The sequence below is a fragment of the Emydura macquarii genome, unplaced genomic scaffold (genome assembly GCF_026122565.2).
Source record: "Emydura macquarii macquarii isolate MOO-44397 ecotype Brisbane River unplaced genomic scaffold, CSIRO-AGI_Emac_v2 contig_2825, whole genome shotgun sequence".
Lineage (NCBI taxonomy): Eukaryota > Metazoa > Chordata > Testudines > Chelidae > Emydura > Emydura macquarii.
The window spans coordinates 2,959,102-3,103,280 of NW_027132962.1; the positions used below are offsets into that span (position 1 = coordinate 2,959,102).

The following is a 144,179-nucleotide window of genomic DNA, read 5'->3' on the forward strand; positions in this document are numbered from 1 at the left end:
TGAGACCACATATTAATATTTTTAATCAAATAATACTATTATTCAGTTTTTGGGAAAAGGCATTCTGTTATCCTTGCAGTGGAGATAACAGACCAAAGATTGAGATAAGTAACTTGGTGAATTATTTCACATGAAATACTTCCACCCTCTGAAAAATGCAGATTCAATTTGACCAAAACATTTCAGAAATATGTGTAAAATTTGTACAATTGTTTCAGTGGGAAAAGAAATTCTGAAAAAGTCAAAATATTTCATTTAAACTTTTTAAAAATGAAATGTTTTGAATTTTTATTTCAAATGACTTTTTTTAATGTTATTTCAATTAAAAACCAACAAAAAATGTAAAACTGCACACAAAAACACAACAACAAAACATTTTGTTTCAGGCTGAATGAAACATTTCACTCAACAAAAACATTTTTTTTCCAAATTTTGTCAGCTTCCCATAAATGTTAACAATTGTTATTTGAAGTCAAACAAAGTGAGTTGTTTTTTGTTTTTGTTTTTTCAGTTGGGCCAACAAAATGTCAATAAAAACACTCAGCTAATATGTCAAATACTGTTTATTTTGGATAAGGTGGCACACTTAGAAGTAGGGCCATGTTCTTGAAACCCTTGGCAGAGGCATGACAAAAGAGAAGGCAGGAAAGGGTGTGCAACTGCCTCCTGTGTAATCCACTGGTCAGCATGTGTTACTAATTATTTGAATGTGACAAGGACTGTGGTTGTGATGATATCTGTTGGATGTTTGTGTGATGTTTGTGTGTATGCATGCAGGATTTAACACATTAGGGCCACAGTCACTGACTCAGGCTACTAGATACTGCCTCAATACAAATAATAAACTCTACTACTAATAAAAAGAAAACCAGAAAATTCAATAAATATAATTGTTAGGTATATATTGTTGTACACTGGATGGGACATACCACAGTACTCCAACTTTTCCCTCCCCTCAACCCATTTTTGCCACTGAGGTAATTAGTCAAGTTACATGCACCATACATAGAATCATAGAAGGTACATACCTACATAACCATCTTCTGTGGAAACAGGACAGCACACATACACACACAAAAAACCACACTGAGTGTGGCAAGGGAAACTTGAATGCAAAGTCTGCTGTACAGAGAAAATAAAACTAGCGTCTAATAGCTTAGAGGTCTTTTCCCCTCAGTCAGGAAGGAATTCAGTATTTTTAAGTCTGTGGTATACATAAGAAAAAAAATCTATTTTGTGGAGAATAGGAAAGGAAAAGGATTACAATGTACAAATCAGACTCCTTGAATCTGCTTTTCTCCTGCTATTTTTCCCTTCAGTTCCTGAAAGAAGAAAAGTCCCATTCAGTTGTTTCCACTCCTGCTGATTATAAAGGTTACATCAGGAAACAGAAGCCCTCCCATGTGACTTAAGTGATCAGTCACAAAAATCAAACTATTCAAAGGCATAGTGACAGCACACAGTTCACAAAGACAGCAACATTTGTCAAATTTAGCCTATTAATAGCTTGCCTGTCTCTATTCCTTAAAGTGAATTTATATATAAAGACTAACAGTGGAGTTAGTTAAGGACAGTTTCATCTAATTCTGCCCCTTTTCATACCCATGCAATACTTTTGACTTAAATAAGATACTACTGAAGTAACTGGGCAGGGAGAGGGGGAATTTGTCCAAATATACCATCCCTATATTATTTTTATGTATTTATTTTTGCCTTGTTCTTTAAGTCAGATCCATTGTGACATGCTTTGTTCACAGTTAATTAAGAACACGGCCATACTGAGCATGTGAGTTTAAGAATATACAAAGTAAAAATAACCCATTATGAGATTTTTGTCTTTTTTAATTAAGACCCTGATCCTTTATTCTTTAAAGATTTATGCACTTGATTAACTATGCAGTGTGAGTAGCCCCATTGACATATGTGTCACCACGCACAAATTCCAATTCATCATTTCAGCAAAACATCATTATTCAGCAAAGCACTTAAGAAGATGCTTAAGACCTTCAACCCCTTCTCAGGCCTGTTTACACTGGTTGAAGAAGCCAGAGAGGCATAAAGATTCCTGAAATCCCTTGATTCTAGTTTAGAGAGGATCCCTCCAGCACAAGCACTGCAGGCATAGATGTAAGTCAGCCTTCTGAGGATTCCCTTACAATCCCTAGTGTAGATGGTATGTCAGGGATGGGGACACAGCACACAGTGCTGCAGAGACTCCGGGAAGCTCTGCAGTCCCTAATTTATGACATAATTTAGACAGCCCCCAGACTCAGGAGTATTGAAGAGTGGTGTAAAACCAACTTTAGCGACTCCCCCAGGCTGTTAATTAGAGGAGCAGCACAGAATCAGATCCACTGACTTCAATATGATTTCTGTGTTTTAGTGTTTTTCTGAACTTAAGCGAAAGTGCATAAAATTAAATATGTACATGTCTTTCCAGAACTGGGAACTTTTATTGTAAATTCAAACTAAGCTTTGTCTACCAAAGGGACTACTGGCGTATAAACTGGTTTTTTGACAGAAAGTTGGATTTTGACTAAATGAATTTTTTTTTCCCATGAAATATGCCCACTTTCCATGGAAAAGTTCTATTTTTAGTCAAAAAAACAAATACCCCCAAAACAAAATATTTTGATTTGGATAACCTGATGTGGTGCCTCATGGGAGCTGTAGTTTAATTGCCTCATGTCCCCATTCTCTTCTATAAGTGGAGCTCCCTAGCCAGTCTACATTTCCCATAACCTATCATGGCCAGGGATTCTCAAGACATGGTGCCGATCCTCTCCAAGACAAAAACAACAAGAGTTCTGTAGCACTTTAAAGACTAACAAATTTAATTTCAGCAGGCATAAGATTTCATGGGCTTCAGCCCACTTCCTCAGATGCAGTTGGTAGAAATAATACAGCAAATATTGGCAACATATATAGGAGTCAACATTTGCTGTATTATTTCTATACCAACTGCATCTAAGGAAGTGGGCTGAAGTCCACGAAAGCTTATGCCTGCTGAAATTAAATTTGTTAGTCTTTAAAGTGCTATAGAACTCTCGTTGTTTTTGCTGTATACAGACTAACACGGCTACCCCTCTGGAACTCTCCAAGACAGTAGACCATGATGTGTAAGGAAAGATGCAGTCCAAGCAAAGAACCTGGTCCATAGGGAAGAATGGGAACATGAGGCATTTCAGCAGTATATCTGAATCAATTGTTTGGTTTTCAGCTGTAATTTTTCAGTATTTGAGTTTTTGCTCAACAATTGAAATTTTCTGTGAAAAAAACCCCAACATTTTTAACCAGTTCTAATAAATACATTTCACTATAGAAATAACAAAGCCATTGCTAGACCCAAAGAAGGCTCTGTTTAGCTCAAAAGCTAGTCTCTCTCACAAACAAAAGTTGGTCCAATAAAAGATATTACCTCACTCTTCTTGTTTCTCTAAAGTCATTCTAACTTAGAGACAAGTTCATCACTGGCATAAATGAGTGAAGCTCCATTGACTTTAATATTGAATTTGACTCATGCAGCTCAAACAGGAAAGCAACCCAAGTCAGTAAATTCATTAATTTTAGTATTCCTATAAATTATGTTAATTATTTGGGAAAAAATACAGGTCAGAGCCTCAAACCTGGCTCCAGTTTCTTTGCTATTTTCCATGGCATTTCCAGTATCAAGGGAATGTAAATGTGACTGAAACTCTGTTCTTCTCCATTTTCCTGAGACACACAAAAGGAGAAATTGAAGCATGTGAGGACCTAGCCCTATTGCTGGACTAAGACATTTTGTTGCCAGGTTTCAGCCTGCAGCGTATACTGAGTTCCATCAACCTCTAAGAACTAGGGCTCCAAATAAAAGCAGGAGTTCTTCTGTATTCTTAATTATATTGCCGTGTAATAATTATTAAAGCATTGCTAAGTAAATATCACACACTGAAACAGATGATACTGTAATCTCCAAATGCCTGCTGATCTTGTTTTCCCAGCTGTATGTAAGATCCTGTCATTGCTTAATCCACTGAAGAAAACAGAGGGAGCACCAAACTCTAGGAGGATCTCTAGTACTATTAAGTATTTTAAATATTTTGATCAACTATTTTTATTTCTTATACACTCTGCTAAAAAACCTTTTATATGGTTTGCTTGGTTAGTCCTTCTGGAACTAAGATATACATGAATTATTATAATTATGTCTCTTTCTCTGGAAAGTATTTGTTTTTTGTGTAAATATTAGAATGAAATGTCTATTACCTTAATTTACTCCATTATATAGAAAGTTATCTGAGGTGTAGATGTAAAAGGAAACTGGCTATGAAACGTGTTTTAGCAGGAATGTGAAAACACATTTATACCTACCAAAGAGTAAGTGGGTAATTTACAGACAATTATTTAGGAAGGAGACAGCAAGTTAAGGACTGAAGAACAGAAAGAGTTGCAAGATGATGTTATTTTACCCTTCATTATCATGAAGTACTTCAATAACAAGTTATATAGCTTTGTTTTAAAATTAGATCCATTTGATATGGTTTCTGAAATACTCGCTTTATATATGCATACACTCCCAAATTTAAATTTAAAGTTATAGACCAGAGTCAATGACTAAGGGCACAACTACACTGTGCAGCTGTACTGCTGTAAGCTCTCAAATGTAGCCGCTCTAAGCTAATGGAACAGGAGAGAGCTCCCGTATTGGCTTAACTACTCCAGCCCCCATGAGAGGCAGAAGCTATGTTGGTGGAAGAAGCTCTCCCAGGGCTTATCTTTACTTACCTCAGAGATTTGGTGGCAGTCAACCCGAGTTATGAAAGCTACGCAAAAAACTGCACTGCGCCGACGGGAACCGCGTTCTTGTCGATGCAGCACTACGCTACTTGAGGAGGTGGTCTTAATATGTAGATTTCTGGATCGACTGAGCAGGTCTGCACTGACCACTCAGTCGATCCAGAGAAGTCGATCTGATGGTGGCAAATTTGCTGCCGTCAGTGAAGACATAGCCCCACTGACATAGCGCTGTCCACACTGGCGCTTATGTCAATGTAATTTATGTCATTCAGGGGTGATTTATTCACCCCCCTGAGCAACGTTAAATTATACCAACATAAGGTGTAGTGTTGTCATAGCTCAGGCTATGCCTACAACTAAATCATGACAGTGGCACAGCTTCACTACTATAGCTCTTCAGTGTAGACTCTTACTGCAGCGATGAGAGAGATTCTCCCATTGCTGTAATTAATCCATCTCTCTGAGACAGGGTAAATAGATTGATGGAAGAATTCTGCCATTGACCTAGGACTGTCTGCACTAGGGACTAGAGTGTTTTAATTACATTTCTGCCCATGAGAGATGTAACTTTTCAGTGCAGACCAGTCCTAAGGTGAATAGCATTTGGTGATATATACACAAAATATTTAATTTTATAATATATTATATACACACATACACACACAAACAAAATAAATATGAAAGATACTCGATTATATAAACACTTATAACAATTATAGATTACACATTTTAAACTAGTAGGCTGGAATTTTTCCCATATTAAATACAACTAAAGCATGATACATTTGTTGAGAAAATGGCATGGAGTTACAACTGCCTCCACTTCTGCATCAAATTCTATATCGCAGCTTTTAATTACAAAGAAAAATGCAAATCACTTCTCATTTTCTTGCTTTCTTTCTTGTTTGCTTTCTTGCTTTCTTTCTTAATCTTTCACTGCAGAAAAAATATTCAGAAACAAAGGCAGCCAAAAATAAAAATCAGAACTAGCTCTAATGGGACTACCTACCACTGAAGAAGCCTATTAGGAAGAACTCTGATAAAGTAAGGTATCCATTCAAAAAGCTTGAAAACCTCACACTGCATATTCTTAGTGTAACTATTATGAATTTCAGTGGCATATGAATGAATGAATCACACCCATTTAAGAATAATAAAATCTAACCAGACACAGTCTGAAGGTTTAAAGAATAAGAACAAAATCTTTCCTGAATTAGTATTACATTGACACATGGATTTCTCTCTCCCTCACTTTCTCTTTTTTAAATTATAGCTACACTATTTTTGCAGATGATCAAAGTAATGGACTCTTACTAACACTGAAGGCTCAATCCTACTCCCATTGCTACCATTGGTAGAACTCCCACTGAAATCAATGGAGAAGAATTGGGTCCATGAAATATAATAATGGCAATAAAAAACATTTTCTTCTTGAAATGGAATTAGAGTTCCTTTCACATGAGAACATTTTTGGCGGGCAATGACTATGTAAATTTGCCACTTAGATACCATGATAGGGAATAAGGACAACCCAGGAAATTATAAACCAGTCAGTTTAACTTGGGTACTCAGAAAGATAATGGAGCAAATAATCAAACTATCAATTTGTAAATTCCTGGAAGAAAAGTAGGTGATAAGTAAGAATCAACATAGATTTGTCTAGAACACATCATGTTAAACCAACCTAATATCCTTCTTTGACAGGGTAACTAGCCTTGTGGATTGCGTGGAAGCAGATGATGTGATATATCTCTCCTTTGGTAAGGCTTTTGATAATGTTTCACATGACCTGCTCATAAGTATACTAGGGAAATATAGCCAAGATGAACTTACTACAAGGTGGGTGGCACAAATGGTTTGAAAAGTTTACTCAGAGTAGCTATCAGTAGTTCACAATCAAGCTGAAAGGGCATATCAAGTGGGGTCCCACAAGGATCTGTCCTGGGTGCCATTTTATTCATTCTCTTCATAAATCATTTGGATAATGGCAAAGAAATTACACCTTCAAAGTTTGTAGACAATACCTTGCTGGGAGGGGTTGCAAGTGCTCTGGGAGACAGGTTTAGAATTCAAAATGATCTTGACAAACTGGAGAAATGGTCTGAAATAAACTGGATTAAATCCAACAAAGACAAATGCAAAGTAATACCCTTGGGAAGGAATAATCAATTATAAAAATACAAAATGGGGAATGACTACCTAGGAAGGAGTACTGCAGAAAAGGATCTGGGAGTAATAGTGGATCACACACTAAATATGATTCAAAATACATTTCTTTTGCAAAAAAAGATAACATCATTCTGGGATGCATTAGCAGGAGTGTTGTAAGACATGAGAAGTACATTTTCCACTCTCTTCAGCACTGATAAGGCCTCAACCGGAGTAGTGTGTCCACTTCTGGGCAACACACTTTAGGAAGAAGTGAACAAACTGGAAAAAGCTCAGAGGAGAGAAACAAAAATGATTAAAGGTCTGGAAAATATGACCAGACCAATGGTCCATCTAGCCCAAAATTCTATTTTAAAACAGTGGCCAATGCCAGATGCTTCAGAGGGAATTAATAGAACCAGCAATCATCAAGTGATTCATCCCCTGTCCTCCACTCCCAGCTTCTGGAAAGCCGAGGCTAGGCACATCCAGAGCATGGAGTTCCATCTCTGACAATCTTGACTAATAGCTACTATCCATGGACCCATCCTCCATGAACGGATCTAATTCTTTTTGGAATCCTATAAAGCAATAGGTATATATAAGCTTATAACCCTATAAAGCTATAGATTTGGCCTTCAAAACATCCCCTGGAAACAAGTTCCACAGCTTGATTGTAACCTGTGTGAAGAAATACTTCCTTTTATTTGTTTTAAATCTCCTCTTATTAATTTCATTGGGTGACCTCAGTTCTTGCATTATGTGAAGGAGTATATGGCCCATCCTTATTCACTTTCTCCACACAATTCACAATTTTATAAACCTCTATCATATCCCCTCTTAGTCGTCTCTTTTCCAAGCTAAAAGGCCCAATCTTTTTAAGAGAAGGGCGATAAATTGTTCTCCTTCACCGCAAGAAATAATGGGCTTAAACTGCAGCAAGGGAGATTAGTTAGACATTAGGAAAATCTTCCCAACTGTAAGGGTTGTTGATCACTGGAACAAATTACTTAGGGAAGTTGTGCAATCTCAATCATTGGAGGTTTTCAAGAATAGGTTAGACAAACATCTGTGAGGAATGGTCTAGATAATATTTTATCCTGCCTCAGTTCAGGTGACTGGACTAGATGATGTATCAAGGTCACTTCCAGTCCTACATTTCTATGATTCTATGGTGTTTGGAATACTAAATATAATGTATATAGAGATATAGGCCCTGATTCAGCAAAGCACTTAAGTGTGCATTTAAACATGTATCTAAGCTTGTCTCTTTCACCAATAGAAGTTGGACCAAAAAAAAATATTACCTCACCCACCTTGTCTCAATCATTGTAACTTATGTGAGCTGAAACTAATAGGTTTTGAACAGGCCTATTAAAAAAGTCTACATCCTTTATACTTGTAACAAATTAATCAATGGACATATGTTTTTAAATAAACTGGTGAAGAGCTGATCTCAGTATAATGTTGTCAAGAGCAGCAGCACTGCATTTTACTTTTAAAAGCAAAGTACTTTTTAAAATATTATATGTTTGGAAAATGGCTCCTTTCCTTTCACATATAAATTACATACGTCAATCTTCCTAGAATATTTCTCAGAGTCAATCTGAGATATGTAGCCCTCTGCTTGATAACAGAGAACGATATTCAATTTATATCGCTATATTGTTACTATCTATAAATTAAGCCCATATCTTGTCAGGATCTCTGCAGACTTACTAGGGCCACTTGCATAGAGATCCATGCACAACTGGGCCTTCTGTTGCAGTAGCATCCTAAACCTTTCTAAACACAAAACCTGCTTCAAAGACCAGACCATCTAAAAAGACATTTACTGTCTGCTAGCATGTGGCACACACAATTCACATACTGCAAAGACAGAAAGGGTTCCTTATTTTAATCTTTTTCACAATATGTGGAATCTTAACACTACAGAAGACATTACAATGATTAAGGAACATTAAAATAAGCTGTTAGCCACTCTCCATCAAACAGAGTTAATGCAAGGATCTGACATAAACTTTATTGTGACAAAGGCATTATGCCAAAAGCAACGCACATTCACTGTCCCACTGTCAAGTTGGATACACATTCTTACAAGAATTCTGTCCAGTTTCCTGGCATTTGAAAAGAAGTGAAAAAGTTCAATGTGTCTTTTGTGTCACCCAGTAATATTTTATGGTTGGTGATGTTTAGTTCAGATTATATTGAAAAGTTCAGATGCTTGTGTAAAATTTGCTTAAATCTCATGCAAGCTGTTTTAAGGCTCCCTTTACTTTTCTCTCTCCCCAGCATTTGTCTCCTTTCTTCACCTCCTCCTTTCCCCGACCACAATCTTCACCAAACTCCACCTTTTCCTTTCCTTACCCCAAATACTTCTGCCTGAATCCAATAGACCTCTGGACCCCATTTTCTTCTCCCAGTTCATAACAGGGCCTTCTGATTCCCCAACGTTTTCTTCATGAACTCAAACAGCGTATCTTACTTTTTGGCAAGACTGCATCACTGTGTCGAAGACAGATCCTCACCTGCTGTAAATTGTCATTGTTCCGTTGACTTTGCACCAGCTGAGGATCTGCCCCCTCAGGTATGATCAATTCCTCTAGTGAAATCCTGTAAAGCTTCCTGAGAGTCAGAATACACTGCCTCTTCCCTACAGCCAGAAAAGTCCCACCACCAGATGTGCTGAGACACTAAGCCTGGTTTTAATGACATTAGGTCTAAGAGGCCTTCTGGGAATCAGTGAGATGAAATGAGTACTTATTTATATTTTTCCCCTAAAAACCTCTAGGGATTGAGAGGAAAGGGTTAATTTCAGATCTCAACTGGTTTGCTTATTCCAAGAAACAATATGTATCTGGCATCACACAGTACACCAAAGTTGTAAAGTTAATTCCTACAATGGAATGTGAAATGTGATAGTCAAGAAGCAAAAGAACCACTGGCAGTAGATACCGTAGACCCAAGAGGAGAGAGACAGAGAGAGAGAAAAAAAGAGTGGAATAAGTGTCTGATAGAGATATAGAGATTCTAGGCAACCTACAGCAAAAAAATGGAACAATGATTTACACCCTCCTATGTTATTGTACTGTGCGCAACAGAAATTGATGTGATAGGCCATCTTAACCCCCCTTGTGTTGTTTAATTGTAACCCTATTTGATAGCACTTTAAAGCTATTAGATAACAATAAATGTTGGAGGATTAAAGTAGTATTGTAAGTAGTTAACCCATGCTTTTTGTGCATGTGTGCCCACGTGCGCGCACGCACTGTTTCCATTTTTCCACGCTCTGCAAAATCTCAGATATAGCCCCTTACCTTGCATTTACATAGCACTTCACTGAAATTACTGGGGGGTCCAACTGTGGAGATTTAGTGCCATAATGGATGCAATCATTTTCATTTTGATATTTCTAACAAAAAGATATTTCTAGCACAACTTTAAACATACAGTTTTTTCAGGGCTTTTTTGGCATATAAATTAAATTTAGAACTGCTCTATCAACATGAAAGGAGGCTGAGTGAGTGTCAGTGGGGAGTCTAGCTTACATTATTTTATGCATCATTTCTGAATTTGGCCCAATTGGTCTAGTCTAATTTATGTCAACAAGAAGAAAGCAGGGGTTTCTCTTATAATACTCAATTTCTTGGTTTGGGGGTGAGCAGGGAGTGAGATAAGCCTTTAACTCTGGAGGGTTTGCTCTATAATTAATCCTTTTCGCTAGATGAGAAATCAGAGAAGAGTTCTGTTTCAGTATGGATCTCTTATATCAACTTGTCAGAGGAACAAGTTATTCAGAAGTCAATAGGTTTTTGTTTGCTTTTTTAGTTGATAGGACAGAGATAATTAGTAACATCCAGAGCACATTCAAGAAAGATGACAAACTGGCAGAGGAAGGTATAAAGAAAATTAGGGAAAGAGAGATAAGGTTAAACTGAGAAAACTTTGAGATGAGACCTTTGAGATATCTAGAGTGATGGACTTAAAAAAAAAATCAAACACAATTAGCAACTAATTTTTGGTGAAGTGTGCATAGCGCTACAGATTTTTTGCACACTGCCAGTGACTGTGACAGAAACTGAAAGAAGTTTCAGCAAGCTAGCACTCATCAAAAACTGCAGGAATTCTACAATGGGACAAGAACGATTAAGCCACCTAGCTATCTTGTCTATTGAGTGTGAACTTGCAAGAGAAATTGACTTTGGGGGGCTAATTCATGATTTTGCAATGAAAAAGGCCAGAAAAATGAAGCTTTAAAGTTAACTGGCCTAATTGCAACATGTTTGCAGTCACACTGGTACATTAGAATAAAAAAAAAATCAAGACATTGGCAGGATATAAAACCTTTATAACGACCAAAAAGTTACAAAACAGTCAGCAAACTTGTAGGACTCTCAGGCTGGGTGTTATGTTAAACAAAAATAGCAAAGGGGGGGGGGGGGCATTTTTCAGAAACGTAAAATATGTAACAGTAATTTCAGAATTCAAACTTTTTTCATGGCTCATGAGATTGTATGTATGGGATGAGGGATTGTGGTATGTGTGTGGGAGAGGGCCCGGGTTACAAGTTCGTACTGGGCCCGAAAAAATTATGCTCAATATACTTAGACTGATACAGTGCGTCTGCAGACACTTGAGTCATTTATGTCAACCTTAACTGTCCTCCAGCAGCAGCTGTCCCACAATTCCCCACACTGACTGTTCTGATCACCATTGTGATCCCACTACGCAGGGGTCACTGAGACCAGAAACCCTTGCTCCCCTTTAAAACCCTGCCATTTTTTAAAGTTTCTTTTCCTGGTTGCCCGGTTTGGTGAGCACACCTAGCACCAATCCAGTGTTGAGTGCAACTGCCCAGCTGACCATGCTAGCTACACACAAGCTGCCTGGAGTAGAGAGGCGATATTGGATCTCCTGGGCCTGTGGGGAGAAAATATCGTGCTGGCACAGCTCCGAACAAGCCATAGGAATGTCAACATCTACATGCAGATTGTTCAGGGGATGTAAGAGAAGGGAACCAGCAGCAGTGCTGCGTGACAGCCAAGGAGCTGCAGCAGGCATACCAGAAGACCTGGGAGGCCAACAACTGATCCAATGCCAAGCCACAAACCTAACACTTTTACAAAGAACTGCATGCCATACTTGGCAGAGACTCATCCTCCTCTACAGCTTCATGGATACTTTTGAGGAGTTCAATTCAGTGTGAATAGTGAGGAGAAGGAGGCAGTGGTAGATGAGGAACAGGAGGAGGAGGAGGATGGCAGACAAATGACAGGGGAATCCAGCTGCCCAGAGAGCCAGGACTTGTTTTTGACTCCTGAGGGCCAGCAACATCATTGAGAAGTATCCCTTCCGGTTTATGTACTCTGTGGCAAGATGGTCATGTGCTAGGATAGGGATATGCGTACCATCTATTCCCCCCCCCCCCCCAGTTTGGGAATTCCATTGCGGCAAACCCATCCATTATGTCCTGCATGTTCTCCTAAGTCACTACCCTTTGTAGCAGAGTCTATTAATGGCCCTGCACATTTGCATCACAGCAGCTCCAACGGTGGATTTACTGACTCTGAATTGATTCCCAACTGACTGGTAGCAGTCTGGCGTTGCCAAGTTCCACAAAGTGATGGCCACTCACTTCTCCACTGCCAGAGCTGGTCTCAGGCAAGTATTCACATGCTTCAGGGCTGGGGACAGCTCCACGCAGAGTTCAAAGAAAGTGGCCTTTTGCATACGAAAGTTCTGCAGCCACTGCTCATCATCCCACAGCTTCATAACGATATGATCCCACCAGTCTGTGCTTGTTTCCCAGGACCAGAACCTGCGCTCCACCGACTCAAGATGATGCGTGACTGCCTGCAGCAAATGAGAATTGTTTCGCTCTATGGCTCGTAGCAGGGAAGCCTCCATAACATCGCTATTTTCCATGCTGTGGCTCCTGTCTCACCTTTGAAAATACTGCAGGATACGCCGTGAGGTATTTGTGATGCTCACAATGATAGTGCAGAGCTGAGCACGCTCCATGCCTCTCCGGCAATGGTGTGCGCACGGCATAGAAAAACAGCACGAAAAAGCATTTGCAGTTTGTTTGGGGCAAGAAGGGAGGGGGAGGAAACATGTTGCATCATGGGAGAATGACAAGCTTTCCAAAAGCCTCTGTGGCTAGTTGCACTGTGGGATAGCTACCCACAGCACACTGCTTTGACCATCGATCCAAGTGTGGCGAGTGGGGACACAAGAGCCCGACGCAAGGAGTGTGGTGTGATCACGCTCCTGCGACTTCTACAATTTGGCAGGTGAAAGTTGATTTAAAGTAAATTGACTTCACTCTGCAGTGTAAATATACTCTCAGATTCAGGGGACATCCATGCTGAAATTCTCTCCCCATACCTCCATATATTGTCCTGATGGAGGACTTTGGGTTTAGTCCAGGCACCCAACTGTATCTGTACACCACTTTGTTTATTAGGGCGGTACTGTAGAGGATACCTTTTATGGTTTATCCAGCTTAAAGTTCTTATCCTCCTTTTTCCTAGAAATGTGGAGCCATTGTAGGTCCCCTCATTTAAAAAAAGTTGCCCTATGTTAATTTATTCCATGTTGTCTTTTTATTTTATCAGTGGCTATACACAAATTTTCCCTATCAAATGTTTGGGCTTTTTCAGTTTTGAATTGTTCAGTTTTTACCTAGCCCAAATGGTTCAAATCCCTTTGTTCCTCTTCAGGAACTCCATACTAGTGGCTTACTGGGGTTTTTAGTTCATGCACAAACTTGAGGAGTGCTGGTCTATGCTTTGTACTTTCATTGATTACTGTTCTAAGCCATAAAAAGGAATGGGGTAAACTGGTCCCAGTCCCTTTGGTGCTGTTCCACACAGGCAAAAATCAGCTAAATCCCCAGAATCTTAGGGAACCTTTCCACCATCCAATCAGATTGCAGGTGTGCTTGGGTGGTGCAAATTTTGTGAAAGCCTAACTTGCTGAAAACAAGCACTTTGGATTCAAAATTTCTCCTTATGTGTAACTCACCTAGATCCCAAATTGGGGACTGCAGCTACTGTTACAGCCTCTTGATTTCTTAGTGGGTAAATCTCAGGACTATACCAGCAAATACTGATCGACAGCCTCCGTCTCAGGCAAGGCCCCAAGAACATCAATGGCAATGTGCTCCATTGATGCCCCAACAAGATACTGCTGCAAATACCCCTTCTTTACAGTGCAAATTTCACATTTTCTGTCTGTATTTCACTCATTATAAATTCTCCCTTACATTGGATAATGTTTTGTTACTCCAAAGTGTCCAGTAGTTTTAAAATCAGAACGTGCATTAAAAAATGAGGCTCTGAGGGTATCTGGTTCAAGCAGCTGGTATCTGTATCCATCATCCGCTGGTTTCTCCTATTTTCTATACAATAGTTCATCTTTAAATTCCAAGCTTTCCCACTGTATCCAGAAAGTTTTTACTGTGGTAGTTGAGGGGATGCTACATTCCAGGATGGTTGCACTTGATTTTCCAATCACACACTATCCTGATATCAGGGTCCTCTCTTTATAAAAGTTTTGGTTGCTCTGGGGTCCATCCCTGCAACTCCATCCCTGTTGTTCCATTGAAAGAACCAAGAACATGGGCACTTCAGTGACCTAGAGGAAGAGAGGCACCCATACCCATTTCCTTGAGCAACAGATTCCTTGCTTTCTTGTTTGGGGCAGTGTTGCAATTAGCCTCCCAACAAAGCCATCTGGACAAGGCATCAGTATTGATATGCTTATGGCGTGCGATTATGAAATCATAGTATTGCAGTTTCTCCAACCCCTTGGCAAGCTAGATTCAGAAATCCTGAAGGACAAAGAGCCATTGCAGAAAATCTTGTTCTGTCCCAACCATAAACTTCCTCCTTTACAAATAGTGATTAAATGTTCTCTATATTTAACCACTGCTAGGAGTTTCTTTTGGGTGGTGCAATAATTTCTCTCAGGAGAACTTATACTTTATACTAAGCTACCACCCTCTCAAGTCCTTTGTTTGTTCTATCAATACTGCCCCAAACCACTAGCACTAGCATGTGTGCTCAGTATGAAATGGGTTTTGAAACATGGATAGGCCACAACAGGAATAGTCACAAGACCTTTTTCAACTCTGAAAATGCTACATTACACTCCACAGATCACTGAAATGATTTCCCCATCTCACTCAGCCCATGCAGTAGTTTAGCAACATTGTTTTGCCTTCTGTAATAGGAGCAGATGCCTACAGAACTCTGCACATCTATGAGAGTCTGTGTATTTGGCCTGATCTGTACGGCTTCAATTTTCTATTTATCAGTGGAAAGTCCCTCTTCACTAATTTCATGTCCAGAGCAGATTACCTCTTTTTGAAACAACTCTCATTTCTTTCAGTTTAGTTTCAAATTGGCAGTCTTCAGGTTACCGTAGACCATTTGTATGTGTTTTAGCTTCTGCCCAAATGTAGCATACACCAGGATATCATCTATGTATAACAGACAGGCTGAGAGGGGCATGTGTTGTTACAGCCTCTCCATTAGCCCTCTCAGATGTGGCTGGTGCATTCCACATGTGAAAAGCCATCATTTTTAATTGCCACCAGCCTTGTCCTGCAGTGAAAGCAGTTTTCCCCCCGTCTTTCAGATCTACTTCCACATGCCAGTGCCTACTTTTAAGATCCAGTGTGGGAAACCAGATTGAATTGCTACAACATCCAGAGTATCATCTATTCATGGTAAAGGATAAAAATCCTTTAAAATCACTTCATTTAATTTTCTATACTCCACACTGAATCTGGGGCAGCCCTCTTTTTATTAAGCATACCTATGGTTAAGGCTCAAAGGACTGGTTGAAGGCTCAGTTATGGCTTCTTGCTACATTTTCTCAATGGCTTGTAGTGCCTCTTCCCTTTTTGTTAATGGATAATCAGTGAGGTGACTGTTTAATGAGTCAGTGTGTCCTAGCATCAATCTTATGGTAGACTAATGCAGTACAATCAATACTTCATTGCATCGGGGAGGAGAGCAGGGGAGAAGATTCTGAACCAGAAAAAGCTTAAAACATTTTGTTGTTCTTCATTAAGTGCACAACACTGTCCTGAAACAAGTTTAATAGAAACTGTGGGAGCTCAACTTCCCCCTGCCACCTTGCAGTTTTTTTTCTCTACTTGTATTTAACTACATCCATGGGTTCACATTTCACAACCACAATTCCCTTTTTCAATATTTACTACTTGTCAGGAAGATTGAGCAAATGAACAGGGATCAGTTATTGTTTCACATCCACAAGCACTAAGGCACTGGGTCTCAAACAGGTTTCAACAACTCCCCATCTTTCCCTTGCTGGAACTCTATCACATCATGTAGCAGATATAATAGTTCCTGCCCACAAGAGTAGGACAATTTATTCTCTGCAAACCAATTGCCTGCAAACCATTTGTCTCCCCTGGGCCATATCTTTACAGGGAATTTCTGCAGACTGAATGTGTAAGACACCTTTCCTAGCATTAATTACAGAGTTATTAGCTATAACGAAATCCAAGTGAATTATTAGCTCAAGGGATTGTTGCTATTTCAGCCACCCAGACTTCTTGCAAAAGTCCAGTCTACAAACCCAAATTTCCAAGTTTTGAATGGGTGCTCTTGCCTCCATTGCTATCTCTATTTGAGGCCAATAGGTGGTGCATTTGGGGATCCCCTGTTCCCCAGCTTTTTTAGCATGCCTGGTTTAATAACTTATGCTTGAGCCCATGTAAATTATTCCTATATGCATAACAGATCCTATTACACTCACAATAGCCAAATCCCCAATCCCCATTGCTGGATGAAAACAAAGATCCATTCCAATTTAGACTTAAACAGGTTCTTGTAACTTTTATTAAGTATGTTTTAAGACACTGCTATTATCACTTAGGATTTATTTATTTATATATATATGCAAAAACAGATAAGGGAAGAAGGGTAAGTGGCCAAATCACCTCTCCTGAGGACAGGGCAACTCTTTTCAAATCTCTGGTCTTTGCTTTTTCTTCCCTTCTGTCTTCTCCACTCTCTTGTTGTTAATCACCTCTCTTTTGTCCTTTGTTTGGTAACATTGTACAGATTCAGTTTACCAAGTTGCCTCATCTGTGTTCGTATCTAATTAAAACATTCTCATGCATAAATCACAACTAACCTAAACGAACACGTTTTTGCTGATCCTGCTAAAGCTTACATTAACTATCTACTTCTCAGCTGTCAACCCCACTGACTCTATCCAGGTCTTATCTTGCAATAGTTGTTATCCTCCTTACTGGTCTGCTTTTGTGGGCTTGGGTTTTTACTTGTTGGCTTTTCTCGTTGGGGGGAGAGGGAGGGTAAGAGGGATGGTGCACCTGCAGAGCCTCTTTGCTCTCTGCTGTTTAGGCAGACCAAAGATTTTACAAATAAAATGCAGACCAGGATCCATGGTTTACACAACCATGAAGCTGTTTCAAGTAAGTTCTGAAATGTTGCATCAGCAGAGACACATACAAAAAGCAAAAGTTCCTTTATATTTTCTTATAGTACTATAGATAATATGCATTTCTCTGACATTATTTAAAGTATATATATTTGACTAACAATACATTACAGTTTTCTAACACCATTACTGTTGGTTAACTCCCCGGATCTAAACAAAAAACTGTGGGGCTGATCCTTATATCTCCAAGCTCTGCCCATTCAGACTGGTATTCTCCCTTTCCCAAACAGGGAGGAAGGCTTTTACTAGACACATGCAACTGTCTGTTGCAGCCTACCTTAAATTTATAATAATCCTTTTTGTGACCACTTTTGTCACAGTACCAGAGTTTAACTGAACTGTTTCCTTTAATTTGTGTGTTATTGCCAATTTGCCTTTTTACAAACTGAATATATAAGTTTTTCTAATCATTCAGTAAAGTCAACCACCAGATTAAGATTCCCCATTTCATCATACGTTAGAGACAGAGCTGTGTTTACAGGCTCATTGTGATCAGTTTCCATCTTCACTAGAGGCTGCTTCCTCCTCTGGTGCACGTTCAAGTCCAGCTGAGTAGCTATAAACTGGACTCTTTTCAGTTTATCCTGGAAGGCCTCAATGGTTTCTGTATATGCCAGGAGCACATATCTTTGCAGGTCTTATGCCGGTTCAGGTGGAGTTTCTTCTTTCCCTCTCCTTCTAGCTCTTCGCTGTGTCCTCGCCAGCTCAGGCTGAGGGTGCAAGCCCTTGACATGTGGTTTGGAAGTAGCCGAATGTAGATAACTTTTTTCTTTTCTGGTAGTAAGATCTGCAGAACCATCAGAGCTGGGCTACCCAGGCTGGCTGTTAGTGCCCCCCTTTCTGTCCATCATGCCAGCCCTTCATTTAAGCTATCAAGCTGAACTGAGCCCAAGAAGCCTCTCAAAAAGTTTTTCCCCACAAAGGTTTTTGCATTATTTGAGCTGGGACTCTCTTCCTTGGAAAGTGATCCCACTCCTGATACTAATGTTGCCCCCTTTTGACTTGAGCGGCTAGTCAAAGGTTGGAGCCCTGGGGACATTCCAGTTGCAAGTCGAAAGTGATGAAGTATAGTATTTTCTGTGCTGCAATTTTGTTTATTTCCTCCCGTATTCTGAGAACCAAGTACTATGTTCTGCTTCTCAGAATACAGGAGGTACCAAGAACAAAAAGGAGCAACGTACCAGCTTATAGCCCCCAAGCCTCTTTAGCTAGCAGATCCAAAAGCTCTCCCTCTTCCTTCTGGACAGTCTATGCAAGTCCTTATTTTAGGCGTGGCCTCTTAAGTGTTTCTTGCATCTGAAGGGAAGGGTGTGTTCACACATCGGTTTTAAATGAGGTTTTAACTCAATCCACAAGGAGGTTACCCCCACCTCATAATAATATTCTGCAGCACTAGAGGCCAAAAGCTAAATATTCCCATCTCTAATAAGCTTCTAGGTGGCATTATATTTAGGATTGGTAATGTTACGCATTGGTGAGTGTGTTGTACCTCTCTCTGTTACCAATCTACAGAAGATACAAGTTGTTAGAACCTTGGCCATTTAGCTCAAGCTACACCAGCTCACACTTTTAGTACTGGAGGTTCCTGATTCAGTCCCTGGTGTATTGGCCAGAAAGCAGTTGCCACAATAGCACCACCTATTATTAAGATTGCTCAACTCTTCCCATTACAAGATCCTATTTTCAGTTGCTTATAACTTTGTCAATAGCTGCTCATTTAGTGAGCACCATCCATCCTGTGCACCAAATGTGGAAAAAATATTTATATGAACATGTCAAATTAAAGACTATGACAATGCATACATACAAGGAGGATAAATGAAGGTTGCCCATGTTGAATTTATGCCCAATTTTAAATCCATTTCAGAATTCTAACTTGACTATGTAGTTATGACCACCATCTCTATTAGCTAACGATTATTTCCATTCACATATTCAAAAGGACACTGAGCATCTAGATCAGTTGCTGTACACAGAATTATAAGATGAGGGCATTCAGAAATGTCATTAAGCCAACTGTTGATGTATAAAGGCAAAGGAAATTCTACAGGCTGAACTAAAGTGTCTACTCTTCATCTATACTGTGTGATCAGGAACTGCTTTTTTCTCCCTCTAGACTTTCTTCTCCTCTTCCACAGCCCCACCCTGCCCTCATCTTCCCCCCACCAGCCAATATTAATTCCTAACTTTCTTCCCTATTGCCACTAAACATTTCTGCCTATGTTCTGAATTATGACACTCATATTGTACAGTATGCTGTGTTTGTCTCTTCTGGGCACAATTAGTAGAGCTGTGTGGGAACAAAAATGTCTATTTCATGGAAATTCTGTGGTTTCAAAATTTGTTTTTTGAATGAGAACTAACAAAAAATCAAAAAATTCCAGAAAAACAAAATTTGAAAAATATTTCTTATCAATTGTTTTGAGACAAAATCTTTTTATCAGAAAAAGTTTCAACTAGGTATAACAACTGGGTAACTCCTTCAGTGCTCAGTGATATGGTTGTTTTCAGGGTCATTATTGCAGCTTAACTATATCCTAATTGTTTGCATTGTCACAAATGACCTCACCCTCCATTCTACAGCACTAGATTTTCTAACTACATCAGCAACACCTGGTACTACCTTTTATTTATTTAATTAATTATTTATTTTTTTAGCATTGTAGGTTCCAACAGAGGCTCTCAGGTAAAAAAGAGGAAACCTACACAACAGAAAGGTTCAAGTGGAATGTTTGCTTTCACGAGTGTGTTATAAGTTGAAAAGAATCATGTGCATGGTCTTTCAAAGGCTTGTTTGTGAGAATTTCGAATCATCAAAAAAGTATTCTTGCAGTATTTTTTGGCAACCTCTCCTTTGGAAGATAACTGAATTATGACTTGATTGATATGAATTGGTTTCATTATCAGTCTGCCTTCTAAAGATGCTATATGCTATCAGCTTGTTTCCGCTCTCCCTACTAACCTCATTACTTTAGGTGATTCAGACAAGAACTGTGCCCTCCTGTCTGAGGCATACAAGTAAAAAAGGATCTTACCGGGAGAGGTTGGGGGGTGTTTCCACCCGCAACAGTCTGAAGGCAGTCGCATCTGCTCAACATTTACTGAGTTTAAGTAAATAACCATTTAAGCCAGTGACAGGGTCTATATAACGTTAAATTATAGCTGCAGTGATACAATGGTTTCTATGGTCATGGAATTTTCATTACTGTAGCAAAACGTACTAAGACGTTACACGATGGGAAGAGTACAGCATGCTTCTGTTTGTATTTCTTGCTCAAAATTATTATTGATCCTCCTCATTTAATTACATATTTTCCATTCTCAAACTGAGGCACGCACATATATTTACAACTTCATGTGTATCTATATCTACCTGCCAATATATTCATTTTAATTTTTCAGTCATATTACAGAGAGTGTGAAACCATTGCTGAAACACTTCAATTTTAAAAAGATAAACCAGAATTCCATTTCAGTAATTGCAACACGGTCACATGGCAGTTTATCACTGTCAGCTAAAAAGAATATGCTGCAGATATTCAGGATTGCCTTCATCTGACATGTAATGAAGACTTCAGGTTGAACACACGAAATGGTAACATTAAGTGCTCCATCCCTCCTTATTCATCTGTTCCTTTTAATTAATTGGGATACTACTAGAAAAATTATGAGTCTCATACACAGTAATGTTATTAAGTTCTTATACATTGTCAAAGCACAACCATTAACAAACGCCGTACAATAGGTATCTTTAGTTCCCCTTGCTGTTTGCTCCTTTTTCTTCATGGAGAGTAAGAAAATATCCATTTCAGCTGCTATTGAATATCCTAATATGGACCACAATTTAAGATCTAGATTTTCCACCAGTCAGGCTACTTTTTGCTGCACTACCAATGCAGTCTGGCCCTAAAGCTGCTTCAACCAGGTTAGTGGGGATAATTCCAGTACAATGGTAAGCTTCCAGTTTTGTCAATTTGACAAAGGCCCATACTTTATGCCTTCCCCGTCCACCAGCTCTAATACAGGATAGGAGGATTGCCGTATACAGAGCAGAACCAGGGACTGCAAAGGTGAGCTTTAAGCCACCTTTGCACACACGTCACCTTTGCTCTCTGCACCGAAGAACGTGACCTGAGCTCTCCATTTTCAACAGAGAAGAGATCCATTTGACACTGGGCACTGACTGCCTGATAACAGGCATAAGGAAATGAACAATTTTACTGTAGCAGGCATGTACAGCGTACAGTAGAGTTAAGGCTAAATTCCAACTTCCATTTTAACTCCCATCCCTTCCAGCATCAGGCTTACAACCAGTTCAAATATGATTATTAAGTTTGAGAAAAACTGGTTCAATCATCTTTGCACTGTGTGTAATGGTTAAACCCCACACACCAAGAAACCTTCTTCCCCACTGTATTCCAGCCAGAATGGTTATGTAGAAATAGCTAGTACAACTGAATTCATCTTGTTTTCTAGAGCATATAGGAATAAGACCAGGCTTAAGAAAATTGGTTAAAAATATATTGACATGTATAAGCATTGCAAGTGGAAAACTTTAGGCATATGCAGAAGAAACTCCTAGTAGAATTTTCTACCATTCTAATTATTGGAAGCAGCCAAGGTTTGGGACAATTTGCCAATCTCTAAAATAAGGCATGTTTGAAGAAAATCTATTGAAAGGATCTCCACTTTGACAGTGTCTTTTCTGCAAGTCCTTAAGTAATACGTACAAGTATGTAAGGTTGTTGTGCTCTATAGTGTAAGAGCAAACAGCACCTAGAGTAATTACAAATAAGGCTAAGAACTAGACAGAATCCTCCAGAGAGAGTGAGTGGCAGCAAATCTCAAGCTCCCTGTAGCTCAGTTTCCTTACTCAAAAGTGCACAGGATAAGAAGTTAGTGGGCAGTAACAGAAGCCTGAGCCTAAACATGATCATCATTCAAATGAGTCGATTAGCTACACATTTCTGTTTGACTCTGGTCTAGAAGCAGGGGTAAAGCCTCGCATGACAGCCATACAGCAGCCCTTTCGTTAATACCGGTCTAAGTCCTCACACATTCCCTGGACCAGCTCGTTACTTTTTACCTTGAATTTACATACTGCACCTACATTGCATAGATTCATCTCAACAACGTCAGAGAAAACTCAGTCATCTCTATCAAAGATGTGCCGCAGACATTCACAGGGAGAGCAGTGACAACAAAGATTGTGAATGTGAAGGTTGAACTCTAGGGCTCATCGGCTAAACTTCTCTGTGTGGTGAAGCAAGTTTCTCTCATCCCTCCTGAGTCAGTTATGGGATAAGAGAAGATCTAGCTGAATTGCCTCCTGCTGGCTATCTGGGGAATCAGCTCTCAGCCAGACAGACGCCCATCTCTGCAGCATCTCTTCCTCCATCCTGTCTCCTCAGGACCCTCCTTCTCGTGACTCAGTCCTCCGGCTGAGTCATAATCTGTGTTCACTCCTTCCAGGTGATTCTGCAGTCCGTTCTAGTCACTTCCATTTGTGGCAACCGCAGACCTGCCACCACTCCAAAGGTGATTGGGGGTTGATTGTGGAGGGACCCGGACCCACCCAGTACTTCAGGTCCCAGCCTAGGGACCTTATGTGTGCAGTCTTTTGCTGCACCTCCCCCAACTCCTCAGTGGATTTCCCTGGGCCACTTCCCTGTAGCCCCAATACCTTCTCCACCCTTGCTTCAAGGTATTTGGCTCTGCTGAGCCCCAGCAGCCAGCCACTGTTCTGTCCAGGGTGCTGACAGTCCTCCCTCTTTGAGTTCCTGGAAGGCACTCCCCTTGCTCTACTCTGCAGCTCTCTTTAATACTGGCCTCCTGACTCCTGTAGTAGAACTTTAACCACTGACTGAGTCACTGAAGTCTTCAAATAACGGTTTAAAGACTTCAAGTTACAGAGACTCCACCATTTACATTAGTATAAATCTGCAAGTCACCCTGTCCCATGCCATAGAGGAAGGCAAAAAACTCCAGGGTCTCTGCCAATCTACCCGGGGGAAAATTCCTCCCCAATCCCAAATATGGCAGTCAGTTAGACCCTGAGCATATGGGCAAGACCCACCAGGCAGATAGTTGAGAAAGAATTCTTTGTAGTAACTCAGAGCCCTCCTCATCCAGTGTCCTGTCTCTGGTCGTTGAGGATTTTTGCTACTGGCAGTCATCGATGGGCCACATGCCATTGTAGACAGTCCCATCATACCGTCCCCTCCATAAAATTATCAATTATCAATCAAGCTCAATCTTGAAGCTAGTTAGGTTTTTTGGCCCCCACTGCTGTTCTTGGAAGGTTGTTCCAGAACTTCAGTCCTCTGATGGTTAGAAACCTTCACCTAATTCTGAGCCTAAACTTGATGGGCAGTTTATATCCATCTGTTCTTGTGTCCACATTGGTGCTTAACTTAAGTAACTCCATTCCCTCCCTGGGATTTATCCCTCTGATGCATTTAAGAGTTTGACACAGCTTTCTAAAAGGCTAATAATTCCTTGCTATCCTCTATGGTGTTAGTTATTACACTTTGACCCTGATTTGCCAATACATTTGGATGGGGAGCAATCACATCCAACATTACATCAATTATAGAAGCAAAGCCAATTACCTTTGCTCCAGGGACACAAAACAGAGCAGATAGCAGCCATATCCAATTTGAACAGGAAAAATTAGGAATCATTTTCAGACTGCAAATTTCATCCACAGTTGTGTGGATGAAGCTTCATGCTTTGACAGATTGGCACCCTTTCATGTCTTATCTTTGTACCCATATTGGCTAGTCCATCGAGCTGCCAATAGAATGCAAAATTGTGCTATGTTGTACCTATCTGCCCTATGATGTGAAGCACAGAAAAATGTGCATTACATAACAAAGAAGGGGGTTGTCAAGATAACCTTTACTATTCAAGCAGCTAAGAAACTCACCAATTGACATTTTTATTTGGGGTGAGTAGGAAAAAAATAATACCTATAATAGCTTTATAAGCAAGAAAACACTGACGTACCTAGTGTTGTGCTTTGGTTTGAACCCAGTCAGAAGAACTTATGCCCTATTATGTCACATAACTGGAGTTTATTTCATGTTACATGGTCTTTGAATGGTTCCAGTGGGGTAGCTGTGTTAGTCTGTAAACAGCAAAAACAATGAGAGTCCTGTAGCACCTTAAAGACTAACATATTTCTGCAGGCATAAGCTTTCGTGGGCTGCAACCCACTTCATCAGATGTGGTTCATGCATCTGACGAAGTGGGTTGCAGCCCGCGAAAGCTTATGCCCGCAGAAATTTGTTAGTCTCTATGGTGCTACAGGACTCTCGTGGTATTTGAATGGTTTTTCATGTGTGTAGTGGTCACTGATGTTTACTCAAAGTATAGCCTTCAGGTCATGGATGTACCATCCAGAAACTGTATGAAATATTCAACATTTGTGATCTGCCTGAAAATATAGTGAGTGACAGTGAACATCAATTTGCATTTCATGAGTTTGAAACTTTAAAATGACAGGCAGGATGTTTCAAGTTACTGAATCCACATCTGATGTAAGAATAGGCACAGACAGGCCTGCTCAGAAGCATAGGTGTGCAGAGAGTCAAAAGAGTGATTGCAGCAGGACAAGTGATAACTGCGTTAAGAAGTGAGTTTTTGCTGCAGTCCCTATCAAATCAAGACCAGTATCATAGATTGTGCACACACAGAATGGTCTGAATTTGGACACACAGGTTGATTTACTTTCCCACTAGCTATAAGATCTTCATTGGATAAATATGCTGAAAGCTCAAGAATCGCAGATGTTTAAAATATAGTTGGAAGAAAATTTGTGTCAGACTCTTGTATTCTGGGTAGAGTTGGGTGAATTTTTTGGAGTAATAATTTGTTTACTGAACACCACATTTTCCATTGACTCAAAACTACTTCTGAATTAACCTTAGTTTCAGATGGAAAAAGAAAGGTATTCAGGGCCTGCTTCAAAAAACTGTGAGACTGTGTGTAAATACTTAAATATTAATTTGCACGGGGATTGAAAGATGCTTATTTTCACTAGCCAGGTAAGTATCCTAACCACCAGTCTAATCTGTTCGAAATCTCTCCCATTGAAGTTAACTTAACTTTATATAAATACAGAAATATTCATTGGAGACAAAGACAGAGAGAATGACCCTCTAGCCTGGTGATTAAGGAACTCCCCAAGGAGTTAGGTTATATAGGTTTAAATCTTCTCTCTCTGTGATTCAATGCAGGGATCTGAATCCACATCTCCTATCTCTGAGCTGAGTGCATTAATCACCAGTCTCTGTCTGTCTCTTTGACCTAGTGAGTATTTTGTCGGTGGCAGCTATCCCTCAATATGAGGATGATATCTGCCAAGGGGAAAGTCATTGATGAGATTTAAGATGGCTGAGGAGTCCAATTTGTGCTCTACAGATTTTTCCACATATATAACAGGTGGTTTCTTGGAGACAGCACAACCGCTGGATGGGATGTTGTACACTTTCCTTCCTCCTCTGCTGTTTCTCAGTCTCTTGAGCAAGGTGAGTCTTTTCAAAATAGTCTGAGGCTTGATGCATTATGTGATGTTGTTGCTGTCTATTGCCAGCCAGCTCTATCCAATTCATAGGATCAATGTCTACTTTCTTAAGATAAACTTCCAGGGTGTTCTTGTAGCATTTCTTCTGTCACCCATGGGTCTTCTTAGTATGACCAAGTTGAGAAAAGAGGACTTGCTTCGGAAAATGAGTATCAGCCATCTGCACACAATGACCAGCCCAGCGAATTTGATGTGTCATAATTGTCATTTCAACACTGGTGATGTTAGCTGCAGAGAGAACGCTGGCATTGGTGTGATGGACTTCTCATCTGATAAGCAAAATCTTCCTAAGGCAGCGCTGTTGGTACCAGTCCAGACACTTAAGATGGCTTTGATATGTCACCCGTGTCTCATACCCTTAAAGAAGAGTGAGGAGGACTACTGCATTGTAGAACAGGATCTTAGTTTCCATCTGCAGATCTCTGGCAATAAAGACACAATGGAGCAACTTTTTGAAGGATGCACTGGCACAACAGATCCTATGTTTGATCTCCACATCAAGACTGGCTGTCTGGGAGAGGAGACTACCAAGTTAAGGGAAATGCTCAATATTTCCCAGGAGTTCACCTCTGATCACAATTTGTGAGAGAAAGGGGGCAACTTGTGCTGGGGCAGGCTAGTGGAGCACTTTACTCTTCCCACTGTTGCCTATGATAGGTGCCTGAGAACTAGGGTGGATTACAAGTCAGCTTTGGTGTGTGTGTGAGGATAGCACAGTCATCAGCATACTGAATGTCAGTAATAACGGTCCTGGTGACCTTAGTATTAGAATGAAGACACCACAGATTGAAAGTCTGGCCATCAATGTGATACTCAATCCCAGTTCCAGAGGAAAGGTGGTTATGAATAAGTATCAAGATTACAGCAAGATAGATGGAGAAAAGGGTTGGGGCAATAACACAGCCCTGTTTAACACCAATACAGATGGTGAACGGGTCTGTCTTTAACCCATTACAGAGGATGGTGGAGGCCAGTCCATCATGAAGTAGCCTTAAAACACAAGTGAATTCTATGAACAATCAAACCTAGACGGCACCTTCCATAGTGCTTCACAACTGATGGAATCAAATGCCTTAGTTAGATCAACAAATGCCATAAACAATGGCTGGCGTTATTCTCTAAGTACTTCTTGTTGTGGGTGTATTTATACAAGATTGAATAACTTCACCAGGACAGACTGACAGTAACCTACTCAAGAATAGTTCAAACAAGAATTATTTTGGGGAAGTTCCCTGACCTGTGGTAAACTAGATGATCACAATGGTATCTTCTGGCCTTGGACTCAATGAGTAGCCTATATCCTGGTGGTTAGGATGCTGACCTAGGAGAAGGGAGATGTGGTTTCAAGTCCCTGCTCCAGAGTGGGGATTCAAACCTCATTCTCTCACATCCCAGGCATGTCCCCTAACTGCTAGGCTAGAGGTTATAAAAGGATAAATGTACAAGTGCATATTCTATTAGGGCCAGCTTCAGAAAATTTAACAAATGCCAAAAATTTCTGGGACAAAATCGAGTATTTTTTCTCCTTGATTTTTTGGTTTTCTGGCTGAACTGAAAAATCAATTATTCTCCCATCTCTAATTTTGGAGACATCTCCAATGACTGTCAGCTGATGATTCAGTGACATCTACATTCCTCATTTCCTTGAAAGGGAACCTTAGCACAGAATGAGTTCTCATTTTGCCCAACACACACAGAAAGGAAAAGGGTCTAATTTCCATACATTCACATAAATACAGTGTAAAGGGAGACCATAGTTAGTTATGAAAAAGAGTGTGAATTGCTCAGAAGGTGCAATACCACCTATGAGTTCTGGGAGCATGTAGAAAATCCTGCATTAGTGCTGCAGTCTGCTGAACATTAGCTGTAGTTTTGCAAAAGGGGAGCCACACTTGCCTACATGGGTCACTCTTTGCTAGAGCCCAACTCTTTGGAGCAATAAATATTAAAAACTGTTTCACAGAAGTGGCAAGCAGGCAAAATTCTCAGTTTAATCTACAATTTTGCCCATATAAACCCAGAAGAAAAAAAAATCTAGTTCAGTAGTGGATTGGCTAAAATGAGACTAGATTATAATGATCTTGCATTTACTACGTATCGTGAATTTCATCAAGATGAATTCCAAAGTACTTTACTGATCCTGCAAACTCAAAAATACAGAGAGAGAGAAATAGAGAGAAAGAGAGAGAGGCAGACATAGGATCAGTAGAGTCGCACATACTCCAGCTTCTCCACTTCCAAATGAAAACGATCCAAACTATGCTAGCTTTTGCGAGAATGGAAAGGTATGTGGGGGAAAGGTATGTGGGGGCGGGGGGAGGGGAGTAAAGTGTGAATGAGTTACAAACAAATAAAATATATTTAATAAAAAATTGCCCAAGAGCAGAGTGGGGAAATAGTTAAGTCTTCCTCTAGGCAGGACAAGGAAGAATGGGGAGATTGAGAGAACCAGGCTGGAGTCAATGGATAGATTGGAGCAAGAGATGAGAATTGGAGGTAGCCATGTTTTTCTAGCACTGGCATAGGGTTGGGGAATTCTGGGAGCTGGTTTGCAACAGAGTGAAGGATGTTTGTGCAATGCACAGTTACTAATAACTTTGCTGCTGTAGGACACAACTTCCCTACACTTTAACAGGCTCAAGCCATTCAATTTAAATATAATTTCAATTTGTTTTGTGTACATTTACCTATTTCTTTGGTTCAGTTTTTTCCAGGTTCTCTAAGACATGGATCTCTGCTTTTGTTGTTTGTACAGTATATAGCACAATGGGGCTTTGATGATCAAGACCTTGAAGCACTATCACAGCACAAATACATAATATGGATAGGAACAGGGTTTAAAGTGTTTAACTAAGTTAACAAAATGTGATTAGTTCATTAATAAGATGTACTGACCATTAAGACAACTTTTCATAGAAAATTAGGCCTGAGATGCATCAATTCAGATTACATACCAGGATGAGTAAAATGTTCATATTATTGTCTCTTCCAAGTTGAAAAAGTTGTTTTAGCTTACCACTTTTGGGGAAATGTGTGTGGGGAGGGGAGGAACATCCTATATTTGGGTTAATACCTTTTTTTCTTTTGGGGGGTCGGGGGGCACAACAGTTTTTCAGATGTAGAGTGCACTCTGAGTCCAAAGGCCGAAAGCACTATTTTCTGCTATTAATATTAGACAGGATTTTCAAAAGTAGGATCTTAAATCCTGAGTTAGTTTTCTAAATAAGTGGGGCTGATTTTTAGAAGTGCTGTACATCCAGCAGCTCCCACTGAAGTTATATTTTTGAGAAACTTGATCTGTGTATTTGTAGAGACACTACTGGATGGGATGTAGTGTGCTGCAAGAAAACAATACAGTCGAGGGGTTCTGGTAACATTATCAACTATCTAAGTTTCATTTGTGATGCCAGAACCACACCAAGAAACATGTTTTTCCCCTTGTTACTCTTCTGCAATCACTGAACTTAAGATTAAAAAAAAATCAAATGTTTAATAAATTTATAGGTTTCAAGGGCAGAAGAAACCATTTGAGCATAACCTGACCTCCTGCATAAGACAGGCCAAATAATTTTACCACGTGATTCCTGCGCATCAAAGCCTATAAATTATGGCTGAGCTGAAATGTATCTTTTAGAAATACACTTAATCATGATTAAAAGCTTTCACATGCTGGAGAATCTACCACATGCCAAAGTAAATTGTTCCAAAGGTTAATTACCCACAGTGTTAAAAACTGTACCTTATTTCTAATCCAAATTCATTTATCTTCAGCTCCCAGCAACTGGATCTCATTATGCCTTTGCTAGGTTAAGGAGAACTCTACTATCAAAAGTCTACTGTCAGTCTGATCAAGTATCTCTTCATCGTTTTGTTAAACTAACTAGATAGAGCGTCTTTAGTCACTTATTGAAAGGCAGGCTTTCAAATCACTCATGTAGCTCTTTTCTAACCCCTTTCCAATTTGTCAATATCCTTTTAAAATTGTAGAAACCAGAAGTGCACAGTAATGGCCTAATTAATGCCATATGCAATTGTAATACCATTTCCCTCCTCCTACTCAATGTTTCCCATTTATATCCAAGGATTGCATATGTCTTTTAGCCACTGCATTTCCCTGCATGTTCAGTTGGTTATCACCCTGACACTAAGGAAGCCTTTCAGAATCACTGCTTTTAAAATACAGCCCCCCATCTTATGACTGTGACTTGCAACAACCTGTGAATCTCATATGACTTTGTTGTAAAACTATAAATTAACCCAAAATCACCAAAACAACTCTGAGAAACCATCTGACAAACAAACAAACAGTCTGAGTTTGGGGTTTGTGAAGATACGTAACACTATGTGAGTTTCCCAATCCAGATTGTACCTAGACCTGACCTGTCTTTATCATTATTTACCACTCTACGAATGTATGTTATCTGTAAATTTTCCCAGCAATGATTTTATATTTTCTTCCAGATCATTGGTAAAGACATTGAATAGCAGTGGGCCAAGAATGAAAGTCTGTGGGACTCCACTAGAAATACCCTCATTAGGTGATTATTCCACATGTATAAATACTTATTGAGATTGATCAATTCAATCTGTTGAATGTGTGCTACGCTGACTTTGTATAATGCTAATTATGTCATCAGAATGTCTTGCAGTTTGAAGCCTAAGGGCTAGATTCCCAGAATCAGGCCTCACTGGGATTTACAAAAAAACCCTTTCATTCAGCTAGGTCGGAACTTTGTAAGCACCCAGACTCACTCAGCACCCAAAGAATATTATGTCAACAGGCCTGTTAACTTTTTCAAGCAAAACTAATCTCATTTATATCACATTTGTTTGATAATACCTAGAATCCATAAAACCATGTTGATTGGAATTAATTATATCATCATCATTTTTTTTCCTGCTTTTCCAGTGGTATTTCCCAGGATCAGCGTCAAGCTAACCAGCCTCTATTTAATCAGGTCATCCTGTTTCCTACAGAGGGACGTTCCTTGTACAAACACCCATATTATCATGTGAGACAGGATATTTATGCATAAATTTCACTTAAATCATTCACAATTTAGAATTAATTATTCTCCTCTTCAAAAAGTTTCACTCATCCAAACCAGAAGGAACTGATTCTCCATCCTCTTCAGATGAGATCTATCCCACACCTAACTAACCCATGCAGAGACAGAGACTGTGGGATGATCAGGTTATCACTAATACAGCCAGCAGAGACTGCAGGGCAAGATCCTGCTATCATCACTGCTTTAATTTAGCCATTAGCTGCTAGATAAGAGGACCATTATGAGGCATTGTACAGAAAAAAAAGATGTTGTATTGAGGTGTTGCGTCAGGGTTTGGGGATGGTTAGATTAATGAATTTGGCCTGGGGTGGGAAGACAGCTAGTAATTTCTGGAGAGGGAAATGACAATGGCATTGATAGACTTATGGTGGGGTAGAAGAGTATTTTTACAAGGAATGCCACATGCCTCACTAAGTGAGTTAGAAAAAACGTGGAGGGAAACCCTTGTTAAAATTTTGGTAGCAAATCACGGCACAAATCTCTTCCACACTCACTTGGAAGGATTTGTATAGTTCTCAGGGTTATATTAGCCACAGAGAGAGTAATGCATGCAAACTGAGAAGAGAAAGTGGCCTTGAGCAAGAATTCTCTTCATAAAGAGATGCTACTTATCTGAATGTCTTAGTAGTCCCACTTTGGAAATTCTGTTAATCTAATACAGAACCTTGAAGTAATAATAAATATAAAGCTTTCCTGGACAAGCATTCTTGTGGCACTTCTGAGTGGCTGAAGGCATAGGGTGCCCAAAGACAACGTTCTCTCTATTCTCATTCTATAACAACTGCTAGCTCCCTCTGAATTATAAGATCGTTCTAGCTATTTCAGGGTAATGAAAAAGGAGCTAATAAAATATCAGCCACCTCTAGGAAAGATCCAAAGTGTGGCAAACGGCCTGCTTCACTCTAGTGGGTCTCCCGCTCTTGCCTCTTGTAGTGGGCCAGGACGTCTCCAGTCACCCCATCTCCCCTGGGGAGGGGGTAGGGACCCAGGCCCACTCGCTCCTGCAGGTCCCAGCCCAGGGGCCCTATGAGTAGCAGCTATGTGCTGCTGGCACCGTGTTCACAGCTGCAGTCTTTTTCCCCTGGGCTAATTTCCCCCTTCTTTTGTCCTCTTGGCTTCTTGAGCCCAGTACCTTCCTCCAGACTCCGGTCTGCTCCTCCACACAACTTGGCACTCCTACTCCTCCAGCTTGTGCCCTGTCTGTTTTGAGCAGAGGGTTTTTACGAAGCACCTGGCTGGTCCTTAATTGGTCTCAGCTGCTCTTAATTGCCTGCTAATGGCTGTTAGCTAGTCAGCAGGGAACAGAGCCCTGAGCATTCTAGTGCTTACATACCTCCCTTCAAGTACTCTCCTACTGCTTTCTGCCCTCGCTATATCACAAAAGATATTATTTTTGGTGTGGTAAAAGAATTAGAGATCTGAGAACCTGAATTCAAACGTTGAAAGGTCATGTTCAGTTCCCTTTTATAGTCCAAATAATTTTTGGACTAAATCTGTTATTTGAGTGAAGAGTAACAATTATCCTGATTAATACTGAAACCCAGTAGCAGCTACACTAAACACTGACAAGCATCATGGTTGATGAACAGCAAACTAGAAGTGAGCTACACATAACAAAGCTCCAAGTTGCTCTTTTCTTAAAAAGAAGGAGAACTTGTTGCTATTTGTTATTTGTATTGTGGTAGTGACTGGAGGGGAAAACCAAGATAAAGATATCATTGTGCTAGAATGTGTATGCTATGTGCACACACATAGCAAGAGACAATCCCTGCCCCAAATAATTTATAATCTAATAGACAATATAGATTTAAAGGGTGGGGGAAAGGAAATATTCAAATTGTTATTCCTATTTTCATACCTAGAATGCTGAATAATCCTTATGATATTTATTATCTAGAAGCTACTGCAACATAAATACATAATAAATAACACACTAAGGAAAATAACTTACAAAATAAAGAAATCCTTTGTAATTCCTGCAAAATCATTTATGCTACCAGCAAACAAGGAAGAGCAGAATTGTTGTAGACTTAAACAACACTCAATAAGGTGTTATTGATTTTGATCCTATTTCATACAAGTTAAAGCATAAAAGTTAAGTGGCAAAAGGTTATGTGTTACAATATACACTGTCCTATTGTACTGATCAACTCCAATTATGCCATGGCCATGTTTCCATTTTAGGAAGGTGAAAGTATGAGAATAGTTGCAAATGACAGTTCTTGTGTGACTGTATATGCTCTAATGCTTCCCTGTCTTCAGCTTGACTGACTGACTCTAAAATGAGCACATTATGTAGGTCAGGGAAGTATGCCATGGATGATTAAGTAATGAAATGATCATCATCATGGAATACAATTTATTCAGATCCATAACTAATAAATCCAAACAAGGAAGTAAAGAAATGTTCATTCATGTATTAAGGTGCATAAAAACGGTATTTTCAGTGAATGTGGACCTTTTGCATGATTTATTTCTAATCATCAGTAGCCTATATCTGTATTTTATTTAATTGGATGGGAACACTGAGTAATGGACTATCCATATTTAAAATGCCCTTTATAACAACATAATCAGCCTGGATTTTGGATTCTATAAAGTGGCAGCAGCTTACAGTTATTAGCTTAATGTTCTTTCTTCTACCTGCAGCTCGCTCTCTTTTAACAGGCTCTCTCTCCTAGGATGCAAGGTTACATTTCATTTGTTAAAAGAGATGGAAAGTGACTCACAAATAAAACATGATTATATAATTTCTTGAATAAAGCCCAAATACTTGTCTTTTCTAACTTTTTTTCAGACTTTGAAAAGCTACTATTTGAAAAGCTATATTATCTGGAAATCACTGAACAATACGAGTGGTTTGACTTTCCCTCATAGGATTTCAGTTTCTTTCGATACCTATAGATCATCACATTTTGACAACAAAAGGCAAACAATCATAAAAGAGAAACAATAAGGGAAAATTCCTGATACACCATTTTGTTTAAGGAAGTCAACATAAATTAAGAATTTTTTCTGTTTTTATAAAGCAGCATAAGTTCAATGGTAGGCCACTGCATGGATTCCGAGGAAGATCCTCAGCAGATCTTCAGCTTCTAAGCCCAAAGCCAAAGGGGCTATGACCATTTACACCAACTGAGGTTCTGCCTTCCCGCTTCTATCCCCATGGTGAATTCTCTCCAGAAATAATTACATAGCAAGAGAATCCCTACTTGGCACAGTATGTATTGTAATCCCTGTAGTAGGGGTTTCACCCTGGTTTGCTAGTTTGTCCCAAATTCCCAACAGCCTGCCTTGGATTTGGAAAACCCCATCCTCCTAGGCCCCAAATCTAGTTTTTTTCTGCAACTTTTGGAGAAACAGGAATTTCTTTCACAATGACACAACACAGATCTATCCCAATGCTTTTAACAACCACAACCATGACGAGTGATGACAATAGGGTCAGAGAATTACAATACAATTATGCAATTGGTTTGGTTAGTTATGCAAGTGTCTTGATACTTCCAGTTGATAGCAGCATGTTTTTCAATTACAAGCTATGCAGGGAATTGAAGTGGTGTGGAGGAAATGGTTTTGAGAAGAAACCAAAACTAAAACAAGGACCCTGGGGTTTCACATTTTAAAATAAAACACTTGAATCACGACCATGGATGCAAAAAGTATAATAATCTCCAGACATTTTATGATGCCAAAACTTTTGAAATGGCAAGCAGATTTACTGCCCAAAAAGTCTATAAAGCACAGTGAAGAAAATTGTTACTAGCAGCACTAAACAACTTGATCTATGCTCTCATTTCTTCCAGTTATCATTTCATGTATCATGCACAGACCAATGTGGGAATGTTTTTAAGGAAATACTATCATAGTACTGGTTATGCAGACAATAAGCACAATAGAATATATCGTCTCATTTCCTTTTGCCAAAGGAAATACAAGAAAGTATTAGTGTTTTGTATATTATGCGCCTCACTGGTATCAATAACAATGAAAATATACTGTACAATGGCACTTTGCATACATATATGGTACTTTTCAGGCAGTTCTGGAAGTACTTCGAAAAAGCAGCTAATCATGATGTCCATTTTATAGTTGGGAAAGCAAGGAGCAGAGGTGTTAAGTGACTTTGTCAAAGGGATATGAGTCCAGCATGGAACTTTGTGGCTTCCAGCCTGATGCTCAAATTACTGGCCCAGACTTGTTGCAGTGCCCTAAATTTCCAAAATATCCATCCTTCTACCACTCTTATGCAATTTTGCCTTTTGCACTGCAATCCTATCCAATGTAATCATTTCATGTTGAGATGAGCTAGTCTTTGGATGGAAATGTAATATGTATATTCTGCAGGCTCTAGTGTTAATGATACAGTAGGTAGCATTCTTCCCTGATGTCCTTGCCAGTTTTTAACTGGAACTATAGTCTTACAAACTACTGTCCCTCCACAGCTTCAACCAAATATAGGTGTTGTCCTAACCTTTTGCAGAGAATTGTTATGGGCCTATAAACTATTGCCATATTTCATGCCAGTGATGACTGCATTTCAGTGACTGACCAAGTTTGCATAGTTTAAAATTGTAAAATCTTTGTATTCTTTCAAAGAAAAGACACTATACAAAAGAAGTTACCTATCTCTCCCATATGTGGAAACCCACAGAAGACCATGAGAAGGATTTCCAAAACCTTTGACTCTTTTGCATATAATTCTGCTGAGTTGTGGTCTCTAATTTTGATCCAATCTGCAAAGGAGTTCAACGAATGTGGACATCAACAAAATGGCTGTTTCCACCATCCTCCCTGAAGAGTGCTAGGTGGTGGAAAGAGATAATAGTTAACAGGAGGAATCTTTAAAAATGGCAAATATTGAATAATGAAAAGTAATGCAAAAAGAGAAAAATTATTTTTTTAATTAAAAAACAATGAATTGCATAAAACGTAACTAAATTTATCTTTTAAAATTAAATTTGTGATAATCATCATCATCAAGAAAAAAACATTAGTATAATGAAATAATTTTTTCCAGTATATTTTATTATAAAAGGAATCTCAATATTATGAGTCTCTATATTAATTATGATTGGAGGAGATAAAAATTTCAAAATAAAGATATTAGAACTCATTATACGAAGATTCACCCCATTATTTTTGTAATTATTAGACAATGAATCACATTGTCTGCCTGTGAATTTAGGCTTCTAATGAAATGCTAGCTCAGCCTTTGATTTCATGGACACAGATATCAGAAACAACGTTCGTTGTACAACCCCTGCTTCCCCAAACAATAAAATACCCAGAAAAATCTTTAATCATAATAGCCGCTCCTATACATTCTGAACAATTTAGAGATAATTGAAAGAAAAGTATTGCAAAAACCTGGAATTGCTGTTCTAATGAATGTACTGTAAATTCAGCATTTGAACATATGATCCTTACTTGCGTGAGTCAGTGTTACTACCTGGGTAGACTAAAGACTGCTTTTGTAAGTGTTTATGGGATCAGATCCTTAAGCAGTGATTATATATTTGATAATAGCATAAGTATAAATTCCGTGCACTGATGCTCAATAATTGTGTTCTTTGTAATACGTGCTGATCCTTAGTACACAAATTATTTCTTTTATGACATATTCAAGATCTGGTTGAACTAGTTCTCCAGAATGACAATGTACATGTCAGTCTGCACAAAGACACCAAAAAAGTGGACATGTCTTCAGATAGGGGTCAAAATAAATAGTCCAAGAGAAGCTGTCAGAAAGTGCAGAGAGTGTGCTGGGGTTGTGAAAGAGTGGAGCTCAAAAACAAAAATCTGGATTAATCCAGGGATATGACAACAAACACTAAAATTATTCCAAGGAGTTTAGAAAGATGCTTGCAGTGATGTGGATAGAAGTAAAAAATAATGAAGATCATTATGTTGTGGAACATGCAGAGACACCACTGATTAGCTTCAGTTCAATAATGAATGACTGAAGAATTGTTGAGATTTGTCAGCTCTCATTAATGTAGAAGTCCATAGAATCTATGATGTCTCTTTTATTGATTTTCACAAAGGAGTGGCCAATGAAATGTACAAAGAGATAAACGGTTTACAGATTGTATATACTATACTTTATTCTTTGTGGGATCTCCAATAGAATTATGTGATCATGAAATTTTACAACTTTGTCAAAGTTGCAAGATCAGACTGTACAAAACCAGAATATACAACATAAACATAAGATGTTGGGGGGTAGATAATAACAAAACAGAAGAAGACATTCATGAAAAGAGAGAGAGGAGGGTTGGAGGAGACTGGGAGGGGGAGGGAAAAGAGGAGAGGTTAGGTGGAATGGAGTTATAATCTTCTCAACTTTATCCAAAAACATATTTAGAAACAGGGTCCAAATTCTGCAGAAATTCTGTTACCTTCTTGCAAGTTGTGACACAGTGCACCCCAGGCACATCCTTATGGTGTGATTGTGTATCATTCATGTTCATCCTTATAGTGTAACTGTGTGTTGTTCAATGCAAAGTGTGTCATATAAGGTGTTTTAGGAATGCTCATGGCATGCTGAACATTATTGTTATAGTAGTATGTTCCTTGCAATGTCATATGTGTGGTTATGAAGCTCTGCTATGTAATATTACCAAATATGTCTCTTACATGTTTTAAGGCCGATCTAGGCAAACACTAAAAGCAGCATTAGTTCATGCCTCACTAAGGCATGCATAAAACAATCGAGCTCTTCCAAAAACAATGGATTAACCTAAGCATCTGATAAGGCAGTGATCCTTGACTCCGTGGAAAGGACCAGGCAAGAATATTGTTGGTCACCTGACCCTGAAATTGGGAGGGGGAGATGAGGTCCCAGAGGGGGGAACAGAGACATTTGAAATAGGGGTGACATTTTGCTCAAAGGGGGCTCTCCCTTGAAATCAATCTATAAGACAACATCAAGACTGTCAACAGGGGCAGAGCCTGGTTGGGGGCCAACCAACCAGCCTGTGGTGAGAACCATCTAAGACTGTAAGGCTACTGAAGTGTTAAGCTTAGTTTAGAATGTGATTTGCCTTTTATTTACTTTTGATTAAATCTGACATGCCTTCCTCGGGCTTGTAATCACTTAAAATCTTTTTGTACTTAATAAATGTATTTGTTTGTTTTACCTCAAGCAGTGCATGTAATTTGGTTGTTTGTAGAAACTTCATTTAGAATGACAGAGCAGGTGTATATCAATTTCTTTGATAAATTGATGAACATATATGAGCTTGCAGAGTACAGTGGGCAGCACTGAACTTTGTAAGACAGCAGTTCCCAGGGTTGCATCTGGGACTGGAGGTGTTTGCTGTGGTCATTCTATTGCATTATCCCAGGAGTGGCCAGCTAGAGGCACTCACTCACTGAGTTGGGGGGGATGGGAGGGGCAGGGACTTGCTTGCTGGTGACTGTGCGTGAGCTGCGCAGCTGTGGGTGTTCACAAAGCAAAGCGGAGTGAGACGTGCTCCAGGAATGGGGGATTGGGGTGACACAGCAATATACCAGTCCAGATTGCAGAGGGGTACATCACACAAGTATGGAGGTAATGCACAGCACACATTGCAGGCAACTATCAAGATGCTCCTGCAAATGTAATGCAGCCTTGCTCCTTTCTGAGCTTGTGCCCTTCTCTTCAGATCATGTCCCTTAGTTTTTGTGTTCTTTACAGACATGAGGAGATGCACATGCTCTCTTGCCATCCAGTACAGCCTTAAGAAAACAGTTTTTAATGGTACCTCCAGAAACCCTCTTCCTTTCCAATGAGAATAAGCCCAGTGTTCCTCTATATGCACTCAAGTGTATAAAGTAATATTTAAACTGTCCTATTACATAATCTAGTTACCTGATATTTTAAAATAAAAGTATCTGTGGTCAGATATTTTATTATTTCCAGAGAATGTAGAGTTGATGTGAACAGGAATAAGTTTAAGGCTTATAGACTGACAAAGGAAAATTCACTTAGCAAACAGTTCAGGGCATTAAAATACAAGGCTGGGGTAGATGGCTGAACTACCTAGGATGTCTGTCTTGCACCCATGGTGATCTTTTTGTGCCTGAACCCTCCCCTCCACGAGGGAGGAGAATCTGGAAAAAAAAAGGAGAGGAAAAGAACATTCAACAATTTTGTAAGCCTGCCAAAACTCATTTGTTTCAGGGTCACTCTCTGCAGCTTGATGATAATTTATTATTAAATCTTCAGCCAACATAATGAGTTGCAAAAAAACATCCAGGGACAATTTAGAGCTTTCTTCAGCTTGTTTGAAGTACACCTCATACAACCTGAGTTCTATTTTAAGGGGCTTTTACTTCAATTTTTAAATTTTCTATCTTTCTAAAATACATAGCTTTTCTCATAAGACTCATACAATTTTTCTTGCATTGAAATGAACACACACACCCAGGAAATTAATGAGAAATCCTAGATTGCCTCCCATTATGCTTCTTAGCATATGAGCGAAGTGCCTAAGGTAGCACATGACTGGGATTCATCACTGAATTTAGTCCACAGATTGGATCATTAGCTTCCCCAGCTTGGGCCAGGTACTGACGGGAAGTGCAACATGAATGCTCTTTGTCTATGAATAACTTCATATTTACACAGGGAAAAATTGAGCTAAGGAAAAGATACATACCTATTGGGTAGAGCTAGGTAGGAAATGTCCTGTAAGAATTTCTAAGATTGCCAAGTCAAATCTTGATTTTTAAAAAAAAATAAAAATAAAAATTCAGAATGAGTTATTCAACATTTTTATCACTAATTTTGTAAAGTTTCATTTCAATTTTTTTTAAACACACAATGAATTAATAGATTTCCAAATAAAAAGTCTTTTCAACATGGGAAAAACCGTGTTAATTTAGAAAAATGTCAAATGGGACATTGATAATTTATAACTTTTTTTCCCCAAAATTTGTTTTCAAAATGGGGAACTTCTTCGACCCTATAATTTATAATAGTGGATAATTTAGATCAACAAACTGGGATTTTTTGTCAGAAAATAAAACAAAAAAATAAACAAAAAAATCCTGTTCACTGAAAAATTCTTCACCAGCTCTACTTTTGGGAAATGGACAAAGATTTAAAATAAGGTAATAATGAAGAGTGCAAAGGTGCATTTAAATGCAATGACTTCCTGATAACATGGGGAGAGACAATCCTATGGTCTAAAGAGTAATCAGCAAATTACATTTCCATTGATAGAAGTAAAACAAAATAGTCATGGTAACTATCTATTTAAAAAGGAAAAACAGATTAAGTTATTTGAAAGACCCATTTTTCCATTGTCATGTTACATGAAAAAAAAAAACCTATGTAAAACAAAAAACTCAAAAGGAGACAGTTAGGAATTGTGTCTGCCTTTGTTGTTGTGTAGTACCTAGCCAAACAACATAGCCATGAAACCGATCAGTGACTGAGTCTTGTATTATTTTACCACCACAGGACCTGAACTATCTAAGCATTCTTCCTGTGCTGAATCCAAGGGCAGGGTAAGAGGAATAACTATTCTCAGTCACAACTCAGCCATTTTTCAGTCAGAAGATTACACATAATAGGAAAAACTGAAGTGGGACAGATCTCTCTGGTAAATATATATGAACTGAACACCCGGTCCCCTCATTTTACAAGAGTTACTGGGTCTCTTCCAAGTCTTTCCTCAAAATCATCTTGGGAAAGGAGTTTGTGCCCTTAACCCTGCAAGAGACAGATCATCCTTGGCACACTCAACATCACATTTGCTTTTCCTTTGATTACAGAAATCAACGTAGAAAGGGCATTTTCTGGGCAGAAATTCACTTAGTCACCTCAGTGGTCAAATGTGACAGAGCTCGGGAGTATGTTGTAATAGTGCAAGCAAAAAGCTTGTTTAAAAAAATAAATGTTTCTAACAACGATAAATATATTTCACTGATTCTTGTGGTAGGAGTTAAAATGCAAGCATAAAAGTGTGTGATATTAATCTGCAAGAGATGCATCTGAACTAGTCCAAAACTGATTCAAAGTGGTTGTACCAGTTACTGAACCATCATTCTAGGTTAGGGCTTGAATTGGAACCAGACTGGAATGTTAGGAAATATTGATGAATCTGAAGCAGAATTGAAACAAAATTTGTAATGGTTCAACTCCTCAGCTCTCATTGGATAAAAGTTTAAACTCACTTTGCATCCTTATAAAAGTACTAGGCCTGACAGAAGACTGCCAGCAATACTGGAAACAGAAATTATACCTGTACCTCTATCGTAAGCTACCCAAGAGTGTACACACACACACACACACACACACACACACACACACACACACACACACACACACACACACACACACACACACACACACACACACACACACACACACACACACACACACACACACACACACACACACACACACACACACACAGCCCTGTTCTAAATGTGAGATTACAACAAGTCAAATGCTAGTATTCCTATCTCTGCCATGGGGATTCCTGTGTGACCTTGAGCAAGGCATTTAGGGACAGATTTTTAAAAGGTGTTTAGGTGCTTAAGTCAAATAGGAGTCAGATGCCTTAATATCTTTAAAAATCTAGGCCATAGTTTGTCTGTGCCTCAGTTCCTGATCTATAAATTGGGATAATAGCACTTCCCTACCTCATAGGTGTTCGGCTAAACTTAATTCTTAATTAAGATTTGTCAGGCACCCAGACGCTATAGTGATGGAGGCATTATCAACAGATAGAGCAAGAACAATAGCCAACATTTTGCTTTCAACCCAGAATGAAATAACCAAAAGATCAGAGGCCTTTACTAACCACTAAAGTGTGAAGAAACCCTTCATCTCACCCCCAGAATAAGACATTTCCTGTTAAGGGCTAAATAATTCTTACTGAAAACAAAGGCACAGCTCTCACAGAAAATTGTGAATGCAAGCAAGAGATGGTCATTACTGAGGTCCTGGGTCCATTAAAGCGAAGACAGCTCATGTGCTTTAGATATTTACACACTTAAGCAAATGCTTTGCTAGAGCAAAGCCTTACAACACACAAAACTCTGTTAAGTATCCAATAAACTTCTAAAAAAAAAAACTTTCCAGAAACAAATATGTCCCCTCCTCACTGATACAAGAGATTTTTAAGATGCTCTAATTAATGCAAAAAAACCAGCTCCAAAGACAACATGTAGCCATACAGCTGAAAAGCAGGCAGAGAAAGAGGGGTAAAAACTACCAAGATTTTACCTGCTTTAATCAGAGAAACAAAAATGGTATAATAATTTTTAGGCCTGAAAAGTAATATAGTTAGTTTTAAGTTGTAATTAATAATAGTTTAGTGTAAGTTTTACACTAGAAATTTAGAAATCTAAAATGGTGGCCAATGTCGTCATCGGTCAGAAAGGAAAAAAGAAACAAAATGGAGGCATTAAGAAACTGACATTTAGCAGGAAGGTTGTATGGGTGAAATAAAGGTCACTCCTAATTCCTAAAGGGAGGCATTCATAGGTGAGAAGGAGGAGCTAAGGAGAAGCTAAATTTGGAGTAAACAAGCTAAACTAATTAGCATAAAAGATAGCTGATTCGTTAAAAATAAGGAGGAGGAGCAAGAGGATTTCCGAGTTTGAGGTAAACGAGGTAAAACTAATTAGCGCAGTGGGAAGTATATTGGTCCAAAATGATCTCACTCCTGTGTAGGAAGAAATTGCTGATTGATATTAAGAAAGCAGCCAATCAGAAATGATCTGTAAAGGTCAGAAAAGTTGTATATAAAAGTAGAGAGCTGACAGGCTTGGTTTTGGGTGATCGTGACTGCTGAAGAGGAGCTGCATAGCAGGTGGGTGACAGCAAAACTTCCAACTTTGACAGAGCAGAAGGACCTCAGATGGTACAGAGGCATTATACCACGGAGAAATAAGTATGATTTTTTCTTAATAATCAGGAATGCATGGGTATGACTGTAAATAAAACTAGATGCCTGTGCTTGCATGATCTCTAACTCCACGCATTTTATGACTTTCTGGTCAGCACTTTTAGAATGCTAGTTAGTTTACAACAGCATTAGTAGCATTGTGAAGCATATTGTTGTAATGTTACTGTATGCATGTGTTTATTGCTTACTACATTGTAATAAGTTTGATATTGAACTATGTTAGGAACGGATACATATGTGTGCAGAATTTCTAAGTAATATGATGCTACATTGTATGTTTCTTATGGCACCCTGCAGTTAAATATTCATAATATTGTACATGTGCTAAAGAAATACCGTATTGTGTTGTGAACGCTGTATTGTAATTTTAGAGTTTTATGTTATAAGTAAAGGTATACCATATCTGGTTTATAGTGTTTTGTATTGCCTTAAAATGGCTTATTTCCTATGACTTCTTGTATTGATTTTCAATTAAAAAACAAATGTATTAGAATTAGTAGTTAAGAAACATTTATTTTCGAAGAATTTTCTGTCTAAGTATCATTCTTTGGGTGAAGGGCTATGTCAGTGTCCTCTTAAGGGCAAACTGAGGCAGGCAGGTCTAGGGAGGTTTTTCTGTGATTTAAAATGAAAAACCCTGGTAAATCCCTAAGGCGGACCACTTCAATTATCCACTTATAGGAGTAAGGCAGGGGAGCACTGTTATTAGCTTACCCAAGCCAGCACAGGGCCTTGTGGGTCCTGGAGTTTTAGGGTAACACTATGGGGAATACCCACACCCCCCTCAGAACAATTCCCTCCATAAAGTAAACAGTAACCAGTCTGCTATAACTAAAAAGGAAGCAGGGATTTAACCCAATGCACATTGTACAGAGCCATCTTCATTTTAGCTATAGATTATAAAATAGTCACTAGTATAAATGCTAGGGGCCAGCCAGACAAGTTAACTACCTCGCGTTCCAGAACCAAACAGGCTTCAAACTGGAAAACTAAGATCTAAGTATATTCACTCAAATTATACATTTTGCAAAGAGCCCTTTTGATCTATTATGGGTGGAGAAAAAAGCCTTTGGCAGTGTGGACTGGACATATCTGTTTGCAGTGCAGCAACACATGAGCTATAAATATTAATTATATGGATTAAATCCCTTTATGTTCAGACCCTTCATCCAAAATCCAGACAAATGGCTTAAATTCAAAACCTTGTCAGCTTTACAAGGAAACCAGACAATGGTGTCTTATCCTCACTTTACTTGCATTTGCAAATCAAATCATTGGCTATTATGCAACACAATGACCCACACATACAAAGCATAGATTATAGAAGGATGTGCCAGTGGCCGTGTTCAGTCCCCATGAATCACCCAAAAGCCATTTGTCTTGAAAGGAGGAAAAAATTAAAATCACAAAAATTCCACATCTCAAGACAACTGTGCATTCGTTCGAGAGCAGGAACAACAGAAAAAGTTAATGTGCTGCTTGAACCACCTCAGCCTTTGAGGTCCCAAAGCAGCCAATCTAAATGAAAACATACAATGTCCACATTTTGCAGGAGGGTTTCCTGCAAAGACTCCCCACTCTATTCTTTTCTGAGTAAAGTTCTGACCTTGTAAATCCCCTTGAATGAGGTTGTCTTTATCACCCAGGCTCTTTTAGAAAGCCAACAGCCTTGTTTTGGCTTGCCTGCACCAAAGGAATAGTTCCATAGGGCCTAGCTGCCATTTTGGTTTACAGAATGGAATTTGTCTCACCACTCTGTTCACTGATACCTAGTCCCAGTGCAACAATAAGAAATGTATGTCATTGCCATCCAGTACTTTCTTTGTTATCCTGAAGTCCCTATTCATCCTATCACAGAGGAACAGAGAACTAGAACTAATTTTATTCTGTGGGAAGAAAACATTTTGCACATCACAAAGTCCCCAGACATATCCATGCCCACATTATTTTATCTATGATAGAAATTCAGCTTAAACTTTAGCTACTAAATAAATGATAAAACTGGTCAGGAGTTTTCTATCAGAATGATCTTCCAATGGAAAATGCAGTTTTCACAAAAATCTATTTTTTCGAGAGAGCATAGATCCGTCATCTGTATCTGCATTGCACAGGGGGAGATTTTAGTCCCTGAGGGATCTTGTGTCATAGGGAATAATGGGGGCTGCAAACTACAACTCCCATAAGGCAATAGCACTACAGAAATGTTGTTTGCTGTTAATCTGACTCGAAGGGAATCAGGGTCAGTTGAACAAAATGTAATTAGATGTTTAGATTTCAGTAATGTTGAAGTGTTTGGTTTTGATCAAAAACTGAAATGTTTCATTTCGATGCTTCTGAATACGATTTTTCAGAGTTTTCATTCTGAAAAATAAATCTGAATTTCCCCCTCTTCATCCTGTTTCAAGGTGGAAACAAATATTGAAAGGTCAAAAGTTCCTGAGGGACAAATTCTGAATTTTGTTCAGCTCTAGTAAATATATCTTTGGTAAAGGACACCTACCATCAGGATCCCTAAGTATGGAAAAAAGTAGGTTCCCAATATATCAGAACAAAAATAAATCTGAATAGAGATATGTTACAGGATAAAGTTTACCTCACAGTATTTAAAATGTTTAAAAGTTTTAAATAGATGATTAGTTATGCCTCTAACCCTAAAATTGTTGTATGCAGTGTAGTTGTAGCCATGTTGGTCCAGGGATATTAGAAAGATAAGGTGGAGTTTCACCCACCTTGTCTCTCTAACCCTAAAAAGGATACAGGAGGAACCACTGAAATAATTTTCTCAATTTTTTCTTATCACACATGTCTGCAGGTTCATAGGGTGTGGGAATCAAGATCACAATCTTTTGCAAGACAGAAGAAGAATGCTAGACAGATGTGCTTCAAAGTTCCCACATTAACTTCCTTACCACCATCACAAGGAGAATTCCAGCTGAACATGAATATGCTTCATCTGTACCACAGTAATTGCGAACAAAATTAACTCACCCAAAATCAACCTCTGCCACACAGGGTGTAGGCCAGTAAGTTATACCTCACACTGTTTGGTTCGCATTTTGATATAAGCTTAACCTAGGAGTTGTGCCCTCAAATATACAAAAAGGACAACAAAATATATATATTCAGAACACTAATAATAGCAGCAAGAAAATAATACCATAGAATGACTTTTTCCCTCTTATGAATCAAACAATCACTAGGAGCTAAAATAATTACAAATAGAAGATGTGGAAGCAATTGGTTTGAATTGGATTGTTTTAAGACTGTTTTGAGGATTGTCAGTCTTAGCCAATGAGTTACTGTAGCATGCTCACGCACACACCCCCTCCCCAAAGATAACAGTGACCTCAATATTCATTACATCCAAAAAGATGCCAGTTGCATATATTGGTTTTTTTATCAAACTGCATGCTGAATTTTTTTTAAAACAAATATATATATATACAGCTGTACATTGCAACAATGTCAGACTGAAATTCTCTCTCTCTCTCTCACACACACACACACACACACACACACACACACACACACACACACGAGACTTACATGTTTACCAGAGTAGAACAATCTAGGTAAAATACTCTTTTTCCTCCCTCGGTATAAACTCTACACCAGCTATTTGTAGACCTATCCATTGATGATATTTCAACACATACCTGTGTATACTCTTAAGCAGAATGGAATTGCACATAAAAACAGGTTAATAGGTAACTGTAGCATCTATCTACTTACCCGTAAAATCTTTATAAGAGTACTAAACAATTTTAAAAATATGTATTGCTTTACCTGGTTTCAGTCTATTCTGAGATTTTAAATATTTAAGAGGAGGAGAAAGGTTTCCTTTTGTTCACTCTAGCTTATTTTAGAAATAAACCTAATTAAATTTGTGAGGTTGGACTGCAGATATTTGTATATTTATGGATAGAATAATTTTCTATTTAGAAGAAAGCTTTGATCAACCAAAATACAAACCAGGAATTTGCCCAAGGCCCCTTTTCAAACCAGAGTGGAACCTCTCCAATTATGAGAATACAAACTTTGTATTCTGTAGTTCTTAGCCTGTGAAATAAAATTAAAATTAAGTTCCACCGTATTTTGGATACTGAGATTTTGACAATGTTTCACGCCTCATTTGCCACAAAAGTTATTAGTAAGGCTCAAAGAGTAAATCTACATATTTCATGGCAAATAGGCAGAATAATTTGCTTTTAACTGTTGATTTGGTGGTTATTTGTCCCTATCTGGTTGACATATTCTAGCCTGACTCATTAGTTGTTGCTGGAACTGCAGCTATTTCAATAAAAGCAGTTAGTATTTTAACTCAGCCTCCATCTGATCAAGTAATTCTCTCACTTGCCAAGTGAAATCAGTGCAGGAGAGGAATATCTATGAGACGTCATTTCAACCTAGGAATAAAAATGGGACTGAAAACACTGATTTTTCAGAAATGCTGAATATTCACAACACCAGCTGAAATTAATGGGAGCTGTAGGTGTCAGCACCTCAAAAAAAACCCCAAAAAACCAAAAAAACAAGCTGGCTGGGATTATGTGACCTAAAATATATACACTTGATTCTTCAGCAAAAAACAAACAAAAAATGAGCCAAAATGTTCAATTTGAAGTTAGGTTCAATGGCTTGACTTTCAAAGCTCCTCACTCAATAGGAGCTGTGAGTACTCAGCAGCTTTTAAAATCACGCCACTTTGATTTAGGCATCTAAATATGGATTTAAGATCCAAACATTAGCCACTCGGGTTTAAAAATTTTGAAATATTACCTCCATATACATTAATATAGTATATGCCAGTGTCAGTGGTAAAGGGACACTTCCATTAACACATACTTGATAACGTTTTCAGAAATGCCCTAACTGATTTGGGAGCCTAATTCATTTATTTCAATGGTAGTTATGCTGTTAATTCACTTAGGTACTTCAGAAAATTTGACCCACTATCTATATCTATCATTAGAATTTTCTCCATAGATGAAGTAGGAGAGAGCTGTATAGAACTAGACATTACATAAATAGCTAATGAATCCAATTAAGCAGTTAACTTTTTTTGAAGGAGGAGGGGAGGTTACACTTATTTTTTGAATGGCTGACAAACATAACATCATTCAAACCACCCCTGCACGATTAATACAATTTGCAAGTTTAGAAAATTAAAAAAATGGAACAAGCAGTTGATATGCTAATTCTACTGATTTAAAGACTAAACTGGGTAGCCTCTATATTGTGTAAATTACCCAACTAAAGCAATTATTCCACCTTATTGTCATTGCAATTAATTCTCTACAGGTTAAACAAATTTGATATCATTTACAAATTTCATATTTCATCAGCAACTTTTCTTGCATATTATTTTAAGACAAAGTAATTGAATCAAATGAATGCTATTACAGTTAGAATCAAGGATACATCTTCAGAAAAAAAACTTTTATGTTGAAGATACTGTCTAAAAATGTTACATATATAGCAGGCTAAATACACTAATGTTGTGCATCCCAAATATTTTTTAAAAAAAATCCATTTCATCGGCTAATCCCTTAATGAGCAGTGGAGAATGAGGAGCAGTTGGAGTTGGTATATTTTAGGGTGAGTGGAAGTGTCTGTCCATGTTGAATAGACTGGGGATGTGAAAACAGTTCAATCTTGTTATGACCTTCCATAGAAAGAATCTTAGCAGCCTTCCTTACAAATCATATATTTCACCTGCCATTATGTTGAGGTTGAGAGAGGACAGAGACTGAGGGAGACGAGGAATACATTGGGAGTGTCAGAGTAGAAACTAGTAGTAATATTGAGAAGAACCAGGGGGTAAGGAGGGAGCGTTTACAGCAGAACAGTGAGATTAAAGGTAATGAGTCCAGGGAAGTCCTGGACTTCCATCTCTTACCTAGCAGCCTAAATTTGGCCTCCAAGACCTGTCTCTGTCATTGTTATCTAATATGTACCACTACCACCAGCTCCTCCCCAGCACTGAACATGAGCCTGTCTAGATGTCTCGAGAAATCTACAGTCTTTGTACCTGGCAGACAATTCACCATGCAGTTCTCTTACTCATCACAAACCCAGCTATGTATACTTCTATTGATTAAATCCCCCATTATTAGTCTCTTCCTAGTAACGGATTTCTCTCCTGCCAGAGGGGTATCCTCAGTGTGAGACAATACCATGACATTTGGAGGGAAGGTCCCAACTATGGGATCATTTTTCTCTACTCCCCTTTGATGTTCTCCTTCCCCAAGTCTTTCATCATCCTCAGCAGCACAGACGCTGTCAGACTGGGTGTGGGAACATTCTATTATATTCCAGAAAGTCTCATCAGTAGTACCTCTGTCTTCTTTAGCTCTTGTAGTTTAGACACACTGGTGTCCGGAGGCCATACTCTGTCTGAGGGCTATGAGCTCCTAGCACCAAATACACACATATGCTACCTGTCCGGAAGGCAGGTAAACATACATGCTGCATTCAGTGCAATAAACCAGATAGCTTCTACTCTGCTGCTGGACTTCTGCCTGCATTCTTTTTACTGCTGCAGATTTTTTTTGTTGGGTTTTGTTTGTCTCTCTCTCCTCGTGTGTGTGTGTGTGTGTGTGTGTGTGTGTGTGTGTGTGTGTGTGTGTGTGTGTGTGTGTGTGTGTGTGTGTGTGTGTCTCTAGTTTAGAGAATGTTAATGAGGTGTATCTAGCTCTCCCACATCTTCCTTGCAAAACTTCACTGTTAGCAGCTCCTGTTTGCTAAGGAGCAGGCTTTTTAACACTGTGCTCCCTGAGTAGCCCCACCCAGGGTTAACGGTAATAAAAGGTTTAGGGATCAAAGCAAAATAAATTTAAAAAATATTAATGAACTAAAAAAGCCACCATCAGAGATCCTGCTACCAGCAGCCAGTTTGTTTTTGAAGTCACAAAGAAGTTTCTGTAAAGATGGTTCATATCATACAAAGAGGAAATTGCTTCTAATATGTACTCCATGCTTGAGATCCCTCTTACGTGACACTGTAGTACAGAGTGATGACAGACAGCAGGTCTGCTCTCAGTCCACTTGCATTTTTGAAGTGGAAAAAGAGCCCTTGGTCTCTAGGCCCAGCAAAACTACTCAGCTCCTGAGCTGGGAACTCACCAAATCCTTAAGACCTTCCTCCCTGCACCTGACATATGTTGACAGTACATAAACTAAAAGAAAATGTTGTGCTTGATGTGCAAAAAAAAAAAAAAAAAATCTGAAAGACAGAAAGGGAGGGCAAAGATTTTTTTGAAGACCCCTTAATCCCAACATGTAAATAAGAGTGTATTTGAGGCATGTGCTCTCTCTGAGATGAGATAATGGGGCAATCTGAGTTACTTTAGGAAATAAAAAAAATGTGGTGGGCTTCCCAAATCTGGTCTGGCTTAAAATTTACTTCATCTTCAGTCATGCTTCCTCCCCTTTAAAATAATCTATTAAATGTTTAAACGTTTTGATCTAATAAAGAAATATTTTGTTCAACTGCAGTTTAACATGAAAAACAGACTTAATTATCAAACTCTGGATCACTTTACATAGCTATAAATTGATCACAAAGATGTCACCTTTGACCATTGAGGATAATTAGATTCACCATGTACACAGTCTGAAAACAAACATAAAAAGGCAAAGTGACACCATTAAAAACCTTCAATGGTTCATAGAGAGTTTCCTGCAGCTTTTTGGAATCAACACTATTATTAGGTGATTGAAAAATTAATATTTCAAGAACTATATTTAAACCTCATGTCATGTTACACACACACACTTGTGCTATGTTTTGGGCTGTAGAGGGAAAGGAAAGCAGTTTGGAATGAGTTTTTCCTTCTGCTGAAAATGAGAATCATTATAAAATTGTATTTAGCCATTTATCCAAGAGGACAATGCACTAGACCCAGAACTATAGGACTGTCATATGATACAAGGATATCCACCCAGAAAGTGGGGAATATCTATGGAACAGGTATTTTCTCAAATCCCTGATTCAATAAAGCACTTAAGCACTTTCTTATTTGTGCTAACCTAATTTTCTGAACTGAATCCTCCAAAATCGAAGGATCTTTTAAAGTATGACCAAGCTACATATTTTTACCAGAAGAGAATTGGTTTCTTTGAGGTACAATGCCTTTGGCACAGATTTTTTTTTAAATTTAAATTAGGGCACAACTTTGTTTTGTGTACAGAAATACACCACTCATTGCCATTACAAAGTACTGTATATATTGTAACATAAAAAGTTAATAATACTTTGCATATATATATAGAAATGTTGCAGCCATTAATTCAATTGGAACAACAGATGCTGTAGGACAATCCTCCCTCCGCTCACAAAACTGTGTGCTTCACTTTACTGAATGAAAGCCATAGATACCAAATTAGTGGCAGAAATATTAACAAAAGCTGAAAATTGTATAACTTTGTATGAGTATTTTGGCCCAGAACATTACCTGTATTATGACTTTTTAGGCAGAAATGTCCATTTAGTTGGATAGAAATTTTGAATTATAAAATTAGTTGCAAAATATGATCCCAAGGATCTCTTCAAAAATATTTTTATATGTAGTTTTCTGGCATAACTTGCTTGTGTCACAATAAATTCATTACTGAAAAGTGCTGTGCTGTACATTTTCTATAAGTGTATCTCAATAAAAACAACGAGAGTTCTGTGGCACTTTAAAGATTAACAAATTTAATATTTGCAGACATAAGCTTTCGAGAGACTTCAGCTCTCTTCTTCAGATGCAGTAATACAGAAAATAGGTAACACAGAGGCATCTTATAGATATCCAGGTGCATTGAGAACAATGGGGGAGGTGGAGTCTGGTACTTAAGACCTAATGACGACCATTGAGTAGGAGGTGAGAATGGGTGAGCAAAGTAATTTACCTTCGGTAGTGAGATAGCCACTCCAAGTCTCTGTTTAAACCCAGTCTGAATGTATCTCAATAGTAATGCAAGTGAAAGCCTAGTTCTCCCCCCCCTCTTCTTCGCTTAATATAATCCTGTAGGCAGAAGAAAAGTTCTATATTATTCTATATGGGAAGTTAGTGTCAAAAGCGCAATCAAATTAAAAAGTAGAATGCAGGTGGAACATGAAAACTCTTCAACCACCTACTGATCAAATAATTACTAGGCAAGTGCTGTTATTATATAGAGTGTTTTTTTAAAAAAGAAAAAAAAATCAGACTTCAGGTGATTATAAAAAAGTTACTATTATGGGTCCTGTAATTAGAGGAAACCTTGGATTCCTCATTTCTGATCAATCTATTTCTACCTTTTGGGCTACAAATTATAGCTGAGTTTCTTCCTGTCTATGCATTTTTATAGGAAAAATGTTTGTCCAAGTGGTTGAATATTTGTATAGGGAATGGTAACTGATTTAAAGGAAAAACTATTGTAATTCACTGAGAAGCATGAGATGTTTGAAACACAGGGCTGAGAGAGCTAATAAAGAAAATGCAATAGATAACAAGCCTGATTCTCCTCCCATTTACACCAATTTTACACTATCAAAAATCTACTGTCTTTCATGGAGTTACTGTTGATTTACAATGAATATTTAAAAAAAGTAAATGAAGAGAAGAGAAGAGAAGAAATTAAGAACATCCTTCATCTACTCTTGTAATACAAGAGGAGGTTATTGAATGAACCTGACAGGTTTCAAAATTTGTATGGAAACACTTTCACATAACATGCTGTGGAATTCCTTGCCACAAGACATCATTCAGGCTAAGAGTAAAGCAGGATGCAAAACAAGATTAGGACATTTATAGGACATTCAGACTTTGATAGTTTTTTTTTTCCCCTTTTCTTTTTTTAAGGAAGAGCTTTGGAAATGTGTACGATGTTTTGGGTAATAACCCAGCCTAATATGGGGCACAAGAGGGAGGAGAAGGAAACTTCCACTGAGAGTAGGTTATCCTATAGCTACCTGCTTACCGGATCTCTTTCTCTGAAGCATCTGCTGCTGGCCACTGTCAGACAGGATACTGGACAAGATGAACTACTGATGTGATCCTATATGCCTAGAAGAATTGGGCCCCTTCACTTTTACTGTAGGATTTCCAGAGATGATGATGAAATAATCTAGATTTACGAATATATATAAAAAACATGACCTTCAGGATCTTTGTTCTGTATCACTGCTTGAAAAATAAAGGGTAGTTTCTTAATAAATTATTATTTTTCACACACGATCTGACAACACAATAAATCAAATGATATTTATCTATGACATAACCCAATACATTAATATTTCCACACAAATATAAAATCATATTCATGACAATTTCAAATTTTAATTCTACCTTATTTAACCTGCATGAATCAAGAAGATCTCAGGCGTCTTTAGCTAGAAATATCACAAAATCAACCTGTTTAGAAGGTCTAGTCTATAGTCTGCTGCAAGGTAGTTTCATAGCTTTGAGAAACAGCAGTGTGCATTCAGGTCTAATAAGCTGGAACTGGACACTTTCTAAGTCTTAATGCTATGATTATAGGATCTCATTTTTTCCTTTGGAAACACTGATTTGGATTACATGGGCTCATTTTACACAGGCTGGTACCAACCTCCTAAATCCAAAACTGGCCTGCCTTTTAGGGGAGCTGTAACATTGGCGGAAAAATGTGAGCTTAGTTCAAATTGTCCCCAACTCCGAAAGAGAAAAGGCAGAAGATGGAGTTCTTCTGAAGTAAAGACAAGAGTAAAATAAATCTTAATATGCTATGCCAGCACCAGTCTTTAGAAGATATTGAGCATCCCACATCTTGTTTGCGAAAGCTTCCAATGTAAAGGCAAATCACAATGGGAAAAAAAATCTAGCCCTTTTCTTTGTGAAAAAAATCTCAAATATACAGTGATATAAATTGACAAACCAAGTAATAGGTTGGTGTGCTTGTTCCTAAAGATTGCAGGCTATACACAGTCCCCTCTGTAGCTCCCCAGAGCTGTCCGTTGCAGTTTATGAACACAGTAACTATGGCTCTCACAGTTTGAGAGGACCCCAGGTTAATCTGTGGCTTTTAAGGTACCACTAGCAGCACTTACAGCCATTGAAGTCTCCCTCCTAATTGACCTCCCACAGATTCCAGGGCCTCAAGGAGCAGTTCAGTAGCACAGAGGCTGTGTGATCTTGTGAGCTATTCACAGTGCTGACAACAAGGAACTCCTACATTTGTCTGATACTGACTCCCTTTGTGACATTATCCAGGCTAATTTTAATCTCTCTTATTTTCCTCATCTGGAAGAAAGATAATGCTGGCCTCCTCCAAGTGTGAGTGGGGAAAACATGGTGATGCAATAGCTGATACTTGTGAAATGCCATATATGCTAAAATGAACCGGGATATATAGAAATAAATGGAATAAAAGGTCATTTTTCAGTCTGGCAAAAAGTTAACAGAGTGCCTTGAAGTTCTAAACTGGAATAAAAATGGATGTACACCAGAATAGCAACATTTGAAAAGGACATGAAATGTAGTTTGGTCAAGCCCAGAGGCACCTGACAAAGCTACAGTAGAACCTCAAAAATATGGACACCAGAATTAGGAACTGACCCATCAGCCGAACACCAGAAGTAACCAGAACCAGAAGTAAGCAATCAGGCAGCAGCAAGGGGGGAAAGAAAACAAATACTATACTGTGCCTGTATTGCATCTTAAAGGCCCGCATGCAGAACAGAAGCAGCCTGGGGTCTGCGCTGTTTCCTGTAAGCCAAGGATGCTGTTTCACCCCACCTGCCACCCCACCACTCCATTGAGAGGGGGAAGCTGTTTTCACCACCACCCCTGTTAGGAGGGGGACAAGCAGCCTGGGAAAGAAACTGCAGATTGCCACAGGGAGCTACTGAGCTGCTACTGTTGCAGCCAAAATCTGGCCTGGAGCTGGACTGGGAGCCAGAATCTGAGGCTCAGAGCTGCTGCACTCTGGAGATGTTTTAAAGGGCCACGGCCTGTGCACCGATGCGGCCCAACCTTTCCTGCACTCTTGGATCCTGCCAGCACCTCTGGGAATGCAAGGGGCAGGGGAGGGAGGGGTACTGGCAGCGGGCTGAAGCCAGCTCCCTGCCACATGCTTCCTCTGGAGCTTGGTGAGCAATTCACAGAGCAGAGAGAGCCCTGGGGAAAGGTAGCTGAAGACTGGGGCTTGTAGTGCCAGTTCAGCCCAAAGGCAAGAAACAGGAATAGGTCAGGGAGCTGCTTGCAAACCAGGCAGTGTTGCCAGGTGCCACCTTTGCAGAGATCTCTCCCAGCCTCAGCTGACTGCAGGGTACTATACCCTAATGTTTTGTTCAGAGTTACGAACAACCTCCATTCCCAAGGTGTTCATATCTTTGAGATTCTACTGTAGGTAATTGAGCAACACCACGGCAGGAGAAAAATATTGACAAATGCAAGGTAATACATTGCTGGGTTCTAAATTAACTGTAGCTATTCAGGCAAAAGACCTGCATGTTTTGGCAGAGAAGACATTGAAAATGTCTGTTCTGTATGCAGCAGTAGTCAAAATAGCAAATGAAAATGTTAAGATGTGTGAAAAAAATGGATAGAAAATACTGGAGATATTGTAATACACATATATAGTACACATTCATCTGGTCATCCACACATTCAGTTCTAGTCATCCACCATCACAAAGAAAAATTGAGCAAAAAAGCAGGAGTCCAGAAAGGGGAGATGAAAATGATTAGCATGGAATCACTTCCATATGGGAGGGGGGAGAAAATTATGACTTTATAGAGAAGAGACAAATTAGAGGGAAAAAACATGCTGCTTTGGTGTACAGAATAGAAAGGGTACTCCTAATTATCTATCTTTTTTTTTCAGAATAGATGGGAAAACTCAATAAAATTGAAGGGAGAGAAATTTAAGACTAAAAAAAAAAAATGTAGTAAAGACAATGTTGTGAAATTCACTACCTCAAAGTCCTGTGGGACCAAGAGCTTAGAATGATTCAAGGGAGAAAAAAAAAAAAGACATGTGGATAATGGGGACCTCCGTAGTTATATTAGACTGGCTGCTGCTATAGAAAAGTCCTCCAGCTTCAGGACATAAAGTAGCCAATAAGTGACAGTAGGAAACTTCCCCTGTGGGCTTCTGATTTCATGGCTTCCTGCAACTTATTCAGAAGCACCTATTTCAGTTTCCCGAGTAAGGTTTCTACGCCACCCAAACTTCACCCAGAGTCTCATTCTCTACTACACTGTACAATCCTTTACAAACACATTGTTCTATCTGTATCGGTATAAACACTACTTTTGTTTTCACACTTCCTTGCCTCCCCTCACTCTTCATGAGTATAAACGACTACCTGAGGTGCAAAACAATAGAGAATCAGCTCTGAGGTCCCAGTATGTGTTAAGTAGGAGAGAATAAAAGAAAAATCAAATGAAGTCCCTGCAGGCCTGTGCCAGTGAATCTTCCCTTCTCTCACTGTTGGGAAGCTGGTGTCCCTGTGTTTAGTTACATTGGTGATAGATTGCCAAGAAAATAACATTGTTTGTCATCCGCCTCTAAGAGCTGTACACAGACTGTCAGTGGGTACAATTTATTGACCTCTTCAGTGCTTTAGAAAAATGTTATCCTTTCACCCTCCTTAGAAAAAGAGGAAGAAAAAGACACCCTACTCCTCTCCAGCTGCATGGTTAGACTTGCCTGAATCATTTTAAATCTTTAACTCCATCACTAAAGGCCAGCAGTGGCCAATTCTGCTTCTGCAATAGTTCCCTTCCCTGAAAATATCAATCTTTTCTGGGTTTGAAAATAAAATTCTTTCCTGCTCTTCACTTATCATATTGATTTCTTGACTTCATGAAAGCAGTCATATTCTTTTTGATTCATCTGGAAAAATAGTTTGAAAGAAAGAAAATGTAAAGTGTCAGGTTTTGGAATGGGAATGGTTTGGAGCCCAGAATATGAATGTGCTGGCAGAACATTTTATACGTAGTAAACCTTTACAAACTGTACTTTGAAGGTGGCATAGAGAGCAGCTTCTGTCTGGGAAGTTGATGCATGGGGATACCCACCTCCCTTTTCTCTTCCACATGCTGACACCTGTGACTTGTTTATCTGCTCAGATCCTCTTTCAGTTAATTTACAGGAGCCCCAGATCTCCTGCTCTTTACCCTTATTCTACCACCTCTTGTTTATGAACTGTTGTCTCCCACAAAGATGACATTTCTCCTACCCTCACACTTGAGGGAATAAACAGTCCTATGGCTGTCTCAAAACAGAGCAGGTCCTGATTTTTTTTCTTGGTGTTAGGGACCCATATTTTATCATCTGCCATAGAAATTCTTGTTAAATAATTTTGAAACATTCTGATAGTCTTGTTAACCTAACTTTTTCATTTGGAACACTTTGAACAAGGATATTCTGCATCATGGGTATTTATTTTCTCATACACCAACTGAAGGCATTTTGATTATGTAAGATTTTCACCTCTTCCTTACTTTACTTTACCAGATTAGAAGCATTTAGCTTTTCAGTGAAGAGAAAATTTTGGTTTCTACCAGCTGAGTTTTTGAAAATCAATCATATCCTATTATATATACATTTTGGTTCAGAGAACATTGAGATTTCCCCCTCACCAACATTTTGGTTTAAAACCAACAGCCTACTCCATGTGTGTGTGGTTTTTTGTTTGTTTTTAAGCAGAATGGTTCTTTATGGTAAGAGTGGTTCATTGGTCTTTCACAAATAAAGGGCTATGGTTCAAAGAAAGCCTCCCCATGTGCAGATATTCTAGAGGAGAGAGAGACAGATACACAGAACTGGGATGACTGGTTGGGGAAAGTGCTAACTAACATTTGTTATCTACTCAAGATTTACTTCTGTTGTGATGTCTATGTGAAGCCCTAAAAACAAGGAAGCAGAGCAAGGGAAGATGAGGTTCCAAGACGGATTAGTTTCAAAGCAAGCAAGCAATTCAGTTAAAAAGCACTTTTCAAAAGAGAGAAGACATAGATGGAGATGGGCCCCTGACTCCTGTCCTCACCGAGCTGGTCAAACAAACCTTGAATGTGGGAAGTAATGCTGTGTAATGCTTAACACAGAAATATGGGTATCTAACAGGAGATCAGAGTTCTATTCCAAGCTCTAAAATGGATTTGCTGCATGACCTCAGGCAAGCCACTTGATGTGGCTGTGTTTCAAATACTTGTTCACCTTTATGAAGTGCTTTGAGAGCTTCAGATAAAAGGCTTAATATAAAAATGCAAAGTGCTTTTAATATGAGGCTCTCTCCTCCTCCAATTTGAAAGATGAGATGTCTGCCATGAAGAACATTGCAGGGCATGGTAATGGGGTTAACAGACAGCTAAGCTCTCTCTATCTCCTTAAATGAACCTGCAGAAATGAAGGGCAGAAAGGATCCACCAGGGGAAGGGAGACCCTATGTTCTGAGCAGCATCCCATGAAAAGCTTAGCTGTCAAATGCAATCTGGCTTTGTGGAGACACAAGGGGAGACCCAGCTCTGCATGTGGGGTTTCAGCTCAGCATGACTGGGAATGAACCACTCCTGTCACTCTGCTTATCTGATCAGTTAGGTGTAACCAATTTATACTACACAAAGTTGGCATAAGCTTTGTTTTGGAGTGTATTGTTGTATGAAGTGGGAAGATAGAGGTTACTGGGAGGAAAGGACCTGCATAAGTGTGAATTTGGACTAACCATACACCTGTCAATTTATTGAACTTTTCCATGGGGAAAATATAGATTGGCAAGAAGCAGAAAAGCCAGGTATACTTAGGAACATTAACTCTTTTAGCTTGAGGACAAGGACACTCCCAGCAATAAAGAAGGCATAATTATGTTATCCTGGCTAATCAGACTTAAAAGGGCAAAAGATACAATGGGGAATTAGTTATATCTTGAAAGAGTCAGACAGAGAGACAAGATATAACTATTAATGCAGTCAATCTATTTACATAGACCCCATTGCTACAGAATCTGTGCACCTTGTAAACAAAAAATCTATTTACACAACATACCTGTGAGGTAAGGAATGGGATTAATCCCATTTCACAGTTGTGGGGAATTGGAGGTACAAGAGATTAAGTCATTTGTCACACAGGACTTTTATAGCAGAGATATGAACTGACTCCAGTGAATCTCCATCTAGTGATTTAACCATGACACCATCCTTCCATTTCCAATCTAAAACATGAACATATTATATTTCAAAAGTAACCAATGAGAATGCAAAAGGAAAGATGTTATAATTTTGTCATCCTGGGACAAGAGGGAGTGTGGCTCCATTGATAAAGTTTTATCTGGTTCTCTCTGAAGATTCCTTTAGGTATAAAGCTGGTTGCTGTATTCATCAGAATGAGAGAGACACATAAATGCTGCAGCAAATCATAACTGTTGCCAGCTCAATGAACAACATCACTGATTAGTTATGAGGGCCTAAAATTCAAGAGTGGTGTTTAATTTTGGGTTCCTTTTATTCATGCTGTTCTGTCAAATGGTCTCGACCATCCAACAATATTGACATATCACAGCTTTGATGACATCAGTGGGGTTGCATGGCATGTATGTCAGACCAGAATTTGATCCTGATTTATCCATCTAAATATTCACTAAATAAAATTATATATCTGCATATTTACAGACACATATTAGAATGGAGCAAAGAGAAACTGCTGTTAGAAAGTGAAAGGGATTGTATACCTAAATATGTATAAAACTTGTCTAACATACAGAAAGGCAAAAAGCTATTAAGAGGTAGAGAAATATCACCTTTCCTTTCCAAAAGGAAAACTAAAAGATATTCAAATCACATCTAATAACTAAATATGTTAAAAGATCTTGACTATACCATAAAGAATAAGTAACAGGAAAAAAATCCGGTCCTTTTGACAGTTTCCTGATTTAAAGCAGGACTGAAAGGATCAGATTCTGAGGGTTTTTTTCTTTGCTTTCATTTTTTGAAAGAATGCTTTATATTTAATTTAACCAGTGCTTAAACTGTTACATAAATACTGTTTACATTAACCAAAAATGTTTAAGGCTACAGAATTTACCTCACCCTATCTTAAAAAAGTTTCCAGTTCTCATGTTTACAATTTTAGACCTTAAGATGTGATTTTATAATGATATAGTTTTGAGTAAACTCTCTGATGTCAGATTAAGAAGAGCATATTTCAGTTTAGTTTACCAGCGGTTACTGAGTTTAATCAAAATAAGCCATCCTTAAACTGAAACAGAAGTGTCTACATACAAACTAGCAACTAATTCACTTTAAAAAAATCACTTTAAGCAGTATATTTGTAATAAGTGCTCATTCTTCATCAAAAACTATCAGGGTGGAAGATTCCAGTTGGATTGTTAATTAAGGTTAACAATTTCAGAAGTGGTCTCTGATTTTTAGGGTCCTGATTTTTGGGTGCTCAACATGAAACATCTTGGCTTGATTTGCTGAGCATCTGCAACTCTGATAGGAATCAACGGGAACTGTCAGTGCTCAGCTCCTCTAAACATTCAATATCTACGTGTGTCAGTTTGAGTGCCCAAAAATCAGGATATTAAAAGCCACTTCAGAACATTTTCTTCTATGATTTTAATTTTTCCCTATGTTCTTCTTCTATGAGTATACATAAGAAACTAGGAACAAGAACTGAATATCTTTGACAGTGTCACAGCAATATCTAAGGAGCAGACAAAGCCAGAACAACTTGTCCAACCACCCCAAAAATTGAGGAATGTAGAGGTTTGGGTCAAATTGAGTCTGGTTTTGCTTATTTCTAATTTGTACATCTGCCCTCAGAGGAGTGGTGGAAAAAAGGATTAATCCATTTTATAGTTTCAACATTTCTTTATTGTTAGAGATCTAGGACTGGGCCCCAAAAATAAATGGACAAGCATGCATGATTAAATATGGTTAGTGGAAAATATATTTATGTTCTATGAAGAACTACAGAGGTTTTAACATGAAATCACAGAAACCGTCTTGTCTGCAGGTATCAGAAAAAAGAATTTGGAATCCTAAAGTGAGCCGTGAGGTACACTTTAAAGGAGATGAATGTAACCGAAGGGTAACAGTTCCGCATAAATAATCTTGCTAAGCCTAATAAATACACAATTGTTGCAATCATTTGAGAATGATATCAGAAATATCAGACACTTATACCAGATAGCTGAATAAAGGATGTTATGAGCACTGAACAACCCTTACGATACACATCTGGGCCCTGATCCTCCAATGAGCTGCACCCAAGAGGACTCCTGTGCTGAAATTAACGGGACATCACGAGTGCTAAGGAATCTGCTTGCTTGGATTCCAGTACAGGACTGAGGTCCCACTTCCTAAATCTGAATCAGAAGCTGGAAGTCAGCCATTACCAAAAGGTTCAGAGCAGTCAAAGTATTAATATTTGTTGAAGTTACTACCACTTTTCATATGCATAGCATGAACATAACTCTGTAGTAGAATGAATATTACCTTCTCCAAGAGCCAGGGTAAACATAAAGTGTAGGTATTACTTGTGGACATTTCTATAATACTTACAACAAGAAATACTTAATGTATTTAGCCTTACAACACTACTGCCAGGTAATAATCTCCCTTTTATATTGAGAGAACTGATTTACTCACAGGGAGATTACATGATTTTGCCCAAGGTCATACAAAGTTTGTGTCAGAGGTGGGAGCTGAACCTAGATCTTCAGTGTCCCTATTCAGAGACTTAACAGCTCATCCTTTCTTTTATGTGCCAAACTTAGAGTGGTACATACCAATGAAAACTTCAGGGAAAGTGTAATTGCTGACAGCATTAATGGATCTAATATAGCTTTAGCAGTGAAGAATGCATTGTCAAATCACAGTTTTGATTTAACAGCGAATCTTTCAAAACCTCTGCACTCCCTGGCTTGAAACATAAGGTGGTAAGGAGTGTATTCAGAAACTGTTTATTCTTTAAAAAAACATACAAGTACCTCTTGAACTCATGAGAGTAAGGAAAATAGCCACAGCTTGAATCTGCCAATAGAAAGCAATGCTTTACAAACTTCCCCACACAGCCCTGCCAGTATGCCTCAGCCTTGACCTTCAAGACATCTGCTAGTCCAGTCTAGGGGCTCTGCAGAGCAGAGCTTGTCAGTCATGCCCTTTTGCAATGCATGTTTAGTTTGTTAGGTGTACAAATGGGAACAGAATGAGATCACAGAACATGCAAGTTGAACCAAGAATTAAATACACGTCTCTAGAAATGAAAAGCTAATGCACAAGCCAACTACCCCCTATAATCTCTGTGGAAACAACTAGCAGGAATATATTTATACATACAAGCTAACAGGTAGGTACAGATATCACCGCTACAGAACAAATATTGCAAGAAAATATCTGAAGATGAATTTCCAATATTTTTCATTCAAACACTAACTCCTTTGTATTCTCACTGACTATTTCTTTCATTTATAAAATCGGGGTACATTTAAAAAACCACCAACAAAGAGACATATTCAGGATTTAAGGATTTGGTCCACCCAGTAAAACGACTGTTGAATTAAGTAGGAGTTTTGACTGTATACAGACTGCAGAATTTGGCTCTTGACAAAAGGAAGGAAGGAGAGCAGCAGAATACAGACCTTGGACTTCAGAAAAGCAGACTGTTTGACTTCCCCAGGGAACTGATGGGCAGGATCTCCTGAGAGGCTAATATGAGGGGGAAAGGAGTTCAAGAGAGCAGGCTGTATTTTAAAGAGACCTTATTGAGGGCACAGGAACAAACCATCCTGATATGCAGAAAGAATAGCAAATATGGCAGGCGACCAGCTTGGCTTAACAGAGAAATCTTTGGTGAGCTTAAACATAAAAAGGAAGCTTACAAGAAGTGGAAACTTGGACAGATGACTAGGGAGAAGTAGAAAAATATTGCTCGAGCATACAGGAGTGAAGGAAGGTCAAAACACAATTGGATTTGCAGCTAGTAAGGGATGTGAATTGTAACAAGAAGGGTTTCTAGAGGTATGTTAGCAAGAAGAAGGTGGTAAGGGAAAGTGTGAACCCCTTCTTGAATAGGGGAGGCAACACAGTGACAGATGATATGGAAAAAGCTGAAGTTCTCAATGCTTTTTTTGCCTCTGTCTTCACACACAAAGTCAGCTCCCAGACTACTCCACTGGGCAGCACAGTATGGGGAGGAGGTGAGCAGCTCTCAGTGGTGAAAGAACAAGTTCAGGACTATTTAGAAAAGCTGGACATGCTCAAGTACATGGGGCTAGATGTAATGCATCCGAGGGTGCCGAGGGAGTTGGCTGATGTGATTGCACAACCATTATGTTTGAAAACCCATGGTGATTGGCGGAGGTCCCAGATGATTGGAAAAAGGCAAATATAGTGCCCATCTTTAAAAAGGAAGGATGAGGATCCAGGGAACTATAGACAAGTCAGCATCACCTCAGTCTCTGGAAAAATCATGGAATAGGTCCTCAAGGAATCCATTTTGAGGCACTTGGAAGAAAGGAAGGTGATCAGGAACAGTCAGCAAGGATCCACCAAGGGCAAGTCATGCCTGACCAACTTGAGGCTTTGTGGATGTGGAGAAAGCAGTGGTCTTGATATACCTTGATTTTGGCAAAGCTTTTGATACTGTCTCTGAGTTACTCCAAGATACTGCCAGCAAGTTAAAGAAGTATGGATTCGATGAATGTACTATAAAATGAATAGAAAGCTGGCTAGAACATCAGGCTCAATAGGTAGTGATCAACAGCTCGATATGTAGTTGACAGCTGGTATCAAGCACAGTGGTGTACCGTGAGTCTCAGGTGCCAGAGGCAAATACTTACCTTTGAGCCTGTCCCCACAGTTGGAGGCAGTGGTGGCAGTGCCCTGCGAGGGGGATTCTATGGGCCCATTTTCATCTCGCCCCCACTTTCCCGCTTGCTGTGGGGGCAGTGGGTGCGGTGGGGAGTGGGAGTTGGGGAGAGGGGGAAACAGGCCTGCAGACCCCCCTCATGGGGCATTGCTGCCGATGCGGGAGGGTGCAACTATAAGTATGAGGGGGCTGCCCGGTGGTGGGGGTGGTGTGATGGGCTCTACCCAAGAGCCCTGCCTTTGGCGGCCTAGCCCCTGCATGGCCGGATCCCTGCGGCTCCCTCCTTGCAGCCAGCACAAGGATGGAGGGGCCAAGAGGATGGGAGGCAGAGTGGCCTGGTCGGCATGACTGCCAGGGATGTCAGCGGGGGGCGGTTCAACATCTTCATTAATGATCTGGATGATGGGGTGGATTAAACCCTCAGCAACTTTGCATATCACACTAAGATGGGGGGAGTGATAGATATGCAGAAGGGTAGGGATAAGATACAGAGTGACCTCGATATATTACAGGATTGGACAAAAAGAAATCTGATGAGGTTCAACGAGGACAAGTGCAGAGTCCTGCACTTCGGATGGAAGAATCCCATTCACTGCTACAGACTAGGGAGCGACTGGCTAAGTGGCAGTTCTGCAGAAAAGAACTTGTTACAGTGGACAAGAAGCTGGATGTGAGTCAACAGTGTGCCCTTATTGCCAAAAAGGCTAATGTCATATTGAGCTGCATTGATAGAAGCATTGCCAGCAGATTGAGGGAAGTGGTTATTCCCCTCTATTCGGCACTGGTGAGGCCACATCTGGAGTTCTGTGTCCAGTTTTGGGTCCCTACTACAGGAAGGATGCGGACAAAGTGAAGAGAATCAAGTGAAGGGCAACACAAATTATTAGGGGGGCTGGGGCACATGACTTATGAGGAGAGGCTGAGGGAACTGGGCTTGTTTAGTCTGTAGAAGAGAATAGTGAGGGGAGGGGAGATTTGATAGCAGCCTTCAACTACCTTAATCTAGGCTGTTCTCAGTGATGGTAGATGACAGAACAAGGAGCAATGGTCTCAAACTGCAGTGAGGGAGGTCTATGTTGGATATTAGGAAAAACATTTTCACTAGGAGGGTGGTGAAGCACTGGAATGGGGAGGTGGTGGAATCTCCATCCTTGGCAGTTTTTAAGGCCCGGCTTGACAGAGCCCTGGCTGGGATAATTTAGTTGGGATTGGTTCTGCTCTGAGCAGAGGGTTGGACTAGATGACCTTCTGAAGTCCCTTCAAACCCTAATCTTCTATGATTCTCTTGGTAGGAAGCCATATGGATTATGGTCTAGCATGCAGAACAATCTTGAAGGATTGTGATCTCTCTTTATTAAACACCAGATTTTTAGGTGTAAACCAAAGAACCAAATTCTTTCAGTTATATCAGTGTAAATACAGATTAACTCCACTATCCCTAATGTAGTTAATCTGGTTTTAAACTTCTGCAATTTTTACCCCCAAATTGCTACGCTTGAGCAGTATTTAGGACATTTTCCTCCTTCCTTCACTGTCACTCCAATGTAGCAGCTAGACAGCTATGAAAGGAACACATGTGAACTGGATATTGGTCAATTAAAAAAATAAGACACTGTTTTCCTAGACATTAACCCCAAACTCTGTTGCTTATATTCATTGTTTTTTATACCACACTATGCTTGTTTTTTAAATAAGGGAAGTAACCATCTCATAAAAACTCCATTGTTTATCTTCACCTTCTTTTGGAAAATTCCTAAAAGAATGTCCCCAAATTATTTATGTTGCAATTGCACCTAGGAACTATAGACATGGATCAGGACCCCATTTTACTAGGTGCTGTAAAAGCAGAATAAAAGACAGTCCCAGCTTCTGAGAATTTACAGTCCAAGTGAATGCTTTTTGACCTTACTGTTGGAGTTTGTGAATTAACGACCTTTTAGATTAAGGATAAAATTAATCACTTACAACCTTTATGGAGTTATAATAGGATGGAATTTTGGCAAAGAACTTTTTCTTTCCATTCCTTAAATATTTAGGGCCAAATTCAGCCCTGATGTAAACTAGCACAACACCATTATATCAATAGAGTCATACCTTCTCATACCAAATGTGATTTTAACTCTTGATATTTGGGCCTATATCGCTGAATCAATGCTATTGGAGATGAAAACTAACTGCTCCTAAAAATCAGTGAACAAAAATAATGCTTTAAGAGGGCTTGAGAATAAGCAATTTTGGTTGTTTGTTTCACCTCAGGTTGTTTTGTTTTGTGTAAAAACAAAAGCTTGTTGCATGTGAAAAATGTGTTCTTGCTCAGATGAAAATATTATGCAGTGTTTAACTCTGACGCAAATGCAGAAAAAAATTATCTGAAAGAAGAATGGAACTTTCTCTAACCACTGGTTTGTGCTAACTTTCCTTTTAATAGTAGTATCTTTTGGAATTTAACAACTCTAACTTGAACAGACTGTTGGGTAAAGGGACAGAGGACTTAGAAATCTTCAGTAAAACAGGAGAGCCAGAATAGCAAAAGATGACCTGGAAAATGTTTTTCCTCTCCTCCCATCATGCCCCCCAAACTGTCAAGGGTACAGAAGAGAATTTGGCTACTTCACAGAAGGTATTTGTCATGGCTGAAATTCTCACTTTTAAAAACTATAAGTTTACCAACCAAAAAAAGAAAGCATCTTTTGTCAGACTTTCACTGTGTAACGTGAAAATTGGCTATAGTGTATAAGGATATGTAGATTCCCCCCACACACACTTCCACCCATCACCTCCTTTTCTTAGAGAGCTAATCCCTTAAGGCCCTGATCCTGCAAACCCATACATACTTAAAATTGAACAGGAGCACTTTTGTAGGATCGGTACTTAGTTATAAATGGACACAAGAGAGATTTACTTGTCAAAGGTATTGTAATTAGATTTGCCCTATATTTACTGCCCTTACAGCTGACACTCTGCCATTGTCCCAAGCCACCAGCCAGAAGTCTATTTTTAACCATTCCTTTTATAGTGATTCATTTTTTGGAAGAAGAAAACGTACAGCGTATCTGTTGATACAGATAAAAATATTTTCTTTAAAAACAAAGTAGAAGCTGGAAAACATGTCCCTAAAGTCTCCTACTGTTTGAGTCATTTAAAACTCGAAAAGTTATTGACCCCCATTTTTAGGTTTATTTAGATATCAAAGATAGTTATATGCTCAGACTAAGCAACTTTTACATTTGATTGAGGGAAACAACTAGACAAAAAAAGAAAAGAAAGTCTCCATAAGACTGCTCTGTATGCAACTCCTCTATAGCAGGCTTTTTCAAATGTACCTCACAAAATGCTAGCTGCCCCTGCAGACAGGTAAACTCTCTGAAAATGTAAGCATTCAATACAGAGGAAAAACACAACTGTAACAATGCATTGGCAAGTGGTGAACTGAAAGGTATATACAGGTATTTTCCGTATGTTCTGTCCATGAAACAGTGGATAATTTTAACACATTAGCCCTATAGTCCTTCCTTATGTGAAAGTGCACTGAAAGGCACAAATTAACGTGATCAGATAGCAAGTGTGAAAAATTGGAACAAGGGGTGGGGGAAAATATGCGCCTATATAAGAAAAAGCTCCGAATATTGGGATTGTCCCTATAAAATCGGGACATCTAGTCACCCTAGCACAAACTAGTTCAAGATTTAGGAATCTCACAAAGTACATTTTACTTAGTGTGGATATGGAACAGAGGAGAGGAAGAAAAAGCCACAGACGTCAAGGATCTGTGCGGAAATTTGGACCTGACCTTCCCCTCTAACTTAATCTCTAGTCTAAAGCAAGGAGGATGACTTATTCAAGGCTTCCCAGCAATGAAACAGCTGGCATCACGCTATGCTCCTATTGGTTTTCTGAGTCCCACTTGTGACCTCTCAGACTGTGAAGGGTATGTCACATAGTAACAATCCTGACTGTTCATCCTAACAATGTTTACTTTATGACCTCTCTTCTAGGTCTAATACGAAATTGTTTTAGAGGGAAACATGTTCCCTCCTCTTCATAGCCCACCAAAATATTTTCTGGAAGTTACATCTTATGTATTCACCTTTCCTCTTCCCTGTTTTGATCTCTATGGGAAGGAGCAGAGCAATATATAGGTGCATAGATTTTGGGGTGGGAGAGGGGATAATCATTTCCTGGATCTGGAAAAGATCAAGCAATAGAGAATTTAATAGTTTTAGTAGTTTGTTTAAGCAACATGTAAAACTAAAATAGCCTTTTTTTGGCAGGCCAGATAACTGATATTGTGCCTTTTTTGTTAAGAAGGATTCTCATTATCCCCTTTTGACCCAAATGGCTGGTTGAAATTCAGGTGCCTAGAGATGTTCCAGTTGGAACTAAATATTGATGAAGCAGTCTGATATTTTTGTGAATGTGATCTTGCTTATTTACAAGGAATGAACAAAATCCAGCTTTTGTGAATGCAGGAGGAATCAAAAGCAAGAGAAGCATTTTTATTTTACAGGCCCAAGTTTCTTCAAGCCAGAACCCCGAAACCCGAACTGGTTTCTAGGCTTCTCCCAGGATCACACCATGCTTATAAGTTGCTGGTTCACTTACTATGCTCTCAGACTGTTGCTGGTCTACACTCCAGCTAGTCTTTCTGTCTCTCACACACACCCATTACACAACACTACCATGTCAAACACTCCACCCACATGGTGCTAGTTTCTGGGGAGACTGACTATTAGATCTCGGGATAGGTGTGACCCCTTAACTGTCTTTCAACAATCTTAAGAGTATGCTGCATTCATACATCAATTTTGAGTGTCTCATACTGTGTTGGTCGTTTTGGCAATTTTATTCTATCTTCGAATGGAACATGAACATATTAGTGATGGTAAACTTCTACAGAATTCCAGTCTTAAACACTATGACCCAGATCCTCAGCTGCTGTAAATGAGCACAAGACATTTACACCTACAGAGGACTGGGCCAAAAATAGCTGCTGTAGGATTGCTTGTATGTGAAGCACTATTTTATAAACACCAGTAAAAAAGAAGAAAACCCCATTTCCCAATCATAGAAACACTAATTAAGTTTTTCAATAATGGCCAAGTTTGACTTGTGTAAATGAATAAAATTATATTGAAGTCAATGCTGCTGCATCCGTTTACAGCAGCAGCGATTTTGGCCCAATGTTTCTCTAAAAATCAAGAATCTTTCATGGTCAGCTGAAAAAAAAAAAAAAAGAATGCTCATTCATTTTAGAAAATCTGAATTTGAGACACACAATATTTATTTTAAGTTAGTCAATTTAAACAATAGCATGTAGGAAACTTCCTGCACCTTTGAAAAAGAAAGTTACCATCAACATGTTATTATTTCATTTATGCCTTTAGTGTTGCGTTTTATTTCAATGATCATTTCTACACTCCTCTTGTAAAGCTTTCATTTTAAAAAAGGTTGCACTTTAATGTCTTGGCTGTATGCCTGTCACAGTCCCTGAAAAAGATCTAAGTGAATGGTTTCCTTTGGTATCTGGCTCTCACGCTATTGTGCCATATAAACAGTATGAAAATAAACTAGACAATACACAGCAGATTGATGTGATGGAGTACAAATTTGGCATTCAAAGAGTCATTTTCATCCATTGTAACCAAATACTAGGGCTTTCAGTTAGAATGGTGTAGAGCAATTAATTCTAATTAGGTGGGGTATCTTTACAGGTCTGGAAGGGAAATAAACTTTAGAGTAACTGAAACAGAAATTGGTATGACTTAGATGAGCACAAACAATTCCCTTGTTCAAGGAGCCTGCAGTAGCGTCGCAGTACTGAGCCACAATATCCAGAGCACCTGCTCTTCAGCTCCTGAGATAAGCAACACGATAATACAATCAGATTTGCTACAAACCTAGATGAGCTCAAAGTAAGATGCAGGGGGAAAGGTGGTATCTGTCCACTCCCCTTCCCTTTCTTGACTTCCTAAAAAACACACCTGTTGTACTGAAGCACAGCCTCAGGTGCAGTTCAAAGACATGTATGGAGTCCATGCACTCTACAGTTTGTTGGGTAGGCAGCATTTTGTATCTGGGGCCCAATCCTGCATTTTCCACTCAAGCAAAACACCCAGTGAGTCAATGGGAGCTTTACTTGGGTAAGATGAGTGCACGATGTGACTCTATAAACTGTGTCCCCTTACACTCTAGTAATGATAGGAAATAGATTTACCTGAACCACTTCCACTCTAAGAATATAGGTAGTTGATGAAAGACATAACATTGCTCTCAAATTTTCCACCGTGCATGGGGTTAGAGAAATAACAATTATTATATATTTGATTTATTTCTATTGACATATTCCAAGACCCCTTTGTGCTAGGCACTGTACAAACAGAACAAGAAGATGGATTGGAGAGATGTCAGGTCTGGCTCCATAATCAAGACTAACCTGGCTTCTAGTACGTGCAAGTCTTACTCTATGCCCCACTAACTTTGTTTGAGAATGTTTGTTATTTGTGTTAGGGAGCACTAGAGGAAACTCTTCTTCTCTGCAGCAAGTTAGTTATGTTAAACAACGTGTTTTCATGTCACTTTAAAACTTGGGAGCTTTCAAAAATTGCCATACAGAGCAGGCAAGTGGTCCTGTCTAGTCAGAGAGCAGCCAGTACCATTGCTTCAGAGGAAGGTGCAAGAGACACTAAATTAGCAATATCTTCTCTAGGAAAGGTATTTTCTTAGCCCCTGTCAGTTGGTGTCTTTCCATAAGCACGAAGATTTTGTTTAAAAAAATCTCAAATTATTTTGTCCCCCAACCACCATTTGTGCCCTTTCACTTAGAAACGCTCATTTTTAAAAACTTACAAATTCTCACATATTTATTGGCTCTTGTGCTTAGGATGGGTTGGAGATGCTCAGCTGGGGCTCTGTGTTTATTTACACTAAGTAATCAATTTGATATTGTTCTTTTGTCTCCAATTTTTGTCCAAGTTAAGTTTTTGACCTATGAAACAGAGTCTACAAGAAGAAAGCAGGTGTTAATATTTTAGTATCAAATTGCCAGTGAAGAGATGTCATGCATTTAACATTCTTCTTTGAATTGGTAATTCTAAAGTTTAATTTCACTACCAAAAAGATATACAGCATTTCAGTCTTCCGCTGTCAGAGAAGAACCATCCTAATAAAGGCACTGTGCTTAGGAAGAACAATGAGCAAAATAAAACCGCCATTCACCAATTAAGCTTTGACAAGAAAAGACTGCCAAAAATGGTGCTACAGCGCTAACACTAAATTTAAAGCGTGCTGAGCCTAATAGCAAGAAATGCTACAGAAATCAGAAGGTAACTGACAGATATTGCAATTGTATTCAATATCTTTGGGGACCATGTTGTATTACATCTATGAATAGTTTACATATGATTGTGTTATGAAAGGGCTTTTGGTAGAGAAGGATGAGCTTGAACTGATTCAGTGCCTTCTTTCTGATCCTGCAAACAAAACAGGACCTTCTGTCCAAGACTGCCCTTCTCCCTCTTGTGGAAGGACTGGAAAGACTTCTAGAGCCCCAGACTCCTGCTATATTTAGTATGTGTTTAAATATGTTTATTTGTATGTGTTTTTTTCTGTAATGTTTGTAACTGCTCCCGATACACTGCTCACAGCCCTCAGCAAGAAAGCAAAGCACAGACATGGGTCTTTAAGCATACTGTGTTGCTGGGATTATAATAGTGTAAGGCAGAGAGCTGTGCAGCCTTAAAACCCCTCAGTCTGCAAGGAGCGGGACAAAGACCCCTACCTAGAGATAGGAGATATCTAGCGATCTGACTGGGCACTGCTGAAGTGGAATATGGAGTGCGGAATACAGGGCAATTACTGTGAAACTGACAGTAATGTGTCCAATTTCATGTACAGTAAAAATAAATAAATAAATAAAGGGAAGATTGATGTAATTAAAGCACATGTGGTTGAATGCAGGTAGCATAATATATTCAATTACATAGGCAATATAGTCCACGCTTTCAAACTTCAGTGTGTAAAGACATGCCTAAATGGATTTAGGCACCTAAATAATGGACCTGATTTTCAGATGTTTTCTTTTTCTGGGTTCTATATTGATTAAATGCCATCAATTCAGCTCAGTGCGATAGGCTACTTGCTTGGAACAAAGCTTAGTGGAGACAGACTCTCTTAAAAAAAAGGGGAAATTGGGGGGGACGGGGGAGAGAAGAGACCTATTTGATGGTCATAGCTACTGCTATCATTCCTAAGTGCACAGTCTATGCAGGTTCTGGCTCATCAACCAGAGCTGTTACAGAAGCATGATGTGGGCGATAGATATTCCACTGCGGCTGTATGCCACTTGGGAACCATCCAAAGAAAAGCTGATCTCTTGAAGAAAAAGCATAGTATCAGTGCTGAATCTAAAGATAGTAATGTATAATGCAAGCTATGGTAACAGACTATTTGGTAATACAGAGAACATATGCTCCAACTCTGAGGCACCTGATACAATCTAAATGAGAGAGAAATAGTTAGAAACAAACAAAAGCAGAACTACAGATAAAGGGAGCGGAGGTTGCAGGCATACTGATGTCATGTATGTGGTTCTGATGGCTTCATCACAGCTATAAGCTCTTGGGAGTCACGAGGTAAAACTTGCTTGTTCAAAACAACACTTAATATGCTTTTTACTGCCCAATTTACTTGGTGTTAGTTGAACTAAATCGGGGCCTCAAGCGATCATTTGGGGATCATAATTAGAACTGGGCAGGAAATGGTTTTCCCACCTCAGGAGAATTGGAGATTGAATTTTTCTTATACCAAATCAGGATGAAAAGTCAACATTTTGATAGTTTTCCCAAAATGATAATCCAAAATATATTCAGAACAGGTAAATTAAGGTTATTTTGATAATTTCAAAACATTGTTGCAATTTAAACCTTTTAATTTATACTACAAAGGTTTAAAATACAATTTCAGTTCAAAATGAGTTTTGAAAAAGGAAACTTTCTATTTTGAAGATTTTGGGAGATTCATCAAATCCTTCCTTTTCTCATGAAGAGTTTGTTTTGGCAAATCAGATTTTTCCCAATAAGAAACTTTTTCAGTGAGAAAGTTTCCAAACAGCTCTAATCAGAACCCTGCTGTGCTAGGTGCTGCACACACATAATAAATAGAGGAACCATGTCCCAAAAAGAGACCACGAGGGAGGAAAAAACAAATTGGGAAAGAGAATAGAGAGGGCAAGGTAACAGTTCAATTAACTGTTTAACATAAGCAGTAGATTCATAACTCCACTTCCAATTCATAAGTGTCCCTCCCCTTTACCTTTAGGCACTTCATACCAGTTTCATTCCACAACTGCCTTTTACCCTCTTTTCCCCTGCCCCGCCCCCCTCAATCCCTTCATGTCCTCTCTTCTGCCCCATTTAACTTAGCCCTTAATCGCACTCCATCCCCTGGCACTAAAATGATGTTTGCTGTCATTACAGTGTTCATCCTACTTGTGTGTTCTATCCCCTCCTCCACTGTGTCTGTGTGCTCTATTTAAGATGGTAAGCTCCTCAGGATAAAGACTGTCTGCTACTCTGTGTTTTTATAATGCCTAGCACAATGGAGCCCCATTCATGATTGGTCCTTTACCATAAAAGCCATGATTAATAAATAAGCTCCCTGTCAACTGCTTTCAAACTATAAGTTTACATCCTCAGTCTAAAACTTTCATCTCCACACTAACCAACACAATGAAACCATAATTGGAAAGCATAATTAATTTAGGGAATACATTCAAGGTTTGTTTTTTATTTTTCCTGTGAGTTCCTTAAATATCTTCATTCATGTTATAGAACACACACACACACACACTTAGGATAAACAGATCCAAGCTTGTTCTGAAGGAAACCAGCAGATTCCCTGAATGGTAGCGAACTGAAAGTGAGCTGGTAGTGAACTGGTAGTTACTGAGTAGTGACAGTTGTAGCAATTTGTCATTTCAAAGTGTTTTTCAGGGAGGACCAGGAGATAGCTCCTGGGAAATCTCTTGCTTCAGTTTGGTGTTTCTGGTGAGAATTCAAACAGAGAAAAAATGGAAGATTTTCCTGTGTCTATTTTATTTCCTTCATTCAGCCTCCAGGACAAAGCTTCCTTCCATTTTGTATTTCCAATGTGTGATAGAGCCATTAACAAATCCTTTGTATGGAAGTGTTCCTGGAGGGCCCCTCTGATTTTGATAGTTTTCTGGATGGGATGGGATGGGGTGAGAAAAAGTCTTCCCATCTGCATTCATGAGTTTAGAGCAAACATTTTTCAAAGTTATAAAGCATAAAACTTACATGTTTCTTTGTAGCATGGAATAGACACTTCAAACAAGATTAATGCACACAGCAACTTATAAAACAGACATCCTAGAGTCTAAATGCTCAATATGTTCTTGTCAGACTAATATCTATTTTGAGCAACACTCATTTCTTAGCTAATGTCTAAAGCCTCAGCAAGAGCTGGCACCTGTCCTGCCAGCATCACACATTTCTTCCTATATTTCCAGAATAGTATCTAATATTCAAATGTCCAGAGGTGTAACAAGGAGGTGTTACCAAGGAGGGGGTGAACATAGAATGTACGCGTATACACATCTGAGGAGCTGGAAATGGCCTGGAGATTACCATAATAATCACAGCTACCAGGCACAGAGGTGGTAAGAGAGGCAAGCAGCAGCCCCCTGAAGCAGATGCAGCCATTTAATTCACCAGCTCTAATGTGAGGCTGTAGCCCCTCATGATAAGGCAAATATCTGCAAAAACAAACAAAAAATTCTGCCTGCCTTTTTCTCCTATAGCCATTCCCAAGTACCTTATATTTCTCTGTCTCTCATATGTCTTCTCTCTCCCCCACTTGTGACCTGTAGGGGAAGGCCCAATGACAAGTGGTGAGCTAACTGAACCTTTATCCACCCATGCTTCCTGGATTGTTCTTACTTGAACCATGACTAGTTTTCACACACCTATGCGACTAGTAAGTGTGATTCTGAACAAAAAGAAGACCATGGCTACCATTCAGGCAGTACTCACCACCCATTCTTTGTCATGTAGACACCCTGGCTAGAATTTATATATAGAAGTATATGGGCAACTAACCCCCATGGATTTGAATGGGAGTTAGACACCTAAATATCTTAATAAGATTCACAATCTATGCATGGCCTCCTTTGAGAGCTCCTGTTGTTCCTACCACTTTCTTGTGACCTTCAAATACCCAAACATATATGGATCCATGTTTGCATAAACTTTATACCTCGAACTAGGTTTTTAAATGAAATGGCTTAGATTTTAGATGTCCTAATCTAAAATAAATTATAGCAAAAAAAATTTTTTTAAATAAAGCTGGGAAAAATTACTTTGCTGTGAAGAGTGTTTGATTTAGAAGGAAAAAAGGAGCACAGGTCTTCATGAGTAGCAAGTCAATCTGGTTTACCCATGTAATACCATTGCTTGAGGTGTTCTTTCCAGTGGTGCAACTGTGTTGTCAAACGCAAACGTTATTCCCTTTAGGATTCCAAGCTTGTAGAGAGTGAGGTGTGAGGAAAAGCAGCACTTATACCTTAAAGGCTTGAAGAAATAGAAAAGTGTGTGTGTGCAGGGGGGCGGGTCTTGCCAGCATCAGCTGAAGATAAGATTTTTTAAAAGGTATCAAAGTGCTCAGGTGCTCCTGAGAACCTGAAGTGTATTTTAAATAGATTTAAATTAAAAAAAAAAAATATATATATTCTGCCTAATTAAGCATTTGAGGCTCAATTCTAAGAAGTGCTGGTCACCTGCAATCCTAATTGAGTTGACAAAAGGCAATGTATTTCAGGAGTTACTTTGAATCTCTCTGGATCTACTGTAGTATCTTAGCATGATACAATGATGAGTACATAAGAACCTACATAGAATCTTGCATCTGACGAAGTGGGTTTCTACCCATGAAAGTTTATGCCCAAATAAATTTGTTAATCTTTAAGATGCCCCAGAACTCTTGTTATTTTGCTGAAAACAGATAACTTGGCTACCCTTCTGGAACTCATCTACATAGAATAGAATATAGATCAGGGTACATCAATGGGAAGCTGGCAAAGGAATAAATGGTTAGCATCAGCAAAGCATTATGAGATGAGGGGGATGTAACTGGTGGTTGGAGTATTGGTTGGGACTCAGACTTGGGTTCAATTCCTGGCTCTGCCACTGTTTTGCTGAATGACCTTGGGTAAGTCACTTTACTCCCTGTGCCTCAGTTTCCCCACCTGTAAAGTAGCAATAATGACACTGCCTTCCACTGTAGAATGCTCAGAGATGTGTAGATTAAGACTACCATATAAAAAACTAGATATTCATAGTGAATAAAGTAAAGCACTCGCTGATCTAGCAGTAGTTTAACAAGATTTTTTTTTAAAACTAATAAACCAATATACTTACTTTTGTTTATTAAGTAATTGTGTTGTTTGAGGGTCTTACAAGAAATAAAATAAAGATGGTGCTTATGGGATGTCATTGACTGATGGGGAAAAGCAAACATTCAGACAGAATAGGTTGGCTTGTAACTAAAGATGGAATTCATTCAAAGCCTCAGATCTGAATACTCCCTTATATAGTTGAAATTTGGTTCTGGACTCAGTTTGAACTTTTTAGCTAACCCCTGTCTATAAAGTGGTTTGGATCAAAACCCATGATAAAAATCAAGAATCCAGGAGAGTAACTATTCATGGATATTACTTTTTTGAAAGTGGTAAAGCTAAGTTTCTTCAGATTAGCTTTCCCTCAAGGAGTTCTTCACAAAAATGCAAACCTAGACACAAACATTCACTCACCCACACACAAACATTCCACATAACCTCCAAAACACATTGGAACTGTTTTTTTCCTACAGGAAAGAACAATTAGTATTAAGAAAGAACTGAAAAAAGGTTTTTTAGAAGGTGCTCAGATAGGGCTCCCATTTCTGTGGTAAGTATGGAGTCCTGGTCTATACTACAAGAGTTAGGCTGAGGTAGGACACTCTTGCAACAACCTATTTGTGCATATGTTTACACTCAAATTTGTCTTCAGCCAACATAAGCTCCCTGTTATAGCATTACAGTAAAACAACATTCCAAATGGTGTGAAGCCATGTTCAACCTACTGAGGTCAGTGAAGCGCAAGTGTAGACACTGTGTAACCTTTTGTCAACACTAGCAGTCCTCCAGTAGCTGTCTCATAATGCCCAATTTCCTATGACAGTGACTGTTCTGGTCACAGGCACAAAGACCAGAAGCCACCCCATATCCCATTTAAAGTCCCCTGCCTATTTTTAAAATGCCTTTCCCCCTCAATTGTCCACCTTGATGAACACACCTAACAGGTTACCCTTGTTGAGTGCTACTGCTCAAATGACCATGCTGCACTAGATGAGCTCCTTCCTAAAGTACACATGAAGTATTGGATCTGCTGGGCATAGGGGGAGAAAAGTGTGCAAACAGAACTATAGCTGTAGAAACAGGTATCTATGAATAGATTGCATTAAAGTGAAGGAACTGTGGCAGTCCAACAATCATTCTGATGCTGAGCTGCGGACTGGCCATTTTTAAAATGAGCTGTATGGTGTACTTGGCAGAGAGCCTTCCAGGACCCTGCAGACCATGGTGGATACCAGAGGAGCCTGACACAGAGACCCTGCTGTGAACAGCAAGAAAGAGGCAGAAATTTGGCAGCGGGCTCCATTCATTCTGCAAGCAGAACCCATTTGAGATTCTCCCACAGTTGAGCTAGTCCCTTCAAGTTAATATGGACAAGCCTGATGAAGGGAAAGGGACTTGGGTAATTATGCACATGCATTTTACCTTACAGATTTTTTTTAATTTAAAGATGGCATCTGGCTCATCCCCAAGTACAGACACAGGTTTTGACTTATTTTACTTGTATGGGAAAACAAAAAGTGGGCTTCTAATTTCCATTCATCAAGTAATTTCAGGAAGGATGTGGGGGCTGCACAGCACTTCACGTGAACAGGGAAGTCCCCATTCACCCTCCTGAGAGATCTCAATAAAAATTTCATAGAGATGTTTGGCAATCCTCCCCTGAAATCTTCTAGAGACATCTGCCTTATTTTTTCCCTCTCTCATAGGATATTTTCCCATGCCACTCTGTGATAAGTTCAGCAGGCACGGTTGCAGTGAACAGACTAGTGGAAGATGGGCCAGAGCAGCTTCAGGATGCCAGTAGCAGCTGTGTTTGCTGTGCCTGTGTTACCCTTAGGAGTGAGATATCAGCTAAAGCCACCACCGTCTATGGAAAATCCTGCCAATATTAAGTGTCATTGCCCTATACTTGTATTTTTGGAATTTGGACCCAAATTTTACCTTCTCATGCTACAGAAAATCTCCCTCCTCCTTCCCAGTCATCCTATTCACCTTTGCTTTCCACCATGGTGGCTGCTTTCTCCCCCCTCTTTGCTCAGATATTATGCAAGACTCAACAGGAAGCTATAATCATTGGAATTTTTTTCTCACCAAGATCTCGTCTAGTGAGTGAACACCACTCTTCAATCTACCAAGAGCACATTCAGCAGTCATTCTGCACTTTCTGAGCTGGTAGCTGAATCTTTCCTTGGTGTTGTCAAGGCAGCCAGTGGCTGGCTTCATGAGCCAGTGGAGCAAGGGGTAAGCTGGGACCTTAAGAATAACTATTGGCATTTCAATATCACCAATGGAAATATTATGCCAACGTGGGCTGGGGCCAAAATAGGGATGTGCACTCCATCTATTGCCCCACCCAAGTCTGGGAACCTCATTGCTGCATTACTCATTACTATGTTCCTACACATTTCCAGAATCAGTTCTGCATCGCAGGAGATAAATTAGCAGCCCTACACACTTGCGTGGCAACAACCACCTCTGTGGATTTTCCAACGCTAAAACAATTTCCCACTGGCCAGTAGTAATCCAGCTTTGCAAGATTCTAGAGTGTGATTACCACTTACTCCTCTGCTGTCAATGCACCTCTCATTCTGGTCCCCCTGCTCTGGAGGGCTGGGGCAAGATCGGCACACAGATCCATGAATGCGGCTTTGTGCATCCAAAAGTTCTACCACCATTCCTTGTTATCCCAAACCTGCATTATGATGCAATCCCACCAGTCAGTGCCCCTTTCTTGGACCAAGAATTAGTGCTTCCCTCTCTGCAGCTGCTCCATGAATGCTACCAATGACCATGAATTTTTTTTTTCATTATGTCCCTTAGCAAACCGTCCTCAAAGACATCATCATGTCCCCCATTGTTGCAGTACTTCCTGTGGGTCTGCATATACAGGAGGATCAAGTTCCTGTATTTTGCAACATTCATGAGAATACTGCAGCAGTCTGCAGGCTCAAAGCTTCTGTCAAAGATGGTGGATATTGAAGAGTGTCTCAGGGGTTTGAGAGATATTTTTTTAAGAGGTACTAAAATTAAGGAATGTGGATGGTCTTATGGGATGGAGAAAGTTATATGATGAGACCTTGACCCCATGTTCCCAGAGATCTATGGGCAAATCATTTCTATCGCACAAAACATTGCAAAAAAGTTTCCCCACAGCCAGATGATGGTGTGAGGCGCACAGATGCCTACCTGTGGTAAACTGTACTTTGCATTGACATGAGCATTCCTGGTGACTATGTGCAGCGGTGGTGTAAGCTGCAAAGTACGCATATGCACAAGCAATATATAAACTTTGGTGGCTGAATGAGGACTCATTTGCAACAGCCAAAATTAGTGTAGACATGGCCTGAAAGAGACAGGTGGATCCAGACTTTGGTCCTAGTCCTCCAAAAGGATATACATGGGTGATTTAACATTTACCCTGATGGTTTTTAAACCTCACACACACACCCCTTCCCAAGAAATGCATCTCCTAAGAGTGAGGAAAAACTTTTATGATAGAATATGTTGGAGACTCCAGAATCAGTAAAGCTAGCTAGGCCCTTGGCGGACTCCAAACAAGAGTCCTTAATCAACACAACATTTGTCAACAAATGGAAGATCTACAGTGCAATGGTTCTAAAATCTCTCCTGTCATGGACTCTTTATAGATGGCACATTAAACAATGTGAGCAATTTCACATGCGCCCCCTTTGTTCAATAATGAGCATTCATTGGCAGGACAGAGTGACCAGTATTAAGGTCCTTGAGAGAGCAAACACAACCAGCACTAAGAAAATGATACTGCGAGCACAATTTAGGTGGACTGGACATGACATCAGAATGGAAGATCACAGTCTCCTAAAACAGATTTTGTATGGGGAGCTGAGGTAGGGCAAAAGAAAGAAGGGTCAGCTGTATAAGCACTTCAAAATGAACCTCAAGAGCAGTCTTCAGTGGGCTGGCATCAATCTCAAAGAACTTGAGCAAGTGGCTCTGAACAGGACTCCCTGGCCGTTTCTGACAAGATCAGCATGTAACAGGTTTGAGTGGTACCGACAAAATTATTTCCAGGCTGCACGTGAAAGGCACCACAGAGCTGCATCAAACATTATAGATATGGACTTCCCATGCCCTCAGTGCAGTTGACTCTGTGCATCAAGGTTTGGACTGCAGAGTCATATGCGTAACCATATATGATAATTGAAACAATATCGTCATCATCATCAGTGATGGACTACCAACAAAAACAACAAACATCATCATCATGTTGGAGCATTTCCCAGAAGGTGGAAAATGAACTTCTTGGGAAGATCATTTTTACCATCGTCAGGGTCGATATAAAATCCCATTTCCTTTCAAGACAAAAGGATAGCAGAGGAGTAGAGTAAAAAGCTTAGTGTCTTCTGAGAATCACTTATTAGTAGATAAATCTCTCCTCAGGTAGGATTTCTTATTTCCCTTCCTCAAGAAGGAGTTACAAAGACCTCATTTTTCTTTACTAATGGGTTCAGTTTTCAAGCCATGCTGAGACTCACAGAACCATACCATCTTGGAGCTGAAGTCGTTGAGTGGGAAGAAAACAGACATCCATTCTTCCCCAGCCAATATTAGCAGTCATTCACTGGTATCTACTACTCACCATCTCCACGATAAAGGACAAATCAGAGGGAAGAACTGAATTTCTCTGGGGATGAAGCTTGGAAATGAAAGAGGCATAACAAATTCACATGATCTTTGACCAGTATACATCTAACCATTGAACAATTTCTGCTGGACACCAGTCAGCTCACAGGCACTGAACTTCACAGAATCTGCAAGCTACTGGGGACACAAACCCTCACATAACTAAGCATAACACATCCTTTTGTCTGGTCACATGAAGGCCCCTTCGTAGACATCCATCTTCACCCACACATCATAGAATCACTACCGTTACCCCATCACTACTTCTATTAAATTGCCTCCTCAGCCTTGATAGGGATTACCCCATACTTTTTTCTTTTTAATCCTTCTAGCTTTTGCCATGTGAAATTTTTACTGAGGCACAGGAAAGTTCCACAATCTCTCTCAGTCTCAGAGCAGCAGGCCATTTCATTGCTGAATTTCAAGACTTATCATTAATCGTTATCTATCTATCTGTGCACAAAAATGTTTGCCAGAGTTTCAAACTGTGATGAACAAAGCCTAAAGGTCACAAGTTTAATGATGTTTGTCTGCACAGCTCACTTTTCAACATGAACTTTAAAGTGCCCAGTAGATGCCTGATTAATAGGGAGCCAAGCAAAAACCACCACCGAACAAAGACAAGAAACAATAGACCTCAGATATAATCAGAGCAGAACTGGGTATGAGATTCAAGTTTCAGAAGCTCCAGAGGCTTTTGCACATGAGTTAATAATAACAGCAAAAGGATCAAAGCATCATAGTCTTACTCCTAGCTTTGGGGGTGGAGGGACATATGTAGGATGAAACTGAAATCTGACAGGGAGAAAGGGACTGGATAGATCTTTAACACCTCTAATTTCCCTTCCTCCTCAAAAAGTCTGAAAGATTAAAAGAGGAGGAGAAATATGGGGAAGAAGGAAGATGAAAGATAGCACACTAATGTTCTCGGTCAGGATTTTCTCCCATTTAAAAGTTATCCAAAACTGAGGAAAGCGGGAATTCCATATGAGTTGTTGAGGTTAAGAATGCTGGAGAAAGAAACTGATGAATGATGGATAGATTCCCCCAACAGGTATGTAAGCAGTTTTTCTGGTCTTTTCAAAAAGCACTAAAGAGACTGAGGGCTCAATCCTCTTCACTATCTGGCTCCATGACTTGTATGTTCAGTACATATCCATGACCTGACCAGATATACAGCATCGCTCAGAGGACAAAAGCAGAGGGAATGAGGAACAAAAGAGTGAAGGGCTATGGGGTACCAAGCTCACCCAGGACAAATTGTGCAATGGTCAAGGAGGGCAAAAGATGCTAGTCTTCAGTGACAAAAAGAGAGTCCTGCAAGAAACATACCCTCAGCAATGGAAATATCCAAAAAAACATTTACACAAACTTCTCCCCTCCCCTCAGTGTTTTCAATTTATTTCCAGCAGGAATTTTCTAGCCAGTTGGTGTTCACATTTAGACCTAAATGCATTCCCAGACCATACAATAGGTTCTGTCACTTACAACCCCCATTCCTGAGAGTTCAAGGGCACAACCAGGATGGATGCCTGTCTACACTAGAAAATTAGGTCAGCATGACTACATTCTCAGGGATGTGAAAAATCCACTCCCAAGTGGCACAGATGAGTTGACATAAGTCCCCATGTACATAGAGCTAGGTTGACAGAAGAATTCTTCAGACAGATGCCATCTTTTGGGGAGGTGAATTATATACAGCCAATGAGAGAGTTCCTTCTATTGGTATAGGTAGTGTCTACACCAAAGTGCTGCAGCATTTTGAGTGTAGACAAGTCCGTAGTAATCATAAAGGTAAAAAAAGGATGGAAATGCAGTTCCACTTTAGGAAACTATACTGGTTGTTGACATCTTATGGCATCTCTGCCAGTCTTCCAACACTAGGCTCTTGCATTGGTTTAGTGCTGACTTAAAGGAAGTATATCACATACTGAATCATCATCACTTCCTGCAGTATCCTGGGTTTTCCTTCATGCTCTGATACAGCCACTGATACAGCTCTTCCCTCAATAGCTTATGAGATCTGACAGGACCACTGCATGTTGTGACTCCAAAACTTTTCTGATCAGTAAATAAGTGCCTGTGTATTTCAGGGATATGGGGTTAGGTTTACCCCAGACAGTAAAACTCAGCACCGAGGGCACATACCCCATGGGGTTGGACTTAGGCCCAAAAATCCATCCCTTAGATGTACTCTATCTCCACAGATTGGACAGAATGTACCGGAAGAGGTAAAGGTGGACCAAGCACTGGCAGACGACAAGTTAACCACAGTGCATGCTCCAGGGGAAGGATGAAGGGCGGGAAAGCCTATGGGCCATACCAGATGCTGATTGGTCCGGGGGGGGTGGTCCCTTTAGTATTCGATTTGAGTGACAACATACCTACAACATATGATATGACTGTGCATGATTGCTAGCAAAGCTGTTGACCTTATAAATAATTATAAAATGGGATTCCTGACTAGAACGAAGAAGAACTCACTTGCAAAGAGATTTAGGTCTCACTTTATTAATCAAAATAGAGAGATTTGAAAATTTATATACACACAAAATAGTGAAAACACATTTAAAAATCATTTTAAAACATTTTAAATCCAGTTGTCCCATTTTGCACAAAGTAACATCTATTTATTGGACATTTGGTAACTTCCTGCAAGGGCTGAAATTAATTGTATGTATCAAACTAGCAAAAGCCATCAAAATCTCCTAAAGTCAGCACTATTTTCAATATTGAAGAAAATTTCAAACTTAAAAAAATAAAATGACTGTGATGCTATGGAGCGCAATTGCACACCAAGGGGGATTTAACCCTAGAAAAAGGCAGGTAATGTTTGCTTCACAACCCTGAAGGTTCCATTCTGGGACAACTTGTGGACAGGGTTCCAGAAGAGTTCAGCTTCCAACAACCTGTGGAGAGGTGAAGAAAACCAGGTTGTCCCTATGGGCAGGGCAGTGGTTTGTCAGTAATGAGACCTGAGCTCTATTCAGGGCTCTATGTGACATTGGGCAAGTCACTTTGCCACCCTGTGAATGTTTCCCCTCCCACCCTTTATCTCTTTTGTCTATTTAAATAGAAAGCCATCACCTTGAACAGTTTACACTTGTGATTGTTCAGGGCCTACTGCACTGAGGTGCCAGTTTTGGTGAAGGACTCTGTGGTTACCATAATACAAACAAATAAATACTAAATCCCATGGTATTTGTTTCTATACTTCTCTCATTCCCCGCACCAAAACACAGCTTGATTATTTGGGCTAACTGCAACAACATTTTGTACCCAGTTCCATTTTACTTTACTGAAAAGAACCAGGCACAAGTTTAACAGTCTGATGTACAAAAAAGTTTAAAAAAAAATAAAAAAATGTAACTTTTCTTTTGTAAAACTGCTGCTACCAAGAACAGGCTGAGATCTGCCAAATGTAATTACAACTTTAGGATTTTATTGTCAAATACATTTCCAAGATAAATGCTTCTTACCTTTTCAATGTTTTTTTGACTGATGGGCTGAGCAAAAAGTTATCTTTTTAAAAGGCTGGCACGTGCCAGGGAATGCACATTCTTTTGCCAGACAAAGACTTTTTAAAAATATTTTTAGTTTAGTGCTTGTCTTTTATCTGTATGGCTTATTTTACATAAATCTGCACTGCTTTACAACAAATCAGATTCAAGTGTATCATCTATGAATTACATACAAAGAGAGCAGTAAGAGCATTAATCTGTTCTTTTCATAATATGCTGGCTCTCAAGAAGTTCCCACAGTCTGGAATTAACAAGCCATTCATTTCATTTACAATCTTAATGACTAAAGAAAAAATAATGAAAATGATGATTGCTTGTTTGTTACCAAAGGGGTGCTGTGGTTAACCACCGGAAAGACTATTAAGCATCATAAAATTGCCCTTGAAATTTGACACTTTGAACATCTCCTCCGATGTGCTGTGCTATTAGTTCATAAGGAAATAAAAAGATAAACTAAAGGTTGTACCCATTACCACATTAAGTGACAAGTTAGAAAATTTCATAAGATTGGTGAGGAAAAGACAGAAGTGTCTAGGCAAACAGACCAATTAAATGTCCAGGAGGATTACATTATTCAACAGTGAAGGGGGACTTGTATCTAGTTTTTATTCTTTGATCAATGCCACAGATATACCAATTACTTGGCTTATAAGCACATAAACTCTATAAATCTCAGCTACAACCTGCCTCTGTTGTCCTCCTATTTGGCTAACTTGCAGGTACTGGCTATATTTAAAAAGGAATAAATAACAATAATAATAAAAATGCAATGGGCAGAATTCAGCCCTTCAATAGAAATGAGTGCTCTCCTATTGCTGCACTCTTGTCCTATACTCAAGAGCATAAAATCATGTGCTAGTAGATCTCGGGAACACAGATGCTAATACATTCTCCACTATTTGTATCCTATCCCTGAATCAGTTCGCCTGGTCATTCACATTTTTGCTATTGTTGGCTGGACTGCAGACCTATGGAACTTTTGGTGAGAGTTCCAAGTGGCTAATCCTACTCTTTTAGAAAGTGTTACATCATAGGTGCTGGAACTAGCAGTGCAGGGTGCTGCCACACCCCCTAGCTTAAAGTGGTTTCCATTATATACAAGGTTTACAGTTTGGTTCAATGGCTTTCAGCACCCCCACTATAAAAATTGTTCCAGCACTCCTGGGTTACATAGGCACATCAAACATAATTTTACACCAAAGAAAGACTGGTTTTCTTGAAAATACCTGAATGCTTTATAACAGTAAACCACTGAAGTTCTCCAGGCATTCACAGAGAGCTTGAAGGGCACACGTATCTTGCATGATGTCCCTGATCCTAGCTGAACAATCCCCCCAGCCACTCACCAGATTGCTGTGAGGGTAATCCAACCCTCGGCATCCCTTGGTATTTTCACCTCCCTGGATCTCAGCAGACTGCAGCACTATTTTCTCTCTTGGCACATTTCCTGGAGACACACTGTTACCCCTTCATGAAACAGAGCTCTTTAGCCCACCTTCCTCAGGCCCCCAGGACCAGTCCTTATTCACAAATTACCCCAGTAGCTTAAATATACCCTCTTAGAACTCTACCCAAAAGCCTTCTGGTTTACTGTTTAATGCTCTCAAGAGGCACATAACTATTGTGAAGCAGACAAACATGGACACTTTGCCTGGAGTCTCACACAGTTGCTTTTTAACTTGGTCACATAAAGCACAAGAGTACAGATCATTATTAAACAAACATCATAAGGGCTATGCCCCTTACTATATCTCCTTTTCCTCTGGAGAGCATCTGGGCTTAGGAAGGTAAACAGAGCCCCCTGCCTCATGCAGGCCCCTATATGCAGGGCCAACCTTAGAGAAAATGTCACTCTGGATGAACTTTTATTTTGTCAGCCTCTCTTTACCATACCATGCCACCCTTTCTTCTGCGCTGCTGTCTGTCTGCGGCACTGCCTTCAGATCTGGTAGCCTGGCCAGCAGCCGCTGCTTTCTGAGCTGGAGGAAGATGGCTAAAGACCCAGATATAAAAAGTGAGGCGCTCATTTAACTTTTAAGCAAAACTTTGTCATGTGGCCACCCTCCTTTCTACCATCAATAGGAGACTGTTGCCAATCCAACTTCTGCCCTGCTAAGCCAGGTTGGGAGCCATCCTATTGTTAAGGCTCTCCCATTGAAATAGGAGGGCTCTAAACATCGTCAATCTGGGTTTGTCATTCTTTTGCGACCAGCCTTTGGAATTTCACTCTAACATGGAGGTGTCATGGATCCAGCTGGGCACTCCCTTGCAGCCACAAACCTGAGGCTGTGAGGTGAAGCCAAGCTTTTATGTCCCTGGATCCTCAAGTGGCTTAAGCTAACACAGCTTGAATGGAGTTCATCTATTGTTCCCATTGAGTGGGGGGTCCATAAGCACACTCTCAGGGCTCGGACCTTTCTGAAAGTTGGAACCTACTGTCCAACTGGCTAGGCCCTGGGCACAGCACTGAACTGTCAGACTCCCTTGTATTTAAACACACTCCCTCTCCCAGAACGCCACTCGAACAGGTGTGAAGCTTCTGATTTACCATTTACTTACATCTGAAGTCACACAGTAGTTATGAATCATTTAATGTACAGAGATTCTAGGCAAAAGTTTAGTGCTCTTAAAGACGATTAAGTATAAAAGAGCAAAGCACAGGAAAGTACAGATCATACCAAAAAAAAACAAACATCTGAACCGACAATGTCCCTCACTTTCAAGCTCACCCTTCCCTGGTGAGGTCTTGGGGAACCATCAGGTTTCAGGAAGGCAGGCAGTTCCCTGCTTCATGCCAGCTGTTGCTACAGGGTCACTTTCCCCATTCCAAGAGGAGGAGAGGCTACCCAGCATGCAAGACAGCTTCTGCCCTTTGAAAACCTTTGTTGTGTGTTTGATTTTAAAAAGTCATTATGTCACTTAACTAACTCAGTACAGGTTTTGTTTAAGACAATCAAGCAATACATAACACTATCCACAATATGAAAAGGAAACATACATAACAAATCTGAGACTGGAGAAGAGAGGCAGCCTACAGGAGTTCACTTCTCACTAACTCCCTAAAACTCACCTCATATACTATTCAGAACAAAGGGAAATCCTCTTATGCTTAATCTTGTATTGAAACAAGTCAATGATATTTGTAACAAATTTATCATTACTAGCACCATCAGTGACTACAGTTAGCTCTTAAGGCTTAGATATCAACCCACACATTAATGTTTTGCTGATACATTGATGATAGAACCCAGCTACTATACCACATGTTCCTTGTCCATTTTGTCAGTTACAGACTATTTATGAGCCTCCCTTTCAGTTACACCATTTTGTCCATTACCATGTATATTTTTATATATTTCGTCTTTTTGTGAGCTATTGACGTGGCTTTCTTTTCATGGCATCTGGTTTACATAATCAATAAGATAAAGACATCTGTTCAAACATCCACTATTTTATTAATTACAAAAATATCAAATTTTTTATCAAATTTTTTGATACAAAAATTGTATCAAATTACAAAAAATCAAAGATGCCTAGAACCAAATCATTATGATAAAAATAATCTGCTAGAGTAATTTCTGATAAACTAACCCAAAAGCATCTTTGATTATTAGTTACAGAAGACACCTGCCCCATATAGGTTACAAGTGATTCCTTTCTGGACATTTCCTAAGGGTCAAGAGTTTACAGTAAAAAGGACACAACCCATTATTTAACGAGCTAAAATTCAGCTTATTGATCACACCAAGGTCAGCTAAAATTCAGAGTAAAATAGAGTGGTTAATAAAGTACCGGCCTTCTAGGACAAAGACATTCATTCATCCAAAACCTTACTTTTGTAGCCCGTAGGGCTAGCCTACTTGCTTGCTTTATATATATATCTTTTCTCATGGGTTTGATTGTTTTATAATAATAGATTTGCACTGGAGCATTTTTGGCTCTAATGCAGGGAACCTACAGGCCACATCCTGGGATGTTGAGCTAAGGCAAATCAGCATACATATGTTTGGACCCTTTAGACTAAATAAGTGATGATGAGCTAAAGCATAAAATTTAGCATATATATGTTTGTTACACTACAACAGTAACTTGATGTCAGTGATGACACTTTCATGTAAATTAGATAGCAGTTGCAAAAGGAAAGTAACCACGTATGACTATTTGCTTTATAATAAATATTACTGGTGACACTGTGGCTTAGTTGGAGTCAATGGGATTTTTATTATTTGTATTGTGGTAGCATCTAGTCCCAGTTATAGACTGGCCCATTGTGCCTGGTGCTGTACAGACTCGAGAGGGAAAATAAAGTCAGTCCACGTCCCCAGAAGCTTACAAGTAGATATTAACCCCATGTTTGTTTCTCACAGACTTTGGGTGAGGCCTGGAGTTCTGTGGCACTCTCTAGCATAGATCTTTATCTTTGGCATAGATAAAGGAGGATGAGTTAAAGCAAGTTAGACCTTTGACATATGATGACACCCTCTTTAAATTCAACACTACAAAGAACATGGAAATAACAGGTTAGGCCAGAAATAACAGATGTGAGAATGAGCTAAAGGTTATTAGTATGCATGAATGTCATTAATACATATGAACATGACAGCCCACAAAGTAAGTGTACCCTGATATTCTGCGGGTGAGGAAATTAAGTTTGGACATGGAAGGAGGGCACATAGGGCTCAGGCTCTAGAACAGAGGCAACCCGCCATATTAGTTAGTAGGAAACAATGCTTAATTCTGGGTTGTGAGTTCTTTGTTCTAAGTTAGAGTCAATCTTTGTTAGCTTCTATAGTTTCACTATAGCTTTTTAGCTCTCTAGCTTCTCCTAAATTCTTCACCTCCCACTCAAGAATTAAGGAACTTGAACCATCCCTCTTTTCGCATGCCAGATGCAAGGCTGGTCCTTTGTCTTTTACAGCCAAGTTATCAAGAAAGGGTGTGATTATGTTACTCTATAAAGCTTTATAGTATAATACCACATGTACCACTAGAACAATATTATTTCCTTTGTAATTCTAATTGATCATATCCATTTAATTATTATTCCATTTTATCTCAATAAAAGTCTTTACGGCTATATTTTGTTCTCAGTGTGTGTCCTTTTCATACATCCTGAGGGTCCTTGCAACACTCTGTGTAGCTTGATTCTGGGACAAGAATCTTATCTTCTGATCAGATTAATTGGTGAGCCTATAACCCATATTATATAAACAATAATACTAATCTCCTAAAAATCAGGCAACACCCTCTTTAACATTAAATGTTAGCCAGCACTTTTGGTTAACACAGAGGAGATTTTTTATGATGTTTGGTCAAGATATCCTGAATTGAATATAAAAAGAATAAGAGATTAATATTTACTAACACCTTCCAGCCTCGTTTGTCAAGAGACAGACGTGCCAGCTTCCCCATATAAGCATAAACCCTCGTCAAACGACTTTTTTTTGACAACACAACCTCCCCCTCCCCGCTAAACCAGTTTCCCTGGGTAGCGTACAGTATTTTGTCAAACTGACTAGATTTGCAGCAATTGGATAAATAAAGTCAACTACCCTCTACTGTCAGCCCTGTGTTCCTATGTGTTAGGACTCCAGCCCAACATGGAAGAAAAGGACATACAAGACTATGAAGAAGCACATTAAAAAATGGTGTTTTCAGCTAGGTAAAGATACCTACATATATAAAGTTCATAGTCTGGTACAATTATGTACCAGATCCATATACTCCATATATGTTTGGACAGTACCAAACCATCACAAGTGGCAAACAGAATAGAGAAGGCAAAATGGCTGCACCTTCAAAGTGGAGTTTCCAGGTTGGAAAAGATAAATACATAGTGTTGTAACCCATGTCTTCTTGGTGTGGCACTCTGATCCCCTCTAGACCAGCTAGATATTGATGAGCCTGCTATAGGTTTGGCTAAGCGGTGTCTTTTAGCTCATGCATTAAGCTTCAGAGGTCCCAGGTTTGATCCCAGCCAATGACAACTGGGGTCTGTTGGCATTACAGTATGATTTTAGATATAGCAATTTGCATAACACCTCAACCTAAATTCATAAATTTGCACAGACAGATTGCCAAATCGTCAAGCACTATAAACAAGCATCATACTTGCTAAAGCTTCCAAGTTATCATGTCTTCGTTATCCACTGTGAATATGAAAGTCTGCAGAGTATAAAATGTGTTGTTACTATGATGGAGCCCTCAATTCTTAACAAGATTGGGATATCAGAGATTGTAAAGGTTCACCTGTGCCTGTGATTTCCATATGAAACACCAATATAAATTGGAATAAAATCTGAATTTAAGAGTTTATAAGCTCTTTCAGTAAGCTGACAGGCTTTATGTGCTCTGTAAATATTTCATGGCTCACAATTTTTACAAGCCACAACGGAAAAATGGCAGTGTTTAACTCTAAGGACTATCACATATATGATGTGGCAGAAGAAATTGTAGTCACAATGAACTATACCTGTTTCTATCATTTCCCACACTATTATTCTCATCCTCAAAATACACTTTGGTCTAAATTATGTACGCATTGAACAACCACTACAAACTTCTCCTTTTTTGAAAAACTCAGGTCAGAGCTTGAGTAACACCTGAACCATTGAATAAGTGATTTGAGATCTTCTGATGGAGGACACTGTAGAAATGTAAGATATTACTAGTGCTCTGAACTGGAAAAAAAAGCATTCAGAGATCACTTAGTTTTGTAAGTGCATTGAATTCTGATTCACTGAACACCAGCGTTGATGCTTTCTAATGTCAAAATATTTATAGTGTATGGATTTCCACAGGAATCTAAGCCTTTTTATGCTGTGATGCTTAACATTTATAAGGACGAAGGAAAACAGAGCAATATTATCTGAGAAAGCATAGCTTTTTCTATTAACTGTAATAAGAAACTCTGATTATGCAAATGTTGCTTCAAATCATAGCCCCAATCCAGCAAGCCCTCCAGCATGTATGCAACTGTATTTACCCAAGTAGCTTTACCAATGGCTTAGTGTCCCCATACTTTTGAAAATATTTTGACTACAATGAAAACTCTCCTCATGAGTAAAGTTATACACAAGATGAAGTGTTTGTGAAGTCAGGGCTATAGTGAAGAAAAAGGGGATATACCACAAAGTTTCTCCTTATTGTAGCAGTTAGAACTAAGGATTTAAAATAGACATGTCAGAGTACAGCAGCAAAAGGAAGACAAAAAGCTAGAGAGTGCCACAGAACTCCAGGCCTCACCCAAAGTCTGTGAGAAACAAACATGGGGGTAATATCTACTTGTAAGCTTCTGGGGACATGGGACTGACTTTTTTCCCTCTGGAGTCTGTACAGCACCAGGCACAATGGGCCAGTCTATAACTGGGGCTGGATACTACCACAATACAAATAATAAAAATCCCATTGACTCCAACTAAGCCACAGTGTCACCAGTAATATTTATTATAAAGCAAAGTCATACGTGGTTACTTTCCTTTTGCAACTGCTATCTAATTTACATGGAAGTCTCATCACTGACATCAAGTTACTGTTGTAGTGTAACAAAAACTGAATTAAAATAAAAACTTCACTGATGGAACAGTAATTGGTATAAATAGGGTATTTCAAGAATGGCTCATTTGGAATGGCAGAATGGTTCTGAAAAAGTAAGAACTTGATGTATAATTAACGCATAACTCCAGTCATAACTAAATGGGATCTCTTATGAAGTTTGGAAAAAAAGCCTAATTACTATGAAATTGTATTTTATTTGCCCCACTTCCAATTCTTGTGCACCTCTTTAGTTCCTGATGCAGAAGTGAAAATGGGAAAACATTGAGAAATCCTATGCTTTCTGAATATCTCACCAGACTACTAAACAACAACAACAAAAAACAACCCCAAAACCTAGCATGAAAACAAGTTTCCAGCCTAGTTTTGCAAATTAAGAAGGTTCTGAATAAGGTCTGTACAGATACCTAACAGTATGTCCAATCCTGTAACCTTTACTCAGCCAAGAAATCTTCCTACTCACATGAGTAGTCCCAGTGGTTTTAGGCTGCCAGTGTACATAAGAAGCCAATAGGATTATTTGTTGAAGATAGATTTCTCACTCTACTAAAGGCTGCAATATCAGGAAACTTTTTATATTCATTTGTCATAACAGCTGGAGACCTCTTGATGTAATCATAATCTCTGTGGGGAAGCATGAGGGAACAGGATATATGATGCTTTTCTTTGTCCTGTCCTTGTTTCAAAGAGTTAAAACCCCTAATAGTGAACCAGAATAGACAGTCAGAGGCATGGTTCCCCACATATTGCTGAGTCTGTTTATAAATAAGCAGCCTTCTTCCAGGCACCCCCTCATGGCAGCTCTGCAAGTGTCCCCTCAGCTCAGTTTCCCTTTAAGTTCCCAGAAACTCCATGAAATCTTATCTTCTAGTCCATATGTATCTTATTAATAATACATAGTGCAAAAGTCTCACAGCATAATTTGTAACATACCAGTGCAAATAGTCCTTAAAAAAGAAAAGCAAATAAGAGGAGTCACATATCTTCTTGGCCACATACCAAGATCTTCCACCACACCTGACTCTTTGTCAGTCCTCTTCTATCCCTCTGACAGGACAGTCACCCCAGCCCTTCCTTCTGCAACCCCATTCTCCCCAGGAGGAATTCCCACAACCTTTCTGTTGGAAGTATCTTTGCTAGGGGCATATCCTTCCCTCCTTCTGACCCTTTCACAGATTCTTTGGGCCCAGCTCTTCAGCACGGAGATGTCAGCAGGTAAGCCCTCCACCACTCCCCCTTCTTTCAGCCCTCTCTAGCCCTTGGCTCCAGCTCTTCAGCTTAGACTTAGCAGGCCCTTTGCTGCTTCTGTTCCTCCTATCTTCAGCCCTCCATCTCTGGCTTGGAGATACCAGCCAGCAAACTCCAGTTACCACTTTCATCCCTTCAGCCTCCTTCAGGAACCACCTTCACGCCCTGGTAGCTCTCATCTCTGACCTCTCCTAAATGAACCAGTCTATCTACTTTAACTTTCTGGTTGTCTTTCTCACCAGGCCTTTTATAGTTTCCCAGGTGCTGCCTCTGCCTCTTAATTGGCCCAGCTAGGAGCACCTGCACTGGAAAAGGAAAGCTGTTACCCTGTTTATTAACTCTCAAGACAACATATTATAGAGCTTTCATAGTTGGCATTTTGGAATTCTCTGGTCACAGCAACCCTTTGGTATGTGACACCATCACCACACACTGCATAATAGATCCTTGACTGGCCAGGAGACAAATTAGGGTTATATGAATTTCCAGATTTTGATTTAAGGAGATTGACAATAGTTGAGACCTTCCTTCAAGAAGAATTGACTAATTTGTAAACATTGCAATAGTGATTGTGGAGGCCTTATGTTTCCCAAAGGCAAGTTTTATGGGAAAATGTGTGTTGTGATTTAAACTGATTGGTCACCAAATTTTATTGTTAATTGTTTATTGTTTTTGCCCTAAAGCTTTTTATAATTATTGCTGTGAACTTAATTGTCCTTCATGTAGAATTCAATGACCATCTCTTGCATGGAGGGAAAATATAATCAGGTTTAAACAACATTATTTCCTACTAGATACTTTAACACATGAGCTTATTATTGTTTTTATATTGAAGGAGGAACATCACCTCCTACTTACATTTTAAATGTAATTAAGGTCATAGCATGACCATTTGCAAATATGGTGAAAACACATGAAACCACTGGTGTGCAATGTTATCTCTTGGTTGTTGTTCATCAAAGCAACAGGAAAATACTATAATATCAGAATTGAGATATTACTAAGTGCCATACTATACAGTATATGTATATAATCTTTTACATTTGCAGTCATTCAAAATAGGAATTTTTCCTACAGTGGGTTTTGTGGAATTGAATGCTGTTAGATTCACTAAGTGTTGAAGAGAAGTAATTCAGTACCATGGAAAATTCTTTATTTTAAGTTAATTTCTATAAGCCTCTGCAGCATGTCTGAAACATCATTATCATTTCATCTGAGGTACTGTAAACTGCATGTAGATTCAGTTATACCATAAAGAGACATATGACCTACTTGTAAAAGGACACGATATGACAGACAGTACAACAAATAAATAATAATAATAATAATTAATAATTAATAAATGGCTAACCCTGTCATTGAAAACATCACAGATGGGTAAATGTACAAATGAGTCTATAATTAGCACTATAATTTAACACTATTGTCATTTTTGTTCTCCTTCATGGATAAATTTGACAAGACTCCAGCCACATTTGTGCTGCTCTTTCTACTTCCCCCAGCCCCACCCTGAGCCTAAAAACATTGCCTTAAACTGGCTCTATAAAAGGGAAAATAGCTAATTATTAATACTATTATTATTTATTTACAGTAGTTGCCAAAATATACTACATAGAAATGTGTGAATAACCATTTTTTTTTTTTTTTGGGGGGGGGGGGGGTGTTTACAACCAAACCAAAATAAATAAATAAATGAAAATAAAAAATTCAGTTTGGGTTGGTTCAGCAAACCAGAAAAACAATTGTCTGATGTCAAATGAAACATTTGAGTTTTTTAATTTTTTTTTAAATTAAAAAAAATTGAAGTAAAGGACTAAGTGAAAAGTCTTTTTAAATAGAAAAATTGAAATATTCATTTTTAATTTTTCAGAGTTTTTTTTAACCAAAGTAATTCAAGAGAATTCCACATGAATTCAGTAAATACTTTGGCTAACTCAAATCTCTGTATTTTGTTGAAAAAGTTTTGGTCCAATTTTTTTTGCCCAGCTCTAGTTCTAAGTGCTTTCCAAACATGCAGAAAGGAGGGTCCTTGATCCATGGAGCTTGGAATATGAGGACAGACAAGTAAATGGAGATTAAAGGAAGGGGATAGAACTATAGCAATTTATATACATATTAGTTCAATTCACTCTGGCCATTTTGGTGACTGCAAAAGTTGATCAAAGAAGGAGATGAGGGCCAGGAGGCAGGCAGCTAAGTCAGATGGGGCAATAACATGGGAATTGAAGTCACCAAAGATGAGGGTGGGATATTAAGAAGAGAGGAAGAAAGGGAATGTGAGGCATTAAACTCACAAAAGGGATTGAGGGTGAAGTCAGGGAGCAGTAGATAATGGGGAGAAAAATTATAGGTTGATGACACGTAATGCAAAAAGAAGAGGAGTGTGTTTGGGCCAAAGGAAAGTGAGGTTGGAAACTGCAGGAGGGGGAGAGGAGGCGTCTGATACCATCAGTGTGGGGGACTGATATACTCTTTATCTTTCCTTTTATTAATTTGCTTTTTACGATGTATAAAGGCGTCATGATAGGGCTTGTGAAAATGTAAGGCTTTTAAAAAAATTCTGCTCAGTGTTTATATTAGAAACTCAGGATTCTCTGTCAACCAGAGAACTAGAGAAAGTAGGGCTTGATCTTTCCTTAAAAGTTAGGTTGACATAGCAATATTAGTAAGGGGTAGGAAAAAAACACACCCCTGACCAACATAGGTAGGCCAGTGTCTATGCAACTATGACAATGGAAAATGCTTCTTTCGATGTAGCTGACTTTGTTCAGAGAGGTGGTATTCCTAGACTGATTAAAAAAGCCTCTTCCATAAGCATAAGTTGCGACTGCGCTATTAGGTTATGTCATCATAGCTATGTTGGGATAGCCTCCATAATGAAGACACAGCCTATGTCATCACAAGAAGGTGAAAACTGAATGATTGAGAGAAGAATTAATAAATCAAATTATTTAAAACACAATATGATTGGTTTTGTTGATATTTATTTAACTACAGTGCCTAATAATGTACTGAGACGAAAAGTTGTGTTTGCTAGAAACTAAATACACCCCTTTGCCATGACAATCACCACATTTTGGAGACTCTCCTCTAACCCCAAGAAGTCCTCCAGAAAATCAGGGAAAGCCAGATGTGGAACTCCTGATATTTCTAAGGCAAATGCAAAAAGAAAATTATGTATTTAAGATAATCAGATATTCTTTATATAACATAAAGAAGCAAAATAAAAGGGAGGTGGGGTCAGAATATTTTTTAATTCCTTTGCAGGTCACCTTTAAACTTTGCAAAGATTAATTCTGCTTAACCTGGTTTGTTGACAGTGTCTATGTTTATGCTAATCCAGGTTTATGATCGTTTCTGAAATGTTATTAAATGCAATTGCTTTCACACTAACATTTTAAAAACAAGCTGAGCAGAACTACATCAATGGCAGTATAGAACGAAAAAAGCTGCTCCTGTTTCTTTAAGGGTGCACTGGTGGCCAATTAGGGGAACTGGATGGCAAGATTTTAACATGTGCTGAAGAGATCATATTCAGAAGTGGTGGGGAAAGGAGAATAAACCCTTATGCAAAGCAATTCCACCCCTCCTTTGGTGACAGATTGTGATTCCTTCAACTCAACTTGAAAGGTACCTTAGGCCTGAATGTGTGCATATGAGAGAGAGATGGGGAAAGAGAGGGAGGAAGTGCACGTGGGTGCACACACCGGCATAAGAATGACTCTTTAACCTGGTGGTTAGATCGTTCACCCAGAATTTGGGAGACCCAGGATCCAGCTTCCCTGCTCTAATGACTTTAGTGATTTATTCACAAGGCAACAGCTTCAATAGGAGAGACTGACGGATTTCCCCACATCAAAAATATACCATTCCTGAAAGGTGGCAGGTACTTGTTCATATCCCTCCCAACTAAGTGGAGGATTGTGGGAGGACTCTTAAACAAAGAATCTCCCACAGCCCAGGTGACTGGGGCTACAAGTTATGAGGAAGCTGCTGCCACCACATGAACTTGCCTGGTGTGTCCTCTGAGCATGCCTACCAGATCAGGCTTTCAGACAAGTTAGATGGCCAAACACCTATCTTCCCCTAGTTTGTGAATTGCTCTGGTACTTAGGTGGGAGATAGATGCTCAGTCTCGTAGAAGGTGTCAGTGGTGTGCATGCTCAGAGGAACCTAGATGCCTAGGGAACTTTTACTACAAAGACATAGAAACCAAGTGAGTTTAGGTGCCTACAGGGATTCAGCAGAAGTTCTGTGCATCACAATGGCCCCACAATTGGGATTTAGGAACCTGAAAAAAAAAGGTAGGTGTCTAACTCCTTTTGTGCATTTAGGCCTTACTCTCTAAAAAGTCCCATTGAAATCCAGCCCTTTGTCTGAATCTGGAAATCATCTCAACGTTTGACTCCACAAAACATCCCTTTCCTGGACCCCAGAATGCATTTTTGGGTGAAATATTTAGAAAAAATATGTGCTTTAATGACCAGTCTACAAGCCATTCACTATTATTAAAATAATAAATGAACAAAAAACAAAAAAAAAAAACCAAACAGGTGTCAGGAGAAACAGTCTCAAGCATTGCAATATCATATTGGAAATAAACACTTTCACAAAAACCTTATTACAACTAATGCAAACATACAAATCTGAAAGTAGCATTAATGGAAGATTTTTTTTTATTAAATAGCATATATTAAAACAGTAAGTCATAATAAGCATAAAAAACTAGTCACAGAAAGTGGAAAAATAAAACAGCAGGGACAGGAAATCATGCATGAATAATATTATATGAACCTCTGAATGTATCTTGATTTTCTATGTAGATGCTGATCGTTATCATTCAAATATATGGTACACTCCAGTATATGTTGTGGACCCTGAGGCATTATTTATCCAACAAGTGAAAATTTTCACTGGACCTAACTATGCTTCATTAACTACTTTAAGAATGCAAATTACACTGCTCATCTATTTTTGTTTTTACATAGCAATGCCATAACATTAAATTATGAAACCTTTCTGTGGTTTTGCTAGAGTGTTTGGAAGTGCCACTCTGCATTTTAAAATCATTATTAAAAAGGGCTGTAGTACTTGGAATTTTATTTTCTCAGTCACAGCCCTGATCAAGCTCCCGTTGCTGGACACCCACTAGATACTATTTGCTTCTAAGCCCACTGAGTCTGAGCAATATCCAGGCACTCTCTTGGCCTCTGGTGCCTCAGGATCACTTCTTGTATGCCCTCTTAGAAGTGGGTCCATGCAGTCTAGCTGCCTACTCCCCAAGACCAGTACTAAACTCCACAAGTTTCCCCGGTAGCTCAATCATCCCCTTTCCGAGAGCTCCACCCTTGTGGGTACGCCAATTTAAATTTAACTCTTGAGGGATTATATGAGAATTACAACAAGGAACTCAGAGGCTTTGCAATTTGCAAAGGAACAACTTAAACACATATTCACTGTATTCCTTGAGAGCCTTACATATTTATGCAAAAATAATCAAACCTGCACACAGATCCCTTCCTCCACTTTTCTCACCACTCTGAGAGCCCTTTAGGAACTGGTCAGTGCTTGCAGTGTCCCACGTCTCTCCTTTCCTCCTAGTTAGGCTTCAGCTTCTCTCTCTCTCTTTCTGCCCTTGCAATTAGCTCTCTTTAGCTTCCTGAGGACTGGTAATCAACAGGCTTCTTCTAGCTCAGAGAGCATGTGCCTTTTCAACAACAGCGTCTAATACTTTTCATTTTTTCTCCTTTTCTCCAGGGGAGTTTCCCATGGCTCCAAACCTCCCTCCCCACAGATAACCTGAGGTAGGTAACCAGTTTCCTTCAGCTCAGCCTATTTCTTTAGCATATTCATTGTTCAGCCAGAGCAAAATCATTCCACATTAACAACTTCTTGGTTGTCCTGTAGCTGCATCCAGGTAGGATGTCTGATACATTATGTGGTGCCTATTTGAAAATGGTTGATCCTACAGGTACCTTAGTCCTATCCCCTATTTCCCTAGTCGACATTCAAAAACAGGCACACACTGCATTAACAAACATTCCTGGAAATTTGGCAGCATAAGATTTTGGGATTTCCTACCCAAAAAAAATTCAGATAAAATAAAGAGCAGGCAGCATGGCCAAACTACATGTGACAGTATACAGCATATCAGCCTCCACATTGCAAAAATCCATATAAAGCTAGCAACGGAGCAAACAGTGGAGAATTTGGGTGCTTACCTGAATTTATGAAGGACTTCACCAGGCTAAGCAGCTTTCTGCGCCCACACAATTCCCTTTTCATCAGACACTCCAACAAACCCTTTCCAGTGAACCCTTGTAGCTATTGTCTTCATTCAGAGTATGACCAGTTGCCTACTAACCCCCTTTGTAGGTCTTTGGTGGATGGTCTGATCTCCCTTCCTGAATTTTCAGGAACCACTAAGTAGGACCATTTCTCCTCAAATTCTGGATAATTAGGAAGGAAGAAGAGAAGGAAATCCGGGAGATAAGCAGGGTGCTAAAGTTCTTATGGACTTTCATGTCATCTTCATTATCTCATTTCTAGACAAAATCATTAAAAAGTGTCAGTTACAAGACTCTTCTTGATCTGGATTCAGATGAGATCATGGTACAGGAGATAACTTTAGCAACACTGATGGATGATCAGCTTCAAGCCAGGAGGCATTTAGCTTAAGTATCTCACCTGATCACATTTGCCATGGCATCATACAAGGTCTCTCCAGTAACCAAGACCCAAACCAAGGTTTTTGCAGGAGAAAACCAACATCTTGAATTTCACCTGGAAATCAATTGGGAGCAAGTGCTGGTCACAGAGCACTAATGTAATGTACTTCCTTTGAGAAACACCAATTAAAAAGTGGGCAAGTGCGTTCTATTAACTAATAGTTTAATAGAGTTTACAGTAATCCAACATCATTGTGACAAAGGCATGGAAATCTGGGTTAAGGGCTACATTAGAAAGGAAAAGTCACAACATTTTTGCCACACGGAAATGATAAAAAGCCCCTTTGACCATCATTGCTGCTAGGCTCTGACAAGTTTATTTGTTTTTCCATTAAATTGCCTTGTTCTAAAATCATCATTGAATGACCTTCCCTTTAAAATGAAAATGGGAGGGAAGCACAATTGCCATTGATAGAACACAACCTAAGAAGTACAAGGAACCTTTTATGAGAGCACTCACTATCTTATATAGTCCTCAGAGGAAAAACTGGTGAGATACTAGAAATAAAATATTTAAATACATCATTCAGTGAATAGTCTCCTAATTTATCAGATAATGTTTGACAATTTGTAACTTACCAACTCTAATCGGACATCAGTTTCTCTAATGCCCATCTTTTAATTTTACTCATTTTACTGATATACTATTAGAGGAGTTTTCCATGTTTGTGAATATGTAATTAGTTAATAGATGCAGTGCTAGTAGAAGGCACTCAAATACATTTAGCATTGTTCCTGGGTTTTGTAGAACCAATAAAACTTGATGTTGTGCACTGCAAATGGCTTCCTTTGACATCGCTTTACATCAGCCAAAGTGTTTCCTGCTGTTCAGTCTGTATTGACCTATTTGAAGAACTGTGTAATTTTTCTCCAGTTTTAAATTAACTCTCCTGCCACTCTGACCACCCATATGTGGGCCTATTTTATAGCTAGTCTAGACTTTGAAAGAGGCAATAATCTAAAGGAATGAAACAAGTTTTTTGTGTAATTACAATACCACTTTGTTTTGTACAGTTAATAACATTACATCATGAAGCATGCTGGATCACTGGTCTGCAACTGTAAGGTCAGAGTGGAGATAAGTTGCAGTAGAATAGCATCCTTGTTGTAGCAAGGGACATGTTGCTATGGGTGCTGGTGGGTCAGAGCCAAATAGGTGGGTGAAGAAAGAGGGATAGTCATACTGTAACAACCCTTGTGACACAAACATCTCCAGACAAGAGGTCTGGGAGGAACTGAGTCAATCCTTTCTTCCTGTTACAAACAGCTTGTGTGTTTGAACCAGTTCCATAGAACCAAACAATAACTCAAACTAAGTCTATCAACAAAATGAGAATGATAATTCCCAATAGTAATATATCTCTTTAAAAACAGTGAAACAAGAGGATGGGAAGGAAATTTATTATCGTTGTCTGCACAGGTCTTTTCCTAAAGATGGTGCAACATAAAGGGGAGACTGTAAACCAAAAATAATTAAAATATAGTGGGCCTGATCTTCTGCTGGAGCCAGTTGACTCTACAAAACCTGAGGATGAGGTCCAGTACGTTTCCCTGTGTAATTAATAAAAACACCTTAAATCATTACAAATGTGACTTTAAAATCTTATTTATTTTCACCTTTTCTGGTGTGTGTCCTTTTGGTTTTGTATTTCACTTAGCATGCACAGTGAGCTATACATGTACATTTTCCTTACTAGCAGAGTAATTTTGATTTCTGGTTCTAGCGCATGACTACAGTGCTGTCATATCAAGGATCACAACAATGCATGGGAATGTGAGGATGAAAGAAAATAATTTATGCCAAGAGTGAATAATTATTAAGAGAGCAAACTTTAAGTTTATATGCACATGCATACGTGTCTGCAGGGCCCTAAAAAGATTTTAGATTATGTATACAGCACAATACTTTTTCCTAACAATTTCCTAATTAATATCACTGTCAGTGCTTCTTGTTTACTCCTGATTACTGACTTGGGCCCTATTGAGAGCACTTCCTATCTCTCTCTCTGTTCTGAAAAAGCTTGTGTGTAGTGAAGGGATTGATTTTTGGTGTAGAATATATGTTTAAGGCTAGCTTCTCTTGTCTCCCATTGTCATTTTTTTTCCTGGTCACTAGAATCTTCAGTACCTTAATATCATACGTGCATTTCTAAGACTTCAGTTCAGTTGGCCAGAACCAAGAAACCCATAAATATCTATGGGAATTCTTTTTCTTTGATGAATTTAGAAGTGATTCATTAGGTAGTCAGTCAACTAGTGCTAAAATAAATGTTGAAGCATTCTACACTAGAACACTGCACTCTCCCTTCCAAATCTAATTTATTAATCAAATCCTCATGAAAACTCGTACATATGCCCCTTTCCAATGTCTGCAGATTTTGCAGGCATTAGTGGTTTTTTTACACAATTATTCAGTGTTACTTTAATTTGATTTAAGATTATAGTGTATGTTAACCTGATTAAATACAATAGGTATAACCTCTGGGGTTTTCCACTGTGTCTAGCACTATCAACATTTATTAAGAATAGTTTTGCTTAGGCACTCTTCGCATAAATAACTACTCCAGATTTCTAGATGCAGTTATTATCCATTTTACTTCACTTCCTCGGAGCTATAGTTAAGTAAAATGAATGAATTCTGCCTAGGTCAAATTAGTTCTTTAATTTAAAGACTTGGGCAGGGAGGGAATTAGGTTGAGGGTAACACACATTTCACTTTATTATGTACAGAACAAGCAGCTTTCCCACTGATAACTTGGAAGCTTTCGAGATTCATATTCCACATTAAACAAAACAATAGATTGCAGTTCATGTTCTTCTGATTTCCTGTTGCTAATTAAGCTTTTTAACAACCTTTAGAGGCATAAATAGATCAAATTTATAACAAAAATGCCATGGAGGTACAAATAGATTTTCTTCCTTTCCTGCTGATAATCTCTCTTTGTCTTTGTCATCTTGCAGAAAAACCTTATTTTATTCCAATGGCTATTTCATTTCAAAGGTCCTACCCTCACTTGGGTGTCATTTGGGACATGAACTAAATTCTCTATAGTTTTTGGTTTATAAATCTTAACTTGCAGGTATGTGTTCGGTTTTGTTTGGTTTTTGGCTTTTTTTTTTATTATTATTATGTTTTAAGCACAATGGAAAATATTCAGTCAGCAGTATCTGCACACAAATGAAAATTCTATTTTTATAACACAGGTGTCAAAAATGCTACTGTACTTTTTTCCTATTGTGGCAAATATTGCATGTTTTCCTCTTATTTTCTCTCTCACACATGGCATCCCAGGTTAATGGAGACGATATGCTTTGCTTGACTAGTAACCTCCCCCAGCAGTCAGCTTCTCTAATGTCACTAATGCAAAATACTTCAATATAATTCCCTCAGACTCTGAGTCTTTATCTTTCAAATAAATAACAATATGACAGGAAACAATATCTGAAACTATGTAATTTTATCATCCAACAAGGTAATATTTGTTTAATTAAATCTCTTTAATCATGAAATGCTAATTTTTTTAGAAGAAAACAAAAAACACCTTTACTTTAACCAGTATTGAGTAATGAAAGTCTGTCCCTTCAATTTACAGAATACAGAATGCTGAAATAAATTATATTACTTCTTCTTATTTGTATTCATACTTCAAAATTTAGAAATGTTTGTTTATCAATGGATCAGCAATGAAAGGTGAACAATAGAGCTCACTTTTAGGCCCCTGTCCTGCAATGTGCTCTACTCAGAGGGATCTTCAGACTCATGCAGACTCCCATGGTGAGGCTATGTGAGTGCAGAGGTCTGCCCTGATGAATTTAGGCTGTAGATTTTGTGACAAGGCCTGTGTTTCCCTTTATGTTTATACAGCACATAGCATAATGGGGCTTTGATCCTGAATGGGGCCTCTGTGAGCCTCTAATTAAATAATAATAGCCCTGATAGGTTGAAAGTAATTGGAATTTAAAACAATCACTGCACCAGGACTGACTATTCCCTGAGGTGGGCCTAAGACTAGAGTAAATTTTTGAGGAAGGGAAAGAAACCATTTATTGAACAGGTTGTTGGGTTTTTTTTTTTTTTTTAAAGTAGCCATTCACAGGTGCTTAGAAGTTTGGAATGTTGGAACAGTCATGGATGGGGAGATAATGTTACATGCAATAAATACTGTTTATCACTTGATCATCACCACTACTACATACCTGATCTATATATACTGACTATATACAAATTCCTTTTCTTCGAAAGCTTGATTTTTTTCATATTTAATTTTGCATGAATGCTCATTTTTTGCATGGAATACATATTGGTGAGCAAACCCCCCACCCCAATTTTCATTATTACTTGAACATCATGGGTTTGAACATTTGACTCAGACTTAAACATAGTTAGGTCTACATTTTGTTTAAGTGATGCTATGGGGAAAGAAAAAGGCAGAAAATGGAGCAGAATGCCGGCAGAGTAAAAAACAAATACAGAAGTTATTTACAAGAGGGATATAAAAAAGACTAGACTGATTAAAACATTTTTAAAAAAAAAATTCTTAAACTAAAAAGACGTACAAAGAAAATTCGTTATGTTTTCAAAAAATAAGGATTGTGAGTTTGAGGAGTTTTTGTAACATAATAGTCTCCTCATTTCCATTTTAAGTGCCAATTTTAATGTATCCTTAACAATGGAGCTGCTATATCACTTATATAATACTGAATTTGGACTGTGTTCCCGTCGACGCAGCACTATGTTACTTGAGGGGGTGGTTTTACTCAGTCGACTTCCTGATCGATTGAGTGGGTCTACACTGACCGCTCAATCAATCCAGAAAGATTGATCTGGTGGCAGCGACTTTGCTGCGGTCAGTATAGACATACCCTGAGTTATCTCTTGGCAGGAGCATGTCCTATTCTTAACAGGTAGCCCAAGTTTCTATTTAGCAAGAAAATATTTTTGGTTTAAAATTACCATTAAACAGATCATTAGTTAAGTCAGAGGGGAAAGGTTTACATATTCCCTAGAGTGAAATCCTAGCCCCTTTAAAGTACCTGACAACATTTTTACTGGCTTTGATGGGGCCAGGATTTCATCCCTAATTTTGAACCTAAAAAACAATTTGTGACATTTGAGTCTCCCAAGTTTCACTCATTCTTAGTGTGCATATGTATTAGAGATGAGCCCAAATCCAAAATCCCTCCAAACTTTAGAAACATTTAGATCTAGACCTGCACGTCATGGGTTGCTTTACTCTCCATAAAGGGGTCTTACCCAGAACCCCAAACTCTGGGAAGGTTTGTATCCAGATTTTTGAAGCTCATGCCACACTCTAATATATTCTGCCCAAAATAATACAACATTTTCTGTTTAAATGAAATTTGTAAAATCATTTGTCTGCCATCTCCTGATCCATTACAGTTCAGTGAAGAAGCTATGCACAGAATATATTTTTCAAGGTTAGAAATTAACATGTTGGCAAGTCTTCATTTTCCATAGATGGCCTCCTTTAATATCAGTTTTAGAAAATCTTGCAGTATGCATTTGTATACACACAGATGCTCATAGTAAACATGTTTGTCATTTCCCCTTTATAATCCTTATCAGTTTTGACCAATTTTATTTTCTGCAAATGTGTTGCCCACTCTGTGCCATTGGCCACTGTTCCAACACTCTGAAGTCTCAGAATGTTAGTATCCGAACATAAAATGTTTTGCACAGATAAAGGACCAGAGAGACCCTGCAGAATGAGGCAGAGATTTCAAATAAAGCTCTGCCAAAATAATTACAAAAATTGCAGAAAAATCTCAAAATAAAGATTCCCTGGAGAGCAGACAAGCATTGGGCTCCGGGAGCTACGGTTTAAATCTGGCAGAAGTCACAAGTGAAATGACTTTAGTTAGTTCCAATTGTTATGGGTCCTTTATCAGAATCGACCATGTGATCAGGCACAATCTTGGCTCTGGGAAACAGAGTTCTAGAACACTAAGAGGTTTGGCAAATTGGACTGAGTGGTGCGTACCACTCTTACATTTGCAGTGTTATCAGTCTCTCACTTTCACAAGTGTTAAAATGCCCTAAATTCACCTTACAAAAGTACCTCTGGCTATTACTAGCTAGAAATAACTAGCTATGAAATATTACTATTTTAAGAATGTCAGACGAAATAATGGTTGGCCTTTTGTCTAAGAAAAAGGCAGTGTATAAGCTTAATAAGATTTTCAGCTGGCCTTTAGATTTTTATACAAACTTTGCAGACAAGTTAGTTTTGAGTCCGTTGGAAAGACATGCTTTTACCTGTTTCCTAAGGATGAAATTCACCTCTTTGTGAAGAACCAGGAACAAAATATATGTACCCCAAATCCTATTTTGAGGTCTTATGTACTACCTAAGGTGTACACAGAAGTGAGTTTCTCCCCAAATAGCCTACTCCTATCTATTTTTTAAGGAGCATAAAATCCTGTTTACTCATTATTGCAGAAAAGTGCATGGATCCATTTTTCCTTTTTTTCACTTTTGAAATGATGTTTCTGGATTACTGTTAAATAGGGATTTAGGACATTTTCATAATTTTAGTTCAGGCAACTGTGTGTTCATAAAATGTTGGGTTTTTAGGAAATGTCATTAATTTTCCCTTCATCAAAAAAGTGTGAGGGCATGTATTTAATTTCCCTTAAAGTAACATTGAGAAAATTAACATCATTTTGCAAAAATCAGGTTTTTTAAATTTTGGGCTACAATTGAATTATGCATTTTCAATTCTGTTGTGAACATTTCAGACAGCTCTAACTAGTAGCAGGTCTAGAAAAGTATATTTTCAGCACTGATACAACTTCCTATAATACTACGTTATATCAAGGGAATGTGACATGATACAACCATCTAGCAGAATAGCTTGAAAATAACGAGGGAAACACTAGAGGATTATTTCACAATTGGTCAGATATATGCTATTATAGTCTGAAAAGATATTTGCTTTTATCTGACTGCTGATTAACTAAATTAATGATTTTCTTGTGTACTAATCTAATTCCCTTTGTGTGCTTTAAGAACTTATTATAAAAACATCTATAAAAACATGATACTGAATGAGGTATTGATTAAGTATTAGCTATACAAATAACATATACAACCCTGTGTGCAATTTTCTTCCGGGTGTTACAGACATTAATTAACACTGAGTATTAATGAAGTATGCAAGGAACCATTCAGACAAATAAGAGTTCTAGTAATGATTATATTTTGGTGTTTCTCCAGCATTAATTCTTCAGGCTCTGGTTGCCTTTCAGTACAAGTACAAAATAGGTAAGGGCCCTTACTCAGTCAAAGCTGATAGTCAAACCAAACTCATTGGGAGTTTTGAATAAACAGGACTGCAAGATTTGGCTGTATAGTATCCAAAGGCTGACAAAGTTGTTTCCTACCACTGGCCCTCACACTAGTTTGATAGTAATTACCTAAAAGTTCAGTAAAACAGGCAAACTTTACATTGCACTGTGAGAGTTACCAGATTTGGCATTTGCCTGGACCAGGGTCAAATTCTGTAGATTATGGCTTTCTACAGACAATGCTCTTCCACTGGTCTTGGAACAGTGGCTCCAGGAACCAAGAGGAAGAATGTTAGCGCAATCTCAGTTGAGTGACAGGATGTAGGGAAGAAGTCTTTCAGGTAGGGCCTTAAAATTAAGAACCAGAATTCTGAACTGACTATTTAGAAACAAATAGGTGACTAGCACAGAGCACTGTTATCCTATGTTTGGTTCATTGCTACAGGGCTACCTGTTCCTATGTTCCAACTTTGGTTTCTGCACTCCTTCAAGGTGTAAAATCTCTTGCCTTCACGGGGCCTGAGATGGAATCCCATAATTCTCCCACTCCTAGTCCAGATCTCGGGCTACAGCTACCTGACTACTGGGATTGCTCAGTAGGTCCCATGGGGCTTCATACCTGCAAGTCTTCCCTTTACGAGCTGTGATCAGATTAATACTCTGGTTAATACAGTGACCAGATCACTTTCTTGAAACAAAGTATTATTTGATGTTAACAGTAGGAACACAGCACCACCCCGAGGAAGTTTAGGAAGATCTAACTGCCTCAGACCCCTCCACAGGACCTGTGTGTCTCAGCCTTTTCCTCAGGAATAGCCCCTGAAAAGTGCCTCACCCTGTCTCTGGAGAGTGACTTGTTAACCATTTTGTGTCCTTTTGTGCTGTTGTTTTGCCAAGGTGGGAAACTAAATTTTGTACCTTTGCTGGTGCTTGAAAATATCTTCTTCAGAGCTTAATAGCTCAGGCTTTGTTTCTTAATGACCACTGCTGTGTTTACTAGGAGGTTACTTATCTAGAAACATGGTTTTGCCTCCTTCCTAGGTCTCTATGGGTATGTCTACACAGCAAGTGGGCAGTCTGCAGCAGTGAGTCTCTGAGCCTGGGCTGACAGACTTGCACACTACACTACCATGCTAAAAATAGCTGTGTAAACATTTTAGCTTGGGCTGGATCTCAGGCTTTGAAGCCCACTCCCTCCCTAGGCTTCAGAGCCTGAGTCACAATGGCTACATAGCTGTTTTTAGTGCAGTACTCAGATCTGTCAACCCGGGCTTGGAGACTTGCTGCTGGGGGCTGTGTAGATGTGACCCAGCCTTGTTATTGAACTAACTCAACCTAGCCATAGAGTAAACATTCCAATAAACCAGTATAGCTATGCAGTAATTATATCAATAACCAGGTCACATGCGGTAATCATACATTATTACAGATCAGCCCCAAGTCCTGCACAGCTTGTATCATCTATCTCTCATGTGGCAGACTAGCCTTTTAGCTTCAAAGGTAGCTCTAAGTAGAGTATTGCTGTAGTCCAGACTGGAAGGGACAAAAACATGAACAACTGCGGTGAACTTAAAGTTTTCCAAAAACAAAAATTGTCAAGGCAGTTTGTTCAAAACAATCAGGAAAATAATTTAATGATTTTTTAAATTAAAAGTTTATTCCATTTCCAGAGGTTTGAAATGGACCCAATTTTTTTTTCATTTTTTCTGAAATATCCCATGCCAATTTTTTTAATCAGTATTTTCACTTAAATTGTTTGATGATATTTTTCAAAATTGTTTACTGAAAATTGCATTTTCTTACTGACACCAGCTTGTTGGTGCAGGAAAATTTGCAAAAATGATGTTGATAATATTTAAATTAATCTATTTAAAACATTGCACGAAACTTAATACAAATGATGTGAACAATTTTTCATTAAAAGGTTTCATTTTTTTATAAAAATGATCTTTTTGACAAAAAATGTTTAGCGAGAAAAATTTCAATCAACTTTACTCACAAGAGAATGATAAACTGGGACTGAATGTTAACATCAATAAACCACAAGAGCATTTTATTAACAGACCATTGGTGAGTTCAACTAAACAGGAAATAGACTACTTACCTACCAATGACACCCTCTTGTGGTTTATTGGTGTCTGAGGATAGCTTATTCATGTTTAAATTTCATATTTTTATTAAAACATCTTTTAAACAAATAAATGTTAAAACAGTAATGTCCAATGTATCCTTCAAATATGAATAACAATTCGTAGTAGAAAAACATAAAACAGTGGGGTAAAGTTATAAAGTCCCCTTCCCTACGATGCTGAATGTATCATTTTTTTCTAACTCCTTCCTCTCTTTTTTTAAAAGGTTTGCTGACTATATATCGATCCCTTTCTTCTTCCTTCTATACTCTAGAATCACAGCTTCCCTTTCAATAACAAGGTCCTAGGCCCAAATATTATTATTAAATAATACTTACATTTAAAGTAATAAATAGTCCTTTGTTTAGGATTATAGTAAGTGTGACTTTAAGCTACTGCTAGCACTGTAGGGTGAGAGCTGAGAGGTTAGTGAGAGCAGACAGATTCCATGTGCTTAATCAGAGAACATAAGATAGCCACTGACAATAGCTCTTGGGGGGATTGTTCCAGGATTTGCAGAACTGGGGATTCCTCTTGCTTGAAGGAAATCCCTGATGACATATCAAGACCTGCATAGCATTTCCTCATCCCAATCCGTGGCATGGGGAATGATCAGGGACAGAAGGGAAATTTGAAGTAATTCTGCACTTTCACAGTGCCTGGTTGATGCAAAAACTCCTTGGGATTATATGCAGCCAGGCTTAATTTAGAGCAGCCTAAGGGTTGCTGTAAATTGTGCCAAGAAGTGAACAACCAGTCCAGGATTGGACCATGTCCCAGTCCTGCATTACAAGACTTGAGGATTTGCCCTTATGACCTTATATACAGCAGGAACAGATGAACACTTTGTGACAGATGTGATATCTTGGAAAACTAGAAATTTCAAAATTTCATTATATTGAAATATGCTGGACAGTATAGGCACTGGGATTAGTGACAAACTTTTGTATCAGTAAATGTTATTTGTATCTTTTGGGAGCTAGGATTGTAATTACTGCAGTTCCTGGGACAGATAAACAGCTCCAGAAAAGTACCATCCCATGGAGTGAATTGCATATATGCTGGTTCAGACCAGCTTCAGGAGGCCCGGAGCCAAGGAAAGAGCTTGTGGCATAAAGGGTGAGTGTGAACTGGATAACAGTTCCCACATTTTGATCTAAAAATTAACATGAGATTATAGCCAAGAGGGCAAAACTCTGCTGGAAGGGCATGAAGGATTGGAACACGCCAGGGTCTCCATGTAGAAGATGGGTGCCACATGGTAAATTTAGCATGTGTGTAGACTGTATTTTATGTTTTCTCTGTAATGCTTCTGTCCTAAACTAAATGGACTGTGCTTTGTGAAAAATAGCTGGTCACTGGTAGACATTGTCATAGGTCTTGGGAGAGAGCAGAACATCAATTGCTAGGCTAAGGTCAGACCTGCTGTGATGGTCACAGTGAAATACAGGGGCACTGCAGGACTAAACCCCTCTTCTGAAGAGGAAGAGCAGGGGAGACAGAGAGGGACACAGGTCTTGCCAATAGAGTAGTAACAGCTGGCGGCCTGAGACGTAAAGGAACACCCTTGATTAGAGCATCCTGTGGTTAATTCTGAAACTGTCCCACTTGTCTTAACAAAAAGATCCTATTTTCATGCTGTGACACTTTCCTGGGATGCCCAGGACTCTGAGTCACCATGTCACCCCTACCTCAGTAAGAGAGACTTGCTGGTGCTAATCTGTGTGTCAGCTCCCTGACATCCCCAATCTGTTAGCCACCCAATCTCCTTAGGGCAATGCTAGTCCCCTACTTTGCCTTCCAGGTTAAGATGTAGTTACCCGATTCCCTGAACTCCTCAGGGAACATTGTTTTGTTCCCAGAGTCAGGATGAACCCTCCCAGGGTTCCCTTCCTGGGATGCTGGCTCAAAGGTATCTTTCCCTGCTCCTGTTTGTTCTGTACGGGTTAACTTACAATGCTTAATTGTGATAGAGAGATACACAGCTTGTCTCCTGTCTGGATGAAACCTGTTTGTCAACTCTGCTTGAGACATAGGTTTTAACACATACATTTAGTGCACATACACAACTTCTTAAGCATAATCCACACATACATCTCACAACTATTGTGAAGATCAATATGATACAAGCTTTTATTAGACATTTTATATAACCCTTTATGAATAAATACTATGAAAACAGCATTTTGGATGTTATGAGTTTCTCAGGCCTGATGAATGTTGCTGTTAGAGACCAGTGAACCCTTTGCCATCTGGCATTGAGGGGGTCTTAGGTTCAGACATGCAAGTATCTCTAAAGTAGGCAATATGTCTAACTGAAGGACTATAACATATAACTGAAGAACACAGAGTAATCAACATTGCTGCTGTATTCATAAGCCTTAGACAGCCACCTTTAATTAGTTCACTAGCACTAGGGACTGGGCACTGTGACTGTAACTCTTGCATGAGATATCAAGATCAAGATATATTTATGAAACAGAGTGACCGATCTGTTCAAATGCTGGAGTCTTTTTCCTTTTTCAGGTTCCTGTCCCCTGTTACCACTGTGACCTGCTTTTTTCATCTCCCTTTTTGCTTGCTCTTAGTTTTAAGCTATTTTTGTTCACTTTACTGTCTCTGGACTTGCTGACAAAACCTAGGGGCTTCTTTTCTCCATTCTTTCATTTGTTCATATCTCTTTGCCTTGCGCTATTCTTATTTTTTGTCCTTCTCAGAGTGACAAGTCTAAACATACATTCTGAGGGATTCATCTCTGTGAGTTTAAGAATCAAATGGATCTGAAAAAGCACAGGGTATTTTCACCAACCTCTGCATCATCAGATTTCCTGTTCTCCGCATTTCACTTTATTTTTAATGTACACTTTCCATTTGTATAATGCAAGCTTCCTTTCTTTTTCAGATCTGTCTGTTTCACTTAGATTTTTCCAGTTCTTTGTATTCTTTTGGATTCCCCTGTTTTTCTGTTGTCCTTTTTAGTTTTTAAGATGGCGAATGCCTGTACAGTATTTTCATTGGAAATAGTGCAGATTCAAATTCATTGATTGGTTGAAATGATGTGTGTGTTAAAGACCAAACAGAGAGGACTGTAAATGCTACCCTTTATCTCATTTTAGTTTTGTAATTAGAAACAGAGAAATGTCACTGTTTATAGAAGTTTACTAAATTATCCGTGAAAAGACCGAGACACTTCTCTGACATTAGGTGATATGCTCACCCCCGCACTATGAGTACATTTTTAATTAAGTACATTAGGAAAGCTGCACCCAAGGCCAGTTCCAGGGTTGGGAAAGCAGGGTAGTTGCCCTGGCACCAAACTGCTGTGCTATTTGGCTTTTTTCCCCCTCTACTCCCTGTAGCCAGTCTTGTTTTGTTTGTTTTCTGCTCTGCTCCCAATTGGCTTGTTTTGGAGGGGGCAGGAGGAGGGGTTTTTTTCTGGGACATTTTTGCACCCTAGACAGCAAAATAGTTAAGTCTGCTTCTTATTGCATCAGTCTATTTTCTCCCTTCTTCCTATTATTTGTTTTTGTGAGGAGGGGTAAGAGGGACGCGGCATAACTTTCTTAATGTAAAGGGCTTCTTATACAATAAAAATAATAACATTCCCTGTGTTGTGCCTATCATCAAAACATCTTCTAGCACGTTACAAATAAATGAGTCTCACAAGCAACACCATTGCTAGTTAGTTATCTTTATCTCCATGCTATAGAAAGGGAAAATGAGGCACTAGAGCATTCAGGAACTTGCCCAAAGTCACACAGTAAGTTAATGACAGAGTCAGGAATATAAATCCTTAAAGTCCTGTCTCCTAGTTCCCTGTTCTAAGTATCAGAACCACTAAATCCCAGTTCCCTGTTCTAACCATCAGACACTACTTCCTCATTAAGTCACAACACATATAAAAACTCTAAACTATGTGGATAAGATACCTGATTTAAAATGACAGTAGAGCTCCTATGTTTGAGTATGCTTTCAGACTAAAACATATCCATTCAGCACAGTACACTTCTGCCAAGAGTACACTGAATTATACAGAAACCTGCAAAGACATAGCTATATAGAAGGTTTTGACATTTTTCACATTAATGCTCATTATTTCATCCTGTTATTGCCGTAATGAAAGTTCCATTGACAATTTCAAAAAAGTTTTTTTGCCACCCCAGAACTTCTTGGATTAATTAGCAAATACCTGACCTATAATTCCCCTTCCTACCAGTTACTAGCACAACAATGCAGAGTGGGTATTTAAAATTGAAATTCCTAATGGGAGCTGGTTAAAGCTATATTAGTAATACATATAGAAAAAAAAACACTGCACTGCGTACAATAGACATCTTAAATATGGTAGCAAAACCTGGAACACATGCAGGAAATCAATTAATTTTGCCACTCTTCTTTGCAGGGATTCATTAGTGGGGAAGGAAAAATAACAGCAGGTATGGGACATACAATCACTGCCTGAATCTTAAACCAGAGGTATTTGATCTGACAAAGAAAAATCGACTTCCAGCTAGGCTTCTCTATTGGTTTTCTATTGTTGCCTAATTATCTTTAATAATAGCCAACCAATAGGAAAATAAAACAGCAGGAGATGGCATTCCTGTGAGTCAAGTCAATCTTCAGTGAAGCTGTAGCCGCCACCTGCCTTCCTATTCCTGGCACCAGAAATCTCAGGACTGAAAATAAAAGACAAATAAAGTTAAAGTATAAGCCAGATGATATTAATTTTGCCACTTTAGTGGGATTCATTAGTGGGTAAAGGAAAAATAACAGCAGGTTTGGGACATACAGTCACGGCCTGAATCTTAAACCAGAGGCTTATGGGGTTCCCAAGAGGTTAGTCATACTTAAGTCTTTATATTCCTAATGGATGGGTCATATTCTGATGCTATCAAAGTAACTTTCACAGTCATGTGAATGCTCATCACTTTAGTCTTGGCCTTTAAAAGCCTTCTACAACCTGGCCAGGAAACAACTGTCACTTTTCTCAGAATAACTGAAGCCACTTATAAATTCCTTCAGACAAAAGCAGCTGAATGCCCTGTGCAATGTAATCAGCTTTTTTAATGCTTTCTTTAGAACAAAAGCTTTCCTTGTTTTATTGTTTGATATCTTGTACAATAAGTATCTACAATAGACACGCCACATTGATATTCAGAATTAAGTGTTTATCAAGAAGAGACAGTCAGAAATTCAGAATAAATTACCTAACATCTATAGTAGTTTCTCCTTGTAACTCCTGATTTAAATAAATAAATAAGTTGGAAAGCAACATCTGAAGCATATACAGTGAAGACAATGAGATTTTTTGTGCAAGCTCAAGAGGAAAATTCTAAACTAAGAATGATACAAAATTAGATTAGGCAGAGTCATAGTCATATTTCACAGGCATTGTCTGAGAACAAAGAGCCACTTTTGTGAATTGGGTTCACAAAACTGCTCACCACTAGCTGTGGTGGGGCTTTGGTGATGTGAAGAGCAGTGAAGACATCCTACAGGGGAAGGAAAGATCTTGGCCAGGAGGAACTGAAACAGTGTTCCATGTGCCCTTTCCTTCCTTCCTGTGAGTGGGGACTATCACTTCATATCCCTTCCTCTTCTCTTCTTTTAGCCAGATCCTGATGCTGCATATCCCTGGCAGTGGGGATTACATGCTGCACTTGTGTCCAGACTCTGAAGTTCGTCCTACCACCACTTCTGCATTAGATGGTGGGGGAGATGTGGGACTAGGTGATTACCTATAGTCAACTGCTTGGTTGGTTGATTGGTTGGTGGGTAGGTAGGTGGGTGGGGAGTGATAGAGGTTGCTTCCTGTGTAGAGTAGCTATAGTTGACTTCCTGTTTCAGCCTAAGCCTTCAGATAGCTATTGGATCATCTGTGATGTAGGAAACTTGGCTGATGACCAGCTTTGAGGTCTGGGAAGGATTGTTTCCATACAGAAAAGTTGGCAAAGTGCTGTGTGAGGTTTATTTCACCTTCCACCTGGCATGTAGCGGGTCTGATTTTGGAGGGTTTAAATAGCAATTGTTGGTATGTTCCAATTTGGCATGTTCCAGTGCATGTTGATGGGCTTGAGAGGGTCTGACTGGGGGACCCAAAACTCAGTAGGTTTCCGGGCATTCGTCCTGGGCACTCACATGGCATGGTGAGAGAGTTTGTCTCTATGATACAACTTGTGGGTCCTCTCATCTCATCTCTCTTCCCTCTTGTGTGCAGGAGGGGAGCATATGAGAACTTTGCCTTCCAGTCAAGGTCCCCTGGCAGATATGAAGGTACAGGGGTGATATGATGGGCTTCATATCACCTCAGGTTGATGGTGCCATAGGTGCTAGTTGAGATCTAAACTTGAACAGTCCTGTTGGGTTGTACCCAGTTAGGTGTAGTTATTAAATAAAATTTTGGCCTCTGCCTTTAACCTTATTATAGTGCCTGAGTCTGAAGGTTTTCATATCCGCATCATTTATTATAGGTGGAGCTGGTAATGCTGCCTATATTTAAGGTTGCCCAACACTTTCCATTATAATACCCTGTTTTTAATTGCTAACAATGTTAAATTTCCACTATTCAGGCTGAACGTTTCCATGGTGGGTATCTGCCTGATGAATATTTTTGGAAAGTTTCAGCTACATGGTTCAGTTGCTTCTGAGGATGAGATCAGAAAAAAGTAAGTTTTGCCAATATTAAAATAAAATCCATTCAGCCATTTACCTCAGAATTTCTAGCACTTCTGTGCACTGAATGAGGCAATGGTCCTGTGGAAAATAATGTTATTGTATAATTAAAGACTGTATCATGATGAATACTCACAAGTGAACTGAACTAAGGTTGCTTGGACAACTTCAATACTGGCATTCCCTAGTTTTTGGGTGCTTGACTTGAAACCTTAACATACTGTTAACATAGTTTATTTTTGTGTTTTATTTTAAGTTACCCCTTAGACTGAGCAGAAAGTTGAAGTTTGAGGCCTTGTGGGATGGTTCTATTTGGAATAAAAATAAGCGACAAGAGGGTAATCCTTGGTATAACCAGATTAGATACAGAAATACACACAAAGTCCAGTTTCTTTGATCAGCATTAGAAACACACAGCACTTTTGCAAGAACCCCAAGTCAAATGCTCCAGGTCAGTGCCCAGTCAGCACCTGTATTTCAGCCTCTGTTTCCTTATTGGGTCACATATGTGTTCTCTTTGTCTTTGAGAGATCTCACACTCCACAAACCAAACTTTCTCCTTCAACTTAATACAAAGACACACACCAAGAACAGTTTTCTCATCACATAACACACAGCCCTTGTTCCAGCCCCAAACCCAGAGACTGGAAGCACGTGGTCTGGAGTCAGCACACACACACGTGTGTATCGGGGGGGAAGGGGATGAGGAGAAACATATTGATGGATTTTAAGTGGCAGGCTGCAACATTATTAAATTTAACACTACCAGCCCTGCCACTTGTATTCTTATCTACCACATTTTAAGTGGTTCCAGTCCAGGGGTAACAGGGCTCCTGCCATGCAACCCATAATTCATCATAGACTCTCCTCAGCCTATCCCTGGGATTCAGCTCACTCATCTGAGTCCTACTACCCCCTGACTTCTGCCCCTGTGAGGAGGACATAGGATACTATACATGGGGACCTCAGCTGGTGAAGTCCACAAGATCTTCCCTTTCCCATGAGCACAAGGCCCATCAGTAGAATCCCAGGTTTTTTACTTCTGAGAACCTTTCCTTTTACCCTGCACTGGAAACTGACCACAAGTTGCAACAAACTAACATCCTTACCAAGTACTATCATTGATTATTAAATCCTATTACAATTTAATTTAACTCTGCCTCCAGAATGCTGTGAGGAAGGTGAAAATCTCTTCAGTTCTCTGCCAATTTGGGAAGAAACAATTCCTTCCTGACCCAGAACTGGCAATCAGTCAAACCCTCAGTGTCTGTAAAATACAGCTCCAAAGTTACCAGTACAGCGTGCAGAGGGTGGGGCTGCTGGAATGTAGCAAAAAGAGGTTTCACATGACCCAGATTAGGGCTCAAATTAATGAAAGAGGAGGTTAAGGAACAAGTCAGCTCCCTTCCTCCCTAAATTAGGCAAAGAGTGGCTAGAGACTCTCAAAAGAAGAGGATCACTACATTCTCTCAGCATGTATTCTCCTCCTCTATTCAGCTGGGGCTGTCCCAATCACCACTGGCCCCATCAAGTCCCACCCACTGAGGCAGGTGGATGGTATATTATAAATGAACTAGTGAACCACTGCAAAGCAATTTCTAATGCATTGAAAGGTGAAGGGATATCAATTTGTTCTTCATCAACATCACTTTCATTATGTGATTTGTTTGTTTGTTTCCAGCTGGGAAAAATGGTTCATATAACAGTTTGGATGGGGGGAATTCCCATTGCTCCATTTGAATTTCTGTCCTGATATATCTGGTTGCAGAGTCAGGAGCAATGTCAAATGGATATTTGCCCCACCCCAGGAGGACTAAGCATTTCACTTAGTTGGCAAAAATACAGAACATGGGGGCTCATGACCAATGGGGGTTCTAGCTGAGGCATCAGGAAATTATTATGGCCACTGGGAAGTAAGATAGGTTTTGAACTTTTAGGAGGATTTAGTATTAGTATCCCCAGGACTGGATTTAGGGGAAGACAACCGAGGCAACCACTTGGGGAGCTGGGCTCAGGGTGATGTTTTTGTTATTAGTGACAAACGAGAAAATAGAATATTTGAAGTAAAATGTTTCAGGCATTCTGTATGTGGATTCATTTTTCAATAACATCCTAGAATGTTCTGTACCTTCTTAGAATATTGTGGAACCTTCCACACTCTTAGAAAGTCATCAAACATTATGTGTTAAGCCTGGCAAAAAAAGTGACAGTATTTCTTTTATATTGTTGCCTAGATAGGGGTTCAATGGGGTTCTGCGTCTTATTAAATATGTCCTTTATTAGTCGCTACTTACACTCTTCAAGTCTTAAAACACAAATACACTTTCACAATTACACAACAAAACAAGGTTTGAGAATGGTGAGAAATTGAATCGACACTGGCTAGTTTACTCAAAAGCAATTGACAAGGTGTCAGTTTTTGTTGCAAAATATTTGACAAGAATGCCAAAATGTTGCTTATGCTTTCCAGATATAATTACTGGCATAACTTGCTCTGAAGCAACATGAAAAGTCACCTGGACATTTTATGGCCTACTCCAAAAGGATGGAGGTTGAGTCCAGGCTCAAGCTGAATAAATGCATAGATGCAAAAAAACAGTGCATTATTAATGTAGAAACCCAGCACTGGAGGAACATGCTCAACAATTTGATCTTGCAAAAATAATTTGGTTTTCCAGGACTTGTCAGATAAGTCGATAACAGTGATTTCCTTATTTTGGTAGAGGTCCCTGGGAAATACAATGTCATGTTGAGCACCTACATCGAGTTGTTTGTAAAGAAGCTAGGGACCACTACAAAACAAATGAAAATGAATTGATTGTCCTCATGGCAAGGAAGGTGCTTGATAACATATTAATGTGGCACAGCAAAGCAAAGTACTACATTGTAATAAAGGACTGCACTCCCAACATTTATCACAGTGAAAAGATATCATTTACAGTAAGATTTGTTGATGACAAGGATGGCTGTATCTAAGTAAAGGAACACTTTATCTCTTTCCAGGTGTGGACAACTCTATTGGAAAAGGCCTAACAGAACTGTTTATGAATGTTTTGAATGAGAATAAAATAAAATGTCAGGACTGCTGCAGCAAAGGCAACAACAACAGCAGAAACTTGAAGGGAAGAAACAGGATCCTTGAACTGAATCCAACATGCCTTCTGGCTGCCATTTCCTCAAGGTGGTTATGTCAGATTCAGAGTAGTCTTCTTTAGATTCAGTATCTCTCTTCAGAGTACTGCAAAGAACATACCTCCTGTTTTCAGCATCAACTATCAAGAGGAAGAACCTCATGAACAATGTTACAAATCTGCCCGTGAAGCTGCTAAGTGACACTCGCTGGGAGAGACTCATTGACAGCATTTGGCCAGTGAGGTACCAAGTGACTGAAGTTTATGATGCCCTGATGGAACTGGTGAAGTTGAATAAAGCTGAGACTGGAATCTCACACAATGCGAAAAACCAGAACACTGATTTCATATTTCTGGTCTTAGTTATGGTTTGGCATGGTATCCTGTTCCAAGTAAACATTGTAAGCAAGGCATTACAAACTCAGTCGATGTACATCATGACCACTATAGATTTGAAGAAGCCATCACTGTTGTCAAATAAATGATGGAAAACTTAGGAATTGAGTCTGTCTTCAAGGAAACTTGTATTCATTGGAAGCCGAGTCAGTTTGGTTACGAGAAGAGATGAGGTGATGGGAAGCTTGGAAGAAAAATTCAAGAGGGAGTTTTTTTGTTCACTCATTGACACTGCTTGAGTGTCTGTTGAAGAAAGTTTGGGACAAATGAAGCACTATGAAGACACCTGGGTGAGGGTTGTCTGACCTTAGAAAGCTGCTGGCAGACAGGAAGACGCTTTTGAACATGGGGAATGTTTGGACGTCAATGATAAAGACCTCTATGTTGAATTGGACAATATCTGTCACATTTTCATACGTGGGAAGCACTGTCCACTCCATGTTCTCCAATTCGTTCAAGATGCAGAGCTGAAAGACACTTTTCCTAATATGTGGATAGCTTCGAGGATTCTGCTCACACTGCTGGTCAGTCGTGCGTGGTGAGAGCAGCTTTTTGAAGCTCAGGCTCATTAAAACATATCTTCAATCAACGATGGCTGATGAGAGACTGACATCGCTTGCTATTATATCGCCTGAAAATGCCATTGGGCAATCTTTGGATCTCTGTTTGATGCTGTGCTTGAGTTTACAAGGGCAAAGGTAAGAAAAGCAACCTTTTGAACTAAAGAGCTAGGTTAACATTCTAAGTCTGTCACTGCTGTCACACTATTTATGCTGGTCCACCTAATGTTGGTGCACAGTTCAATTTCTTGATGTTACTACATTTCAGTTATTCTTAAAATGAAAAAAGGTTCTATAAGCTTAGAGGAAATGCATTTTATTTGCTTATATATGGGATGAATAAATACAGATTTACAGATCCTAGCGTGCAAATTTATCTTCTTATATGACAGGGATAAATCATGCATGCAAATCATGCATCAAAGTCATGAAATGGGCTACAAATGTAATATAAAACAAGGTAATCAAAAGTTTAACAAATGGAAGGGGGCGGGCATTCAAGACCTGGGGTCTACAGCAGGCCCTGAGTATCCCTTCCTCACTTTTTTCCTAGTTCTTCCCTATAATAAAAGTATTAATACTGGTAAGTTGCTGATATTTATTTCCTGGCCCCAGACTTATAGATTCATAGACTATAAGGTTAGAAGGGACCATTATGATCATCTAGTCTGACCTCCTGCACAATGCAGACTACAGAACTTCACCCACACACTCTTGTAATAGCCCCCTAACCTAAGACTGAGTTACTGAAGTCTTCAGATAACTATTTAAAGAATTCAAGGTACAGAGAATCCATCAGGAAATGACCCATGCCCCATGCTACAGAAGAAGGCGAAAAAACCCCAGGGCCTATGTCAATCTGCCCTGTGGGAAAATACATTCCCGACCCCAAATATGGCGATCAGTTAAACCCTGGGCATGCAGGCAAGACTCATCAGCTCAGCTACCCAGAAAGAATACTTTGTAGTAACTCAGAATCCACTCCATCTAACATCCCTTCATAGGCCTTGGGCATATTTACCACTAATAATTTAAGATCAGTCAATTGCCAAATTAGATTGTCCCATCATACCTCCCTTCCATAAACTTATCACACTCAGTCTTGAAGCCAGCTAGGTTTCTTGCCCCCACTGTTCCCCTTGGAAGGCTGTTCCAGAACTTCACTTCCCTTTGTCTAATTTCAAGTCTAAAATTTGTGATAGCCAGTTGATATTCATTTGTTCTTGTGTCCACAGTGGTGCTGAACTTAAATAACTCCTCTCCCTCCCTGGTATGTATCCCTCGGATATAGTTACAGAGAGCAATCATGTCACCCCTCAGCCTTCTTTTGGTTAGGCTAAACAAGCCAAGCTCTTTGAGTCTCCTCTTATAAGGCAGGGTTTCCATTCCATGGATCATCCTAGTAGCCCTTCTCTGCACCGGTTCCATTCTGAATTCATCTTTCTTAAACATGGGGGACCAGAACTGCACTCAGTATTCCAGATGAGGTCTGAACAGTGCCTTGTACAACAGTACTAACACCTCCCTTTCTCTACTGGAAATACCTTGCCTGATGCATCCTAGGACTGCATTACCTTTTTTCATGGCCACATTACATTGACGACTCATAGTCTTCCTGTGATCAACCAATACGCCCAGGTCCTTCTCTTCCTCTTTCACTTCCAACTGATGCATCCTCAGCTTATAGCAAAAGTTCTTGTTATTAGTCCTTAAGTGCATGACCTTGCACTTTCCACTTCTAAATTTCATTCTATTTCTATTACTCCAGTTTACAAGGTCATCCAGATCTTGTTGTAAGATATCCCTGTCTTTCTCTATATTAGGGATACCTCCCAACTTTGTATCATCCGCAAACTTTATTAGCACACTCCCACTTTTTGTGCCAAGGTCAGTAATAAAAAGGTTAAATAAGACTGGTCCCAAGATCAATCCCTGAGGAACTCCACTAGTAGTAACCTCCCTCCAGCCTGATGGTGCACCCTTCAGTATGACTTGTTGTAGTCTCCCCTTTAACCAGTTCCTTATCCACCTTTCAATTTTCATATTAATCCCCATCTTTTCCAATTTAACTAATAATTCCCCATGTGGAAATGTATCAAATGCCTTACTGAAATCTAGGTAAATTAGTTACACTGCATTCCCTTTGTCTAAAACATCTGTTATCTTCTCAAAAAAGGAGATCAAGTTGGTCTGGCATGATCTACCCTTTGTAAAGCCACATTGTATTTTGTTCTAATTACCATTAATCTCAATGTCCTTAACTACTTTCTCTTTCAAAAGTTTTCCCAACACTTTGCATACTACTGAGCTCAAACCAACAGGCCTGTAATTACATGGATCTCTTTTTTTCCCTTTCTTAAAAATAGGAACTATGTTAGCAATTCTCCAGTCATACTGTACAATCCCTGAGTTTACAGATTCATTAAAAATCCTTACTAATGGGCTTTCAATTTCACAAGCCAGTTCCTTTAATGTCCTTCGATGGAGATTATCCAGGCCCCCGATTTAGTCCCATTAAACAGTTCAAATTTGGCTTCAACTTCGGATGTGGTAATTTCTACCTCCATATCCTCAAACCCATTAGACGCCCTGCCACTATCCCTAAGCTCTTCATTAGCCTCATTAAAAACTGAGGCAAAGTCTTTGTTTAGATATTGAGCCATGCCTAGATTATCCTTAACCTCCACCCCATCCTCAGTGCATAGTGGTCCCACTTCTTCTTTCTTTGTTTTCTTCCTCTTTATATGGCTATAGAACCTTTTCCTATTGGTTTTAATTCTCTTTGCAAGGTGCAACTCTACTTAGCTTTTGGCATTTCTCACTTTGTCTCTTCATATTCTGACCTCCAAGAGATATCTTTCTGTGCTGATTCCTCCCATCTTCCACTCCTTGTAGGCTTTCTGCTTTCTCTTAATCACCTGTCTACAATGCTTGCTCATCGAGCTTGGTCTACAACCATTGCCTTAGGATGCAGGCTTTAGATAGTTCCTGCAACTTTGACTTGAATTAATTCCAAGCCTCCTTTGCCTTAGATCCATAAGTTTTTCAGTCCAGTCCACTTTCCTAACAAATTCCCTTATTTTTTTAAAGTTAGCTCTTGTAAATCAAAGACCCTAGTCACAGATCTATTTTTGTTTATCCTTCCATTTAGTTTCAACTGAATTAGCTCATGGTCACTTGAACCAAGGTTGTCCCCTACAATTAGTTCTTCTTCAAGATCCTCTCCACTCATCAATACCAAATCTAAAATGGCATCCCCTTTTGTTGGTTTAGCAACCATTTGATGAAGGAATCTGTCAGCTATCACATCCAGGAAATTCTGAGTCCTATTATTATTACTAAAATTAATCTTCCAATTTATATCTGGGAAATTAAAATCTCCCATAATCACACAGTTCCCAGTACTATTTACTTCATTAAAAACATTAAGGAGATCTCTATCCATATCCAGATTGGATCCCGGTGGTCTGTAGCACACCCCAAGAACTATCCTACAGGAAACTCTAGCAGTTTTCTTCCCCAATGTGATTTTTTCCCAGACAAACTCTTCTGTCATTTCTTTACAGTCTACTTCATCACTGATATACAAAGTTACTCCACCACCTTTGCCTTTATTTCTTTCTCTCCTAAACAGCACATACCCTTCAATACCTGTACTCCAGTCATGACTACTGTTCAATCATGTTTCTGTTAGTCCTATAATATCTTGTTTCACTTCCTGCACCAGTAGCTCTAGTTCCTCCAATTTGTTACCCAGACTTCTTGTTACCCAGACTCCTTGCATTGGTGTACAAACATCTTAATTTTTTCTGTTTGGGTTCACTCACATTCCTTACATGATTCACCACAGTCATTCTACCACCAGTATTACCTATTAGACTGGTATTAACACCACCCTAGTATTACCTATTAGACTGGTATTTACACCACCCTTCCTCTTAATGTCCATTCTCCTACCCACTGCTATATCCTTTCCTATTTCATTTTCCTCCCTCTCAATGTTAAAATCAGACGTGGAGATTACCCAGGAATCTCCCAACTGTCTCCCCCAAATTCCTAGTTTCAAGCTCTCTTAATCAGTTCTTCCAACCTCCATCCTAGAAGTCTATTTCCCACCCTGTTCAGGTGAAGTCCATCCCAAGAGAACAGTCCTCTGTCCATGAATGCCTCCCAGTGGCCATACATCCCAATGCCCTCCTTATTGCACCATTGCCTGAGCCATCTGTTGATCATCAGAATCTTGTCACGCCTTTGTTGTTCTCCTCTAGGGACAGGCAGAATCCTACTAAAGATCACCTGGAGCCTGCATTTCCTTAAGAGCCTTCCTCAGTCTGGCATAGTTTCCCTTTATTCGTTTCAGTGAGAAACTAGCCATATCATTTGTTCCCACATGAAGGACAATCAGTGGATTATTTCCCGCTCCCACTAGGATCCTTTTCAGCCTCAGATCCACATCTCATATCCTAGCACTGGGCAGACAACACACCCTTCTGTTCTCTGGATCAGCTTTGGTTACAAGCCTATCTGTTCTTCTCAGGAGGGAGTCCTCCAATCACATAGACCCGCCTTTTCCTGGTGATGGTGCGATTTTCCAGCCTTTCTCCTGTTCTTTCTGTCTGCAAGTCCTCTCATCTCCTATTCTCCCTTTCAATCTTCTGCAACCCATCCTGGATCCCCCTGGGGCTCTTATTTGATACCCAACATACATCTGGATTAGAAATGTTAACAGCCTTATTGCATGACAGAGGACAGTATTCATTGACTCCAGTGTGTGTTGTTCCCTTCTGTACCTTCCCAATGTGATCCAGCTCTTACTTGATTCTTCTAATGTGCTGACTATTCAGGAATATGATGCTCCTGCAGCTGAGTCAATTAGGAAGCAGGAGGCTGTTCATCTAAATAAGCACAGAGCTGGCAAAGTGAAAGAGTGGGAAGATGAAAGCCAGTGGCAGAAAAAAGATGGGTAAGAGGCACACGGGTCTCTGAAGACAGGAGGGGATAGAATAGATTAACTAAGAAGAATTGTTTACACCTTCTTCCTTAAGTTATAAATATACTTGGGCTTTGTACTCTAGGAAGTCAAGTGAAAGCTTGGCTAGATACTAGAGAGTACAATAAATTCCAGTTAGATTTTAATTCTCTGTCATTCTCCCTGCTGATGTCAGTCACAGAAAGTGAACTACTTAACTTCCATAGTTACAGGAATGCTGGCAGTAGAGAAAAAGATCGTTAGCTTAATACTAAAGTGTACCAGTTTACAAACCTCTCTTAAAAATTCTAAAAGCTACTCGATAGTACTTCGCACACAACTTTTAATGGCAAGCCACTTCCACATTTGGAGATCAATAGCTGCTGTGTAGACTGACATTTTTGTTGCCACTGACAGAGGAAGTTAGCATAGGTAATTTGCTACCAGGAGTTATCTGTCAATCAGTCCTGCTCCGTGATTCTGAACAAAGGCACCTGATCTGACTGTTGTTTTCACAGCCATGTTGCTATGACAGATATGACTGTGTCTTGTAATTTCCTAGAGAAATCTTATTGAATTAAATTAAACTTTATTGAATTAAGTTCAACATCTTTGGAGTTCATTGCATTAACATGTGTACTATTGTGGAGTTGTATGGCACTTCTTCGGAGGAAGACATGATTAATGCATTCCCTGGGAAGCATTATAACCTTCAAAGAACGGTTTAGTACAATGAAGTGGGTTTCCTACAAATTACATAAGAGGAGGCAATGAACATTTTCACTGTCTGGGGAGAGAAACTAATTGTCTACTGATTACCTACTCCTGGAAACTCCAGTTCAAAAGACCTCCTAACTGTATACAGGATGGACTAAACTTTTAATTATCAGTCTTGTTGGGAGCAATGGGTGTGTTAACCTTGGAACCACAGGAAGTTAAGGGCTGCTCCTCTCAGAGTCCTTAATGAGGTGGTAATCTCAGGTAAGTTTATTAGCATGCATGTAGTTCCTTGTATCATTTTAAATGTTTTCTCTTTAGTGCTTTTACCTTAAAAATAAAACATGCTTGCTTAGAAAGAACTGTGTGGTCATTTATAACTGTAGCAATTACTCTGTGCATTGTCTCTGAGGAGAGAAATAAAACAGGTTTGCTTAGAGGACTGTCTGTTGCTGAGAATAAGACAATGAACTGGTCAGCCTGGAGATACCCTGATCAGGAGGGAGAGAGATGCAGGTCTCCACCCAAGAAAGGCAATGACTTGGGAGCTAGAAATGTGAGAGTGGGTTCCCTGGCTGTATCATTGAGGGGAAATACAGGTGCAGTTGCCCTGAACCGTGATGATTGCATTCTCTGTTAAACTGTGTTCTCTTGCTTGCTTTCAAATACAGCAGTTATGTGGTGCTGCAATATGGAACTGCTGTCATCAAAGCATTCTTTGTGAGAATCATCTGTTTTGCGATGGCTTAATTTGCCACTACTCAAATCTGTTTATCTTCAAAATGAGTGCCCTTGCTGGACCATGCTAGGTTCCAAGTTTCTCAGTCACCTCTCCCTGGGGTGCTCAAAACTGACTGTGGTTTAGCATGATTTTGCTGAAGTTTTAAATAACTAATAATAATAATAATAATAAAATAGTTGTTAATATCAGCCTGAGGCAGATACCTGGCCTAGAAAATTTCACCCCAGGTAATTAAAGTTTGGCAAAGTAAAAGCAATTGAAAACAGACTAATAATGGGAAGTGTTGGGTAATCTTAACAATAGGTGATACTACCAACTCCACCTATGATGTCATGGTGTATAGAGTTTGGCATGCATGTATAAACTTAAAAAAACCACCAAAAAACCCAAAAAGATGGTATTTGATATGGATACAAACAACATATCTTTGTCATTGTATGTATTTTCTTGTGTTAGTCAATGTTGACAGTTTATTTTCCATTAAAAAAGGGTCTTGATAAACAATTTTTCATTATATAGCTTTCAAATTTTCTTTAAAAAGAATTTCAAAAACATCATTTAGAAGAAAGTACATTTCAGTATTTTTGTCATTTTTCTGTTCGAAATTGTGGGGAAATGTCTATCTTCTTAGTTTTTGTTTAAAAAATGTTCCTCCTATAAAAGCAGTGTGTGTTCAGGGGGTTGAGGGGGGGAAACAGGAGTTGGAGAATATGTAACAGTTCATTCGTAAAATAACACATTTTCACTGTTTAAGTGAGACAGAATGTGACAGTATCTCTTTTGGAGTTGGAAAACACTCAAGGCATTCAACAGTGGGCAAAAACATTTTTCATGTTTTGTTACTGTTTTCCCAGGTCCCACAAAAATTCTCACAGGAAGAATTTCCAGTTTCCAGAGGTCTCTAGTTTTTCCCCTATACAAAGTTCTTTATGTTATGGTGTACACCTCAATTTACTTCATCTACATTTCATTTGAGACAGTATTACTGGTGATTATTGTGTAAGCCAGAAAGAACCCAGAGCTTAACTTTCAGCTTTCCAAACACCAAGTTTGCTGCTGGTGATTAATTAAAACATAATTTAATACTAATTTAGGTATGCCCAACAACTAAATAAATGCTTTGCTTTGGTTTTCAGTAAATAAGATAATATGGAATGTGGGCATTAAGGCAGAAAGTCTTATGGAAATGACTAAGGCTGAGGTGGAAAAAAACTCAAAGACCTTAATGCACTCAAATCAGGGAGGACCAGATAATTTCCATTCCAGAATACCAAGAGAACTGACACATGAGTTTGCTAGTTCGGAACCAAGGATTTTCCATTAATCTATCTATTTGGGGATAGTACTGTATTACTGGAGAATATTTAACACTACTTATAATTAAGAAAGGGAAAAAAGTTGATCTGGGCAATTTTAGACCTGTTAGTCTGACCTCTGTGGTACACAAGGCTTTAGAACAAATTGTGATGGAAAGAATAATTGCATTCATTAAGGTAAATGGAAGAGGGGATGCAATACAACACGGGTTTATCAAAAGTAGATTGTGCCAGACTAACCTGATTTCCTTCTTTGAGAAAATAACTATTTTTTTAGATGAGGGAAATGCAGTAGACTTAATATAGTTGGATTTCAGTAAAGCATTTGACATGGTACCACACTGGAAATTTTTAGTTAAAGTAGAGAAGATGGAGCTTAGTACATGAATTGTAAGGTGGAAAAGGAGCTGGCTAACAAGGAGAAGGGAACAGGTTGTGCTGAAAGGCAAATTATTGGACTGGAGGGAAGTTGCTAATGGAGTTCCTCAAGGATTGGCCTTAGAACCAATCTTATTCTAATTTTTTATTAATGACATTGGCACAAAAAGTAGGGGTGTTCTAATGAAATTTGCTGTGATACAAAGTTGGGAGGCATTGTCAATAGAGAAGATGATCAGGATATTATACAAGAAGATCTAGATGATCTTGAAGACATCTAAAGGAAAGGGTATGAAATTCAATAATACAAAGTGCAATAGTCTAATAATAAGAATTTCTGCTACAAGCTTGGAGGTCATGATTTGGATGAAGGAGAAAGACCAGGTCAATCACAGGCTGACTATGAGACACAAATGTGATGTGGCTGCAAAAAAGGTAAATCTAATTCTAGGTTGTAACAGGTGTGGGATTTCCGGTAGAGATAGCAAAGTATTAATGATATTGTCAAAGGAGTTGGTAAGGCATTATTTGGAATACTGTGAACAGTTCTGGTCACCTACATTCAGGAAAGATTAATTCAAATTGGAAACAGTGGAGAGAAGAGCTACTAGGATGTTCAGGGGAACAGAGGACCTATCTTATGAGACGAGATTGGAAAAATCTTGTCTTGTTTAGCCTAGCAAAAAGATGTCTTGGAGAGGATATGAGTGCTCTCTATACATGCCTCAGGGGAGTAAGCACCAAGGAAAAAGAGGAGTTATCAATGTTGTCATAAGAACAAATAAGTATAAATTGCCCACGAACAAATTCAGGCTGGAAATTAAAAGAATGTTTCTAACTATCAGAGGGGCAATGAACTATTTTTAACAAAGAGCCTGACAGATTTATTAGTGGGATTGTCTGATGGGATTGCTTGTGATGGTGAAGAGCAGGGCTTGACAACTCTAAAATTCCTTCAGGTTTATGTCCAATGTTTCTAAAAGCTCATGCTTCAGAGTTTCAGCTGGTCATCTGCAGGGGTCAGGAAGGAATTCCCCCAGAAAATGTATTCTCTGTTTGCTTGTTTTTCTCTTTCCTCTGAAGCCTCAGGGATGGCAACAGTTGATAATGGGACATTGGACAGGTTGGACCAGTGCTCTGAGGTGGCACTGAATATTCTTTCTTTCATGTGTTTAGCTGGCTAGTTCGTATTCACATGCTCAGGGTCTAACTGATTGCCATGTGTGAGGTCAGAGAGGAATTTTCTCCAAGGCTAGATTGGCAATAACCATGGAGATTTTTCACCTTCCTCTGCAGCATGGGATGTAGGTCAATTGCTGGAATTATCTGGGTATATCTCACGCAATCAGATCCCGGCCATTGCATGGTCTTCAGGTATTAGTGAACCTCAGTCCCTCCTATTCTCTGCCTATGGCATGTAATAGTCTAGTCCCCTGTGGATGTAATATTTTGTTCTAATTTCAGTGGTTGGGTTTAATGTGTAGGTGCTGCATTTTGGTGGTGGCCTGTGATATACAGCAGGTCAGACTAGACAGTCTGATCCCTTCTGACATTAAAAGCTATGACTCTAAATTGTAATTTAGAGCCCTTTAATCTAGAAGCCCTTGAGAAACAGGGCAGAGGGGACTCCCCGATCCCATTTTCAAAGTCCCTTTCAGAAGAGAAACCACTGGAAGGGAAACCACTGGAAGACTACTTTGTATGAACTTAAGTTTTCTATTTTTGGCCCCTGCAAGTCAACAAACGTTTTCTCCTTCCTTTTATTCTTCTCCCAGTTCGCTTTTTTCCCCTCTAATTCCTCTATGACACTTTAAAATAAAGGCAGGGGGAGAGGAAATAAAAGGCCGCCCTTCACAGTTGCTGTGGCAACAACAGACATAATGAAATCCACTAGTCCAGTCTGAGCCCAGGACAGTTAAACAGATGAAGCAGTACAGGTGTGCCAGAGGCAGTGCTAATGAGAAGCACGTTTTCAGTTAAAAACCTTAATTTAAAGCCTATCCAGAGCCAGGGAAATCTTGGGAATGGGGATAACAGGAGATTCGTGACCCTGTAAGCCTAAGAGCTCAGAATTTGAATTCAGTTTTACTGCCAATAAACTACCAGGCCAGATATTTAATTGCCTTTTTTTTTAAATATATATTTTCTATTTTACTAGGAAAAAAGCATAGGATGCCTTTATAGTTGCATCGGATAGAAAGAAATATTGAGGGAAATAACAGAACTAAGGAAGGCTTTTAACTGGGGGAAAGAATACAGTAACTCTGCAATCCCTCATACTTAATCTAATTAACTTGTCTAATGTGATGGGTATGTGCAGCATTGTATACTTCTGAGGTAATGCTTGTAAGCAACAGAAGTTTATCTTACAAATACTTGCCAACAGTCCCATCGTGGCTACACCTGAAGTTTTTTAATTCTGTCTAGGGCATCAATAGTCTCAGACAAAATCATGGTTGGCTGGTTTGGTCATCAACAATATTTGATTTTGTGGCACTATGGAGAGAAGGCAAAAGTACCAATGCAGCTTCCTGTCCCTCTAACTCAGCCACTTTGTCCGCTAGACTAGAGGCTCTGACAGCTCAGGAGCAGACAGCAGCAGAACGCTGCTACAGAGAGTGATGATATAATAATATATATATATCAGCCATTTGTAGCAATCTCCTTCCAATTTGTCATTTCAGAGATGAAAAGGAAAGACATGCAGAATAGGAAAAGTGGGAGACAAAGATGGAAAAGGAAACACAGAGGGACGGGAAATCTGAAATCTTCTGTACAATTAGGGGAGAGGATCCACACAATTCATCTTCCAGAAAGATAGAAGGGGAAAGCATAGAAAGAAGAGGGCTGCTGTTCTTCCCTAACTGAACATAAATGAAGTCTTTCCCTAAAGAACCCTAGGGGTTTGTAGTTAGAGAAGAGGCTTGTGAAACATGCCTGCATCTACAGATTAGCATCTAAACTTACCCCTCAGTTGCTCGCCAAATAAAAAGATTGGGACTTTTAAAGCTACTTACAATAACAATCATTCAAATGCACACACAGCCCCCAGCTTATTTGAAGAATTATCTCCGGAAAGCATTTCAGATGCTTCCAACTGTGCTTGCTCATTCGGCATTTGAAACTCGGTGGTGTCATCGGACGTGACATAGCTTAGGTTTCACACGGGAGGCTGATGGGCATTTGCTGTCTCCTGCTGGTTGGTCTTTAGTATTGTTGTCTATTTTATAGACGGCAGCTGCTTTCCAGGTCAAAGGGTGAATTTTATTTATTTTATTTTTGGTCATTTAGAAGTGGAAGGTAACTAATGGCTTGGCAAACCCAGAACAATTCAGGTGAGGCTTAGTTATTGAATGCAAGTTTTGATGAACTCTAACTCCTCATGGAATGGACTTTTGGAGTTCTTTTTTATTTTTTGGGGATGGCTGCACAGACATGGTTTGGACAGTTGACTGTAGTCAGCAGCCCATTCCATGGATTGCTGAGTCCAGGCCAAGACTTAAGGAGATCCTGTGTGATAACAAAAACAACGAGAGTTCTGTAGCACTTTAAAGACTAACAAATTTAATTTCAGCAGGCATAAGCTTTCGTGAGCTTCAGCTCACTTCCTCAGATGCAGTTGGTAGAAATGATACAGCAAATAGGTAACATATATAGTAGGCAACATTTACATATTCAAGGGCATAGATAACAATGGGGTAGGTGGATAAAAGCTGGGTACTTGAGTCCTACTGACAACCATTGAGTAGGAGGTGAGAATGGATGATCAGAACAAATTACTTCTTGTAGTGAGATAGCCATTCCAAATCCCTGTTGAAACCCAGTTTGAATGTGTCAAGTTTGCAGATAATTTCTAACTCAGCAGTTTCTCTTTCAAGTCTGTTTTTGAAGTTTTTTTGGAGAAGTACAGCAACTTTCAGGTCAGTGAGAGTGCCCTGGGAGATTGAAGTGTTCTCCGACTGGTTTATGGATGTTATTTTTTGTCTGATTTGTGTCCATTTATCCTTTTGTGTAGTGATAGTCCAGTTTGGCCAATGTACATGGCAGAGGGGCATTGCTGGCACATGATGGCATATATAACATTAGTGGATGTGCAGGTGAATGAGCCCCTTATGGTGTGATTGATGTGGTTAGGACCATGATTCTGTCACTAGAGTCAATGTGTGGGCAGAGCTGGCAACGGAGTTTGTTGCAGGGATAGGTTCCTGGATTGGACTTTTTGTAGGGTGTATGGTTGCTGGTGAGTATTTGCTTCAGGTTGGGGGGCTGTCTGTAAGCCAGGATGGGTCTACCGCCCACTGCCTGAGCGAGAAACGGATCATTTGCTATGATAGGTTGTAGATCTTTAATGATGTGTTGGAGAGATTTTAGCTGGGGACTTGTAGGTGATGGCCAGTGGTGTTCTGTTGTTTTCTTTGTTGGGTCTGTCCTTGTTGTAGGTGACTTCTGGGTACCCATCTGGCTCTGTCAATTTGTTTCTTCACTTCTCCAGGTGGGTATTGTAGTTTTAAGAATGTTTCATAGAGATCCTGTAGGTGTTTGTCTCTGTCTGAGGGATCAGAGCAAATCCGGTTGTATCTTAAGGCTTGGCTGTAGACAATGGATTGTGTAATGTGTCCAGGGTGAAAGCTGGAGGGATGAAGATATGTATTGCGGTCAGTTGGTTTTCAGTATAGGGTGGTATTAATGTGACCATCCTTTATTTTTATTGTAGTGTCCAGGAAGTGGATTTCTTGTGTGTACTGGTCCAGGCTGAGGTTGATTGTGGGATGGAAATTATTGAAATCCCGGTGAAATTCTTCGAGGGACTCTTTCCCGTGAGTCCAAATGATGAAAATGTCATCAATGTAGTGTAGGTAAAGAAGAGGTGTTTGGGGACGAGTTTTGAGGAAGCGTTGTTCTAGGTCAGCCATAAAAATGTTGGCATACTGTGGGGCCATGCGGGTGCCCATAGCTGTGCCACTGACTTGGAGGTATAGATTAGCTCCAAATCTGAAGGAGTTGTGGGTCAGGACAAAGTAATAACAATTGGCCTATTTGAGTCCATTTGAGAGCCAGAGAAAACTACAAGTTCTTTTCTGTGCACAACAATCTAAATAAAGACTCACTTTTATATTAATTATATCAGAATCTTGTCTCTTATTTAGCAAAAGAGAAGACTGCAGATATGCTGATAGGTGTCCTGATTACATGTTCTGGAATGTTAGTGACAACAATATAGCAAAGTGATCTCCCAAACCAACCTTGTAATATTGGAGTTCAGCAGATTCTAAAGCAACTGGGTTTGGATTCATTTGCATTTCCATGTCAAGATGGAAAAATGGCTATTCTCATACTGAATAGCACCCTTATGCTAAATTATAGAACAAAGAAAGATTAGGAAATAAATGTAAATATTTAATTAATAGAAAATAAATTCACAATTGCTGCTTTTTCAATAAATAACAATTGAATTCACAGAAAGATTCTTAAAGTCTGTGCTGTATTATAAAGTATGTGGTCTTTGTCATCCCACCCCCTGTCAACATCTTTATTAAATATTTATATTAGAAATCCAATGCAAAAAGCTTCCTTAAGTCCTGGGTTCAGGTTTTAACACATCAACCCATAGTGTTAGGTTATTTTTATTAAAGGGAAGCAACAAGGACATATACCAACAGCTTTCTCTGCAGCTTTAATTTGTAGGTAAACATTTTAAAAAAGATGCATAGCACCTAAAATAGAATCATTTATGTGTTTGAGGCCTGGTCTACACCTAAATTTAAATTAAACTCAGGGATTTGAAAAATTTCATGCCCTGTGTGACATAGTTAGATTGACCTACCCCCCTCTCCACTGTCCACAAAAGAATTCTTCCACTGACCCTTAGCTACCATCTATCGAGGGGGTGGATTAACTACAGAATGGAAAAAAAACATCCATTGCTGTACTAAGTGTCTACACTGTAGCGCTACAGTGGCATAGCTGCAGCGTTGCGCTTGTGAAACTGTTGTGTTTGTAGCGTTGACATATCCTGAGAAGCTAAGAAGAGAACAGCTATCTAAGATTAGGAGATTTTTCCCTGCATCCACTTATTTTCATATAGTTTTTTGAAACTAGTCTAATGAGGAGCTCAGTCACTTTAGACTCATTCCTGCCCCCACTGAAGTCAGTAACAAAACTTTTCTATATAAAACTCACAATATGTCTCGTATACTTGATGATGTCAACAGCAACACATATGAACTTTCTCTGATCTGTATTCAGTTTTACATATCTCTTAGGTAAGTCACATATTCACAAGCAATACCTAGTTGCCATTTGAGTTTATTATACTCTCTGGGGATTTTAAATCAATACACTAAAAAATGGCTAACCACCCATATGTAGCTTCTTCACTGGTATATCACATTGCTAAAAGCTCTTCATTTAGGCCACAATTCCACAGAGTATTGAAAACATACTTAATTTCATACCTTTTCAGCAAAACACTTGAACACATGCTTAACACTTGACTTCAATAGAATTTAAGCATGTGCTTAATTTTAAGCATATGAACAAGGGTTGGATTTTCAGACATATTTGGGTGACTAAAATTGCAGGTAGGTGTCTAATGGGATTTTAAAAAGGACCTAAGTAGGGTGGGTGTCTAACTCCCATTGATTTCAGAAGTGCTCAGCATCCACAAATCCCAGTTAAGTCAGTTGGGAACTACTGGATGTTTTTCGCCTTTGAAAATTAGGCCACTTTTATTTGGGAGCATAAATCTAGATTTATTAGCCTAGCTTTAGGTACCCACATTTGAAAGTGTTGACTCTAGCATTTTGTACATGGAAATTATGGAGCAGGAACTTTCCTCCAGCAAACTCAGCAATGTGGAATCAGACATAAACAAAGTTAAATCATATCCAGGCAGTCAATATACCATAAAGCAGAGGTGGTAGAACCAGCTTTTCAACTACTATGCCCTTGGAATAACCCTAGTGCTCAAATATGAAGTGTTCTTTAGAAACTGCAGAAGTACCACAAGGGAATTGATCTTGAAGTTGCCCTAAATGCCATAAAATCTTACAATTTACACTCACCATTTGGACAAATTAGGGATCTAGATATTATTGTGTTTGGAGTGGATCAAAATATTTTCACTGAAAAGCAGCTTTGAACAGAAAATGCTTTTTTCAGAAAATGAGAATTTTCAAATACATTTTTCACTTTTGATTAAACTTACCATTTTTCAAACAAAGAAAAAACCCTCACAAACTAAAAAGAAACAAAAAATCAGTAAACATTTTTAATTTTTAGAAAAAAAAAAAAAAGGGTTTTGGTTGCAAAAAAAAGACAATGAACATTTTCACAGGAGATTTTGATGAAAACAAACAAAAATAATTTAAAAAAATCCCATTACAAAAGTTAGTATTTTTCTACTCACTCGAGTTATATTACCATAGTTAAAATTAGCCATCTGGATGTTCAGGTCTAGTTCCATAGCATTTGTTTATGACATAAAGCTAATGAATACATGGAGCTACTAAATTGGCTTCATTATTTCCACCATTCTATTTCTTTTCTGTTTATTGTCTTGCTTCTTTGAATACTAAGACATAACCTTTTCCCTTCTACTAGTGGGTACCTCCAGCCACATGGAGATGACATCTATGTTATTTCAATCATGTCTTCAAGAACAATATTTAAAGAAGAAAAGCCTGGAGCAAACAATTGTGAGAAAGGAGAATGTAGAAGTATTTACAGGGAGAGGGACACTAGCTATAAGCATCTGAAAAGCAGTGCTGAACAATGAAGAAACACTTAAGGAGAGGATAGATAAGTCCATGAAGACTTTAGAATAGAATAGGTGTTGAGGAGTCAAAAAGGAATGTAGACAGAGGGTAAATAAAGAGTGGCTAGGGGGTCAATGAAAACAGAGAAAACTGGAAAAGGAATGTAAACGTGCACACTAGAAAGAGATTGATTGAAAGGGTAATAAAACTAAATCTCAACTAATCTTGGGAGCTGGAGAGAGCTCAAACAGAGATATTGTTTAGCTTCTAATCTTGCTCAAAATGTTTTCATTTAACTAGCAACCCATCCCACATCTCTAGTAGAAGGCACAGATAGAGAGATCTTGAAAGTGAAATGGGCCATCACTCTACCCCCTGTAACTACTTGAACATTTTGTGCAAGGACTGCAATATACTGTACCTAGTACACTGTTGTGCTGTTTTGGAGCTCAGTTCCAGAGAAAATAAATTTTCCTGGGATTAGATTTTGTTGGATAAAATGATGGATAAAGTGATTAGGGGCTTTAACAGAAATCTGGCTTTCCATATTTCATTCTGCTATATAATAAGGGGGAAAATGACATTATTAAACACATATTCTGCAATAATAGGAAAGTTCTACACCAGTGATACTGTCATATTTAGGTAGTAATATTCTGGTAGAACAGTGAGTTTATCATATTTTATTTTTGTTTTACTTATTGTTGGGATTCCCTCTGAGACCTTTTCCACCTGGCTTATCTATAACACTTTGTCCAGTTCTGGGAGAAAACTTCATCCAATTCTCTGGGATCCAAAACAGACTGCAGATTTCATCACTCAGGTTCCTTTACTTGTCATACAGCAATGCTATGCTATAGCTATGTTGAGTTGTTCAGACTCAAGTGTAGGAGGTGGGTATAGGAAGTACAACACTTCCAAAATTACACAGAAAACCCCTCCCTTCATATACATTTACAAATCTCATTGCATTTACTGTACATGACATCACACATTTTTGATTGGCTTGGTCATTTTGAAGGAACCAATCTCTGTGCAGCATGCTCTGTCCCTCATTGGTGTACGGGGAGGGAGCAGGGGGGCCAAGTCCTGGGTGCCAGCCTGCAGAGGAGCACCAGGCTGGCTCTTCACGATGCGCAGGGGACGGGAGGCACCAGCTTCTGTGCATCATGAAGGACCGGCCCGGAACCCTCCCCCCACCACTGGGTCATAACCATGAGTGCCAGACTCAGAGAAGACTCTCAAAAAGCAGGCAGAAGCCGCAAACTAGCTGTATATTCTATACTTAGATTTCACCAACCCAGTAACAAATGTGAAAGCCTAAAGCACTATACAGTCTTATGACAGAGACACAGTCAGTCCTCCTTGGACATTTCAGTCTATCTTGCCACCCAGGCAAGCTGGACTTAGTGAAATGGTTGCTATACACCAAAGATCACAAAATATGCAGGTTACTCCTAGTCCCAAAGAACCAGTTACTTACCCCAGATCAGTTTGTATCTTACATGTCATACAAAAGGTGCTTGTAGACAAATCTTATAATAAACTTTCTAAGGATTCATTAACTACGAAAAGAAATGAGAGCGTTATTACAAGGTTAAAGCAAGCAAACATATACAGAAATGAGTTACAGTCTATGGTTTTAAACGGTGGCAGGGTTGTAGTCATCTGTCAGCTCTGAATATCTTTTAGGACTAACCCAGAGAGATCCTGGGGATCTCTGCTTCTATTTCATAGCTACAAATAGCAAAAGAGATGAAAATATTTTTTGTCAGCTATTTTTATTTCCTTCTTCTAGAATTCAAGTTGATGGGCTGAGCCCTTTTATACATAGCGTTTTCGTGAGTGCTTTGTATTGAGATATCCCACAATGGCCCATTTAGTTTTGATATGCCTTTTTGATTGGCAAGAGGTGGTTCCTCCTGACTCTGTTCATAGTTTTAGAACAAATATTTTTTACAGTTATAAAGCAAAAACTTAAATATTACCTTATAGCATATGATAAAAAAATGCTAAGTGAGATTAATGCAAGTAGCAACTTACAAGGATTTCATAAAGTCTAAACACTACACACATTGTTGTAAGTCCAATACCTAGCTAAACCATACAAACACATAGGTGAGCTGGACTGGTTTCCACCAATGAATTTGTCAGTGCTCAGCTCAGACCTAAAGCCTTGGGAAGAGCTGGCACCTGCTCTGCCAGCATCACACTTACAATTTAATGTCCAGCTACTGGAACTGTACTGACACTAAGTCCATATGTAACATAGTCTATGCATTTCAAAGTCTGTATCGTCAATTGGAAACCTAAGGATTCACCACGCAGTTTGCATTTAATTATTGACTGAATTAGTATTCTAATCTTGTCCCCATAATGTATTAATAGAAATATGGAACATATGGAAAGACACAACTTCCTCCAATACATGTCACTTCCTATGTCATCTGCGTGATGGTCTGCACCCCTGTATTCACCCCTTGCACACTGTTATGATCATCTTTATATGATATGAAGTATCATTTGAAAAGTCATAACTCCTTGGTCAATACTGTCCTGATAAAATATGTGTGACAACATTGTATGTAAAGTGATAAGATTCCACTGCATGGTGTTACTAAGGTGTATTCAAAGTCTAGGGAGTGCCAAATCTGTTCCTCGGAGACAAAAGGCAAGCTGACACCTCAGCCAGGTGTAAACAGGCCAAATGGGCCAACACCTGCTTAAGTGACCATTGTCAGGAAATGGACATGGGCCAAAAAATTTACATTTTAAAAAGAAACAGCTTGGAGTTCCCATCCACACATTTTTTTTTGTTGTTTTTGTTTTTGTTTTCTGAACCTCAGCTGGAGATGCTTCTCAAAGAAGGGAAAGAACATAAGAAGAGAGGGCAGATACCACAAATTATTCCTTCCTTTCTCTGCCTATGCCATCTACGACACTGAAGAACAAAGGAAGCAACATTAGCCTGGGGGAGGAATCCTGAGTGAAAGTTCAGCCAAAGTAAGACTGCTGAAATAACTGGTAAGAAAGACCTTGCTTTGAATTCACTCTAGTTTGTTGAGTTAGGCATTAGCTGCATTTTACTTTTATTTTTTCTTGTAACCAGTTCTGACTTTTATGCATCATTACTTGTATTTGCTTAAAATCTCACTCTCTGTAGTTAACACAATTGTTTTATTGTTGTATATAAACCAGTGTGTTTGGATTGAAGTTTTTGGGAAATTCCATTTGGGATAACAGGATTGGTGCATATCATTTTCTATGAAACAAATAATGGACTTTATATGAACTTGTCTTCTCCAGGAGATCACTGGGTATTTTAAGATATACATTTCTGGGGAGGGTCTTGGATTGGGAGTTTGCTGGTGTCACTTTGTACTGTAATTCAAGAAAGGCTGGCTGCAGCACTCATACAATATAAGTGGGAGTAACTTACATGCTGGAGGCTGGGTGTGAGCAGACCAGGAGTGGTAGCTCTCACAATGAAGCAGTGTAAAAAGTACCCCATGTTAGAGAGATGAGGTGACACAGATGTTCACCAGGCTAGATAATACCCTGGGTATGTCACAATCTGTTTTTTTTTTAAGTTTCCTGGCAATATGGTACCACTGTATAGTAATTTAAAATAATTCTTCCCTATTGTCTTAAATATTTAAAAAATAGATATTTTTTTATGTGGACACATAGGTGAAATGGCATGTTTCTGTTCTCCACATGGATGAAATAGTGTCCTGAACTTAGGACAGAAGAATCCCATGCACAGCTACAGACTGGAGTCCGAAGGGCTAGGCAGCAATTCTGCAGAAAAGGACCTGGGGGTTACAGAGGATAAGAAGCTGGATATGAGTCAGCAGTGTGCTCTGGTTTCCAAGAAGCCTAATAGCATATTGGGTGGCATTAGTAGGAGCATTGCCAGCAGATTGAGGGAAGTGATTATTTCCCTCTATTCAACATTCGTGAGGCCACAATTGGAGTATTGTGTCTAGTTTCGGGCCCCCCACTACAAAAAGGATGTGGACAAGTTGGAGAGAGTCCAGCAGAGGGCAACAAAAATGAATAGGGGGCTGGAGCACAAGATTTATGAGGAGAGGCTGAGGGAAGTAGGCTTGTTTAGTCTGCAAAAGAGAAGAATGAGGGGGGATTTGACAGCAGCCTTTAACTACCTGAAAGGGGGTTCCAGGGAGGATGAGCTAGGCTGTTCTCAATGGTAGTAGATTACAGAACAAGGAACAATGGTCTCAAGTTGCAGTGGGGGCGGTTTAGGTTGGATATTAGGAAAAAGTTTTTCACTAGGAGGGTGGTGAAGCACTGGAATGGGTTACCTAGGAAGGTGGTGGAATCTCCATCTTTAGAGGTTTTTAAGCTGCAGCTTGACAAAGCCCTGGCTGGGATGATTTAGGTGAGATTAGTCCTGCTTTGACCAGAGCGTTGGACTAGATGACCTCTTGAGGTCCTTTCAACTCTAATCTTCTATGATTTTATGAAATATAAATCTTAAAATCAGGGGTTCAATGCAATTATTCATGAACAACGCTGGAAACGGTTAGAGCCAAATTGGGAGAAGAAAGAATTTAAACAGAACAAATATTGAATAATAATTGAGAGTTGTTTAAGAATATTTTACTGGATGCCCCAAAAGTTACAATCCCACAACTGAGACAGCAGGCCACATTGGTTAAAAAAAAGCAACCTGGCTTAGAGTGGAGGTAAAGGCAGCTATTTAAAACCACAACCAATTATACTACAAATAGGAGGAAGGGGAAGTTGATCATAATGAATATAAACAGAAGAAAGGAATTGTAGACAATTTATAAGGGTAGGAAAAGGACACAAAGAAAAATCTATGTCCAGTAGTTAACAATAATAAAAAGGAGATTTTAAAGTATATTAGGAACTAGAAGAATCCTAACAATGGTACCGCTCCATTATTAGAAGAAATGGTAGAAATTTCAACTACAATGCAGGAAAGGCAGAAAGAGTCAATAAATATTTCTGTTCCGTGTATGGGGGGAAAAAAAGATTATATAGTGATATATGATGATAATGCTCTTTCCATTCTGTTAGTATCTCAGGAGGATGTTAAACAATAGACACTAAAGCTAGGTATTTTTAAATCAGCAGTTCTGAATAATTTGCATCCAAGAGTTTTAAAAAAGATGGCTGAGGATCTTGCTGGACTGTTAATGTTAATTTTCAGTAATTCTTGTAACACAGAGGAAGTTCCAGAAGACTGGAGGAAAGCTAATGGTGCGCCAATATTTTAAAAGGAGAAATGGGAAAACCTGGAAAATTATAAGCCTATGAGCCTGTTATTGATCCCGGAAAAAATAATGGAATGACTGATGTAGGACTCGATTAGCAAAGAATTCAAGGAAGGTTGTATACTTAATGTCAGTCAATATAGACTTATGGAAAATAAATCTTATCAAACTAACTTGATTTTTTATTAATGAGATTACAACTTTGGTTGATAAAGGTAACAATGCTGATGTAATAGACTTCTGTAAGATATTTGAGTTCATGCCACACATTTAGATAAAAAATAGAAAGCTGCAATATTAACATGGCATACATTAAATGGATTAAAAACTGGCTAACTGACAGATCTGATAATGTAATTGCAAACTGGGAATCATCACTGAGTGGATGTCTTTCTAATGAGGTCCTACAGGAACTGGTTTTTAGCCTATGCTATTCAACATTTTATCAATGACCTAGAATAAAAATATGAATCATTACTGATAAAGTTTGCAGATTTTAGAAAGATTGGGGGAGTGGTAAATAATGAAGAGGACAAGTCACTGATACAGAGCCAATTGGATCACTTAGTAAGGTTGGCGGAAGCAAACAATGTGTTTTAATATGTCTAAATTTAAATGTACACACATAGAAACAAAGGATGCAGGCCATACTTTCACAATGCGGGACTCTATCCTGGGAAGCAGAGACTTTGAAAAAGGTTTCATGGTCATTGTGGATAATCTGCTGAACATGAACATCCAGTGTAATGCCCTGACTAAAAGCACTAATGTGATGCACAATCAGGGGAATCTTGAGTAGGAGCAGAGAGGTTATTTGTGTGATTGCTGCCAGAATACTGAGTCCAGTTCTTGTCCACAATTCAAAAAGACTGTTAAAAAATTGAAGAGGGTTCAAAGAAGAGCCAGGAGAATGGTTAAAGGATTGGAAATTTAACTTTATAGTGATAGATTCAAGGAGCTCAATCTAGTTATTTTAACAAAGGTGACTAAGGGGTGACTTGATCAGAGGGCATAAGTACCTACAATGGGAACAAAAAATGTGATACATGGGATCTTCAATCTAGAAGACAAAACTAGATTCCAATGGGAATCAAACTAGATAAATTCAGACTAGTAATATAGTGGAAATTTTTAGCAGGGAGGGTAATTTATTATTGGAACAATTAACCAACTTTTGTAGTGGATTCTCCATCAAAATCAATTTTAAAATCAAGATTGGATGTATTTCTAAAAGATATGCTCTAGCTCAAACAGAAATTAATTCAGGGAAATCCTACAGTTTGTGTTATGCAGGAGGTCAGACTAAATGAGCACAGTGGTCCTGTCTGGCCTTAAAATCTATAAATTACAAATTCTAAATGTAGACCCTGATATTGCAACAGAATCTGTACGGGAGCTCCATTAAAGTCAGGGAGCTGCCTTTATAGAATGGTTTACAGGATTGAGGCCTTACTTTTAATAAGTCTTTATACAATATTTGCTTAAAATTAATTATTTCAGTGTATTTTCTGACCACAAGCCCATATGCTAGAATACTCTGTACGAAAGTACTATAAAAGGCAGTCAAAGACAATTTGCTTGTAAATTTATAGCATATTCACATAATGCATTCTTGTAGCATTCATTCAGGTCTGTATTCCAGTGAACAGAAACTACTTAACATGGTCCAGAGAAATCATTAAGAACCAATTAGTTTTCAAAGGTGATAGACAAGATAAAATACCTAAGGATGAATTTTCCTACAACGGATGTTTGCATGATGAGATTTAGCTGAACACAGTTTCTTACCGGCTTTGTTTGCTTAGTAAGTTAAAAATGGATTGGAGAGGGAATATTACAGAGGGTACAGACAGTAAACATCGGAAGAGTTCCTGAAAAGCGTGATTTTGATGTCTTGATTCCACTTTATATTCCAGAGAGAGAGAGAGAGAGAGGAGGGCAAGGGCAGAGACCTTTATAGGACTGCACTACTGCCAAATTGCATTTCATCCAGCATTTTATGTTTTATAGCGATTTGAGACTATCAAAATAATCTAGGTTGTGATTTCAGAAATCACCAGCTAAAAGGAATGGCACAAAGTCTAGTCTTCCCAGGAATGAATGGATCCATAGGAAGAATGTCTATTTATTTCCCTGAAAAGGTGAAGTTACACTAATAGAAGTGTAGAAGATGCTTGAGGGTAAATGACTGGCTGTGGGTGACATTCATTTTAAAATCTGAAAGGCATTTCCTGTAGTGCTGAACCACCCCTAACTTCCAAAGTCAAACCACAAAGTTCTTTAGTCAGCTTTCTAATTAGATAACTCTTTCATCTGCATCAGTGTGGAGAATTAACAACATTCAATAGTCAGTTAAGGTTAGTCATAGCTTGAGGTATGTAGGTTCTAGTATTAGTGTTTGTTTTCCATGCTTCTAAAGATGTCTCAGGGAGCTACTGATGTGGCCAGAATTATGCAAGGACTGCTCATCTCCTAACGTTTCAGTATCTGGATGGTGACTATGCTGGGAGAAAAACAGATTTTATTTTATTTCTGCCCCACAAATGGATTCTAGAGGCAAAAATTCAAGCACATTAAAATATAGAAAAATTCCAATATATACATATTTTCCCAAATATCAAGATATTCACATTTCCAAGGAATGAAGTGCACTTTCATAATGATATATATATATCCCCAGGGATATCCTAAAGGTATGAAACATTCCTGGGCCCATTGTCATTGAGCATAGTATCCATTTGAGATGAGTCAATTTCAAAAGGTTCTGTGGTTCTGTTCAGATAAACTCCTAAAAGAGCTGTAGGTGATGGGCAGGTAACAGAAGGATATACAAGCAGATTGAGTACTTTTTCAGCTAAGCAAATAATATACTAGGGTTTGATTATCTGGCACAATGGACATTAC

At 39.0% G+C, this 144,179-nt stretch overlaps 1 long non-coding RNA gene across 1 annotated transcript; it reads right to left on the reverse strand.

Moving 5' to 3' along the window:
* Window positions 1–39,083: 39,083 nt before the first annotated feature.
* LOC137166288 (uncharacterized) lies at window positions 39,084–99,519 on the reverse strand. Its single transcript, XR_010923629.1, has 3 exons — window positions 99,430–99,519; window positions 39,726–39,786; window positions 39,084–39,177 (listed from the first exon to the last, which is right to left on the reverse strand). It is a non-coding gene; the product is annotated as an uncharacterized lncRNA (long non-coding RNA).
* Window positions 99,520–144,179: the final 44,660 nt, after the last annotated feature.